We start from the raw sequence: 106,036 nt of genomic DNA on the forward strand, positions 1-106,036 counted from the left end.
ACCCGGTTTATTACCTGTGTGTCCAGTCACCTGCAGGAGAGTGTGGAGGGTCTGCAGGAGGAGATGAAGAGGCTGAAGGCTGAGCTGGACGAGAGCAGGATTGAAGCCGAGAGGTTCAGGGTACGTACCATACACAGTTACACACACTGGATAACACTGTCAGACCTCCACACATTTACAACCCTGATATACTGTAATATAACAACACTAATTGAAGAGCATTGTTCCTTTCTATTGCGTAATGTCACTTGTTTTTGTGTCAGGCCTCTCAAGCCAGTATGAGTGAGCAGCACCAGTGCAGTGCCCTGGCCAGACTTCCTGTCCAGCTGCTCCACACAGAGTGAGTACTGTACCACTGACACTGACCTGAGACACTGGATCAGTGGGCTTGGCTCTAGTCCATCCCCTGGCAACATCCCAGTTCTCCAGGAACAAGCTGCAGCAGGTCCATACGACGCAAATGACTACATGTCCTCTAACTCCTCACTAGTTTCTTTGCTGGGGCTCTAGAGACAGCATCAGTGACAAAGCAGTGACTTCCCGGACTGAGTGAATTCCTCTCTGTGTGTTTCTAGAGTAGAGCTGAGACATGGGTCAATAGCAACAATCACCAACACATTTCAGACAGTATTGGTTAAGAGAGGGAGCCCGTCTGTAACTCATAAGAGCTATTGGCAGCCATGTTGATTTCTGTTGTTCTGGGATTAGCATAGGCCTCTCTGTGTTTCTTGGGGCTAATGGTCCGTGTCGTCCGGCTGTGAAATCAGTGGCCTGAAAGCCTCTGAGAAGCCTGCAGATTGGTGTTTCAAATCCCCACCCCCCTTTAATGCAGCCCAGCCTGTCTCAGCCACTCTCTCCATCTCTCAGAGTAGAACAGTTTCGCTGTTCCGAGTTCCCTCTCCGCACCCTGGGTGACCCCCACTGCAGTCTCCTCACGCCTGGGCCCAGACGCCACCGGCCCTTCCTGCCCCACAGGACCACTGCAGCTTGTTAACAACGAAGATGCATTTGTGCAGTCAGGCGGGAAATCCTAGAGGTGGCTATGGACGGTGGTAATCAAAAGCCTGGTGCTCTGACTCTGAGGACTGGAGGAGGGCTTAGAGGTCGGACTGGAGGAGGGCTTAGAGATGACCTCTAGTCTGGCCTCCTATCAGGTCTGATCGTCCCACCTAACAGAGACAGCAGACAGCCAAACAGAGAGGCAAGCACAGGTAGACTGGTGGATAGGCAGACCGACAGATGGACTGACAGACAGGCAGGCAGGCAGAGCCATCCAAGGACACGATCACCTCTCCTCTGGGCCAGCCAGGTCTTAGTCATGTCTGTTTTCAGAAACGAGTCTAGACACTCAGACAGACATCACCCACACATTGCCATGGTACCGACTATATATTTTTTAAATTGAACTTGCATTTTATATGTCATGCTGAGAAAAGGCGATTTATTGGTGAAATTGTGCTCCATTTGGTTGTTTGACAGTTGAAGCCGTCTCATTTCGCCCTGCCTATACCTCCTCGCTTTAAAGTAAGCCAGTCCTGTGCTCAGTGGCATTTCCCTGTAATACGTTCTCGTCTGATTTCCTCCTAAATTGAAATGAGGTAAAGTTAGGGCTGATTGGTGGGATAACTTTTGTTGAGTGTGAGTTAGAGGGAGGGAGAGAGGAAGAGACTAGGTTGGTTGTGTGAACCCAATCAGAGCCCTGTGCTGACTGTGCTGATTAGAGGCTTGTAGTGAGTGGGATCTATTCTATCCCATCATTCCCTGTGTTTGCTCTGATAACGGAGCCTCAACACTCATCATGGCCCTAACCTCATCCTCATGCTGCCACTTACAGCACGCCACACTGAGCTCTCTCAAACGTCTTACACAAGGTGGGTAATGTATAAAAGACCCTTTAGAACTTAAAACCTGCTTTGAAAGAACAGTTAGTTTAACTGGTTGGCTGAGTGTTAAGAAAACATTTTAAAAAGTTGCAATGTGAAGTTGAGGAGCACTGAGGCATTGGGTGGACATTGCTCTGGAGAGCGTACTGTAGGCTAATACGTGTTTGTGTGTGTGTTGTGTGTGTTGCCTTGCCTGATACCGATGGAGGGCTGATGCCAACTCAGCCCATAAAGGCCCACTGGATGACTGCAACTTCACTCAGCTAATGTTCCAGGACATCCAGGAAGCCTGTAGGGAGCTGGGAGAACACAGAGGAGCTCTAAAAGCAGTAAATACAAATAAATAGATAAATAAGTGAATGGCATGAGAGGAGCGGAGGGAACTGTCCTCCATTCTCACGCACGCACTGCGTTTGTTTATTTATGGTGTCTGAGGGCCTGAGCAGGACTGATGGGAGGAGGAGGGTGCTGTGGGGGGGACACTGGGCCTCTCCTTCCTTATGCATGCCTGGCTCTTCTCCCCAGCTTTCATTAAGTGTCATTACCAGGGCTTTCAGAGCTAGAGCCAAGCTGAGACCTGACATCCACTCCATAGTTATGTGTGCATATGGAGGGACTGCTGATCCTCTTATCTGCCACTGAGGAGGGAGAGAGAGAGAGAGAGAGAGAGAGAGAGAGAGAGAGAGAGAGAGAGAGAGAGAGAGAGAGAGAGAGAGAGAGAGAGAGAGAGAGAGAGAGAGAGAGAGAGAGAGAGAGAGAGAGAGAGAGAGAGAGAGAGAGAGAGAGAGAGAGAGAGAGAGAGAGAGAGAGAGAGAGAGAGAGAGAGAGAGAGAGAGAGAGAGAGAGAGAGAGAGAGAGAGAGAGAGAGAGAGAGAGAGAGAGAGAGAGAGAGAGAGAGATGCAGCCATATCTGACTTTAATGTCTAGGATATAGCTATTACTTAAATGAAGGACAGTATTCATGCCTGATTTGTTGTCATAAATATGTCATACGGGTCAGGTTATCCACATTTAGAGTGTTTGTACACTTGTACACTCGTGATTGTAAGGGTCATGTACACTGCAGTGTGTTGTAGATAAGGATGACTAGGAGTTTTAGTGCATCTCGATACAGTTACATATCGGGATATCATTTTTTACAATCTATCGTATCGTTTTGACCATATCGCAATATAATTTGTGCGCTAGTTGGCTGTACCTAAACCAAAACACCAGTATTTTTTCTTAATTTTCTTTTTAATGCGGGAGCAAAAAAATTCTGCACTTATCTCCATGACTGATCAAAACTCGTTTTCTCATGACTCTCGTGACTGTCTGCTACAGTGACGAGAGTCATGAGAAAACGAGTTTTGATCAAAAATACCGAATCGCAATACATGTAGAATCGTGAGAATCGCAGTCCACATCGTATCAGCACCTAAGTATCACAATAATATCGTATGGCGAGGTGCCGGGCAATTCCCAGCCCTAATGGCCAGTAGCCATTAATAAAGGCATGCAGCTGATGTGAGATGTGCATTTCCTTCTACGCATGGTGTTCATTATCAATGTCCCTTTCCAGTTCACTTCCTGTTAGAAGGCCGGCTGATTGATGGCTTGTGCTGTTTATTTGGATATCAGCAAATTAAATATTCATGTCATCCGCTTTCCCAAGCAGAAGTTATCTAGATGCAGTGTAAATGGTACTTGGGATTAGATTTTCACAGCAGATTGCAGTTATTACAGGAGAAAAAGGTGAAAAGAGACTGTGTGAGCAGTCGTCTTCCTGGGAGGCAATCTATTTCTCTTCCACACAGAGCACCGAAGCGCTGGACCAGGCTCTTAATGTGCGGGAGAGAAAGTGCTTTGGTCTGCAACCTTTCACACCTTCACCTCCCCTTCATGTGATTGAATAGTTAATAACTTTGATTTTCCTTTGAAAGCCTGTGACGTGGCTCCTGCTGAACGTCCTGTTGTCTGGCTGACACACCTGCCTATTGCTCTGTCTGTCTGACTGCCTGCCTGCCTGCCTGCCTGCCTGCCTGCCTGACTACATGTCTACTTGGCCCAGATGTCTGATAGCCCTCTCACTTTCAAGCCTGTCCCTCACCTTATCTGTCTGCCTTAAAGGAGCCTATACATCATCAGAATTTTGATGGAAAGAGGTTTTGATTTCTTACTCTTCTTCTCTCCTTTCTTCCTCCCTCAGGACTCTTGCACACAAATAGACACACACACACACACACACACACACACACACACACACACACACACACACACACACACACACACACACACACACACACACACACACACACACACACACACACACACACACACACACACACACACACACACACAGGGAGCTCATTAGCGCACCCCGTGCTCACAGCTCCAGCAGAATGTGACCTTGCCTAATTGTGCGCCATGCTCATTTGTTCTCCCTGCATGATGTGGCGATTGCTTATTTATTCTCCTCAGGGCTCCTCTCTCACATTAAAATGATTGACTTATTTCATTCACTGCACATTTTCCAAGCTTTATTTGATAAGCTCATTTCCCTTGGTGCCCAGAATCCCCCCTGTTCCCATGTTTAAAGGTTCTAATGTTCCCAATGCAGATTATTATTCATACTTGTGATTGTTTCTTCGGCTAATTATCTGTGTTGGAATAATTTAGCATCTGTGAACCTGTTTATCCCGGCGGACTGAAACGACACAAAAGGGCACACATTAACGATGCGACTGGAATACCCGAGGAGCCAGTTGTGTACACAAAGCTGGCAGACGCGGTCAACAAGAAGCTTAACAGGGATTGGGACATCATGGAAGGTTTACCAAAATAAGCAGACAGAATTTGCATTTGGTTAGAGGGCTGTTGACAAACAGAGCCATCAACATTTGGTCCATCAGGTAATGAGACAGGCTGTTTTGACATGGATACATGCAGTGAGGTGAAGCTAAACTAGTTGTAGTCAATAGAGGTCATGGTTAAGGTGGGTAGTGCAGATCCTCTCCACTCTGACCCATTGACCACCACCAGCCCTCTCCTCCCCTACAGTGGGGAGACCCTCCCTGCCCCACACCAAGAGGGGAGTTCTAGAGAGACTCAGCAGTTTAGAGAACAGAGCCAGTTCCAGAGCAGAGACAAGCTAGCAGCAGGAGACCTGTTCAGTAGTGTACCGGTAGGTTAATACACAGACATGGATATCAACTCACCAACAGAGGACACAGTGGGATAGTATTAGGTAGGGGAATGATTGGCACTATTTCTGCAGTGGGAGGTGAATGATACCTCATAATGAGTCATGTATTAACAGTCATTCTATGGATAATATTCATGATGATAAATATGCAAAGTTAAGGTCCATGGTGATGCCAACATACCAATAGTAACACTGAGCTCTGAGGGCTGACTATTGACGGTATTTTATCTGTTTCTGTCTGCCGCTGCTCTGTCTCAGATCTGCTCTGACTGCGAGAGGAACCTTGAGAGGTCAGGGAGACAACCTGTGGAGGAGAAAGGCTCTGGCTGCCAATCTGCATCTGCGCTAGCCCCAGACGCAGCATGTGTCTGCATGGCATGGAGGGGGGCCACGTTTGCTGCGGAGGTGGCCAGAAGAGTGGCCCTTAGGGCCCTGGAGCGCAGACCCCTGACATGTGGCCACCACGGCTGGAGCAGACCCCGCTCTCTCAGCTGGGACGGGCCACGCCCTACACATCTCAGGGAGGGACACTGATAGGTGCTAGTATTAACCAGTGAGAAGGGAAGTACAAGTAGTTATTATGTTATTATGACTCAAGAGAATACAGCACAAAAATATATATATTTGATTTGTAGTTTGATAGATATGAATACATGATTATTATATTTAAGATTATTTAATGAGAATACTAAACTTGAATACTTTAATTTCTTTGGTATTTTCAGTATATCCTTTTTTCCAAAATCTTATCTTTGTGGCACAATATGTTCTCTTTCCTGTGTTCTCGATGACTTAATGTGATTTTGTGGCACTACTACCTTTGCCTTACAATTTATTGAGAAATCAGCTCAGTACTTAGATTGTAATTTACAACTTTATGTATGAATGTACAGAAAATCTGTTGTGAATAAGTAGACTATCATAATGTAGAATTGGGCTGAAGGAGTAATGGTAAGAGATTACAATCTCACCTGTACAGTATCTGGGTCCTTCCACCAATTCGATGCCTTTTTAGAAGTGTAACTTGTGATTTCACAAAATGTTGACATTCTGTCCTAAAGAGCACATGTTCAACACTTTGCCATCTCAAGAGGTTAAATAAAAAAATTACTATAGTTAGTGCCTATTAAGAACCAAATAAATTCTCTGGGTTAATCGTATCAGGGTTGATCGTATCAGGGTTGACGATCTCATCTTAAATCAGCCATAAATCCCCTCGTGACAGTGTGAATGGAAGCTTGTTGTGTGCAACAGGGAGTGGCAATTGAATGCAAGCTTCACACAAAAAAATCTAGTTGCTAAAACATTTCTAGCCTGTCTATCTATGGGTAACAGGGTTATTTGTGTTATGCTCGACCCATTAGTTTTCTACCACAAAACAGAAAATGGCCAAACAAGTAGAACCAGCTCACCTGCTTTTACACTATGATTTAACTATTAGATGTTCAAGGTTTATTTTGTAAAGGAATAATTTCAACATATTCAAACGAGACAGTTGACCTTAAAATGAGGGACAGATGTAAATTAATCACTAATCAAATGAAATAAATATCTTCAGAAATGACTTAAAATAGCTAGAGATTTACAATGATGGAGAAATGTTTGGATTAAATGGGTTGAAGTCTTCCTAGAAGTGACACAGGGTTGGCAAACCTTTATTCATATTCAAAAATATTTTTTATTGAATTCTCCAAGCGGTCTATATTAAAGGGCACTTCATTGAATATAACAGGCTTTTAAAATCAATATTGGTGGACAATTTCTACTTAAAATATCAAAAGGCACTCTTCGTGGAACGACCCATCTGACAAATACTTGTATCTATCCATTCAGGTTTTTGAGTTTAATTTACATTTTTATATAAACCTAGAAAGAAAGAATCAGAAAAAAAGTGTCCAGCCTTTTATTGTGGAATGAGAAAGTGTCCAGCCTTTTATTGTGGTATGAGAAAGTGTCCTGCTTATTTCTGTGGTTGTCAAATGATGACTTGATGTCTAGATAAAAGTCCTATAAATGTATTGGGGGATTTCATGTTTTTAGTCACCTAGAGCAATACATCCTTGAGTTCATTCATGTAAATCCTAATGAATTGTGTAGGCAGAGAAGTCTTTGTGGCCAAATATAAGTCTGGTAAAGGCATCTAAACCCATAACAAGTGTCCCTTTGTTCTAGCACTACTCTATTCATCATGAGTCGGCTGTGTGAATCCAGGCATTGCTGCAGCTTTGAGAGCAACTCTGAGAGTTCCATGCCCACCAGCTTTCAATCACTGGGGATGTCGGAGCTTGACAGTAGAAAGTATTTTTTCTGACTAGAAGAAAATAAGAGCCTTAAGCAATAGTAGATGAGCTGTTAGTAAGCACACAGTCCACTGGGAGTGAGACAACATGGCAGCATACTATACATAGTGCATTGGTGAAGAATAAAACATGTGAAACAGGCAATACTAGCCAGACTGGAGATTAGATCTTCCTTTATTGATAGAGGTCAGTGGTTTTATTTTAACATAACGTTAAATACATATATAGACAAAAATAAATTAAACAATTAGCTTTTAACTAGATTGATAAAATATAAATGTAATACTATTGTTTGCAGATATTAAAGATATCCAAACTATAGCCCCCTCTCCCCCAAATACAGTAATAAACCATGCCCATCATTGTAATGATCCACACCAGCATGCAGGGCGAACTTTAGAGGAGGTGTGTTCACAGGGAAGGTATGTGTCCTAAAGAGGCCCTAGTCAGTCGATGGGATCGAGCAGTGGCTGTTGTTCACTGGCAGCCTGCTAGGATTAATCCCAGCCTTACAGGAAGAAGACACCATCTCTTTCTGCCTTGGCCGGATCAATAGGCAACATTCTCTCCAGCACAGCAGTCAATACCCAACACTTAAGGTGTCTGAGGAAACTAAAGAATGCCAATAATTGTTATTAATGCCTAGGATTTCCCCAAGTACTGCATTTATAGGGTAATTCCGGTGTAACAGACATTCAACCAACATCACACACACAACACCAATGCCCTCCAGAGACGTAGTGTATACATTAAGAAACCTATACACAACACAAAGATGAGGGAAAAATCTACAAAATTGAAGTGTATCCTTTTTTCAAATAAGTATAGTGTTTGTAACCCAATTATAAATGGTATTGCTCTTTTGAGTCCGATACTATAATGGTACTGAGTAGTGAGCTACAGCTCCGTGCTCTGGGTAAAACCTTGGCCCGTTCAGGCCTTATGGAGAAATTGGTCACACTGAAATCCAATAGGTGCTAGTTTAATCAGTATGCCTGATATACCTTTGGTATATTAAGCAATAAGGCACGGGGGTGTGGTATATGGCCAATATACCACGGCTACGGGATGTGCTAAGACACAACGTAATGCGGAGTGCCTGGATACAGCCCTTAGCCGTGTTATATTGGCAATATACCACAACCCCCTGATGTGCCTTATTACTATTATAAACTGGTTACCAATGTAATTAGAGCAGAAAAAATAAATGGTTTGTAATACCCGTGGTATGCAGTCTGATATACCACGACTGTATACCACACCCTGTGGCCAGACCCTCTCGTGCCTTATTGCTTAATTATAAACTGGGTGGTTTGAGCCCTGAATCCTGATTGGCTGACAGCTGTGGTATATCAGACCGTATATCACGGGAATGACAAAACATTTATATTTACTGTTCTAATTACATTGGTAACCAGTGTATAATAGCAATAAGGCAGCTCGGGGGTTTGTGGTATATGGCCAATATACCACGGCTAAGGGCTGTATCCAGGCACTCCGCAATGCTTTGTGCGTTAGAACAGCCCTTAGCCATGTTATATTGGCCATACACCACACACACTCTGGTGCCTAATTGCATAATAATACCACAAACCACATCAACTGTCTTATTGATATTATAAACCGATTAACAACATAAATATAACAGTTAACAAGTAGTTTTGCGTTATAACTGATGGTAAATTGTCTGATATACACACAGCTGGAATGCTGTCTCAGCAAATCAGCATCCAGGACCCAAAGTAACCGGTTTATAATGGCATTTAATAAAATGTTGAACATTGTGTGTGTGTCTTTAATAGCAGGTGTTATTCCGGCCACGTGCTGAGGAATGGATTTGTGTTGATTGTGGAGTGTTATGAAACATGATGACAGACATTAAAGAAATAGCACATTTTAATGCATTTCTCCTTGCCTCCAAGATCAAGAGGATTTTTTTCTGAGAGCCAAAGAAAGGCATTGATAATTTTGTCTGATTGCTCAAGGATCATAATTATACCTCTGCCACTTTGAAGCTGCTCTGTCAGGAAGATAAAAAATTGAATTCTAGGCATTGCCTGCCATATGAATAAGATCACAGTAAAATTGATGTTTTAAAATATGACCTTTCTCCCATCAACCCTACCTCCTGAAGTATGCTTTTCATCTGCTGTATTTTAAGATTACAGGAAGTAACAAAGAATCCAACTTCAAAATTGACTTAACCATGAGAATCAACTCCAGCATGGACGTGGGCTGTCCTGTATGGAGTTTTGAATTCCATCCAATTGTGTGTTAATTCATTCTGAAAGCACTAGGTCAGAGTTCACAGGTTTTAAATGTAAGCCATCGTCCTTTCACAAGGCCTAAATACACACTGTACGTACGTGCTGCAAGGACAAGATCTCCCATCGGGTGGGCTGCAGCAGAAAGAGTAGGACTGCTTCAGGGAGAGGGGCCCTCGGAATTGCTTTTATTTCGCTCAAGCACCACCACTCCACACGACACAACAGCCGCTCTAGCAGTGGAAAGTGAAGGACAGTAAACTCAAAGCATACATTTCCTACCTTCTCTTTCCATTGAAAACAACAAGTGGGGGGGTTCTAAATTCAATAAAGTGAAGGCCGTCCCCAGCAGGCAGGGACACAGAGAGAGAGAGAGAGAGGGGACGGATGGGGGAGATGAGGGGAAACTCTACTTAAGTTTCCACTGGGCCTTCTGGGCTCCTAATGCAGCCTTGGATGTAATTGGGTCCCAGAAGGCTGTTCATTATCGGGGCTGAGTGAGGCAACAAAACAGAGGGGTGGAAAGGAAATAAATGCCTCGCTCCACTCTGCGCCCTCCGCTCTGTCCCAGTGCCATTATGGGATTGGAGTTAATTAAAAGAGCAGTTGATGCCACTGTTTTCCTCATCAATCTCACTTGTGCTCTTATTACGTTTGTAATGACAATGGGGCTGGTCCTGGTCTGCCACACAGCAGGGGAGAGGGGGTACAAGGTATGAGGGACAGTATATTTCAGCAAATCTTTCTGTGGTCAACAACTAATACACAACATGATTCTTCCTTTAATTCTCCCGTTGAGGATGTGAGTTGGGGGTGGGTGTAGATACTGCAGCGCTGTGAGAGGACGACAGCCCTCTTCTTTATTCAGGGATGTTGAGGCTGAAGACCAGTCAGGTGTGGCTTTACCCCCTAATCCTGGAACGCCCATCCCAGTCACCTTGGAGGCCATTTTAATTCCTTTCATCATTACACAGACTTTCGCTGGAAACCTGGCAATCTCAGGTAATTAATGCTGGAAAATTCTGTGGCATGGTGTTGCTTGACCTCCAGATAGCTTTTGATACAGTAGACCACCAGATTATACTCTACAAGCTAAGGCCATAGGTTTTAACAGCATGGCAGTAGAGGGGCTCAAGTCGTATCTTTCAGGAAGGTATCAGAGGGTTGATTTCAATGGCACTTTGTCTAATGCCAGGTTAATCAGCTGTGGAGTACCACAAGGGAGTGTTTTAAGGCCTCTTCCTGTTACATATCAACAATATGAAATTAGCTTGCTCCTGTCAACTTTTTTGTATGCAGACAATTCAGCTAATTTGGTCTCACACAAAGACTATGGTAGAGACTAGGTAGCCAGCTTTTGCAGAACTGGAGGTTATCGGTAACTGGCTGTTGGATAGATAACAAGTTGTCTATTAATTTGGGGGAAACTGAGTCAATTTTATTTGGCTCTAGATTAGGCTACGTAGATCACCACGCTTCAGAGTCATGGTTGGTGACAGCTGTTTACAGCCAAGAACTGTGTTAGGCTGTGAACTTGACAGTTTTTTGACCAAGGAGGGCATGGGACAGAAAGTCAAATTTCTTGCCAGAAAAGCCACCTTTCTGGATACCTTGAAAATACTTTCAACAGCCTTAGTGCAGCCTGTACTACTGGTACAGTAGTTCCCCAAAGGTTGTTAAGAACAAACTGCAAACGGAGCAGAATAAAGTGGTACGGGTGATACTGAATCTTAGGCCTCGTTCTCAGGTTGGCACTTCTCAACTCAGAGAACACCAGTGGCTAACAGTTGATTAAAGGGAATTGTTGACACAGTCCCCCTGTATCTAAAAAGCTATTTTACTTCAATAAGGGACTCATGTTCTTATGCCATGAAGCAGTGCCACAAACATTGTGCCATATTTTAGTTTATTTAGTAAATATTTTCTAAACCTCTATTTCTTGAACTTGCATTGTTGCTTAAGGGCTTGTAAGTATGCATTTCACGCTGCATGTGACAAATAACATTTGAAATGTTTTAAGAGGTGTACTGGGGGAAACGTTTCTATATACGGCATTGGTAGAGTGGAACAAACTACCAATTAAAACACTCTTGCAGGGCTTGGCTGCAATAAAAACAGTTTGACAGTCATAGTTTAAAACACTCTTGCAGGGCTTGGTTAATAATGTAAACCACCCTGCTCTATTGGAGGGATTTTCTATGTGTGTATATTTTCCTTTTTGTCTACACAGAGTGTAAAAAACATTAGGAACACCTGCTCTTTCCAGGACCAGGTGAATCCTGGTGAAAACTATGATCCCTTATGGATGTCACTTGTTAAATCCACTTCAATCAGTGTAGATAAAGTGGAGGTTACAGGTTAAAGATGGATTTTTAAGCCTTGAGACAATTGAGAAATGGATTGTAATTTAAGTGCCTTTGAAAAGGATATGGTAGTAGGTGCCAGGCATACCATTGTTGTGATTGAATAACATTTTGGGGTATACAGTATGTCTTGCTGGGTGTTTATGTATATTAAATTGGCAAATATATATATATTTTTTAAAGGTGACACAAATGCATAAGGACTATTTCAAAATGTCAGCCTATAGCCTGAGTGGCGGAGTGGTCTAACACACTGCATCTTAGTGCAAGAGGCGTAACTGCTGTACCTGGTTTGAATCCAGGCCCATAGGATCGTCTGGATTTGGCCGGGGTAGGCTGTCATTGTAAATAAGAATTTGTTCTTAACAGACTTGCCTAGTTTAAAAAAAAATGTCTCGTTAAAGTCCATTATAGCCACCTACTCTCAATCAAGCAGACTTGAGGATTTGAGAGTTTGAAGAAAATGTTCACAATCATCTTCATTTGCATAAGGGTTACTCGCATTAACATCTGCTAACCATGTGTATGTGACAAATAAGATTTGATTTGATTTTGATTTAAATTGACCAAGTAGAAATGAAAATTCAAAAGGGAGGATGCCTCCACACAGCATAGGCAGCAAGTTGTTGCACACCACTCAAGAAGGAATAATTCACAACAAAGCATCTCATTTTCATCTAGTCCTCCAAATGGTTGCCAACTAGAAAACAAAGATAACCATGTCACCAGAAACACATTGACGACACTGGCACATCATTAAGGCTGTTTGTTTCATACTGGGTGTGACCTCAGAAAATTTTCATATGGCTTCAGACTCAGAGAGATCTACATAGCTCCTCTCTTTATTTCTAACATTCACAGCTGAGAAAACAGCGTCAATTAATCAGTATTGCTTCAGTCTCTCTCCTCGCCCCTACTTGGGCTCGAACCAAGGATCCTCTGCACACATCGACAACAGCCACCCTCGAAGGATCATTACCCATCGCTCCTTTAAAGCCGCGACCCTTACAGAGCAAGGGGAACAACTACTTCAAGGTCTCAGAGCGAGTGACGTCACCGATTGAAACGCTATTAGCGAGCACCACGCTAACTAGCTAGCCACATCGGTTACATGTGGGTAAAATCACCAGGGAAGCCAAATCAGGAAAAAAAAAACATAACCTGTGTTGTGATAATTGTATTGTTGCTCTATAACCTGTAAGTTCATAGGCCTTGCCACTGTGATATAGAGGCCAAAGGCCGAGACAATAAGAAGACACAATGGCAGAATAAATTCAACCACACCTTTCTTTCATCACAAAACCAGAGAGCAACTGTCCAAGGAACATATTGCATGCAATAAACAGTTACATGACCTACAGCATGGTCAAGAAAGTTAATATTTCCGACATTTTCTGACTACTAACATAGAACCATAGAGAGTTACAGCAAGTCGCAGAGAAAACAAGCGCTGCCTCCACTATTATTCCAGCACCATTTCAACATCATCACCTATACTTAGTCTAATACAGTGATAACTAAAAGAAACCTAAATTGATTTAGTCCAAGCTAAATATGATGTGTGTGTGTGTGTGTGTGTGTGTGTGTGTGTGTGTGTGTGTGTGTGTGTGTGTGTGTGTGTGTGTGTGTGTGTGTGTGTGTGTGTGTGTGTGTGTGTGTGTGTGTGTGTGTGTGTGTAAGTAGATATATATATTTTTTTTACTCACCCTACTAGTAGAAAAATGACTATGCCATCCTCCTCTTTCAGGTTGCATAACGGTCTATGACTCTGTCATACAGACTTTTAGTTTTGTTGTCCTTGGCTACCTGGCTAAAATGCTTGCTCGCTAGCCTAGATTCCTTTTATGGGCAACGATGCGCCATGTCCAGCTAGTTAACATTAGCCTAACGTTACTACATCCAGCTGCATGTTTAACTTCCATCCTCAGGCCAGGAGCAAATGTATGACTGGATGTTTTTAGCTAGCTAGCTAGCCACTGGAGGACAACGACACAAGGAGATGGAACAATTCAAAACGTTTGGCTTCTAATGTGATGTGAAGCCGAATCAAAACTAGCTTCCGTCAATACTTTTTTTTGGTACGACAGGACCATCAACAGCTGAGCTCACTCAGTTTAGCTCAACACTGATTAGCTATTATTTTATTTTAAAAAATATCAAGAGAGGCCAAATGCCCGCTGGCTTCCCTTGCATTCAATGCTATGAGTGGCAACAATGTCATACTCTATTTGACCAGACAGCATAGATGGGCTACACATCAATCAAATAAAATAAAATGTTATTGGTCACATACAAATGGTCAGATGTTATTGATAGTGTAGCGAAATGCTTGTGCTTCTAGTTCCGACAGTGCAGCAATATCTAACATGTAATCTAACAATTCCACATCAACTACCTAATACACACAAATCTAAGTAAAGGAATGGAATAAGAATATATACATTTTAATATATGGATAAGCAATGACAGAGCAGCATAGGCAAGATGTTATTTAATAAAGTATATACATATGAGATGAGTAATGTAAGATATGTAAACATTATTAAAGTGGCATTATTAAAGTGACTAGTGATCCATTTATTAAAGTGGCCAATGATTTCAAGTCTGTATGTAGGCAGCAGCCTCTCTGTGTTAGTGGTGGCTGTGTAACAGTCTGATGGCCTTGAGATAGAAGCAGTTTTTCAGTCTCTCGGTCCCAGCTTTGATGCACCTGTACTGACCTCGCCTTCTGGATAATAGTGGGGTGAACAGGCAGTGGCTCGGGTGGTTGATGTCCTTAATGATCTTTTTGGCCTTCCTGTGACATCGGGTGCTGTAGGTGTCCTGGAGGGCAGGTATTTTGCCCCCAGTGATGCGTTGAGCAGACTGCACCACCCTCTGGAGAGCCTTGCGGTTGTGGGCGGTGCAGTTGCCGTACCAGGCAGTGATACAAGATGCTCTCAATTGTGCACCTGTAAAAGTTTGTGAAGGTTTTTCTTCAGCCTCCTGAGGTTGAAGAGGCGTTGTTGCGCCTTCTTCACCACACCGTCTGTGTGGGTGGACCACTTCAGTTAGTCTGTGATGTGTAGGAATTTTTTACTTTCCACCTTCTCCACTGCTGGCCAGTCGATGTGGATAAGGGGGTGCTTCCTCAAGTCCATGACCATCTCCTTTGTTGTGTTGACATAGAGATAGAGGGGCACTGTTTCTTTTCACTGTTTCTTTCGCCTGGATGCTTTCTCCAGTGAGATGCATTCATCCTTTTGTGAATTGAAACACAGAGACTACATTTGCACACACTGTACATAGATTTTTCTTTTGTGTTATTGACTGTATGTTTGTTTATCCCATGTGTAACTCTGTGTTGTTGTTTTTGTCCCACTGCTTTGCTTTATATTGGCCAGGTCGCAGTTGTAAATGAGAACTTGTTCTCAACTGGCCTACCTGATTAAATAAAGGTGAAATGTAAAAAATATATAAAAATAGACAAAATAGAAATGATTTGGTATATAATTTGTCCTTGGTAAGAGCATGTGATGATGATGCAAGCATTGTGCAATGACAGTCGGCCCGGCCCATATTAACCTTTGGGAACTCTCAAATGTTTTAATTATATGCCCTGACTTTCTCTGTATCCTACTATTTATTCATGTCAAATATTAGCTTCTATCAGTATTGACTGTCAGTAATAACCACACATATTTAACTGGCAATTTGTTAGGAATAATACTGTGAACTTGTAGAAATTATAATGCCCTTTTAGTGTTAGTTGAAAAGGCGCCTGAAATTTCTGTATTTGGCTTGCCTGGTGACATCACTTAGTTAATTAGACCAATAAGAAAGTTCCAAACCTCTCTGCCAATAACAGTTTTTCCCTCCCCACTCAGACAACTCACAGACAGTCCTAGCAAAGTTCTTGCTTGAGAAATTGGTCTTTGCTAAGAAGCTAGTTTCGTTTATTTTTTACCATTTTAATTTAAATCAATTACAGTAAGGTACTTAAATCGTTACCCAGAAATGATTTGATACGGAGATTTAAAAAATATATAAAAAATGCTGCATTGAAACGGATGCATGGTGCAATACTTGGCGTATCATCACACAGTTCCATGGTCAGTCAGGTCAGCAATAGGTCAGGGTATACTATTCTCCCTATAATAATTATACGCACATTAATATTACAACATTACCATGGGTTGAAGAACTGAATGTGGCCATTTTCAGAACGAATCCAACCACATTTTTTAAAATTAATTATATATATATATATAAATATATATATATATATAGTGCTCCATAGGCTGCATTCTGCTGTTGTGCTGATCAAATTAAAAGTTACACCGTATTTAAAGGGATTGCATTAGATAAATGAAGAGAAAAACAAATTGAAGAACATCTCCCTGATCAAATTGGTAGGCCGCCCAGTGAGTGTTTTCTGGGATTTAATACAATGTATTCAGTGCGTGTAAGGGAGGGAGCCACACCCGCAAACCTCGTTAAGCACATGCATAGGGTAAGTCTGAATACCAAATACTGAGAAGTGCTTAAATCAAAATGCGTAAAGAGGCATACATTTCCTATGTCTGAATTGGACCCTATGTGCTGGGGTTTAGTTGGGAATTCAGAGGTTGGGGAGTTATGCCAAGATTAGGGATAGGGCTCAATTCAATACATATTGTGGAAGTTCAGCACTATAGGGCAATTACAATTTAAAGGCAATGTTCCTGCGTTAGCGCAGACTGCATTCACGGTATACGCTGCATATGTAGGCTCAATTGGAAATGACCTTTTAAATTGCCCTATAGCACTGAACTTCCGCAATACGGATCAAATTTAAGCTAATGTTAGGGTTGTGGCTACACCGGTATGTGGGCATCAACTAGGGTTAGGATGAGGCTAGAATTAGGCTTGAACCGGGATATGGACATTAAGCTACGGGCAGGGTTGGAGCTAGGGTTAGGGTTGAACTAGCGGTCAAATATAAGGCTTGGGACAACACTAGCTCAATCCCTAACCTTAGCTTCAAGTCCACGTCACGGTTCAACCCTAGCTTCAAGTCCACATCACAGTTAAACTCTTACCCTCAACCAAATCAAATCAAATTTATTTATATAGCCCTTCATACATCAGCTGATATCTCAAAGTGCTGTACAGAAACCCAGCCTAAAACCCCAAACAGCAAGCAATGCAGGTGTAGAAGCACGGTGGCTAGGAAAAACTCACTAGAAAGGCCAAAACCTAGGAAGAAACCTAGAGAGGAACCAGGCTATGTGGGGTGGCCAGTCCTCTTCTGGCTGTGCTGGGTGGAGATTATAACAGAACATGGCCAATATGTTCAAATGTTTATAAATGACCAGCATGGTCGAATAATAATAAGCACGGCCAGGTGGACTGGGGACAGCAAGAAGTCATCATGTCAGGTAGTCCTGGGGCATGGTCCTAGGGCTCGGGTCAGTTGAAACTGGGGCAGGAGCACGGCCAGGTGGACTGGGGACAGCAAGGAGTCATCATGTCAGGTAGTCCTGGGGCATGGTCCTCCGAGAGAGAGAAAGAAAGAGAGAAGGAGAGAATTAGAGAACGCACACTTAGATTCACACAGGACACCGAATAGGACAGGAGAAGTACTCCAGATATAACAAACTGACCCTAGCCCCCCGACACATAAACTACTGCAGCATAAATACTGGAGGCTGAGACAGGAAGGGTCAGGAGACACTGTGGCCCCATCCGAGGACACCCCCGGACAGGGCCAAACAGGCAGGATATAACCCCACCCACTTTGCCAAAGCACAGCCCCCACACCACTAGAGGGACATCTTCAACCACCAACTTACCATCCTGAGACAAGGCTGAGTACAGCCCACAAAGATCTCCGCCATGGCACAACCCAACGGGGGGCGCCAACCCAGACAGGATGACCACATCAGTGAATCAACCCACTCAGGTGACGCACCCCTTCCAGGGACAGCATGAGAGAGCCCCAGTAAGCCAGTGACTCAGCCCCTGTAATAGAGTTAGAGGCAGAGAATCCCAGTGGAAAGAGGGGAACCGGCCAGGCAGAGACAGCAAGGGCGGTTCGTTGCTCCAGAGCCTTTCCGTTCACCTTCCCACTCCTGGGCCAGACTACACTCAATCATATAACCCACTGAAGAGATGAGTCTTCAGTAAAGATTTAAAGGTTGAGACCGAGTTCGCGTCTCTGACATGGGTAGGCATAAATATGGAGCTCTATAGGAGAAAGCCCTGCCTCCAGCTGTTTGCTTAGAAATTATAGGGACAATTAGGAGGCCTGCGTCTTGTGACCTTAGCGTACGTGTAGATATGTACGGCAGGACAAAATCAGAGAGATAGGTAGGTGCAAGCCCATGAAATGCTTTGTAGGTTAGCAGTAAAACCTTGAAATCAGCCCTTGCTTTGACAGGAAGCCAGTGTAGAGGCTAGCACTGGAGTAATATGATCAAACTTTTTGGTTCTAGTCAGGATTCTAGCAGCCGTATTTAGCACCAACTGAAGTGTATTTAGTGCTTTATCGGGGTAGCCGGAAAGTAGAGCATTGCAGTAGTCTAACCTAGTGAACAGGCAAGTGACAAAAGCATGGATGAATTTTTCTGCCTCATTTTTGGACGGAAAGTTTCTGATTTTTGCAATGTTACGTAGATGGAACCCTATCTATTGTAACGACCCTGGGTTTATAAGCGCCGAGGGTTCGAGACCTGCTCCCTACCTGTTTCATTACACTATCTTCAAGTCCACATCAAGGTTCAACCTTGGCATCAACCATAGCTTTAATCATGGTTAAATCCTAACCCTAGCTGGCTGCAACCCTAATTTTAGCATAACCATAACCTTGGTTTATCATACTTTTATCTTACTTTTCCTTTTGGACCCGTAAGGTGCTGAAGCTCAACTATGTCTGACACTCCCATTAACGTGGTGCAGGAGTCTGGCTCTGGGTAGCCTGGCTCAATTTAACCACTGCATATGTGAAGGGAAAAGGTATAGCTAGTCAATTGCACGACTGAATGCATTTAACCCAACCCCTCAGAATCAGAGAGGGCTGGCTTAATCGACGTCCAGAGTAGTTGTCTGGGGTTAACTGCCTTGCTCAAGGGCAGAACAAGCAGATGGTTCCACCTTGACGGCTCAGGGATTCTAACCAACGACCTTTCAGTTACTGTCCGAACACTGTCAACCGACAGGCTACCTACCAGTGTTTGTGTTGTGTTCACTCTCTTATGTCAATTAAACATCACCGCAATTTGATCTTCTGTCAGAGCTAGTGTTGAGCACCCGGGCCATATCTACTCTACTACACAGTGAAATCAGTCATGACCATTGCACTTCACCCCTATGGTCAAAAGTGAGAAAAAAACAAAATGCCATGTAGATCTATGCTAGCTGGCTGGGAGAAACATTTAGAAAAGAGTAAAAAGGACACTGCTTTGTTTGGCCAAGGAGGGTCATCCATCATAATTAGAATTAGAAAGTGTCACCTCACCTTTCTGCCAGATCAGCGGCTGATTAAATATTCTCTGGCTGCAGCCAATAATTGAATTGTGTGTGTATGTGCGAGCATGTGTGTGTAAAACCTAAGGGCTGCTGGGAAGAGCAAAATTAATTACGCACAGGTCTGGCGCCACTAATGAGCGAGCAGTGACTATCTTCTTATTTATTCACATTGGTTGTTGGGCAAGGCTCACCATTTTCTGGCAGAAAGGCTGTTGGAACTGTAGTCACTACTAGTCAGACATTAGCAGGTTATATACAGGAAAACCTATCCACCTGTCAATCATTAGCAGGTGATTAGTCCGGTCTTTTACCTGTATGTAAACTACATGGACTGGATAAAATCCGTATCACAGAAGATCTGTGTTCAAATGTAAAAGTAATTTCCGATTGAGCCGACATAGCATATGCAGTGTTTACCGTGAATGGAGTCTCTGCGAACAGTGCCTTAACTATTAGACGAGCTATAAACGCAAATATTCCATGATACGGATTGAATCCAGCCCTTTAAGCATTGATCATTAGTTCAGATATGAGGTTTATTGGATGGATACAATCGGTATCGCTGAAGTTCCGCGGTATAGCATGATTGAAATGTAGGGCTGGATTCAATCCGTACCGAAGATTAGCGTTGTAGCCCGGTACATATGTTACAGACATGCTGTCTCCGCGGATACATTGCCTTTAAATTTCAAATCACGCCATAATGCTGATCTTCGGCGCTACAGATTGATTCCAGCCCTTAAAGGCAATGCTCCCACGTTCATGGAGGCTGCATGTCGGCTCAATCAGAAATGACCTTTACATTTCAATTGCTTATACCACATAACTTCTGCAATACGGATTGAATCGAGCCCTTAGGCTCTGACTAAACTAGTGTTTACTTTGTTTTACCTGTGGTGAGTGAATCAAGGACACATAAACCAACAGAGTAAAAAATAAGACCATTTATTTTCAGTTCCCAAAAGTAGTCAAGTTAAAGATTATACTTGCAAACCATGTGCTGGTGTTACCAGAACCTAATTTCACATCACAAAACAGAATCACTGACCACCAACAAGACAATATAGTCTGTACAAAACTATACAAAGTCAATCTAGTACAGAGAATGAATGACTTCAGAATCAAGTCCACTGCTTGGAACTTGCTGAACCTGACTACTCAAGTGCAGGACATATCAGTCTGGGGTCCTGGGGCCCCCCCAGGTGCACGTTTGGGGTTTTGCCCTAGCACTACACAGCTGATTCAAATAACCAACTAATCATTAAGTTTTGAATCAGCTGTGTAGTGCTAGGGCAAAAACCCAAACGTGCACCTGGGGGGTCCCAGGTGTTGGCACGTTTGGGTTTTTGCCCTAGCACTATACAGCTGATTGAAAACTTAATGATTTCTGGAATCATTCACCCACTTGACTTGGAGAGGGGAATCTCAAGATAAAAATTAGTGGGCATTTTTAACACAAGGATCATGAGGCTGAGGCCGTCATGCGTTTCATCCAGGTTCTGACATTCATGTGTAAACGGTGAGAAGCTGAGGAATATTTTACTCTTTAAAAAAAAAGTGAACTAGGCAAGTCAGTTAAGAACATTCTTATTTACAATTACTGCCTACCAGGGAACAGTGGGTTAACTGCCTTGTTCAGGGGCAGAACAACAGATTTTTACCCTGTCAACTCCGGGATTCGATCTAGCAACCTTTCGGTTACTGGCCCAACGCTCTAACCACATGGCTACCTGCCGCCCGTCAGTGCTTTGAAGGGCTAATGGGGTTAGGAAAAGCTCAGTTGCTAAAGCTTGTCCTCCAAACAGTTTGCATGAAGGGTGTTGTTAAGATAGCTCCAGATATAAGGTCTGAGACACTCATGCCACAAGCACAGTTTGGATAATGCTTCAGTCAGTGAAGGGGCACTTCACCATGGCACAGGCCATTTGCTACACACAACATACAAAGGATACAGAGGTCAGCCAGTTGTACAATGTGAAAATTATCTCTTGAAGGAGATTTGAGAGGGACATGATGAAATTAACTAAAGAAAAATTGGGCAGAATTAATGAACACACGACACAGTACTACTTCTGCCTCCTCTCTCTACTCAGACTGAATGACATACAGCCCAATGAACACACTATGGGATCAAACTAGTTTGGACCAGCTGTCCACTTATGACTGACAGCACAATGCAGCACTACTTAAACACTAGTAATGGGGGGGGGGGTCTATACAGTTACATATCAGGATATTGTTTTGACTATCGCACTAGTTGGCTGTACCTGCACAAACGCCAGTATGTTTCCTTCATATCTTGTTCTCCGTCTTCTTTTGTATTCAGAACTTTTATTTCCATGAATGATCAAAACTCGTTTCTCATGGATCTCTCTCGTCCCTCTGCAGAAGATATATGGTGAGCAATATGTTTGGAACATCAACTCAATCACAGTATCGAATCGCAATGCACATCGTATCGGCACCAAAGTACCATGCTAATATCGTATCGTGAGGTCCCTGGCAATTCCCAGCCCTATTGAACACAGTTTATATTGATAGGGAGAGACAACCATCAAGAAAACAGCCCCTTGTAGGGTACAGCAGGAGATGGAACAACTAAAGGTTTCCCGCTTGGACACTGTAGCTAGTGAATGATAAAGGCTTTGACAGATTTTCAAGGTATATCAAATACTCCTTAAAGACGATACCTTTTCAATGATGTTTCATCATTGTGTTTATATTTTTTTTACAATCACAGAAATAGAAAATACTGCATTCTAACAGCCGTACATCACTGCACATAAAAATGGAACGACGCTATGTGGATTTGCTGACAGAAAAGGTCTTTTATGGGAGCCTCATGCCTTATACAAGTTCTACCTCTGCTGGCCTCTGTCTGAACTGCGGCTGGTTCCAGACAATAGGAGGGGACAGTGTTCCAAGGCCTCTCAGCAAGGCTCCTCCAGTGATGGTATGGTACACATACAGGTGATATTTAGTGGGGAGTTCAAGTGTTTCACTTTTAACAGAGAAGTACTAGAGCCCAAAACGAGCTGGGGTGCGTTTTGGGGTCATGGGTGCTTCCTCCTTCCTTCCTGGGGTGCAGATTTTCACAGCCCTATTGAGACAAAAGAATAAACAATTGGCAATAAAAATAACAAAAGATAGCAAGTTTTTAAAAATTCGCGGGGAGGGACAGGCTCGCGGGGAGGATAGTATGGAGGGACAGGCTGACAGAACATTCTATAATTAAACTTTAATTACAGCAGAGCAACACCCTGACACTACCCAGCATTCTCTCCTCAGCCCTCACACACACCAGCAATTACAGCCATCAGGTCATAACCCAGTCCTTCCCTTCATCCCTAAGTTCTGACGTAAAGCTTTGAGCCCATTTATCTGAGTATGGGTGGTGGGGGGTTGCTGAATGACAGACCGGAACCAGATCAAAATGTGTAGTAGAAGTGTTTCATGGGGCCCCGGCACAGTGAAGGGATGCTTGTGTTCACAGGCAGAGGAGGACAAAAGCAGCTGAGAGCCGGCCATGTTTATTATCATAATTCTGAGGCCTTCGCTCTCTAATCTATTCCTTAATCCTCCGTGTTTTAATGTGATTATTTTGGAGAATGGTTGACAGACACACAGACTGATATAGAAATACATCTGCTGATTCATTAACAATAGTGTTATTTATCTCCTCCCAAATCCATCTCTTTTGTGAGCCTTGTGGAACGAACAGGTGTGAAAAAATGTCCTTTCTAATTTGAAAATTTACACTGTCTCCTTTTTCCCCTCTGCTGTGGCACCATTTAAATTGCAGCAGTAATGGGGGTCAGCAAGGAGTCAATATTATTTCTTTTTGTCTTGTCTGGAGGGACTGGAGGTGAGAAAAGCTCATCATGGAAAGTGAGAAAGGTAGAAAAGACAGAGGATAAGAGAGAAGGAGAGGCAGAGAGAATTAGAGAGAGATGGGTAGAGAAGCAGCTAAATTAACCAGTTTCTACGACTCGGAAGGAGCAGATTCTGGAAAACTAACATTGTTTCCCAATGACCCCCATTGTAAAAGAGCAAACTTCTATTTTTTTTGTTATACAGAAATAACAAAATATGCAGAAAAGCTGCTGCTGTTGTTCAGTGTACATGTAGCCAGGTCAAAAATCACAACCTACGGTTCGCAATGCTCCCACGTAGGGAAATAGAGCCTGCGAGAGGAGCCCTGTGGACTCAGGCTACTCAGAGTGGGAAATGTAGGGACGCGGTGTCCAATTAGGCTACACGTAGCTATGTGTGTAAAAAAACATTTAACTTGTTAAGTACAGTCTGTTTGTAACTCCACTCACTACTTGTAGCTGTATAGTCTGTTGTTGACCTGGCTAGCTTAATGTCCTGGTTGGTAGGTAGCTAGCACTCACATGGCTAACGTTAGCGCCGTCATGAAATGGGGCATGAGTGAAGCTTTTCAATATTAAGTTTTTCTAAGTAACGGGAAAGCTTGGCAATGTTGAAAAGTAAACTTTAGATGTACTTTTCTTAAATGTAGCTTTGTAATTGACTAAAACAAGCAGACAGGAAAATTGCTTTGAAAAAAGGTCAAGATTTTGCTGTGAGCCAATTGGGTAACCAATTGCTGTTTTCCCCACAGGCGGGTGGGGCTTCGGCGGTCTTTTTAATAGCGACTGGGACTAATGTCAGAGTGAAACCTCTCTGAAGAATAGATGAAGGTAGATGAGTGTATACCTGACGCTGCCCACGTTACTCTTCCTGTCCTGATCCTCTCTCCTGCTCCTCAGTTGCTGCTCCGCCAGAGACATCTCCTCCTCCATGTTAGTGATCTCCTCCTTGGCCCGCCGCCGGTTCTCCTGCACAGAGAGAGAGAGGAACAGAGGGGTGAGAGGAGAGAAAAGGACAGAGGGAGGAGGAACTAACCATGAGACGTAGGGAGGGAGGAAGTAGGGCCGAAGAGCTTACCATCCTGCTCTTCCCTGCCTGTTTGACGCTGTAGAACATGGGCCCCAGCTCAGCCAGCCACTCCCCATCCACCGCAGTCACACACTGCATGTACTCCTACAGGAGGGACATCAAACAACACAGGTTACAACACAGTAGAACACAGTAGCAAAGCTAGAAGGCTGATTTTTATATATATATATATGACAGCTCTTTCTGGTGAGTCAAGGTGTATACATCATCTCTGAACAGTCCAGATCATAGCGTAGCTGTGTGGAGGCTGGGTCTGTTACCTTGGTGGTCATGACCAGCTCGTGGTAGGTGATGTAGTCTGGGGTGTAGCCCATGCCAAACAGAGAGCTGGTGGGGTGGAGGTGGCAGGGCATGCCTGTCCTCACATTCACATACTCCCCTATGCCTTTCAGCTTGGCTGCCTGGTGGAAGTAGGCAGCACAGATACACTTCCTGATGATGTCCCAGTCTGAGCCACAGGACACCAGGTTCATCCTCTGCTGCACCATGATGTCTTTGAGCTGGGAGCGCACCTCACGCACCTGAAACACCCACCACACACAGAGACACGTTAGCTACCGGAGAACCAACACAAGAGGACATTCAATACACATTGCTCAGTGTGTGACTATTGTGATGCAAAGTGGTAATCAAGTGCATTTCGATCCTAAGCCAGGGAGACTGGTCAGAGAGGGTAAAGGACAAGGGCGTTGTCTGACCTTTCGCATGGCCTTGGTGTGGATGAAGTGTTCGTTGCACCAGATGCTGGAGTAGTTGTTGTTCTTCCACTGCAGGTAGACGTTCAGGTAGGTCAGGTGGTCACTCTCTGGGACAGAGAACTTTTCCCTCACCTGGTCACTCTCCTCCTCACGACCCTGGAAAGGTCAGGACACAGAGGAAATACAGGGGTCACACAACTGTCCAGTGTGTAATGTGAACTTTTCTTAACAGAAACAAACATTAGCAACACATTAAGACATGAATCGGTTGGTGATCTCAATGACATCTACCTTAGGCCTGTAGAAGATGGCCGGTACAGACAGCATAGAGACGATGATGAGGATGTCAGCACTGCAGCCCATGTCACATGATACGATCAGCATCTTGGACAGAGCCGGGTCCAGAGGGAACTCCACCATCAGCCTCCCAGTGGGCGTCAGGGAACCTGAGGGGGACACAAATCATTTACGCACTTCCTGTCTACAGACAGAGGAGAGGGGGAACACAATACAGGTGACACCTTACTGTGTTGACAGTGGAGGAGGGTTTTAAAAAGTATTTACATCAAACTTTGCCAGCTCTGATTTAAATGATTACATGACAGACTATAAGGAGCTTAGAGGGAAAGTTCAGAGGCAGAACAGGCTGTATTGGCCAGGTAAACCTTAAATCAGAGATGATCTGCCGTTAACACACCACACAGGCAAAAGTCAAAAGTCCTCCACAGACACCAAATCCCCTAATCCCCAGGGATCTGGCTCAGATGACAGAGATGAGACTCAGCCAGTCAAATCTAACAGAGGATAAAGCACTATGCAATTACTCCACCACCTACACCACAGTGCTCTGTACTTATAGTGTGCAGTGCATGTACATACCATTACAGCAACCTATTGACTAGTTCCATCATCCAAGTCTCTCCTCGCACATGAAGTAGTTATTGTTCATCTGTAGTTATTGTTAATCTGTTGGCTGTATTGCTGGTGGGGAACACATACTTATCCCACCCTATTTTAACCTTGTTTTCTGAGATCAATTATTCTATTTAATCAGTTTGTACATTTAGTGGCCTAATCTTGAGTGATGTGGTCCAGGCCAGGCCAGAGACCCACCTGTGTTGTCCAGGGCCCCCAGGATCCACAGCTGGTACATGGAGTTCAGCATGTTGTCCTCAGGCGGGGGGTCCATGAAGTGGAAGAGCAGCAGGTCCTGGACCCCCAGGGATTTGAGCAGCAGCACCACGTTGGCCAGGTTGGTCCGCTGAATCTCTGGGATGGTGGTGGTCAACATCTCATTCTTGAAGGCGCTCTGGGTGTACAGCCTGGATGGACAGAGAAGGAGAGAGGGAGAGATGGCGTGACAGAGACAGTGGGGAGGTTATTGAATCATCTAGCAGACACACCATTTTTCTAAACGCACAAATGCTCCATAGAGTGACAGGTCTGGAGATGCTGTCTTCGCCACCTGGTTAAACCCGCTCTGCATGGCACCGATATGATTTCACACCATGCTCACACCTGTAACAGTGGCACCGTGATTCAGAAGCCTCCGTTTCCATGAAAGCTGAACTCTCCCCAACTGACATTTAGAGAAGGGCAAAGAAACAGGCCTACTGCACATTGAACATTTAACCAAGCTACTTATGAGGTATTTTACTATCCAAACTATTTAGAGCAGCTCCCATTGCTGCTTCGGACTGATAGGTCTGGCTTAACAAAGCATCTCTCAACCATTTCAGTTAGTGGCTAATCCCTCTGAAGTGTGTGCGTTATGAGGGAATGATTGGTGGTTGTTTACACCGGGTTGTGTGAATGTCCTCGGGGCTGCAGATGTGCGGGTGTGTTGGGTGCAGTCACAGCTAAGAGGTGCTTTGAGTAGCAGATTCTCCACACAAGTCGAGTCACCCAGCATGGCGCACACACACACGTCACCTCCCGCCCATCCAAGCGCCTAGGCCCCACTCACTCTAAAGCTCCACTCCCAAATTGATTCTTCACAGATCTGTGCGTGTGTGTGTGTGTGTGGGGGCTAATCTTGGTAGAGGGCGCTTTTATAAAATTCCCAGCTCATTTACAAGGCAAAACAATCACATGTCTGGTGTGTGTCACCATCTCCCTCAACTTGGGGAAGTATGACAGATAGGAGAAAGGTCATGTGAAATCTCAGAGAGAACAGGCTTTTGTGTCACATTTTCCCTGCTGTAAACAGAGTTAAACTGCATGAAATCCTGTGGAGATTAGGATTCTCCCTCCCTCCCAGCCTCTGATGGCTTTGAAAGCAGCCCGGCCGCCTTGCAGATCCGAGGCCTGGACAGCCCATCTGAGGGGAGCTCTGATGTGCATCAGTCAGAGGATGAAACACCGGCGGCGGCATTACACACAACAACAACACCACACACACAAGCTTCAGATAGACACCCGTTTCAGCACGGCTCACTATACAAAAGGATGCTAATGTTTGTATCTGGCTTTCTACCTTTTTTTGTGGATAGGAGCGGTTGGAATGAGATAGCAGGCAGAGTGAGGAGAATTGTGTAATTCAGCCTGTTTATTCCTGTATCTAGGCACCAGATAGACATGAAAGGGGGATGATATGGCTGATCTAAGTTTTAGTTCCAGACTGCTTCAGTCAGGTGTAGGAGTACTGAAGTATCTTTCTAGAAGACAGGACACTCTTGACATAGACCAGTGTCAGCCATGGGAATACCACTTCCTGCTGGAACACTCAAACATGACACCAAGGTGACACCTTCAAATAACTGCCTTGCATTACACCTTCATTATGGCTCCATACTTCTCTACCACAACTGGAGGACAAAGGAAGCCCTCTGGAAACTGAGGAAGGTGGGAGGACTGCACATTTGGCATGTCAGACTGGTTGCTTGTGAGTATGTGTGTGTGTGTAGACAGTGACTTACCTGTAACACTGGCCCGGCCCTGTACGTCCTGCTCTGCCCGCACGCTGATTGGCGTTAGCCTGGCTGATGGGGTACACCTGCAGGGCATCCATGCCAATGCGAGGGTTGAACACCTGTCAAAGAGAACACATCAGCATCAAAACACAGTGAAATACTATCCTAACATGGCTTGTCTATATCATTTGATAGTCTGGGGAAGATAGTGAGGGTGACAGGGTACCTTGAGTTTGCAGTATCCAGCATCCACAACAAACATGATACCATCCACAGTCAGGGAGGTCTCTGCAATGTTGGTGGCAACGATGCACTTCCTCACACCATCAGGAGCCTGGCGGTTAGAGAACACAACAAAGACATTACCCACACGTCACTTTACCAGTAAGGAGGACGAGTTCTTTGTGTTAAGTATATGCATTCCGACTACCTAATAGCAAGTATGTTTGTGTACAAAGGATACTGCAGTATGTTAAGAGTTCCACCTGTACATGTTAGTGTAACAGTAACTGGGTGTTATTGGTTACCTTCTGGAAGATCTTGGCCTGGAGGTCAGAGGGCAGCTGGGAGTAGATGGGCAGTACAGTCAGAGGAGGGGCACTCTCCAGATCCTCCAGACGCTCCACAATCTGGTCTGACGTCACCTCGATGTCCTCCTGGCCAGGCATGAAGATGAGGATGTCTCCCCCCATACCACTAAGGTGGATCTGTAGGGCCTGCTTCACTGCTGCCTCCACATAGTCTTCCTGGGGAGTCTGCACAAACACACAACACTGTTAGAATACACAGCAACCACACACTACCTCGGTACAAATAACAGTAGTCTTACTCCATGACTAAACCGGGCCCACGGCTGCCATTCTGCACATGATCATTTTGTCGATCCCCACCAGAAGCGATGTTAAAAGGTTAAAATACCAAAACCAACTGTGAATCAATTATATACATTTCAGGGAAGGTCAAAACACATGAAACATTCAGCTAGATAGCTGTTTGCTCGCAGTTTATCCAGGGATGTTATTTTACCTGACATGCAAATGGTCGTCTTTTTAGCTGGTTCTATGTACATTTACAAATTAGTGTGTTCCTCTACTCTGACGATTAATCTAAAGACAAAAGTGAAACCAAGTTAGTTTTTTTAGTCATCTTTGATTAATCTCTCCTTGTTCGTCTTTAAAGCACCCACGTGGGTTTGTATCTTTGTGAAAACCAATAAGGAGATGGAAGAGGCAGGACTTGCATTGCATCGAGCATCTGAAATAGAACCAAGTAGTGTGGATGAAATGATTGACAAACATGCATGTGTACATTTATTTTGCAGCGCCCGCCCACGAAATGTGGCCGGTCTAGTCAGGTTGTAAGTCATTATACAAATGAAATGCCTGTGTTGAAACAAATAATAATACATGGATGTTGAATGGAGAGTTGGACACAATACCTTGCTGAATAAGATGTCTACAGGGAATGTTCTTCCTGGAATGTGGAATATGGGAACGTTGCCGAAAAATGCAGCAAATTTGTCAGAGTCCATGGTGGCTGAGGTGACTATCAGCTTGAGGTCAGAACGCCTCGATACAACCTGGAAGAAAAGGACAGAGACAGAGAGTTCTACTACTGCTTACAAGACAACCAAAGCCTCTGAATAAAAAATATGCATGCAAAAGAATCACAATTGAATAACATCCAGTGAGCTGTAAAAGTGTCTCTCTGGTCTAGCAGTCTAAGCCACTGTCCCTGGAACACATTCACTGCCAGTATGAGTTTGACTCCAGCCCACTGCTCTTTCAGCACTCTCTCTCCAACCTTTCAGCTCTATTTCGCTCTATGCCAATAAACATACAAAATATTTTTTTTTTAAAGGTGTCTCTGACCTCTCGTAGCAGGCCGAACAGCACGTCTGTGTTGAGGGAGCGTTCGTGGGCCTCGTCCATGATGACAGCACTGTAGTGGTCCAGATCGGACTCCCTGAGAGACTCTCTCAGCAGGATGCCGTCTGTCATGTACTTTATCACAGTCTTCTCCGACGTACAGTCCTCAAAACGGATCGCATAACCCACCTGCAAAGCAAAAAAATAAATGGTTTAGTAGTGAACTACATATATTTACATTCCACGTATGAATTACGGCGTTCAAAGGACAGTGCTACGGATCAACCAAAGAAACGAGCTGGCGAGGAGAGTTCCATGACAAGTTGTAGAATGGAAGCGGTGTACAATCTCTGAATCACCACTAGGTGGCAGTGTTGCACAATATATGAATACAAGCGTCAACTCCATAAGGAGAAAACCAAGACAGCACCGTGACTCACCAACAATTGACCTCTATAAAAACAGTGAACATTAATATTTGGTGGGATAAAAAAAACACTTATTCTGTTCTGGGGTAGTTCCGTCCCTCTATTCCGTCCGTCCCTCTTCATTGCAGTTCATAAACTCTTGCCAGGTCTGTTACACTGGGTTAACTGATAAGACTAGTTATCTACTGCTTTGACTGATCCATAGATCACTGTTTCTAAGATCTAGTTAATGTAATAATATAAATAATAATAATAATATATGCCATTTAGCAGACGCTTTTATCCAAAGCGACTTACAGTCATGTGTGCATACATTCTACGTATGGGTGGTCCCGGGAATCGAACCCACTACCCTGGCGTTACAAGCGCCATGCTCTACCAATGTTTGTCTAGTGGCTCCTCCATAAGCCAGCTGAATGCTCACCTCCTCTCCCAGGTTGCTGCCCAGCTCCTCGCTGACTCTCTTGGCCACGCTCATGGCTGCCACTCTGCGGGGCTGGGTGCAGCCCACCATGCCGTAACTGGTGTAGCCGTCCTCGTGAAGGTACTGGGTCAGCTGGGTGGTCTTCCCACTGCCCGTCTCCCCCACCACGATCACAATGCTGTTGTCCCTGGACAGAATCACATCACAACCAATAACATTAGAATCCTGATGGGACGTTCAACCTTACGAAACTGTGGAAACATGAATAACGGCTTAAGAAAACAGATCCGGAAGTGTATTTGTCAATGATTTACAAACGCTGTTTAACATTACCTAAGTTAGCATTAATGTGATCATTCTCTAACCAAAGGTAAATCACATATGAACATTCTGACTTCACAGCCCCCAACTCCCCCCTTCAAAACTGCTCAGCCCAGTCAAAACTGTTCGCTGCTCTGGCCCCCCAATGGTGGAACAAACTCCCTCACGACGCCAGGACAGCGGAGTCAATCACCACCTTCCGGAGACACCTGAAACCCCACCTCTTTAAGGAATACCTAGGATAGGATAAGTAATCCTTCTCACCCCCCCCCCCCCCTTTAAGATTTAGATGCACTATTGTAAAGTGACTGTTCCACTGGATGCCATAAGGTGAATGCACCAATTTGTAAGTCGCTCTGGATAAGAGCGTCTGCTAAATGACTTAAATGTCATACATGTCTTATCCTACACCCTGAATGAAAGCCTGCATCTGGGGTAAGGATGGGGGTGATGTCCCAGGACAGCCAGGCCGGGTCCAGTAGAGTAGCTACCTGATGATGTTGAGCAGCTGCTGCCTCACAGCGAAGATGGGCAGATACTGCCTCTGCTCCAGCAGGGTCTTCTTCTTAGCAAACTCACTGCTGGCCTCACTCTTATCTTTCATGTGGTCTGCAAACTTCTGATCCGTTCTGGAGGGAAGAAGGAGAAGAGACAGAGGGAAATAATGAGGTCGTTCTTGTCACAACGGATGTTTAATAAACATTCAAAATGGACACAAAATAAGCCTTTAGTAAAGTGCTTGTTACCTGTAGTCCACCTTGCCATCCTCGCCCACTGGCTTGCCCCCAGAGCTATCCCCGTCCTCGGTCTTCTTGATGCCCATAATGTCACCCAGCTTGGTGCCTGCCAGCTCCCAGTGTTTCTGTTGAGCCTGAAGAAACAATCAAAATGACAGTCAGATATTCAGCCAGTAACCATACCATCAAGTACTGTATAGATGTTGTAAACATTGCCTACCTTCTTGCGTTCTTTCTGCTCGCGGTGCTTGCGGACCAGCTGGCTGCCCTTGCGGGAGATGATGGCCATGTCAGAGGTGGCGTCTTTCACAGGGATGACAGGCTCCGGCTACAGCACAGAGAGACATCAGCAACAGTATCCTATTCAGTACACAGCAATTCTGATAGTAAGTCTACTAGTTATTACTCAGCCAGTTCCAAAAACGTAATCAGCAGACTCTTACAATCCCTCAACAGCTCTTCCCCAATGGCTCAGACCTTAAAAGTATATACACTCCCCTACATATTTGGACAGTGAAGAAAGAAAAAAATATTTGTCTCTATACTCCAACATTTTGGATTTGGGAAACAAATTTTTTATATGAGGCGACAGAACAGAATGTCACCTTATTTACATAAGTATTTCAGACGGTTTCCTAAGAACCTCGAAATTTAGCTCAGGTGCATCCTGTTTCCATTGATCATCCTTGAGATGTTTCTACACCTTGGAGTCCACCTGTTGTAAAAATCAAATTGATTGGACATGATTTGGAAAGGCACACACACCTGTGGCGTGCACTGTCTCACAGTTGATAGTGCACGCCAGAGCAAAAAGATTTAGAGAAGGGTACCAAAAAATGTCTGCAGCATTGAAGGTCCCCAAGAACACCGTGGCCTCCATCATTCTTAAATGGAAGAGGTTTGGAACCACCACTCTTTCTAGAGCTGGCTACCAAACGGCCAAACTGAGCCACCAGGGGAGAAGGGCCTTGGTCAGGGAGGTGACCAAGAACCGATGGTCACACTGACAGAGCTCCAGAGTTCCTCTGTGGAGATGGGATAACCTTCCAGAAGGACAACAATCTCTGAATCACTCCACCAATCAGGCCTTTATTGTAGAATGGCCAGAAGGAAGCCACTCCTCAGTATAAGGCACATGACAGAAGCCACTCCTCAGTATAAGGCACATGACAGAAGCCACTCCTCAGTATAAGGCACATGACAGCCTGCTTAGAGTTTGCCAAAAGGCACGTAAAGGACTCTCAGACCCTGAGAAACAAGATTCTTTGGTCTGATGAAACCAAGATTGAACTCTTTGGCCTGACTGCCAGGTGTCACGTCTGGAGGAAACCTGGCACCATCCCTACGGTGAAGCATGGTGGTGGCAGCATCTTCATGCTGTGGAGATGTTTTTCAGCGGCAGGGACTGGGAAACTAGTCAGGATCGAGGGAAAGATGAACGGAGCAAAGTACAGAGAGATCCTTGATACAAACCTGCTCCAGAGTGCTCAGGACCTGAGACTAGGGTGAAGGTTCACCTTTCAACAGGACAAGGACCCTAAGCACACAGCCAAGACAACACAGGAGTGGCTTCGGGACAAGTTTCCGAATGTCCTTTAGTAGCCCAGCCAGAGCCCGGAGTTGAACCCAATCAAACATCTCTGGAGAGACCTGAAAAAGCTGTGCAGCGACGCTCCTCATCCAACCTTACAGAGCTTGAGAGGATCCGCAGAAATGAATGGGAGAAACTCCCCAAATACAGGTGTGCCAAGCTTGTAGCGTCATACCCAAGAAGACTTGGGGCTGTAAATCGCTGCTAAAGGTACACCACAAAGTACTGAGTAAATGGGCAGGAATACGCATGAATAAAAGTGAATAAACATTTCTTGCTTTGTCATTATGGGGTATTGTGTAGATTGATGAGGGGGGAAAAAATGATTGAATCAATTGTAGAATAAGGCTGTAACATAACAAAATTAGGTAAAGGCAAGGGATCTGAATACTTTCCGAATGCACTGTATATTTGGCCTTGTGTTATAGGTTATTGTCCTGTTGAAAGGCAAATTTGCTTCCCTGTGTGTCTTTGTAAGTCGCTCTGGATAAGAGCGTCTGCTAAATGACTTAAATGTAATGTAATGTAATGGTGGAAAGCAGACAACCAGGTTTTGCTCTAGGATGTTGTCTGCGCTTAGCTAAAAAAAAAACTCCCTATTCCTCACCAATGACCCATAACACGATGCAGCCACCAACCATGCTTGAAAACATGATGATTGGTACTCCATGATGTGTTGAATTTGCCCCAAACATTTCTTTGCCACATTTTCTGTTTTACTTTAGTGCCTTATTGCAAACAGGATGCATGTTTTGGAATACTTTATTGTGTACCGGATTCCTGCTTTTCACTCTGTAGTTACTCCACAATACTACCGCAACTGACCATGATAATGATCCATCCTCAATTTTCTCCTATCACAGCCATTAAACTCTGTAACTGTTTTAAAGTTGCCATTGGCCTCATGGTGAAATCCCTGGGTGGTTTCCTTCCTTTCCAGCAACTGAGTTAGAAAGGACACCTGTATCTTTGTAGTGACTGGGTGTATTGATATGCCATCCAAAGTGTAATTAATAACTTCAGTATGCTCAAAGGAATATTCAATGTCTGCTTTTTTTTTTTTTTACCAATCAACCAATAGGTGCCCTACTTTACGAGGCATTGGAAAACCTCCCTGGTCTTTGTGGTTGAATCTTTGTTTAAAATTCACTGCTCGACTGAGGGACCTTACCCAGTTAATTGTATGTGTGAGGTACAGAGGTATTCATAAAAAGATCCCGTAGAACACAGAGTGAGTCCATGTAACTTGTTAAGCACATGTTTACTCCTGAACTTATTTATGCTTGCCATAACAAAGGAGTTAAATACTTACCCCCCAAACAATGCTACCCTCCCGTTATTGGTAAAGGAAAAAAAAACACGAAGCAAATTTAACTTCTTTAGGAAAACTGCCCTAATGTTAGAAACAATCATCATTACGGTCACCCAAAGTCACATTTATCTATTTTCCAAGCTATAGAACATGATGTTTTACATACAGCAGTTTTTTTAAAGGACCTAAGAGAGTGGTCTGCTTTGTGTTTTCGTTTTTGCCATGGAAAAAAATATTGCAACACTGGTATCATCGGAGCCCTAGTGTCGCCACAAAACATTTGATCTCAAATCCAAAATACTGGAGTAGAGAGCCAAATTAAACGTTTTAGCTTCTCTGTCCAAATTAATAGGTAGTGGAGTGTTAGTCATTTCATTGGCCCATAACATGCTGTAATGATGCATTACCTGCTTGGTGAAGACTATCCTCCCATCCAGGAAGGGAGGGACCAGGTTGTGAACCAGCAGGTGGACCTTGGCAGCATTGTCCTCCTCAAAGTCATCATCCACCTCCAGCCTCTGGACCACTCCACTGGTCAGCATACGGTTAGTCTCCCAGCGCTCATTATCCTGGCAGGAGGAACACAACAGGCATCATTAAACACAGACAACACACAAAATTCTAATCCACGGATGGTAATAACGATCAAAACGATAACTAAACGGGCTACATATACCCAAGGCTGGAGGTGGTCATAGAGTAGCAACACAGTGCCATACCTCATTGATCTGTCGTCTCTGGGCAGAGATGCGTTTCTGTGTCTGCTTCTGCAGGATCTGCTCTCTCTTCTTCACATAATCCTCAGAGGTAGAGGTCAGTGGGTTGTGGAACTCATCATAGCCTTCGTCCATCATGTACCAGTCTCTATCCGCTTGCTGCAACACCACAGGGCAATAGTAAATACAAAGAAATGTGCATTTATGAATGTTGGGAAAGCTATTAATTTGTGTTATTGCTAAAACTCCACATGTCCACACACCTTCTGGTCCTCTTCCCACTGCTGCTTCTCATCATCATTATCAAAGGCGATGCCATCCTCTCCTTCATTCTTACCTGGGGCACAGAGACACAATCCACAAACATCAGCAAGCCTTATCAGAGCATTAATAAGAGCTCAAACGTGACTGGGGGAAGACAGAGGGGAAGGAGGGGCTTACCTTTCCCACGGGACAAACGAGGAGTGGAGCCCAAGTGCTTCCTGTCATTGGCCCATTCGTTGTACTTGTATGATGGGGTGGGAAGGGGCGTGTCATCAGGATACCGGCCTCTGACTGACCTGGGAACAGAAACAAGAAAAGTTCATTTAAAAGCTGAAAATAACAAATGTCTAATAGCCACAGAAAATGTGTATTTTAATAGTAGTACAAAACCCAGTTAAATTAACATACGAGTGTTGAGCTGCAGTTGCTTACTTGTCCTTCCTCTCGCTCTCCCGTCCAGAGCGGGGGCTGCGCTCCGACCGTTCAGACTTGTCAGAATCCTTGTGTGAAGGGGCAGGAGAGGGAGATTCCCAGTGGGAACGGCGTGAGCTGGCATAGCCGCTGTCATCCTCATCCCAGCTGGTGCGCGAGGGAGTGCCATCTGATTCAAAGGGTATGAGAAATGGAGGGAGAGAGAGTGCTTAGTATATTTTAAGCATGACCTAAGGACCTTAAAGAACTGCCTATCCGGGGGTGAGGCAGGGTTACTGACCTTTGGGGCGTGTCTGGGGCGTTGGAGGCTCCTCTCTCTTGCTACCCCGGCTGATGCGTTCGGAGGACCAGCCTTCTCTCTGTGAGCGCTCACTCCTCTCACTGCGGTCTCCACGCTCCGACCGGCCGCTACCGCGGCTGTTACTGCGCTCCCGCTCATCTGCCATAAAAACAGTTAGTCATTACTTCAGTTACAAATACACAACAGATAGAAAAGATTGCTATTGCCTGAATATTAACATTGTGCATGCAGATTTTTTACTCACCTCTTTCACCCCTTCGATCTCTGTCCGTATCTCTGATCCTCTCTCTGTCCTTCTCCCTCTCTCTGTTCTTGTCCTCTTTGGAGGAGGCGTACATTCCATGCTCACGACGGTCTTTCTCCCTCTGCTGGTGTTTGCGACGGAACTCTTCGCTGACCCCTCCAGGGTTAGAGGGTGTCTCTGAGCCAGTCACACGGTATTTCCTGCTGCTTTATGAAACATAGAATAAAGTGTCAGTAAGACAACACTGCATGCATGACATCAGTTTAGATGTGATCTCTTGATAGGTAGAGAGTATGTATTCTATGCCACTACGAAAAGAGGCTACACTAACTCAAACCAAATCACTTCAAAACAACATACCTCTCTTTTCTACCACCTTGGTCCTCCTCATCTTTGTCTTCTTCATCAGACCCAGAATCACTTTTCCCTTCCTCCCAGTCCTTGTAGGAGGAAACCTTGGATTTCTTGTTATTCCTGTCATCGCTATCAGCCTCAGCCTGCTCCTTGCCCTCTCGCTCCTTTCTCTTTTGAGCTGCCAGCAGATCCAGGCCCAGGAGAGAGGTGCGTGGAGTGGGTGCACGAAAGACATGAGGCTCTACTGCTGCACTCTTCTTCACGATCAACCCGCAGACCTGCGCAGTGGGGTCACTGCCCTCCAGTCGGTGCAGCGACGCATCATCCTCCATGGTCTCAAACAACTGTCTGGATTGGATACCAGATTTTTGGGGAGATTAGCAAACTATTAATTCTGTAACGTTACATATGGATATTACATTAAACTAATCGATCCAAAGTATACAATTGCGCCCGAATAATTCACGGGATGTATTTTAGATTGCTACAGTAGCTAGCTAGGTACGCAGCTATTTAGTCACTACTGTAGCTACACTAGCTACTTATAGTATATTTGTTACTACTACATCTAACGCCAATGAACAACCAGCAGAAACTATTATAACTTAATGACAGACGTGACTTCAAATATATATATATTGTTTAAGTAGCTATAGTACCCAGATAGCTAGCTGGATATCGCTCAGCCAATGAATTAATTAGCGAGCTAACTATTACGTTACAAAAAGGAAATTAACTAATAGCTACAACTATACACCTGATATTACAGTTGTCAAATCCCATTCATAAACACCGGCTTGCTTACCTTAACAATAGGTGGTGAGTCTATCAAGATCCTGACACGCTAGCTAGTATGTTTTAAGCGAGCTAACGTTAGCTAAACCTGCCACATGTATTTATTGTAACTCAAAAAACGAACTTCAATTACATTAACCCGAGTTACTGGGGAAATACCATTCATGTAAGTACGAAACTGTGCCACCCACTTGAGATGATTCAAACCATTATGAAATAGCTATTATCTTTTGTAAATAATGCGTTTTATGTTTACAAAGACAGAAGTCGCCATTGCTATCCCACAATTCCACGGGATATTCCTAAAAAAAAACTTTATTAAAATGATGAACAATGGACAATCTACTTTCTTCTTCCTGTGGTTTTGTGGCAGACTAGTTTTATATTGCTGCAATTCGCAGGTTGGAGTGCAATTTGCACCTTTTTGTCACAAAAAAAGGGAAAAGCATAATGGGGAAAAACTTCAATTGCACCACCATCTAACCCTGCACTTATGCACTATCCCCAAAAATCCACCACCCCATCCCACTACTTTGGTCCTAAATGATCCATCACCAGGCCATTGGACTGGGAGGATGGAACCCCTTCTCTCAAAACTTCCTGTAGCTCTTCGGCACTAAAATCTCTCACTTATCATTTCCGCTCCATCAGCGCAGTGCAGTTGATCACCATGGCTATAAACGCAAGAAATCCAACCATACTAAAAAGCTCTTCTCTGGCTCTCTCTCTTCGGGCTAACTCACTGGGTACCTCCCAATCAACTCACTCACCCTTCAGCTATCCTCTATTCTCTTCACTGCCTCAGCATATGAAATGTTCTGCCCCACTCATACTCGGGCAATCTCAACCTGTCCCACAGGGCACTTTGGCTCTCCAGCTGAATGGGCACCCCACAGCTGACACAGTGCTTTCTCTATCCCAGCTGTACACTCCCTCTTGACTATGCCCTCCTGCACATTTCTCACATCTTGGGACCTCTCTTCTACACACTGCTGCAACATGTCTGAATCCTTGGCACTTAAAGCACCGAAGCGGGTTCTGAACCCTCACAGAATGCAAATATAATCTAACTTGATCAGGTAGAAGCTCTGTGTCAAAGATCAACAAGACAGACAGGGTATTCTCAGACTAGCCATTGCCACTGGGTCTACGTCTCTACACTCAATGCTACCCCATTGATCACCCCTTTTAGTTGCACCGGAGAGCAAAGCACACCACAGGTTGAGCCCAAACTGCATGACTCAAAGCACCCGCTTCCTCTGGGAGGCAGATACACAAAAAAAATTGAAACAACTTTCACAGATGTAACCATTCCCAGTTTGTCCTTAACCCAGTTTGACACAACATATGGGTCAGCCAAAAAACAGGAATCCACCCTTTCCAAAAATCGCACTCCTACAGTTCCAAAATCATCTTTGGTAGGATTCTCAGAGCAAACGTTGGAAGACTACCACATGTAGGCCCACTATATGGTTAGTTCGACTACTTGGTTTGTAATCTGGAAATGTACACCTCAAAGGTATACTCAGTAGACGAATATCTGATCTTAAATCGTGCCATTCTTACTTTCACACCATCGCACTTCCAGCTGTCTAATGTCCTACCCAGATTCCCGACAATCTACTTCTGTGCAGGACAAGATCATATAGGCAGGAACTACATGAATGCTGTATACCAAAGTGATGATTCAACTGCAGAATGTTAACATTCTGACCGTAGCTATTAAATGTATTTTATAATACAACTTTCAAAATAATGTGAGATTACTTAAGATTTACAGGAAATGTTAAAGAGGTTACATAGTGGATATCTGAATGAACTGAGCCATCAGTAAACAAATATTTCCTTAGTATTGAGTACAGCTCAAATAGAAAATGAATAGCATATCATAAAAGCACAAAGCTTAGAATTGAAACGTCACTCACAATTGCATTATGATAGCACGATTCAGCCTTTTACTTTCCATGACAAGGGCAATGGCAGACTCCACAGGAATGATAATTTCAAATGGGACTGGTCTTTGAAGTAAAATAAATTTGAGTGTCCAAATGGAATATGTTGGTTATCATATGTACACATCAGTAGTATAGAGTCTCGGGCAGATTGTTTTCAGGTGCTTCTCAAGTAGTGGATTGCAACATTTATATGACAACTGAAATTTTAAATATGGTTGACATACCAATTGAAATTGGTAGTGCAATTGAATAGCCACAGATCCAAATGTACACTTAAAAATGGCACGGTGACCAACACTACAATAAATGAACAGCTGACACAATACGAATGCAAAAGTGTTTTATGCCTTCAAGAGTTCAACAATTTTCATCCAACCATTAGAATTCACTCACAGGGCAGCAGTTAAGTGCTAAAGGATGTGCATAGGAAGAGCAACATATCCTGCACAGTGTTGTGCAATTGAATTAATCCAGGTTATAATACACACCAATTCTCATACTATGCTTTAAACATGAAGTATCACCAAAAATGCTTAGTGTAAGACTAGAAAAGGGGAGTTGGGGATAAGTACATTTCACTTTAAATCAATACATCAAAAGAGAATACTGTACATTGCGTGCAGCCTGAGTAATACAAAATGTTGATATAGAGAACGAGGCCTACTCGAAATCAGGCAATGCATGCAACGAATAGCTGAACATAAATGAAGTACTTTTAATGAGGCATGTTGTGCAATCAAGTCATTGGTTCAAATCAATGATTTAAGTTTGAAATGACAAGTTGCATGACAATGTACTCTCAAGCAAACATACATTAGAATGCTTTGTTGCTAGCTTTTCCTATGTTATTCAGTCACCAGAAATTAAATACTGGGCAGCAGTCTGAGGAGAATTAAGACTAACAAGGAGTATGCAACTCAACGCTATTCAGATTTCTCCGTAAGAAAACAGCATTATTTCTTATAGATATGAACCCATAACCTGTGTTTTTCTATGCCCTACTACAGAAATATATTTCTACTTCCTAGACCTACAGTCAAACAGATGTGGGGTTCGCCACAAAACATGTCTGAACAAATTGAGTGTAATACAGAAAGCTCCAAAAGTATTGTGACAGTGAAGTGACACCAGGACTATGAACAAAAAGTGCTGTGATTTATAAACGGTTCACCTGATATGGATGCAAATACCCTGACAGTCTGCACTTTAACAGTATAGTCATTGGATCATTTAAAATCCCAAGTGCTGAGTACAGAGCCCCAAAAAATATAATAACTGTCCCAATACCTTTGGAGCTTACTGTAAGAGTCCCACTAAAGCAGATAGCAACAGTTTAGTTCATTTGCATATGAATAACTTAAGACACAACACAATAATTACTACAAAAGGCAGAGAGAGTAAACAATATGAATAGATAAGAAACCAATGTAAAGACAGAGGGTAGAAAGTTTCCAGATGCATCTTGCCCAAAGCCGGTTGGATGAGGTGTAGAGAAAATAAAGCCTAGGGGCAAGGGGATTGTTTTGTCCCTGTCCGCACCTCTGAAAAGTTGTTCAATGGGGGGGGTTGGTCAAACATGTCAAGGCCTCCAGACAGAAAGAATGAGAAGAGACAGCGTCAGGGCTCAGGGAGACTTGCGCTCGTGCTTGTAGTATCGATACATGATACCCACAACAACTGCAACTATGGCAGGTACCAACCATGTTGTCCACGAGCTGGAGAAAGACAGAGCACTTAAACATTCAGCCAGGGAACAAACACAGCTCAGTGAAGAATGATTAGGAGACAAAATACTTAGTCAATGCAAATGGAATAATCAAATTCTTATCGCTTATGACTGACCTGGAGCCATCTCCTGAAGTTGTAATGAATTCTTCCTGTGGGAGAATATATTGTTAAAACAACGTTCAAGAGTTAACATTAGCAAAATAGGTGTTAAATTATATCACATTTTCTTGAATACTTTACCTTTGCACCGTCCTTCCGGTCATCCTAAAAGACAAGGTGAAATAATCATTTACACACTTACAATCTGAATAAATCATGCCACAGATTTGTTCCATCATTAATTGAAAGCTGTTTCAAAGACACTTGAACAAACAAATTATTTTGCAGTGGAGAGCAACAGCTGAGCAAAAGCAATCTGTACCGTCTTGAGCTCCCCAATGTAGTACTCGATGAGCATCGCTCTGGCATCTTTAGAGTGACCAACATCCTCAAAGCTCACTGTGGCATCTGTACCGGCCTGTGCCATCAAAACATCCTCACCTCCTGGATGCTGGAAACAAGTAAACTTACATTAATCATGATCCGTCACTACCAACAGTTGGAATGTAATCACAGACTAGACAATTGTAGCATATGACATCCTACATGACATGCATGGCTTATATGGTCATAAATATCAATATGGTAAGTGTTAAAGCTCTGAAATCTTATTCTCTGATATCCTCAAATTACATATTGGGATAGATTGAATTATCATAATGGTTAAAGCTCCATTTAGTTTTGTTGGCAGGCTTACTCTTTGAAGGTAAACCAATCTTAATGTGGCTTTTCTCCACAAATACAGCTGTGATAATGTAACACATGAAAGATGTCATCCTGAAATCCAGAACCTGTTTTGCTGACATTACTCCTTATACTCTGCCATTGTCAAATTGTAAAGCAACGACATGGAGTGAAGTGATAACTAAACAGACTGGTACACCATGATGCTGTGCCATCTGCCCTGTATTTGGACTTCTTTTCCCATTATACCTTTAACATTAGATACGAGTCGCGCAACTGACCTCTTGTAACCGCCCTAGCCACTTTTGTAACATTTGCCGAGTGACTAAAGTCCCACTGGTAGTTATAGGTAGAGTAAAAGGAACAGGCAAGGATGAACTAACGAACAATTAGGAGTGGTCGTGACAAAATGTTGCAGTTATATTTAGCAAATTAAGATAACTTGTAGCTAGTTCAAACCAAGCAAACTATTTGTGCGTTAACTAGCTAACGTTGCATTATGGAACGCATCTCCTGGCGCAACATTACACCACATCTTAATATTATTGGACTATGCAGGTAGACAAAGATAGCAAACAGTTACCCAGATTACCTAGCTAGTTAAACAGGCAAAACACACCAGCCAAAATAGCAAATACTATCGCTGGCAAACTGCCTCCCTCAGCCTGTATTGACTGGGTGTTGTATAACTAACGTTAGGCTATGGTAGCTAGTTAGAAATACCCATACCTTCACACAGGCGCATTTTTACTTTGCAAGTAAGTTGGTTATCTAGCTAGACGTTTAGGTTGGCTTTGGATATGAAATTAATTTGAAACCAGACAACGGACAGAAGAGACCCGAGATTTTAACTACCTAGTAGTGTCGTAGCGAGTGTTACGCTAGGTTATAACAGTGGTATTTTGAGCTTACCTCTGCCAAGAAACTGGTGATGTTATAGACTTTATCGTGGATGATAAGCCATGCGTCCGTGCGCTTATTATGAGTTTTTACTTCTTCCAAGGTGTAGTATGTCACATCGCTGTCTGCTGTCTCTGCTGCTGTGTGAGTCACGTCCACGTTACCAGCACCGTTTGTGTTGGTCATGTTATCTTTCATTTCCTCGCTCATTCTGTCTAGTTTAACACGCTAAGTCCCTTAGCTATACACTTTGATTATCCAAAGTTAATGACGGTTCGTGTATCCAAATGCCTGTGTTTCGTAGGAAGATACACTGAAAGCCACGGTTTCCCCCTTTTCAACCGGCATATGGAAAGGCAAGGACCAATGATTTCACTCCCGTGTCACCTTCCAATGAACGTGTATTACATTTTAGACAAGTAACCAATGAAAGGCAAAATTGTAGAATTGTAACCAATCACAGGTGACCTTTGGATGATCACGAGACCTCGTCAATTAGCACATCAAATTAAATCAAATTGTATTTGTCGCGCCGAACATGCGCCGAATACAACAGGTGTAGTAGACCTTACAGTGAAACGTTTACTTACAAGCCCTTAACCAACAATGCAGTATTAAGGAAATGCCAAAAAAAGTATGAGATAAGAATAACAAATAATTAAATAGCAGCAGTAAAATAATAATAGTGGTGCTATATACAGGGGGCACCAGTGTCGAGGTAATTGAGGTAATATGTACATGTAGCTAGAGTTATTAAAGTGACTATACATAGATCATAACAGAGAGTAGCAGCAGTTAGAAGGGAATGCAAATATATATATATATATATATATATATATATATATATATATATATATATATATATATATATATATATATATATATATATATATATGCCATTTAGCAGACGCTTTTATCCAAAAAGTCAAAGTATGTGTGCATACATTCTACGTATGGGTGGTCCCAGGAATCGAACCCACTACCCTGGTGTTACAAGCACCATGCTCTACCAACTGAGCTACAGAAGGACCACTAATAGTCTGTGTAGCCCTTTGATTACATGTTCAGAAGTCTTTTGGCTTGGGGGGATAGAAGCTGTTTAGAAGCCTCTTGGACCTGGACTTGGCACTCCGGGTACCACTTGCCATGCGGTAGCAGAGAGAACAGTCTATGACTAGGGTGGCTGGAGTCTTTGACAATTTTTAGGGCCTTCCTCTGACACCGCCTGATATATAGGTCCTGGATGGCAGGAAGCTTGGCCCCAGTGATGTACTGGGCCATACGCTGGGCCATACGCCTTGCAGTCGGAGGCCGAGCAGTTGCCATAGCAGGCAGTGGTGCAACCCAACACGATAGTCACGATAGTCTCGATGGTGCATCTGTAAAACCTTTTGAGGGTTTGACCCATGCCAATAATTTTCAGTCTCCTGAGGGGGAATAGGTTTTGTCGTGCACTCTTCACAACTGTCTTGGTGTGCTTGGACCATGTTAGTTTGTTGGTGTTCTGGACACCAAGGAATTTGAAGCTCTCAACCTGCTCCACTACAGCCCTGTCGATGAGAATGGGGGAGTGCTCGGCCCTCCTCTTCCTGTCATCCACGATCATCTCTTTTGTCTTGATTACGTTGAGGGAGAGGTTGTTATCCTGGCACCACACTGCCAGGTCTCTGAACTCCTCCCTATAGGCTGTCTCATCATTGTCGCTGATCAAGCCTACCACTGTTGTGTCGTCTGCAAACATAATGATGGTGTTGGAGTCGTGTTTGGTCATGCAGTCATGAGTGAACAGGGAGTACAGGAGAGGACTGAGCACACACCCTGAGGGGCCCTCCTGTTGAGGATCAGCGTGGCATATGTGTTGTTACTTACCCTTACGACCTGGGTGCGGCCCGTCAGGAAGTCCAGGATCCAGTTGCAGAGGGAGGTGTTTAGTCCCATGGTCCTTAGATTAGTGATGAGCTTTGAGGGCACTATGGTGTTGAACGCTGAGCTGTAGTCAATGAATTTCATTCTCACGTAGGTGTTCCTTTTGTCCAGGTGGGAAGGGGCAGTGTGGAGTGCTATAGAGATTGCGTCATCTGTGGATCTGTTGGGGCGGTATGCAATTTGGAGTGGGTTTTGGGTTTCTGGGATAATGGTTTTGATGTGAGCCATGAACAGCCTTTCAAAGTACTTCATGTCTATAGATGTGAGTGCTATGGGTCTACAATCATTTAGACAGGTTACTCTGGTGTTCTGGGCAAAGGGACTATGGTCGTCTGCTTGAAACATGTTGGTATTACAGACTCAGTTGAGTCAGGTTGAAAATGTCAGTGAAGACACTTGCCAGTTGGTCAGCGCATGCTTAGAGTACACGTCCTGGTAATCCGTCTGACCCTGCGGCCTTGTAAATGTTGACCTGTTTAAAAGTCTTACTCACATCGGTTCAGAGAGCGTGATCACACAGTCGTCCGGAACAGCTGGTGCTCTCATGCATGCTTCAGTGTTACTTGCCTCAAAGCAAGCATAGAAGTAATTTAGCTCGTCTGGTAGGCTTGTGTCACTGGGCAGCTCATGGCTGTGCATCCATTTGTAGTCTGGAATAGTTTGCAAGCCATGGTACGGTGTAGTACGATTCAATCTTAGTCCTGTATTGACACTTTGCCTGTTTGATGGTTCGTCGGAGGGCATAGCAGGATTTCCTGTAAGCGTCCAGGTTAGAGTCTCGCTCCTTGAAAGCGGCAGCTCTACCCTTTAGTTCAGTGCGGATTTTGCCCGTAATCCATGGCTTCTGGTTGAGGTATGTATGTACGGTCACTCTGGGGAAGATGTAATTGATGCACTTATTGATGAAGCCAGTGACTGATGTGGTATACTCCTCAATGCCATCAGAAGAGTCCCGGAACATATTCCAGTCTGTGCTAGAATAACAATCCTGTAGCTTAGCATCTGCATCATCTGACCACTTCCGTATTGAGCAAGTCACTTGTACTTCCGGCTTTAGTTTTAACTTGTAAGCAGGAGTCAGGAGGATAGAGTTATGGTCAGATTTGCCAAATGGGGGTCGAGGGAGAGCTTTGTATGCGTGTGTGGAGTAAAGGTGGTTTAGAGTTTTTTTCCCCTCTGGTTGCACATATAACATGCTGGTAGAAATGAGGTAAAACAGATTTAAGTTTCTCTGCATTAAAGTCCCCAGCCACTACGAGCGCCATCTCTGGATGATACTTTTCTTGTTTGCTTATGGCCTTATACAGCTCGTTGAGTTCGGTCTTAGTGCCAGCATCGGTTTGTGGTGGTAAATAGACAGCTACAAAAAACTCTCTTGGTAAATAGTGTGGTCCACAGCTTATCATGGAGATGCTCTACCTAAGGCAAGCAAAATCTTGAGACTTCCTCACAATATTGGATTTTGTATTATAGTCACAGACTGCCACCAGTCATAGTCACAGACCGCCACCCGTTGTCTTACCAGAGGCAACTGTTCTGTCTTGCCGATGAATGGAAAACCCAGCCAGCTGTATGTTATCCATGTTGTCGTTCAGCCACGACTTGGTGAAATATAAGATATTACAGTTTTTAATGTCCCATTGGTAGGATAGGTTTGATCGGAGCACATCCAGTGATTACACATTGGTTAATAGTACTGATGGTAGAGGAGGATTACCCACTCGGATTACCCACTCTGTCTCTTCTTCATGCGAATGACTGGGATTTGGGCCTTGTCCTGTGTCTGAAGTAAATCCTTCGTGTCCTGATATCCAGAAGCTCTTTTGGGTCATAAGAGACGGTGGGAGAAACATTATGTACAAAATAAGTTACAAATAACGTGAAAACACACACACAATAGCACGCAGATGAACTTCCCTGAGACGGTTTCTGACAGTTTGTGCAGAAATTCTGTGCAAACCCACAGTTTCATCAGCTTTCCGCATGAATGGTCTCTGACGATCCCGCAGGTGAAGAAGCCAGATGTGGAGGTCCTGGGCTGGCGTGATTACACGTGGTCTGCGGTTGTGAGGCCGTTTGGACGTACTGCCAAATACTCTAAAACGAAGTTGGAGGCGGCTTATTGTAGAGAAATTAACATTAAATTATCTGTCAACAGCTCAGGTGGACATTCCTAATGTCAGCATGCCAATTGCACACTCCCTCAAAACTTGAGACATCTGTGACATTGTCTTGTATGACAAAACTGCACATTTTAGTGGCCTTTTGTTGTCCCCCAGCACAAGGTTCACCTGTGTAATGATTATGCTGTTTAATCAGCTTCTTGATATGCCACACCTGTCAGGTGGATGGATTATCTTGGCAAAGGAGAAATGGTCACTAACAAGAATGTAAACAAATGTGTGTCCAAAATTTGAGAGAAATCAGCTTTTGTGCTTATGTCAAATGTATACGGGATCTTTAATTTCAGCTCATGAAACATTTGTTATTTTTATTGAAACTTTATTTAAGTAGGAAAGTCAGTTAAGAACACATTCTTATTTACAATGACGGCCTATAACACCAACACTTTACATGCATTTATATTTTTGTTCAGTGTAGTGTGTTTCTCTCCATCCAGTGATAAGGAGGCAGTGGGAGGATACATGTACAACATTGATATGCTGGATAAGGGGGGCACTGACAGGAGTGTAGCAGAGAGTTTTTATCAGGCCTGCCTGATAACACACACACAGATGTCATGCATTACTGTCATCTCATCACCAATATAGACAACCCCAAGCAAACATTGCTCTAAGTTTGAACTAATAACAGATGATAATGTAGTAACATGAATAGGAATTCATAAAAAGTCATGTAATTTTCAAGAAAACACGAAATACTTCCACTTACATCATGCTTTTCATCCTATAAATATACTACACGAGCCACGTTACAATTCCCACCTAGTTGGTTACCTATTTGCGCAATGTGTAAAATGTTTGCCTTTCATGCCAGTGACCTGGGTTCGCTTCCCTGCCATTCACTGCATTGGTGTCAGAAGTGGGATGGCGGCCATCAGGACATCGGAACGCACGGGCAGAAGGGGCTTGAAAAAATGTCGAAGCACAGGGACGTGCCTTCTCGTTTTGAAAGGAAGCAGTGTAGCAATCCATGTTATAATGTATAAGCCACGTTACAATTCCCACCAAGTGTGTTAACCCTATTGGCGTGGTGTGTAGGGTGTTTGCCTTCCACGCCAGTGACCCAGGTTTGCTTCCCTGCCCCACCGTTTGCTACAATGCGACAAGACAAAACAAAACAAAAATGGTGATCTTCACATGCTCCACAAGATGGCAGTAAGTTAATACCCTTTGGCACCTGTGTCTAAACTAAAGACCAAACACCTTGAACTTTTGGATTTATTTTGCTTTGTTCACAGAGGTCCCTCTTGGGTCATCATTGCCCTATTCAATATACGTACAGATGTAGGATCTTCATTTTAGCTAGTTTGCTACAGCAGGAAAATAATCCTGCTGCAACAGGAAATGTGAATTATTATGTGGATTACAATTAATTGCATTTTTTTGTAAAAGTTGATACATTTTTTATTATAGCAAATCAAGTCTGACATTTTAAATTGGGAATTACAAACTTTGAATACACCACAAGTTTGCATTTCCTGCTGTGCAGGAAAATTCTCAGCATTAAAAGAGTGATCAAATTAAGATCCTACATCTGTAGGGAATGATATGAAGAAATGTGTAAGAATGGCAGTGCCAAACCATACATACAGAATATCCACCAATAACAAAACAGGTGTCACCTGTTATAAAACAGGTGTCATCAACCTCTTCTTTCAACCCTTCAAATGCACTTATTTCAAAATAACACGTTCACCTAATCTCCAGCAGATAAATTGTTTGCATCTTCAACCGGGGAATATCTTTGGGGAGGGGTCTGAGTTATCTCTCGAGCTGTAGCCACATCTCAGGGGGCCCCGTGTCAAACACTTCGATAACAGAAGGAACAGTCAGCCAGCAGCGGAACAGTGTGTCATTAATACTCCTGTCTTGTCCTTGCCCTCACAGACTAATTGCTCTCACTAGGGGGAAACAAGGCATCCCGGTGTCACCAAAGGCCACACTCCCTGTGACATAATCTGTGCAATTAGGCCTGCCCTCAAGGCAGATAGATACTGGTCTAGAAGCTGACTGGCTGCAAGCGGAATCATAATAAGATGTTTCATATTCTTGTAGAGTTCCTGCTCCCCCTGGGATTTGTGTATGGAAGACCGCACTTCATCTGACCTATCTTTCCATCAAGTATATTTTCATAGCTTAAAAATGACCCTGTGTTATGACATAAATTCAGTCCACCCCTAGTCAACCACCACCTTTTAACTAAATTCAACAAACTAGTTAAAGTACTGTGAGAATGATGATATGAACCTTTGACATCTGGCATTTACACTGTGATCTTCACGTTGGTGAGCAGAGTACAGCTGAGACCTGTGATATCTGTGTAATGTGACTTCTGTTGGCAGGCTTTTATTCTTAGTGACCCTATTGTATGAACAACAGCACCTCAGATCAATTGTATGAAGCTAGTGTTTTGCTGCCCATATTCAGAGGAGTCACAGGGTACAGACCAGGTTCTCCTTATTTTCAGCCTGTCACAGACAGGTCAGCAAACTCTATTCTACACACACACACAGTCTCAGTCATGGTGCACCTATGTCTAAATAACACATTCACCTAATCTCCAGCAGATATGCTGTTTAATATCATGTTGATCCAAGGATAGTTGTTCATGTAACTCCCATGAATTGCCATTGAGAATGAAAGTAATGGGTTAAGTAAGCCCGATTTAGAAAGGCATTTGTGTGACAACTCAAGTAGCTACTTCTCTGTTCTTACAAATGAATGAACTATTACTTTCACCTGTACATAACTTTTATGAGAGCTGTTGTCTCAATTTGCTGTCTCAATTCATTCATTTTCACATCCAATACCTAATGGCTTTGAGGGAGGACGGTCGCACATAAACACAAAAAATGTAATGTGGTCACTGGCCACCCACTCATATTCATTGTTCTCTTAAACAGTCATTCCGTGGCACAATACAAAGACACACTGAATAATGCCTTCCTTCCTCCAGGCACTTCCCTGATGAAGAGCGGGTGGTTGTTGAAATAAAAGCTTTGCCGCCTACAGTCCCAACAAGAGCCCTCATGGAGAGTGCGCCCATGCCCGGCAAACCACAGGTGGCACAGATCAACAGTCACTGATTCATCAATCATAATCAGGTGTAGCACAAACATAAAACATGATGGCCACTCCACAGAATGTGACAAGTAGACAAAGAGAAACAATGGCAAAAGAGCAGGTGAAAATGGACATAACTCCAGCTACATGGAGTTTACCTGTTAACTGGAATGCTGGATACCAGATTAGACATTTTTCCGTGCATTAATCTATACATTATTGTCTGAGTTTTACTTCAGTTCTTACAACTGACTGTCACCATAAAGGTGTCGAGAGAGAGCCATATGATCACGTCACACATTGTGGAACATACTGTACATATCAGTAGGCCAATATGCATGAACACTAGATGGCACTACAAGGTCAAACTTATGCTGCCAACTTACTCCTCAGTCGCATCAATTGTTCCATTTTCTGTGAAGAGGAAGAACTGAAAAGGAATAAAACACAAAATTCACATGGTTGATTTGATTCACACATCCAGATTCATTATTCCTATTTATAATATATTCATCAAAGGAACACCACTCAGCATGTCCAGGGGGCACGGGAAGTGAACACAGTGGGTGGTGTCACGCATGATGGGAGAGACATTAAACACCACACCAAACCAAAACAGCAATAACAAACAACAACCAACAAAGACTATCATGATGGATAATTGGGGGATACATTCGCATGAAAAGGTTTCGATGCCACTAGAAACCCTCTTGGCCATCTCATGACAAATTTGCTATGTGCCCCATTGACAGTAGCTTATTCCTTAAAGCAGGTCATTTGATGACAACATTCTATCTGTTACCTCCTTTATCTTGCCTTTCCATGGATTTACACTATGCACATAGCAGATTCTTTGGACCAGACAGATGGTGGTGTTTATACACAGAAAATTGGACAGCGATTTCCCTGCTCTGTGCCTCTCTGTGTCTATCTGCCATGTGGAGTGGGCATTTAGATCATTTATTCTGGTCAGACTGACTGGGACTTAAGAGCAACAACAGTTGCATCCACGGCCCTTGCATAATCTTCCCTTTGGTTACACAGCTGTCGACACTGTCAATCATTGCACTATATCTCAACCCAACCTGTTGTATGACAACACCCTATTTGCAGTATAGTACTGTAATCATTGTGTGTATTTATTGAGGAATAATATACAGTATCTAGACTGGAGCGCTGATGCCCCATATATTGCCCCTGAGACAGACATACTTTATATTTGAGACAGGTTTTCAAAGTCATCACTGCAAAGAAGAAGAAAACAGTTTTCCCATAGCTATGAGACATGTTGAATAGCCCCATGCTGCATAAAGGGAGTGATGTCAGCCTGATATTAATTGTATGGTAAGTCAATAGATTAGTCTGAATAAACATTTATGTGGTAAAAGCAGTAGGAAAGTAGCAGCAGCAGCTCTAATATTAAAATCTAAATAATTGATTTTTGTATACCAGCATTAAACTTTCTTACTGACTCAACTATGTAAGGTGCACTTGGCCACAGACCATTTTGTCGGCTACATTTATTCTCTGAGTTGTGGAAAAGGTAATGGGCAGGCAGTAATGTTATTGGAGATCGCAGTGTAGACTGTAGTACTATATATCTGCGGCCCGGTTGGGAGCAGATGAAGACATCAGTCCCCAAGGCTTAGTCCGCTGTCAGATCCATCACAGCCACTCGTCAAGGAGAGCCTTGGCTGCCAATGCACAACATCACAATGCCCACGGTGACTGACAGTCTCCGTACTATATCAAATCCTCACCGGCCTGGAATTACCTTTTTGGCTATAAATGGAATCAACGGAGTATTCAATATATGAATAATATGTCTAGCTGTACTGAATCAGTACTGAATCTAGATATATTCAATACCCAGATCCAGATTAAAATACATTTGGGGACTATGATCAACAGATTGGACCAAAGCCTGTCTATACATTTGTCCTTCAAACAAACATCTGATGCATATGTTGGTATTAGTAACACTGACAATTCAGTCCCTTTAGTATTTCCATATCAGTGCTATCGACTATGACAGGCAGTGGTTAGAGCCAATCAAATTACACACATTTATGAAGGCCTTCTGTTGCTTTCACTATTAATCAATTATATTCAGACTGCAAAAAACTGTAATTTATCAATTAAACATTATAGTATTATGTGATGCTATCCCTTCTATATCATAGAGATACATACTTAGAACTACTGCTTTTTACAATACTTCCATTCAGAGCAGAATGAATGAGTGATTCATCCCACTTCATTTGAGTGGCCAAAGGACCTTCAGAGGAAAATCAAGCTTTACACTCATGTCAGATGCACACAAGATATAAATAGCAGCCTCCACCCTCGTATGAAAGGTCCACCAACACATTTTTGTACTGTACATGGAGTGAACATTCCATCAAACTGAGTAAAATTATGAAAACACAGCATGCATACTGCCGAGCAATGGAGGCTGGTGGGAGGAGCTATAGGAGGATGGGCTCATTGTAATGGCTGGAACGGAATCGATGGAATGGAGTCAAGCATGTGATTTCCATGTGATTGATACTGTCCATTCCAGCCATTACAATGAGCCCATCCTATTATAGCCCCTTCCGCCAGCCGGCATTGCTCTCTAGCCGGCACTGCTCTCTAGCCCAATATTTTGCCCAAACCCAAGCCTGAGCCCATATCACATGTGGTCAATATAAAATAGGTAATTGTACAGTGTCAATTTGCCAGTGTTTGTCTCATATGATGGTTATACTTGGTGAATTGTAAGATAGTAAACTTCCTTTCCAAAGGACTATTATTCTATTCTATTCTCAAATCACTGAAAACTTTTGTAGTCCGGCTATGACTGCAGCTGAAAAGATGTACTGTATAACTTTTGTGGGATAATGAGGATCCCACTCTACTTTTCACTGGATAAATTAGATCAATTCCTGAACTTACTTCCTGAACTTACTTATTACTCATTATTAGTTAGCCCATAGATATTTCCACCAAATCAGACCTATGACTGAATAACTGCATATCATCCACTACAGTGTATGCTAGAACTACCAATTGTTACAAATGTAAATGCATTGTGACAATGAACTCTTAATTACATTTTACATTTAAGTCATTTAGCAGACGCTCTTATCCAGAGCGACTTACAAATTACAGATGTCAAAACAGTTTTTCATAGCTTGTTTTACATTTTTTTTAAACGTTATTTTCAAGTGTTTGGATTCAGTCATATTGAACTAAAATCCTCCAGAAGGGCACACAATATTGGGATGTCAATATTCCAGTGAGCAGATTCATGGAGAGGTTTCAGAAATGCAATATGCGGTGTTCTTATAATACAAAGTACAATCTTACCAGTCTACCTCAGTGGTGTGTTGCCATGTCCTCAGGGTCTGCTTGTAGGCCAAGTAAAGTGTTCCCTGTTCTAAAGATTGACAGATCTGCCTTGAGGTCAGCATATCAATGAAAATGCACTCTGCCATGAGAGCATAGACACAGAGAGAGGAGATAAAATAACAAAAACAAACCTCCAAACACTCATGAGATGAAACCAATTGTATCGAGAGCTGAAACGGAACTATCCTGAAGTGCTTCCTTCCTATCAAGAATTCCTTCATAAGATCTGATTCATTCAGCGTGTAAACAACAGCTAAGTAATTAGCACAGTCATAGTCTCTGGCAATGAGCTGAGTCATAGACAGACCTGTGACTGTTGACCTTTTCATTGGGATTGGAGGGATTAATGTTGTACCCAGTCATTGACCCATTAAATCACTGTTACAACGTGAGACCACGGCTAATGAGAGTTATCTCTGTCAGTTCAGCAAAACCCAGCTCAGCTTTAGCATCAAATCATCTGCTGAATCCACTAAGCTACTATACACAACTTGCCCAAAAATTGCTGGAGGGACTGATAATCAGATTTAGATAATACTAATTTGGCTAATATGACAATGGTTCCAATCCCCTGGTAGGGCTGCTATAGTCCCAGTTATTGGACATCACTTTGATGGTCCTTTGGACCTCAAAATAAGAAAAAGCTTACGCCAAGAGTGTCTGACAGCATCAAACACCAGGGAAGGCGGAGAGCCCTTTAATGTGTATTCCATTTTTGAGATGATAAAAAATGCCCAGTTCAGTCTACAAAGTGCCATATGCATAGAATTCCTCCAAAGTTGTCAGAGGATATGTTTTCACAAACCAAAAGATGGCAATCATCTTGGCCTTCCTTCCCTGTGGAATGAATTCCAAGGAATAGGAAGACCAACATTAATTGGTAAGCCCTATGCCACCAAAGAGGTTCATTAATTGTATAATTCCACATTGAGGCGCAGAAATTGGATCCATCTTGATGTACTTCCCCACCTCTTTTTTTATTACTCAATGTCCAGTGAGGGCAGGCCATCTGTATTATCTGATCATTTGACATTTACAACATTCAGAGGTCCTCTATAACTCCTGAAGAGGATTTCACTTTAGTTTTACTGAGCCTTCAAGAAAATCTATGTCTTCAATTTATATACAACCCGATATGACCACTTTGACGTATAGTCCTTTAAAAAGTAGCCGTCTGAAGGGCCTGTAAGGAGAATCACATGATGTTGTGGGTAACCCTGATTGGTGTGGGAGCCGTCCTGTGAAATAGATCTAAATTTATCACAGTAAGAGTATTATGTTCAGGACCTGCTGCTTTATCTGCTCTTCCTTTGCCCATTTCAGAAGCAGTGAAATGGCTATAGTTTTAATCTGCCAGCCTCTGCACTGCTTTGATGGTGCCCCCTTCACATCCCATAATAGGCTGAGGCTGCGCTGTGCTGAACAGCACCGCAGGTGCTCAGGGATCCTCATCAGGATGTGTGGGGTTGCTTAAGAATTACTCCTATAGTAAATCCATGTTACTGGCAGCTGCTACTTTCTTATCTGCTTAATCAAAATGTTCTACTTACTTACATTATACCCATGGCTTGATTTAATCTTTCAACACTGTGCAATGTTACTCAGTACTGCATGCAACCATATGCAACATTTTTCAATTAATTAACATTAGCCCAATTCTGGGACAAAACTGGCACGCCACTGTTCAATAAAACTGAATTGGTTGAATTCAAGAGTGGTGACACACTTCATATCCATGGATACAAGCTAGAGGAAAAATGTACAGTTGAAGTCGGAAGTTTACATACACTTAGGTTGGAGTCATTAAAACTTGTTTTTCAACCACTCCACAAATGTCTTGTTAACAAACTATAGTTTTGGCAAGTCAGTTAGGACATCTACTTTTTACTTGACACAAGTCATTTTCCAACAAATATTTACATACACTAAGTTGACTGTGCCTTTAAACAGCTTGGAAAATTCCAGAAAATGATGTCATGGCTTTAGAAGTTTCTGGTAGGCTAATTGACATAAATTGAGTCAATTGGAGGTGTACCTGTGGATGTATTTCAAGGCCTACCTTCAAACTCCGTGCCTCTTTGCTTGACATCATGAGAAAATCAAAATAAATCAGCCAAGACCTCAGAAAAACAATTGTAGACCTCCACAAGTCTGGTTCATCCTTGGGAGCAATTTCCAAATGCCTGAAGGTACCACGTTCATCTGTACAAACAATAGTACGCAAGTAGGAACACCATGGGACCACGCAGCCATCATACCGCTCAGGAAGGAAACGCGTTCTGTCTCCTAGAGATGAATATACTTTGGTGCGAAAAGTGCAAATCAATCCCAGAGCAACAGCAAAGGACCTTGTGAAGATGCTGGAGAAAACAGGTACAAATGTATCTATATCCACAGTAAAAACGACTCCTATATCGACATAACCTGAAAGGCCGCTCAGCAAGGAAGAAGCCACTGCTCCAGAACCACCATAAAAAAAGCCAGACTGCGGTTTGCAACTGCACATGGGGACAAAGATCGTACTTTTTGGAGAAATGTCCTCTGGTCTGATGAAACAAAAATAGAACTGTTTGGCCATAATGACCATCCTTATGTTTTTGTGAAAAAGGGGGAGGCTTGTAAGCCGAAGAACACCATCCCAAACGTGAATCACGGGGGTGGCAGCATCATGTTGTGGGGGTGCTTGCTGCAGGAGGGACTGGTGCACTTCACTAAATAGATGGCAGCATGAGGAAGGAAAGTTATGTGTATATATTGAAGAAACATCTCAAGACATCAGTCAGGAAGTTAAATCTTGGTCGCAAATAGGACTTCCAAATGGACAATGACTCCAAGCATACTTCCAAAGTTGTGGCAAAATGGCTTAAGTACAACAAAGTATGGCTGAGTGTCCGTGTGTCCTCCATAAAATCACAGAGACCCAACCACACTGTCTGACAAGCCGGCACCTCCTACCCTGCCGTCAGCCGCCTGAAGTCTTTATGACACAAGGCCCTAAAAGCATGCAGCTGTGCTCTCCTCCACAGCTCTGACAGACAACAGGCTCATGACACAGCCATCTGAAGCTTATCAAAGAGGAAATTAGAAGGGGAGGATGGTGTTTGCACAAGCTGCTAAGTAAACTGATGTTTTAATTGCAATGTTTCTGACTCCTCACTTTGTGAACATGTAGAACAAGCACAAAAGGGCAGGCAGAGGCAATATGTCTCTGGCTGCATTTCTAATATTTGTTTTCACGAATTGGTCTTTGAAAAAGCTCAGAAAAAGATCTGATGTGATTGGTCAAAAGACCAATTAGTGGAAGGAAAGAATATATACATTGGGCTGCCTGTCTAAATAAATTATTTGTAGACTGGGAGGGTAATGGAATAAGGAGTTTAGAATGCTAGGTGGTGGGCCGAATCCGAAAAACGAGAAGTTGATCGATCCCTGTCGAGCGAGGAGTTTATTTTTTTTGTATATCACAAACCACGTTTCCATCCGGTTTTTATGCGTGTAGTCATACCGTATATTTAAAAATTCACGACAGCTGTGATGGAAACAGGAAGTTTCTGTACAATTTTATGTCGACAGATAATTTGTTTGTTTGACAAGGTGGAATCTTCTTATGTCGGTAAAATGTATTATGCAAGAACGCCTATGCGCAAATATTGATATAATAACCATCATATCGAAGTAAACTTGGAGTCACGTAATGACATGGCGTGTGCTCTTCCCACTACGGCTCAGGAAACTATGCAGTTTATTAGGCTACAGATTAAATAAATTATGATGAACTTCACAGGGTGGTGAAAGTGTACAGTACGAGCTTGATGCTCCTTTGCAATTCATGTTGGTCTTATTCTGATGACTTTATGATCGATGCTTGACTGACTTTTGACAAATACAAATATTATCGCTCTTATCCATAATAATCTTATCATGTACTGTAGACTAACCAACCCACAGAGCCTACCCGCACTGTATCTACGAGCTGTTGGCTAGAGCGCATGTGCCAAAATCAGACTTGACATATTTGTTATTTAACAGTTTTGTGACAAAACTAACAGTACATTTGAAAATTGGATGGAAACACATTGAACATTAGATTTTGCATGAAAACTTGAGCGAAAAATTATATTTTGTGTGCACTACGTCATCACGCACTGATTTTTATCTGCAACAAGTACGTTTGGGTTGGCTGTATTTTAAGACGGTTAAATGCTCTACTAACAAAAAATCTGTTAGAATTGTAAGTATATGCATGTCCCTTAAGGTCCTTGTGTAATTGTAATGTGATATTGTACCCCCTAGCTCGATTGTCTATTGTTTGTAATCTATCTATACTTGTGTTCCCTCATGTGCTTTATGTATTGATTTGATTTTTTTTATTTTTTACATTTTTTTTAAAAACAAGTACGTTTGGTGGAAACACACCACTGGTGGGAAAATGCGCATATTTTCTTAATGTGGATTTTGGAATATTCGCATGAAAATCTGTCGCCAGTTGGATGGAAATCTAGCTAGTGCACAGCAAATGAGGGATGTTTCATGACATCACTGTAATAGGATATTGGTAGACGTGATAATGTCTGAAAAACAGGAGAGAAAAAAGGAAGAGAAATAACCTTTAATCCACATATTTGCTATTATTTTATTAATCGTCTTAAATTGTTCATTCAAGATAATTTGAGAGATATGAAAGGTGACACAAAGAGTATGGCCTTTACAGCAGAGCACAACTACAGAAGTTCAACGTTTAGATGCCTGATTCCGTAATAATGCCAATAAATGAGTACATCAGTGTGTAAATGCACAGTTATTCTGACTTGGTCTAGTCAACCTTTATTATTGACAAGAAAAGGCTTGCCAGATTTTTGGTTCAAACAAACCGACCCTTCCCATTTAAATTCACTCCATATTACAGTCCTGAGAAATAGGCTACAACTTTGTTGTCCTTGGAACGACACAGTTCAGTTTCTCTGAAAGGAAACAGATCTCCTGATTTCCAGGAAGCTATTCTTTCTTTAGCACTCTCTCTGTCAGTGAATTCAAATGTTTAATCATGTGCTGTCATGGTCATGTGTCTCATTTCAAGTAACTAGCTGCAGGCTTAAAGAAACATTAAATCATTTAATTTGCATATCAACCCAAATAAAAGCATATTGAAAAATGTTCATCCAGAGGTGGCGCTCCTAGTAGCCAGGGACTTTAATGCAGGGAAACTTAAATCAGTTTAACCTCATTTCTATCAGCATGTTACATGTGCAACCAGAGGGGAAAAGACCACCTTTACTCCACACACAGAGGTGTGTACAAAGCTCTCCCTCACCCTCCATTTGGCAAATCTGACAATAATTATATCCTCCTGATTCCTGCTTACAAACAAAAACTAAAGCAGGAAGCACCAGTGATTCGGTTAATAAGAAAGTGGTCAGATGAAGCAGATGCTAAGCTACAGGACTGTTTTTCTAGCACAGACTGGAATATGTTCCGGGATTCTTCTGATGCCATTGAGGAGTACACCACAACAGTCACTGGCTTCATCAATAAGTGCATCGATGATGTCATCCCAACAGTGACAGTAAGTACATACCCCAACCACAAGCCATGGATTACAGGCAACATCTGCACTGAGATAAAGGGTAGAGCTGCCACTTTCAAGGAGCGGGACTCTAACCCGGAAGCTTATAAGAAATCCCGCTATGCCCTCAGACGAACCATCAAACAGGCAAAGCGTTGCTTCGAGGCAAGTAACACTGAAACATGCATGAGAGCGCCAGCTGTTCCGGACGACTGTGATCACACTCTCCGTAGCCGATGTGAGTAAGACCTTTAAACAGGTCAACATTCACAAGGCTGCAGGGCCAGACGGATTAACAGGACTTGTACTCCGAGCATGCGCTGACCAACTGGCAAGTGTCTTCACTGACATTTTCAACCTGTCCCTGACTGAGTCTGTAACACCTACATGTTTCAAGCAGACCACCATAGTCCCTGTGCCCAAGAACACTAATGTAACTTGCCTAAATGACTTCCGACCCGTAGCACTCACGTCTATAGCCATGAAGTGCTTTGAAAGGCTGGTCATGGCTCACATCATCACCATTATCCCAGAAACCCTAGACCCACTCAAATTTGCGTACCACCCCAACAGATCCACAGATTATGCAATCTCTATTGCACTCAACACTGACCTTTCCCACCTGGACAAAAGGAACACCTATGTGAGAATGTTTTTCATTGACTACAGCTCAGTGTTCAACACCATAGTGCCCTCAAAGCTCATCACTAAGCTAAGGACCCTTGGACTAAACACCTCCCTCTGCAACTGGATCCTGGACTTCCTGATGGGCCAGGACAACAACCTCTCCCTCAACGTGATCAAGACAAAGGAGATGATTGTGGACTACAGGAAAAGGAGGACCGAGCACGCCCCCATTCTCATCGACAGGGCTGTAGTGGAACAGGTTGCGAGCTTCAAGTTCCTTGGTGTCCACATCACCAACTAACAATCATGGTCTAAACACACCAAGACAGTCGTGAAGAGGGCGCAACAAAGCCAATTCCCCTCAGGAGACTGAAATGATTTGGCATGTGTCCTCAGATCCTCAAAAGGTTCTAGAGCTGCACCATCGAGAGCATCCTGACTGGTTGCATCAATTCCTGGTATGGCAACTGCTCAGCCTCCGACCGCAAGGCACTACAGAGGGTAGTGCGTACGGCCCATACATCACTGGGGCCAAGCTTCCTGCCATCCAGGACCTCTATACCAGGCGATGTTACAGGAAGGCTTTAAAAATTGTCAAAGACTCCAGCGACCCTAGTCATAGACATGGTCCTTCTGTAGCTCAGTTGGTAGAGCATGGCGCTTGTAACGCCAGGGTAGTGGGTTCGATCCCCGGGACCACCCATACGTAGAATGTATGCACACATGACTGTAAGTCGCTTTGGATAAAAGCGTCTGCTAAATGGCATATATTATTATTATTATTATTATTCTCTCGGCTACCGCACGACAAGTGGTACTGGAGCGCCAAGTCGAGGTCCAAAAGGCTTCTTAACAGCTTCTACCCCCAAGCCATAAGACTCCCGGACAGCTAATCAAAGGGCTATCCAGACACCTCTTTTACGTGGCTGCTCCTCTCTGTTTATAATCTATGACTAGTCACTTTAACTCTACCTATATGTACATATTACCTGAATTACCTCAACTAACCGGTGCCCCCGCACATTGACTCTGTATATAGCCTCGCTTGTTATTTTACTGCTGCTGTTTGATTATTTGTTACTTTTATTTTCTATTTTTTTCTTTAACACTTTTTCTTCTTTTTCCCCCTTAAAGCTTGTTGGTTAAGGGCTTGTAAATAAGAATTTCACAGTAAATTCTGCACCTGTAGTATTCAGCGCATGTGACAAATACAGTGTGATTTGATGTTGAATGAAATATGTGTGTGTGTCATGTACAGTCCCTATAGAAAGTCTACACCCCCTTGAACTTTCTTCACATTTTGTTGCATTACAAAGTGGGATTGAAATAGATTTAATTGTATATTGTGTAATTTATCTACACAAAATATTCCATAATGTCAAAGTGAAAAGGTTTTTATTTTTTATTTTTACAAATTAACCAAATTTATAATAACTATAATATAATTGTTGCATTGTAATGAATTTCGTCTGCTGTTTGAAGAGAGTCAGACCGAAATGCAGCGTGTAGGTTACTCATGACTTTTAATGAAGATATATGCGGTACATGAAATAACTGAAAATACAAAAACAACAAACGAGTGAAACTAATACAGCCTATCTGGTGACTAACACTAAGACAGGTACAATCACCCACGAAATACAACGCGCACTCAGGCTGCCTAAATACGGTTCCCAATCCGAGACAACGAGAATCAGCTGACTCCAATTAGGAATCGCCTCAGGCAGCCAAGCCTAACTAGACACACCCCTAATAATACACACTCCCAATTATTACAAACCCCAATACGAAATACAACATATAAACCCATGTCACACCCTGGCCTACCCAAACATATAACAAAAACACAAGATACAATGACCAAGGCGTGACAGACCCCCCCCCCCCCCTAAGGTGCGGACTCCGGGACGCACCTCAAGAGCATAGGGAGGGTCCGGGTGGGCGTCTGTCCATGGTGGCGGTTCTGGCTCGGGACGTGGACCCCACTCCATAAATGTCCTAGTTCCTCCCCTTCGCGTCCTAGGATAATCCACCTTCTCCGCCGACCATGGCCTAATAGTCCTCACCCTGATCCCCACATAACTGAGGGGCAGCTCGGGACCGAGGGGCAGCTCGGGACCGAGGGGCAGCTCGGGACCGAGGGGCAGCTCGGGACCGAGGGGCAGCTCGGGACCGAGGGGCAGCTCGGGACAGAGGGGCAGCTCGGGACAGAGGGGCAGCTCGGGACAGAGGGGCAGCTCCGGACAGAGGGGCAGCTCGGGACAGAGGGGCAGCCCGGGACAGAGGGGCAGCCCGGGACAGAGGGGCAGCCCGGGACCGAAGCAGCCCAGTACTGAGGGGAAGCCCGGTACTGAGAGGGAGCCCAGTACAGAGAGGAAGCCTAGTACAGAGAGGAAGCCTAGTACTGAAAGGAAGCTCAGTACTGAGAGGAAGCTCAGGCAGGTAGTAGGCTCCGGTAAATCCTGGCTGGCTGGTGGACCTGGATGAATCAGGTTGTCTGGCCGATCTAGAAGATCTTGGCAGACTGGCACTTCTGGCGGATGGTGACGCTGGGCTGACTGGCGGCGCTGGGCAGACTGGGAGCACTGGTGGCGCTGAACAGACAGGAAACTCCGGCAGCGCAGGAGAGGAGAAAGGCTCTGGCTGAGCTGAACAGGCGGGAGACTCCAACAGTGCAGGAGAGGAGAAAAGCTCTGGCTGCGCTGAACAGGCGAGGCGCACTGGACGCGCTGGGCCGACTGGTAGCACTGGTGGCGCTGGACAGACAGGAGACTCCGGCAGCGCAGGAGAGGAGAAAGGCTCTGGCTGCGCTGAACAGGCGAGGCGCACTGCACACGCTGGGCCGACTGGTAGCACTGGTGGCGCTGGACAGACAGGAGACTCCGGCAGCGCAGGAGAGGAGAAAGGCTCTGGCTGCGCTAAACAGGCTGGAGACTCCGATAGCACAGGAGGGGAGAAAAGCACTGGCTGTGCTGAACAGGCGATGCGCACTGGAGGCCTGGTGCGTGGTGCTGGAACTGGTGGTACTGGCGCGAGGACACGCACAGGAAGCCTGGTGCGGGGAGCTGCTACCGGAGGACTGGTGTGTAGAGGTGGCTCTGGATAGACCGGACCGTGCAGGCGCACTGGAGCTCTTGAGCACCGAGCCTGCCCAAGCTTACCTGGCTCGATGCCCACTCTAGCCCGGCCAATAGGAAGGGCTGGTATGAGTCGCAGCTGGCTCTGCACCCGCACTGGAAACACCGTGCGCTCCATAGCATAACACGGTGCCTGCCCGGTCTCTCTAGCCCAACGGTGAGCACAGGGAGTATGCGCAGGTCCCCTACCTGGCATAACTATTCTCCCTTCTAGCTCCCCCCCAATAATTTTTTTGGGCTGTTTTTCCGGTTTCCTTGCCAACCGTGTTCCCTCGTATCGTCGGCTCCTATCTCCCGCTGCCTCTGCTCTCCTTAGTGCCTCCACCTGTTCCCATGGGAGGCGATCTCTTCCGGCCAATATCTCCTCCCAAGTGTAACAACCTTTACCATCCAACACGTCTTCCCATGTCCATTCTCCAAATAATTCATCCTCCCTTTGCTGCTCCAGCTGTCGCTGCCTGTTTAAACCAGCGCCTCTCCGTTTTTCCGGCGTGTCTTTTTCGTTGATTCGATTCGCCTGTAGCCCTCCTCGCATTGCTGTAGGGAATCCCAGGCGGGCTCCTGCACTCGCACTGGGTCGGCCGCCCACCTGTCGATTTCTTCCCACGTCGTATAATCCTTGCTTCTGTTGTCCATAACGTCCACCTTCAGATCCTGCCAGTTCACACGCTGCTCGGTCTGTGAATCGTGGTGGGTGATTCTGTAATGAATTTCGTCTGCTGTTTGAAGAGAGTCAGACCGAAATGCAGCGTGTAGGTTACTCATGACTTTTAATGAAGATATATGCGGTACATGAAATAACTGAAAATACAAAAACAACAAACGAGTGAAACTAATACAGCCTATCTGGTGACTAACACTAAGACAGGTACAATCACCCACGAAATACAACGCGCACTCAGGCTGCCTAAATACGGTTCCCAATCCGAGACAACGAGAATCAGCTGACTCCAATTAGGAATCGCCTCAGGCAGCCAAGCCTAACTAGACACACCCCTAATAATACACACTCCCAATTATTACAAACCCCAATACGAAATACAACATATAAACCCATGTCACACCCTGGCCTACCCAAACATATAACAAAAACACAAGATACAATGACCAAGGCGTGACATGCATAGGTATTCACACTCTTTGTTTAGGCAAGCCTAAATTTGTTCAGAAGTAAAATTTGTGAAGTAATATGGGTTGACATGATTTTTAAATGACTGCCCCTTCCTCTGTCTCTGTGATTGGTAGATGGGTAACAATAACAAATTACATTGAATATATCTTTAAGCATGGTCAAGTTAATAATTATGCTGTGGGTGATGTATTTCACCCCCCAGACACATCAAAGACGCAGTCGTCGTACTGAACTGACGGCATGACAAGAAGAAAACTGCTTAGGGCTGTCAACATGAGGCCATTAGTGATTTTAAAACAGCTACAGAGTTCAATTGCTGTGATGGGAGAAAACGGAGGATGGATCAACAACATTGTAGTGACTCCACAATAAATGACAGAGTGAAAAGAAGAATACAAATATACAGAATACAAATATTCCAAAACATGCATATGTATGCAACAAGGCACTAAAGTAATACTGCAAAAAAACACAGCAAAGGAATACACTTCTTAGCTTAAATGCAAATGTTTCGGGCAAATCCAGCACAACACATCACTGAGTAACTGCCTCCTTATTTTCCAGCATGGCGGTGGCTGCATGGTATGGGTATGCTTGACATCGGCAAAGACTGGGGAGTTTTTTATAATGATGAAACGGAATGGAGCCAAGCAAAGGCAAAACACTAGAGGAAAACCTGCTTCAGTCTGCTATACATGGACACTGGGAGAGGAATTCACCTTAATCCTTTGTAAAACAATAACATTTGAAGACACCCAAGGCCGATGAAGACTTTCTATAGGCACTGTATGCATAAATGGTGGTTTAAATAGTGCAGCTGCATATTCATGTTAGCCAACGCGGTGTATCCTACACATATACCTTGCAATAAAATCTCTAAAAACAGCTGAAAAAAATTAACAGTGGGGCAAAAAAGTATTTAGTCAGCCACCAATTGTGCAAGTTCTCCCACTTAAAAAGATGAGAGAGGCCTGTAATTTTCATCATAGGTATACTTAAACTATTACAGACAAAATGAGAAAAATAATCCAGAAAATCACATTGTAGGATTAACAAATTTATTTGCAAATTATGGTGGAAAATAAGTATTTGGTCAATAAAAAAGTTTATCTCAATACTTTGTTGGCAATGACAGAGGTCAAACGTTTTCTGTAAGTCTTCACAAGGTTTTCACACACTGTTGCTGGTATTTGGCCCATTCCTCCATGCAGATCTCCTCTAGAGCAGTGATGTTTTGGGTCTGTTGCTGGGAAACACAGACTTTCAACTCCCTCCAAAGATTTTCTATGGGGTTGAGATCTGGAGACTGGCTAGGCCACTCCAGGACCTTGAAATGCTTCTTACGAAGCCACTCCTTCGTTGCCCGGGCGGTGTGTTTGGGATAATTGTCATGCTGAAAGACCCAGCCATGTTTCATCTTCAATGACCTTGCTGATGGAAGGAGGTTTTCACTCAAAATCTCACGATATATGGCCCCATTCATTCTTTCCTTTACACAGATCAGTCATCCTGGCCCCTTTGCAGAAAAACAGCCCCAAAGAATGATGTTTCCACCCCCATGCTTCACAGTACGTATGGTGTTCTTTGGATGCAACTCAGCATTCTTTGTCCTTCAAACACGACGAGTTGAGTTTTTACCAAAAAGTTATATTTTGGTTTCATCTGACCATATGACATTCTCCCAATCTTCTTCTGGATCATCCAAATGCTCTCTAGTAAACTTCAGACGGGCCTGGACATGTACTGGCTTAAGCAGGGGGACACGTCTGGCACTGCAGGATTTGAGTTCCTGGCGGCGTAATGTGTTACTGATGGTAGGCTTTGTTACTTTGGTCCCAGCTCTCTGCAGGTCATTCACTAGGTCCCCCCGTGAGGTTCTGGGATTTTTGCTCACCGTTCTTGTGATCATTTTGACTCCACGGGGTGAGATCTGGTGTGGAGCCCCAGATCGAGGGAGATTATCAGTGGTCTTGTATGTCTTCCATTTCCTAATAATTGCTCCCACAGTTGATTTCTTCAAACCAAGCTGCTTACCTATTGCAGATTCAGTCTTCCCAGCCTGGTGCAGGTCTACAATTTTGTTTCTGGTGTCCTTTGACAGCTCTTTGGTCTTGGCCATAGTGGAGTTTGGAGTGTGACTGTTTGAGGTTGTGGACAGGTGTCTTTTATACTGATAACAAGTTCAAACAGGTGCCATTAATACAGGTAACGAGTGGAGGACAGAGGAGCTTCTTAAAGAAGTTACAGGTCTGTGAGAGCCAGAAATCTTGCTTGTCTGTAGGTGACGAAATACTTATTTTCCACCATAATTTGCAAATAAATTCATTAAAAATCTGGATTTTCTGGATTTTTTTTCTCATTTTGTCTGTCATAGTTGAAGTGTACATATGATGAAAATTACAGGCCTCTCACATCATTTTAAGTGTGAGAACTTGCACAATTGGTGGCTGACTAAATACTTTTTTTGCCCTACTGTATATAATGTGCTCTGTAATAAGATGACCAGTTTTACTCCTACACTATAGCTGCCCAATACCATGGAGGGCTTGCATAATGTTGGATGCATTGGAATATAAGATATGGAGAATGATAGTCTGTAGCACTAGTTTCAAATACTCAAAGTTCAGTGAATGTGAATAGATTTGTGGTTTAAATGATTAACCTAACTTTCCTACTAACCTTCTAAAAGTTGAGTGCCAAATTCTAGACAATCCATTATTCTACTACTATGACTGAGTGAGACGTACATTTCATACATATACATTCAAACAAAGAACATCACATTGTGTTTCACCATTTATTGAGTACAGAGACAAACAGCAAAGGTGTCTCAGGCAGTATTTGAAGTATCTAAATCAAATGTAGCCTTTCAATCTATAGATATATATATATATAGAAGGAAGTGTCTGGGGGGAGGGGTACACACTTACAATGTTGTAGTCCAGAAATGATAGGTTTTACCATCTATGCCAAAAGCATGATCCTCTGATGGAGACAGTATAACAACACGTTTCAGTATTTACCCTCTCTAGGAGCAATCGTGTGCCCAGGCCCCATAGGTGTATCGAAAGGATCACACCCTGGTCACCACTGTAGAGAAGTGCTTTAAGCACAACGCAATCTTAAGATCATGTGGTCCAGAGACGAGAACTCAACCATCTACGGCAAAAGCCTGGGCTCCTGACAGGGACAACAGAATTCTCCCCACTGTGTGTTACAATATTAAAATATGTATCTGTTATCACCTCAACAAAATGGATTTATTATTGAATTTAGTCTAACAAGCATGTGTATCTGTAGTTGGTGCTTCTCAGCTCTAAAATACAAAGTCTCGTGTAAGACAAAATCCACAGACAAATGCATATGAGGCCTCAATGTTTAATAGTGACAGCAGGGATAGTTCAAACTGCAGTAGGATGGTTCTCCACACAGGTGAGTGAATCAACTGAGCAACACTTAGTTGATCTCTGGGAGCAGGACACAGGAAAGAGCTGAATAGATTGTGGGAGACAAAACGTGAGAGACCAGATTGAATCAAAGAAATCACAGCAGCAAAAGGATTGTAGAAATGGACATCTTGACAGTCTTAAATTACAACTAGGCTACGGGGATAAAGGCAGGGTGCTCTGCATTCTACTCAAACTAGGTCTATTTACAGGGATAAATGTATAATTTCTTATTTGTCAGCATTAATTAAATTAGTGAGTTCTGCCTTGATGACTGTATTAGCTTTACAATACTTGTCCTATAGATTTTTGTAGTCTTAAATTGCTACTTGGAATAATAGCGAAAGCTCCCTGTCCCAGAATGACATGCTAGTGATAAAGTAATCTGCTCCTGCCAGCTAGCAAAAGGTCTACTTGTTGTAGCTAGCTACATTTTTAAGGTTACGTTTTAAGTAAAGATAAGAGTTTTTTACAGATTGCATTGATGGTATCACATCTCTATAACTAAATAGATACCAAAAAATAAATAACACTTTACCTGATAGCAGTTTGTCGGACTGAGATCTCTCTCTCGAGGTGTCACCAGCTGTGCTTATGTACAATAGGGCAATGCCATCAAACAGAAATGTGTGCAGAAAAAAATAGACACTATGTAAAAACAAACAAACAGCTCCTCCCTCACTCAGCAGACCAATCATCTTGAAAACTAAAGCAGATACAATGTGTCAGCCCACCACCTATGACTGGATCTCCTGAGCTAAGGCACAGAAACCTGTGTGAGTCTGACTTGACCTCAAATTGGAATAAATATGGTGTGGGAAATAACAGTGATATTCAGTGAAGCCTCTTGCAGAGCATAATTCCCATGTAGGCAGCTTCTCAAATCTGACTCTCCTTTTCCATGCCACACTAAATAAATGACTAATTAACACAATAAAGGCATTATGCTTTATTTCCCAATCACAAACATTTTGGGGGATTTTCACTTATTTATAAACAATATAAAATTGTTATGTACACAGCCAAGACACTCAACTATTCACAAAATACAATTTAAACATACAAACATTCGTAAAAGTCCAAGTACTTATTTTTACATTTGAAAGCACCAATAGAGTTTGGCAAGTTTCATATAAATATGGACTATATTTTCAGATTTCGGCCAAACACTATACATATCAGGTCATGAATCTCAAAGAGATGGGTTCACAATCAACAGGTTTCACTGTCAACATTTACCATAATAGCATGTCTAAAGGAAGTTGTAAATAGTATAAGAGAGCTGCCCAATATCATAACAATGTAGGGCGGACAGTAGCAGTGATGGTTATGCATAAGTAGTCTTAACAGTTTTAAAAAAAGGGACCATGAATTGAGAGGTGACCCTGGTGATATGAGAAGTCAAAGGGAGGGAAAGGGTAACGCCGACAGACACGAGTGTGGTGGTGACCTTTATACACTGGAGCCGTTTAATGACCTTTCTCGGGGTGAAATTCAATGACTTAAAGGTTTACCTTGCAAGGCTGCTACGTAGACGCCGGGCCTTTGATATACAAGATATAGGTGTACAGAGTAGATGGCCTGAAGACCATCAAAGAGCTTGTAAACATTTCCTAGTGAAGTTCACCAAATACATTTTATTGTTTGATGGCTAAATATTTAAATTCATTAAACATTATTGACATTTAAGTGCAACATATTGATGGGCTGTAGACAACCTGCAGATAAAATTGTAGCACCACATAAAATACTGATAATGCAAATACAAACAAGGTGGCGGGAGACATGGCTGGTTGAGGGCTACATTCAGATGGATTTACAAACTAAAAGAAGTTACTAAAAATGTGGTTTAAGAGGTTTTCACTGTTGGTGCATGAAATTCTGACAACACTTGGTGTGACAGTAAAATGTAAAACAAAAAATAAATCTATATAAAAAGAAACATTCCAGCATGGACCAAATACTGTCAAACGGGGATGAATAAAATTAAAGAATTATGTTTGGGTTACAAAAACAACAAAAAAATATTCAAACTAACTCAAACTGCATAGTGATGGTGAGGAAGATAAATGCTTCAAAGCCCCTGTCAAACACCACACCATGGCCTGACAGCACTCCCATGTCTCCTTGCCACATGTTGTTTTTAAATATAACCGGATACCACGAGCTCAATACAAGCAGCTCTCCTAAATGTCCTTCAGGTGTTTGGTGTTGAAACTTACCAGATGTATCATTGAATAATGTGAGTGAGTACCATGTCTATGAGAAGCCTAATCCCTCAGAAGGGGGTGTCACTGGCCAGGGTGATCAGGGTGCAGGTTGACGACACACTGGAGCAGCGCTCCTGGAGGGTGTTGTTATTGTCCCAGACTACCGGCTGTGAGCTGGCTGTGCAGCCCAGGGCCTTGGCCAAATCTGGGCACAATGTGAGACACAGCCGCTGGAATAGCAGGCAGAACTTTCTACGGAAACTGCGGTTGATCCAGAAGTAGAAGATGCAGTTGAGGAAACCGTTGGAGGTTGGGAGCCACACCACCAAAAACTCCATCCACTCTGGAACTCTGTTGCCCGAGATGGCTGGTGGAAAACATAACAGAGAAAAAAATGCATAAAAAGGGACAGCATAGGCTATGAAATAAGACGGACTTTAGTCAGTCGAAGAAAGATTGTCAACAGTACTACTTCTAGCAGGAGTGTGAACAGGAATCTTCAATGAAGTGTTCTTTGTCATTCAAATGAGAGACTAGTTTTCATGCAATTATTTTCACTTGAGAAATACTGCACCAAACATAGTTCTATGTAACATTGCACGACTAAGATCTTCTCTGCAAAAACATCACCTAGCCGAGTTAAAGCAAGCAAACTAGTATGCGGCGCCCTGCAAACACATGTACAAATAACCCATCTTCCCTTGTCTATCACGAACGTTGAATACAATTTGAACTTACTGCCGATTGTCCGTGGGATTGGTTCATCAGTGGGTCAAAATATCCACAGAAAAGTACTATTAAAGACTTCAAAATGTGGGGACAATCCAGATGCGTTTGCTCCTGATCCAAGGCACGTGCACAAGACTGAAGGACTTGCACTTTGGTGCATGCATACTGATCAAAGTTTTGCAGATGTTTACATGGTTTTCCACATGTGCCAGGTGATAGATATTTCAGCAGCAATACCCAGCGCTTCAAAAAGTCGGGTAAATAACACTTTCCTGGGGCCAATTTGATTAACCGACTTTACTGACAACCGGTAGTGTAAATTGTAATTTTATTCTAGAGTCTTGAATGTAAAGAAACGTTCCCATTGAGACGGCTTAGTTTAAGGCGGTATACCAGAAGCTGCCCATATCAGTCTGATTCATCAGCCTACCTCGGTCATCTTACACCCAGCACATTGGCATTTCCACTTTACAGCCTTGTAGCCTACATTTGTTACGGTAATTTTCCTGAGATCATTTAGAAGGGTGGTGAGTGACTTTGGGGAAAAACATGCACCTTGACTGAATTTTAGAAGTTCCAACTACAAAGTTCCTTCATCCACTAAATGTAAACCAACTGGTTCCTTCTATAGGCCTACTCACCATTATAGATAATTGCCGCCATGCACGGCGTCCAACATGCGTAGTACACGGTCATTACAGGGACAAGCACCCTGGAGGCTACGTCGGGTCTGTTGTGACGACCCAGGTGTTGTGCCCGCATCTTTACCCGCTGTCTCTTTGCAGCAAACCAAAGGCGCAGGTTTGCGCAAGTCATGATGATTGAACAAGGAAAGAAGATGAGGCACGTCAACGTTAGAGTGTACACAACGTTAGTAGAGTACGATGGATTGCAAACCAGTGACGCTGTAGAAAAGTGGACCTCAATTATCCCGTTAGGAAATGATATGGGCACAAGTAAAAATGGAGGAAAACACCATGCAAACGCGATCAAAAACAGCGTTCTTCTCCTTGTCATCAGTGATGAGTACTTAAGTGGGTAAAACACTGCTATGTATCGCTCTAGACTTATTGTAGCCAGTGTGTACATGCAAGTTGAATAAATCGTCGCGTTGAAGAAAGCCACAATGTGACAGAGGGAGTCTGGGCCTTCACTGTAGTCTTTCGCCAGACTGACGCACAGATTCAAGGGCGTGATGATCAGTCCAAACGCCGAATCAGCACCTGTGAGTGAGAGTAAAAAGTATCGAGAGTTCCTTGACCAGCCGGACACCGATGAAGAAATCACCATAATGACTGCAATATTCCCCAATGTGATCATCGCTCCTAAAACTGATATTATGCCAATTTTAATGGGCCTGTGCCGTTCTAGAAGCATTTGCGTATCTGCGCTGGTTAGATTGGTGTCCTCGGACTCAGACAAATTGAATGTTGCAAACATTGTCGGTCATATTGTTTGTCACTTCCTCTGTGGAACCTAAAAAAGAAAACACCCAAGGGCATGCTCTTCAAAATGATTTCAGGTGAATTTACATGATAGAATCAACTTACCAAGCCGTGGTATGCACAACAATAAATACCACTACCACACCTGTGGCACGTTAGGTGGTAGTCACGTGCCCCAATCAAATACGTGGATCTGATGCAAGTAAAAAGATCAGCCAAGAGGCAAATTATTCTTCCTTGGCCATTAGGATAATATACACATTCAAAGGACTTTTCAACACATTTCAGAGTTGGTGTCCATGTATGTCATTGTTTTGTTGTGTAATGTAGTCGACATTGTATTGAAACACTCATTTACACTAGGATCATTCTGTTGTGGCCCAGTTGTATGAGCAATGAATGGCTCTATCGCCGCTCAATTCCTCTACAGGCGGAATCAGGTGAAGACCACCTGTGAGCAGGCAGAGATGAGCTACATGGGGGAGTGGATTGGGGAGGAAGAGTGTGAGGACATTAACCTAAATAGCTGAAGGATGAGACCATCTCCTCCAAGCCTTGCACTGGACTCCGCACAGATGGATTTGTCATTAGGACAGTGATAAGCGCATATATCAAAGGCATATTCCAGACCGTCCTCCTTCCACAGAGTGGCATGTTCATGGCTAGCTGACACTACTAGCCTACCTGCTGGGGAAGCAGCCCCTCTGATGGGCCTCCATAGCAGCTGGACTTCACTGTTCAAACATTGATACTGTACAGATAGCTCACATTCTCTCACTGAAGTGGCTGAGGCAGAAATGTTATTTTATCTATCCAAGGGCCTTCTTGGGAAATATCAGTCGGAGTATAATATTTTCATTACGCCACACCCAAATACAAGGTTATTTCATTTGGTTCTACAAAATATATCTCACATTGTATAAAAAAAGATGCAACAAATTTTGTTGGAATCCATTTTTTGGTTATTACCAGACAAATAATATTCCATTATTTTCTAATGTCTGCAAAATGAATCAAGCTGTTGAAGTGAATAAGCACGAATCATCAAGAACAAATGAAGACACAAGCTGCCGTGAGATTTTAAAAGCAATGCAAATACATATTGGCCATTAAAAAACACCAACACCACCGATCACATGCTACATACATTTTTTATGCACATAAAAGGATGAAAAGGAGATGTATGTGTTGAGTTGTAGATAGCCACCGCTATGCTTCAGAGACAGGGTATTGTACCAGTCTGAAGCTAAAAGTACGGGGCCAATTTGTGCCTTTCTGTAATCACTCAGCACATCCATTTTCTATTTTGAGCCACAGGAGAGTGGGCTGATGCACATTTCGGTTTGCCATTGGTTACCTGAAGCATGGTGATAAGTGTCCTCATTATATTTTGGATTTTCTGTGCTGATTTATGACCATTTCTCTCTGTTAGAGAGGCTGCTCTGTGCTTGTGGATTTTATATTGCAACAACTAAACTTCTACCCCAGTGAAGATGAATTACTCATAAACCAGGGTTCAAGGTCAGGTCATTAGCCTACATTGAGTCAGTAATACATGGGGTAGGATAATGATGCTTTAGGTTTTTTTGACACATTCAATCAGAATTCAAGCACCCTTTCATAATATAATCAAAATGACACAGGAAACATAATTAGTCAGAATATTATCGCAAATGGGATTTCTTTAATAGTGTAGGGACAATATGATTGGATGCTTTGATGAATCTGACTTTGATGTACATTGTAAGTAGTGTGATCCAGGCAGAGGTAATGTGTTGCACTGCGGCAATCATCCCATATTGGACAACTGAACCTCTGAATTATCTCATGTGCCTCCTCAGAATAGCAGGACTAACAGGATTAGAATCTTCAGGAAGTTCACAGAAAAGAGGGGGCAGAAGGACAAATGGTTCTGGCATCGAAGCAAAACAACCAGGGTTATCTTCTTAAATCCCTCTGCAAGTTTTCCCTAATCTCTTATGTGCTATAGTTTGGTTAATTTTACATCTCTTTTCAATAATAATTTGAATTCCCATTAAGAAATAGGGATTTGACAAGTAGAATGAATTCCTATTTTCACATTATTTTATGGGAGTCTTTATCTGTGCAGCTCAAATATGGATAGGGTGAGTACTTTAAATGAGTAGCTGTTAGGGAAAGAGTGTGTGTGTCCGTGTACACGTGTAGGTTTCCTTGTGTGTGTGTGTGTGTGTGTGCGCACCCATTGTACACATGTAGGTGTGTGTGTGCACACAGGATGTTTTTTCTCTGTGTGTGTGTGTGTACATGATGTTTTGTGTATCTGCTCCTGCAAGATAGGGAAAAATGTGCAGTGTTGTTTTTTGTGTGAGTGGGTGGACTTCGATTGTTTTGCGTGGGCTCCATCACTCTGAGTGCTTCCACAAGTGGATGGTGACACATAACAGATGCTGAGGAGAGATAGTAGGCTGACTAACACAAGTTGGAATGGAGGCTGAAGGGTGGATGTGGGGGTAGTAGATGGTCCACTACTAACTTTCATTATCACTAGGATATATGTGAAGGGACATAAGCAGCACTATGCTCTCTGTCTGTCTGACAGTCTCCCTACCTCCACATGGTAACAGGGCTCTGTGATTGTGTATAAAAGCACTCTGACAGATGCACACTGGTATGAGATCTCCAGGGTGACGATGAAACTAGAGGTTGACTGATTATAATTTTTCAACGCCGATACCGATTATTGGAGGACCAAAAAAGCCGATACCGATTAATCGGCCAATTTTTTTACATGTATTTATAATAATGACAATTACAACAATACTGAATAAACACTTAATTTAACTTAGTATAATACATCAATAAAATCAATTTAGCCTCAAATAAATAATGAAACATGTTCAATTTGGTTTAAATAATACAAAAACAAAGTGTTGGACAAGAAAGAAATATGTGCCATGTAAAAATGTGTGCCATGTAAAAATGTGTGCCATGTAAAAAAGCTAATGTTTACATTCCTTACTCAGAACATGAGAACATATGAAGGTTGGTGGTTCCTTTTAACATGAGACTTCAATATTCCAAGGTAAGAGGTTTTAGGTTGTAGTTATAGTATTTATATGACTATTTCTCTCTATACCATTTGTATTTCATATACATTTGACTATTGGATGTTCTTATAGGCACTATAGTATTTCCAGTGTAACAGTATAGCTTCCGTGCCCCTCCTCGCCCCTACCTGGGCTCGAACCAGGAACACATCGACAACAGCCACACTCGAAGCAACGTTACCCATCGCTCCACAAAAGCCGCAGCGCAAGGGGAATAACTACTCCAAATCTAAAAGCGAGTGACGTTTGAAACGGTATTAGCGCACTCCCAGCTAACTAGCTAGGCATTTCACATTGGTTACACCAGCCATTAGGCTGATAGGCTTGACGTCATAAACAGCGCTGTGCTCGCGAAGAGCTGCTGGCAAAATGCACAAAAGTGCTGTTTGAATGAATGATTACCGGCCTGCTGCTGCTCAGTCAGACTGCTCTATCAAATCAGACTTAATTATAACATAATAGCACACAGAAATACGAGCCTTTGGTCATTAATATGGTCGGATCCGGAAACTATCATTTCGAAAACAAAACGTTTATTATTTCAGTGAAATACGGAACCGTTCGTATTTTATCTAACGGGTGGCATCCCTAAGTCTAAATATTCTTGTTACATTGCACAACCTTGTCACGCACTGACCGTTGATTGCATTGTATGTTTCTATTTTTAGTTTGGTCAGGGTGTGAAGTGGGTGGGTATTCTTTGTGTGTCTGCACCAGCCAGAACTGTTTCGGTCGTTCGCGTTGTTATTTTTGTCATTTCAGTGCTCATTAAATAAAAATGGACACATACTACGCTGCACCTTGGTCCTCTCCTTCCAACAGCCGTTACAAACCTTCAATGTTATGTCATAATTACGTAAAATTCTGGCAAATTAGTTCGCAATGAGCCAGGCAGCCCAAACTGTTGCATATACCCTGACTCTACGTGCAATGAACGCAAGAGAAATGGCACAATTTCACCTGGTTAATATTGACTGCTAAACTGGATTAGTAGTTATAACTAGTGATTATGATTGATTGTTTTTTATAAGATAAGTTTAATGCCAGCTAGCAATTTACCTTGGCTTCTACTGCATTCGCGTAACAGGCAGGCTACTCGTGGAGTGCAATGGTTAGCGCGTTGGACTAGTTAACTGTACGGTTGCAAGATTGGATCCCCTGAGCTGACAAGGTGAAAATCTGTCGTTCTGCCCCTGAACAAGGCAGTTAACCCACCGTTCCTAGGCCGTCATTGAAAATAAGAATGTGTTCTTAACTGGCTTGCCTTGTTAAATAAAGGTATAAAAAAAATCTGAAATCGGTGCCCAAAAATACAGATTTCCGATTGTTATGAAAACTTGAAATCGACCCTAATTAAATCTTCCGATTAATCAGTCGACCTCTAGATGAAACACCCTCACTGATACACTTTGGATGAAAACTATCATTCATAATGATTGTGGTGTCCCATGATCACACAAACCATTAAAGAGAACTTCAGAAATATATTTAAAACACGTTTACACTTGACTGTTTCATTAAATCAACCCCAAGTTGGTCAAATGCATTCAAAACAATGTAAAGCAACTGGCACTGCCAAGTCGTAAATGGTACAATGTGCAGTGATAGCAGTAATATAACCACAACAGAAATTAGTCATTCACAACTGCTCTCAGCTCACTTGTACTTGAGCAATATGGTTTCAATGGAAATTCCATTTTGAGAATATCCCCCCCAACCACACAGCTTAATGTATGATTTGTGCTAGGTAGGTGATGATGAAGGAATCATGCGTGAAGTTCTTTGCTTTATGATGAAGATTAGCTTGTTAAAATAGTAGATTAATAACAGGACCAAGTGCATAAATGAGTTTACAGGCACTCTAAAGCTATCATGTGATTTTAACATGGCGTAGTTTCTTTCAAATTGAGCCAGAAGATGTAAAAAAAAACAAGGCAGTTCGTAGGAGGGGATTCATTTTCTCATGTAAATTAGATGCCATATGTTGTTATACAGGAGAACAGTGCTGAAGAAAGCATTCCGAATGTTTATACAGATTATTTTACCATCACGTCTACTCTTGCTCCTCGCCTCAGGCGTTTGACATCGCTGCAATACTAACCAACTGTTTTGGGATACATCAATACGCACACCTGGCATTCTTCATTACACGCACCTGTTGATCATTATGATTCACACCTGGACTCCATTACCATCCTCATTACCTCAACTCTATCTGTCCCTCCCTTACATTTATTCCTCAGTTGGTATTGTTCCTATGTTCATGCTTTTTCTCCGCTGTGATGTTATCTCGGTTCATGGGTTACTAAATGTTTCACCTGCTTCTCGACTCACTGCGTCTTTGTTACAGAATACCAACTCAAAATAGGGAAGCAGCAGGAAATTCAATTATCTCTCAGATGGTTGATGAACAGGGTTATCTTCTACGTCAACACTATGACCAGCTGGATCAACTGGGATCGGCTATGGAGGTTCTTCGTAGTATGCAACGTCTCAAACACACCCGAGTAGCGTTGCCTTCATCCAGCGGAGGATACTCTTCAGCCAGTCACCGTACCACATCAGCCCATTCAGTGACCCCCACTCAGGTCAGCAACGCCCGTTTATCCCTCCCCAATAAACATGATGGTACACCATCCAAATGCCATGGCTTCCTAGTAAGCTACTCCCTATATTTTAGGCATCAGATGGGAGCTCCTACCACCCAGTGGTCTAAGGTTGCCACTGTGATTTCCTTGCTGACTGGGAAGGTGTTGGAATGGGCTACGGCCGTCTGGTGCGAGAGGAGCTTGATTTTAAATGTATTTTGGATCATCCCCTGGAGGGCAGAGGGAGGTGAGTGGCTACTGCAATTACAGCAGGGGAACCAGACGGCTGCAGAGTACGTGCTAATCTTTCAGACAGTAGCGGCATCAAGTGGATGGAATGAGCCGGCGCTCCATACACTATTTAGAAGAGGTCCTAGACGTAAGTGGCTTGTCGCGACGACAACCTTGCCTTGGCACTCATTGCGATGGCCATCCATCTGGATAACCTACTTCAGGAGCGCCGGTACACTCATCGCTTCCCTCCCTCAGTGAACACTCGGATCAGAGCCTGAATCCATGGAGGTAGGGGGTCACTCGTCTCCCCCGCAGACTGATACTGCTGGGGCTTTGTCTGTACTGTGGACAAGGAGGACACAAGCTCCAGAGCTGTCTGGCAGGTCAGAACCTGGGATTCACAAGAGCAGAGGGACAGTCGCATGATCTTCCACCCCTTGGGACAGGAGTGAGTTCCATCACTGTCTACTAGGCTCTTTTTGGTGTCCATCACACTGACTGTCACTTATGTACGGTGTCTACAGCGTTAGTGGATTCTGGTGCCGCGGGGGAACTTTATTGACCAGACCCTTGCCTCCTCCCTTAACATCATAACTCATACCCGCTCTCCCCTCCTTTTCCGGTTCAAGCCCTGGCCAGTCAGGCACTCACCCTCACCGTGGAGTCCAGTCATCAGGAGACCATCCCCCTTTTCATTACCAGTCCACAAGATCATCCTCGTTCTCCCTTGGCTTCAATGCCATAACCCTACCATCTCATGGTCGAGGATGAGAATTACAGACTGCTCGCCTGAATGCCGGCAGACCTGCTTCCCTGTCCTTTGTGGTTCCATGTCGGTTGAGAGTCCTATGGTTGCCCAACATCCCAGAGGTATATCAGAACCTGCAGGAGGTATTCTCTTCCTCCTCATTGCCCCTGGGACTGTGCCATCGACCTGCTTTCAGGTTCTGTGCAGATGCATCTACCCTCTGTCGGTGGCTGAGAACCAGGCCATGGAGGATTACATCCAAGTGGCGTTCCAACAAGGTTTCATTCGCACGTCCACTTGTCCTGCGTCAGCTTTATTTTTCTTCATAGCCAAGAAATATGGAGGGTTATGTCCCTGCATTGACTAGAGGACTCAACGAAATCAGCACCAAGTATCGGTACCCTCTCCCATTGGTGCCATCACGCAGCTTTTATTTAAAAAAAACTCAAGTGGACCTGCGGAGCGCTTACAATCTCATCCAGGAGGGGGATGAGTGGAAGACATCATTCAGCACCATGTCTGGTCACTACGAGTACTTGGTGATGCCCTTTGGCTTAGCAAATGCTCCGTTAGTGTTCAGGGACATGCTTGGATGCCAGATTGTGTATATCAATAACATCCTGAGCTACTCGACTACCCTGGAGGATCACATCACCCCAGTTCGAGCAGTCCTGGAATGCATCCTGGCTGACCATCTGTTTGTCAAGCCTGAAGTTCCAATTCCACCAGAGGTCGGTATCCTTAGGTTACCAAATCAGGGTGTGAGGATGGAAGACCAGTCGGCTCAAACCTGGAGTACATAGTTCTGGACAGACACTGACACTTTCTCTAAAACTGTCCTCTGCAGAGGAATTGAATCCTCCTGGCGGTAAAGTTGTCATTAGAGGATGTTCTTCATTCGTCATTCTCACTGACCATCGTTTGACAGCGAGGAGGTTGAATCACGCCAACTTATCGCCCAAGTTCAAAGGACACCAAGGCTGATGCCCTGTCCCGGCTCTACGATTCGGGGTAGAGGGTCCTATACAGAGTGCTCCCATCCTCCCTGCAGACATCCGCCAGGCATTGGAGAAGGAGCCCGCACCCACTAACTGTCCTCCTGAACGCATCTACGTTCCCACTGATAAGGGATTGACTGCTGACCTGGGCACACATCTGTCGTCGCTGGACATCCAGGTATTTCTTGCACCATCCATTTAATCTCTGGGAAATACTGGTGGCCCACTTGAGTGCGGGATGTCACTCGCTACTTCAACTCCTGTTCTATATGTGCTCAAACAACCCCCCAGAACACTCCAGCAGGGAGTGTCTCAACCAGCTTCAGACAAACGGGCAGATAGCAGCTGAACCAGGAGCTCAGGAGTTTCCTGAACAGTCACTGTCAGGACCGGCAGGGTGAGTGGGCACGTTTCCTTCCATGGGCAGAGTACTCCCAGAACGCGCTATGTCACTCTTCCACTGGATTGACCCCCTTCCAGTGTGTTTTGTGTTTTCAGCCAGCCCTGGCTCCGTGGACCCCGAGCCAGACCAATGCTCCTGCGGTTGAGTGGTTTTGGTGTGCAGAAGTGTGGCGTGACGCTCACGTAAGACTCCAGCACGCCGTCTACTGCAGTGAGACCCCTGTGTTCCATCCATCGCGTCTGGCTTTCTACCAGGAACCTCCCACTCCGCCTGCCCTACTAGAAACTGAGCCCCTGAGCCCCTGGTTTGGGGGGGCTGTTCAAGGTTCTCTGGAGGGTCAACGAGGTGATGTATATGTTATCGCATCTCACCTGTTTCCTCAAGCCGCCCCCCCCCCCCCCCCCCCGGACATCGAGGGGGAGTCTGACATATGCTGTCAGAGCCCTACTGGACTCCCGGTGTCGTGGGGGTCAGCTCCAGTACCATGGTGGACTGGGAGGGGTAAGTAGGGTTCCGGTGTAGGACTTTCAAGATCCCAACATCAGCCGTGATTCCATTTTCGCTGTCCAGACCGATCTGCTCCTCAGGGTCGTCTCCTTGTACGGAGTCGTCCTGCAGCAGGAGCCGCGCGTCATGGGGGGGATTACTGTCACGTCTACTGCTCCTCCGGCGTTGCCGGAATACTAACCACCGGGCCTGGGATTCTTCATTACATGCACGCACATGTTGATCATTATGATTCACACCTCTTATCTGTCCGTCCCTTATGTTTGTTCCTCAGTTGGTATTCATGTTTGTTTTATTAAACGTTTCACCTGCTTCTTGATTCACAGCGTTTTCGTTCAAATTTCAATGGCATGCTTATTTCATTTAATTGACAATGTTAACTATCAGTCAAAACTTGACAATGGAACTGATGTCTGTGCCCAGTGAGAATGTATCCAGAGGAATAATGTCAACCTCCCATTTGATGTGACCCCTCTCTTATGTGACTATTATAATTGAGGAAAGCTATTCACAGAATTACATTGGCTCTTTGTCCAACCCCCAACTCAAGGACACTTATATTCCCCCAGAGAAATTTACTTTCTCATATTTCTTCACTTGGGCACTGTCATTAGAGCAGTGAAATCTTATGCAGATGATTCTTGTTCTTTCTAGACCCACTACAAATTGGGAAAAGGCACTGACAGGAAGTGGTATATGCACCATAACTCTTATTTGAACTTTTTCCTTGTCATGATTCATTAGAACATTTAAAGGACGCATAGTGAGCCATGTGCACAATCCCCACAGCAATCTGACATCTCATTGAGATTTACATGATCAAGGCACAAGTGAGTCCATTAGTAAGCACAGAGTGTTTTACTTTACTAAGGCAATGAGGGCATAAAGTCAGTAATTTAATAGTCTGATAACCAGACATCTATCATTGAACTCCACAGCTCCGAACCATACATAGTAGCCTGATAGGGTTTGAGTGTTAGAGCCCTATAGATGGTGGAATATAAATAGACAAGTATGTTCTTTGCAACATTTTGGCCAAACAATGCTTTATCTCAAAGACTCAATCATGGACACTCTGACAGTTGTGGCTGCTTTGCGTGATGTGTTGTCTCTACCTCCTTGCCCTTTGCTGTTGTCAGTACCCTGTTTTGTTATGCTGGCATACTGTGTTGCTGCCATGCTGTGTTACTGCCGTGTTGTCTTAGGTCTCTATGTAGTTTTGTCCTATTTTAATTTACATTTTTAATCCCAGCCCCTCTCCCCGCACAAGGCCTTTTGGTAGGCCGTCATTGTAAATAAGAATGTGTTCTTAACTGACTTGCCTAGTTAAATCAAAAATACAGCTAAGTCCTTTTCAATTATCTGTGTGGTGGGTATGAATGATGACCATTAACTGGTTTTCCTCCTGGGTAAGACTGCTGCACTAGCTCATACATTGACAGAGTTATGCAATACCTATGCCACTGTGCTTCTGCCTCCTACCCTCACACAGGAATGCCAATCCTGAGGCTAGAGCATTTCAGCATTACATAATCACTCCTCCCCTCTCACTCGAAAAGAGCTCTGCTATGGTATGAGCTATTGACATTCATTAAATGTCTTGCCTCTTCTGTTGTTTTTCTATGCCACAACATTGATTGTAACCCCCTAACCCCTCCTCTCTGCTCTTGGGAGTGTAGAAGCTGGTTGCTAGATGCAGGGAGGCTGTGCACTGCATAATGTTAAGGCTCCTTTGTTTGCTACTCTCCCCACAGACTGAGCTCTCGGTGTGGGGAGGCAACAGAGGGGAGAGGGCCCGGTAAGGTTTCCAGAACACTGCCTTCCATAGTTTGTCTACAAAGCAGGAACATGCAGTGGTGGGTACCGTCCGCATCTCCAGTCTATTGGCACCTCGCCTTCGAGAGCATGATCTCTCTTTGCTATGAATAAATAAATAAAGCATGAAGAATTAATGAATAAATGAAAGTGTGGCAATGGTAATCATCCTCTTGGAGAGCCTGCAGGTTCCCTTCATTAAAGTTTCATAACCAATCATTAAAATGCAGGCAAGGAGGAAGAGAACCAGCCTACATCTTTACCAGATCAACTCCCTTTTCACGAGGGAACAAAGTTTTGAATAAATGTATACATTCATCATGAAATGTGATGATGTGGCTCGGAAACGTTTGGCTGTTGGAACTGCTAAATGAACTTCACCTCTAACTTACTGTACTGTAGGGCTAAGCCTGGTCTTTGAATCATCTTACTTCCTGGACAAGGTATTTACTAGGCAATCAAAACAGCACATCCCTCTGGTGGCCTAGCTTACTGAGCAGCTCCCAAGATTTGTTTGTTGATTGGCCTTTCAGACACCTATTATTTCTATCAGAGAGCAGACCTTTCCACCAGCGGTGATGACAGAGCGACAGGGACAGAGCCTCTTGCTTTTCTTTAAGAGATGGAGGTACCTGCTCATCCGTATCCCCTTTGACATGGTGTGGAGGAAATCTATCATGGAGAGTTTTCAAGGGTAGGTCATCCAACTCGAGACCTCATACTGTAACTTTTTTTCCTGTCTAATTTGCAATGCATGTCTTCTCCCAGAGGGCTACTAATTCATTAGCAGTCTGCATGACTGACGGAGCATGGAGGTGCGTTACAGTCTACTTAACCCTGTTTCCCACTGGAGACAGGAGCCATAAAGACATCCAGCACACCGCACAGACAGTATAATAACTTTAAGTTGTTTCAACCCTAGGCAAAAAAAGCCTCTCCTTAGTGAAACACTGCTGTAAACTTTAGGATCAAAGAGATAACTATGGCTGGGGATATAATATATACCATTAGCGTGATACAACCCCAAGCTTAATAGTTTATGCTATAGTTTCGATTGGACTCAAATACATGCAAAACCACTCCAAAGGGGCGTTCAAATCTTGAATGTTTTACAGTGTAATGCAATTTTAATGCCTGTCATAGTTATGACTCCACACAAATATCACATCATGCAGAAAATGAAATGATAATTATGTCATGTTCCTTAGTAAAGCATAGCTAGTAATCTCTCGAAAAGTTGTATTTCTCCTTTGAAAGGACACTAATGGATGATCAAAACTGAGAGCTGGAAAATTGAATTTAAGGGCCACTGGGCTGTTTCCTGTTTCCTTCTCTGTGTTATTTGTCTTGTCCTCTCAAATGGGACTGCTGTATTCCAAAGAGGACATCCATTCAGGGAGAGCTGCTTGCAACTGCATACATTGTTGAATCTGTCATTTGTATTTCCAGACAGTATGGCAAAAAACAGATACTGTTTTCGTGATACATAACACACAAGAAATGCAGCTACATTAGGTGAAAAAACGGACAACATCATCAATATTCAATATAAGAGACATATGGGTCTGTTAAAAGTAACAGAAAATATCATGAGCAACCAGCCTTGGCCTAGTTTGCACTTAACATTAGAACACTCATTCAGAATGCAATTTGTGATAACGTAAAAGTATGAATTACACTACAATAATTTATCTTTCTTTCTCTCGCTCCCACCCCCCCCTCTCTCCGTTAGTGTGTGTGTGTGTGTGTGTGTGTGTGTGTGTGTGTGTGTGTGTGTGTGTGTGTGTGTGTGTGTGTGTGTGTGTGTGTGTGTGTGTGTGTGTGTGTGTGTGTGTGTGTGTGTGTGTCATTCAGTGGAATCATCTTTTCAGGCTGACAAAATCACTAACTACATTTGAAGTCGGAAGGTTACATACACCTTAGCCAAATACATTTAAACTCAGTTTTTCACAGTTTCGGACATTTAATCCAAGTAAAGATTCCCTGTCTTAGGTCAGTTAGGATCACCACTTTATTTTAGGAATGTGAAATGTCAGAATAATAGTAGAGAGAATGATTTATTTCAACTTTTATTTCTTTCATCACATTCCCAGTGGATCAGACGTTTACATACCCTCAATTAGTATTTGGTAGCATTTCCTTTAAATTGTTTAACTTCGATCAAACGTTTCGGGTAGCCTTCCACAAGCTTCCCACAATAAGGTGGGTGAATTTCGGCCCATTCCTCCTGACAGAGGTGGTGTAACTGAGTCAGGTTTGTAGGCCTCCTTGCTCTCACACACTTTTTCAGTTCTGCCCACAAATGTTATATAGGATGGAGGTCAGGGCTTTGTGTTGGTCACTCCAATACCTTGACTTTGTTGTCCTTAAGCCATTTTGCCATAACTTTGGAAGTATGCTTGGGGTCATTGTCCATTTGGAAGAACATTTGCGACCAAGTTTTAACTACCTGACTTATGTCTTCAGATGTTGCTTCAACCTATACACATAATTTTCCTCCTTTATGATGCCATCTATTTTGTGAAGTGCACCAGTCCCTCCTGCAGCAAAGCACCCCCACATCATGAAGCTGCCACCCCATGCTTCAAGGTTGGGATGGTGTTCTTCGGCTTGCAAGCCTCCCCTTTTTCCTCCAAACATAACGATGGTCATTATGGCCAAACAGTTCTATTTTTGTTTCATCAGACCAGAGGACATTTCTCCAAAAAGTACGATCTTTGTCTCCATGTGCAGTTGCAAACCGTAGTCTGGCTTTTTTATGGCGGTTTTGGAGCACTGGCTTCTTCCTTGCTGAGCGGCCTTTCAGGTTATGTTGATATAGGACTCGTTTTACTGTGAATATTGATACTTTTGTACCTGTTTCCTCCAGCATCTTCACAAGGTCCTTTGCTGTTGCTCTGGGATTGATTTGCACTTTTCACACAAAAGTATGTTCATCTCTAGGAGACAGAACGCGTCTCCTTCCTGAGCAGTATGATGGCTGCGTGTTCCCATGGTGTTTATACTTGCGTACTATTGTTTGTACAGATGAACGTGGTACCTTCAGGCATTTGGAAATTGCTCCCTAGGATGACCCAGACTTTTTCAATAGACCCAGATTTTTATTCTGAGGTCTTGGCTGATTTCTTTTGATTTCTCCATGATGTCAAGCAAAAAGGCACTGAGTTTGAAGGTAGGCCTTGAAATACATCCACAGGTACACTTCCAATTGACTCAAATTGTGTCAATTAGCCTATCGGAAGCATCTAAAGCCATGACATAATTTTTTTTATTTTCCAGGCTGTTTAAAAGCACAGTCAACTTAGTGTATGTAAAATTCTGACCCACTGGAATTGTGATACAGTGAATTATAAGTGAAATAATCTATCTGTAAACAATTGTTGGAAATATTACTTGTGTCATGCATGAAGTAGATGTCCTAACCGACTTGCCAAAACTGTGGTTTAGTAACAAGAAACTTGTGGAGTAAAACTCGTTTCAATGACTCCAATTTAAGTGCATGTAAACTTCCGACTTCACCTGTAGGTCTATAACAGTTTGGGTCTAGAGTGTCTAGAGTGTCTCCCCCTTTGAAGAGGGGGGTGACCGTGGCAGCTTTCCAATCTTTGGGAATCTCAGGTGATACGAAAGAGAGGTTGAACAGGCGAGGCGAGAGGTTAATAGGCGAGTAATAGGGGTTGGAACAATTTCGGCAGATAATTTTAGAAAGAGCATCCTACAATCTAAGCTAGATGCCCTCAATCTCACACAAATTATCAATGAACATACCAGGTACAACCCTAAATCCGTAACCATTGCCCTCTAAATACACCTCTGCTGTCTTCAACCAGGATCTCAGCGATCACTGCCTCATTGATTTTTAAAAGTAGAAGCTCGATTTGTTTGGGCACAGACCTGGATAGTAAGTAACTCTGCAGGCTATCTCTGCAGTAGATTGCAACTCCGCCCCCTTTGGCAGTTCTATCTTGTCGGATGATGTTATAGATAGGGATGGACATTTCAGGATTTTTGGTAGACTTCCTAAGCCAGGATTCACACACGGCTAGGGTTGGCGGAGTGCGCTAAAGCAGTGAATAAAACAAACTTAGGGAGGAGGTTCTAATGTTAACGTGCATGAAACCAAAGCTTTTACGATTACAGAAGTCAACAAATTAGAACCCCTAGGGAATGGGAGTGGTGCTGGGGGCTGCAGGGCCTGAGTTAACCTCTACATCACCAGAGAAACAGAGGAGGACTAGGATAAGGGTACGGCTAAAGGCTATAAGAAATGGTTGTCTAGTGCGTTCGGAACAGAGAGTAAAAGGAGCAGATTTCTGGGAGCGGAAGAATGGATTCAAGGCATAATGTACAGACAAGGGTATGGTAGGATGTGAGTACAGTGGGGGTAAACTTAAGCATTGAGTGACGCTGAGAGAGGTTTTGTCTCTAGAGGCACCAGTTAAGCCAGGTGAGGTCACTGTATGTGTGGGGGGTGGGACAAAAGGGCTACCTAAGGAGTATTGGGCAGGGCTGGGGGCTCTACAGTGAAATAAGACAATCACTAACCAAAACAGCAATGGACAAGGCATATTGACATTATGGAGAGGCATGTGTAGCCAAGTGATCATAGGGTCCAAAGAGTAGCGATAGATGAGTCAGGGAGCCAATTCAGTTGTCGATTCTACGCTTGGCGAGCTGGAGACACGGCGATTCAGACAGCTAGCGAGCTGCGGCTAGCAGATGGGCCTCCAGCGACGTAGCAACGGAAGAGCCTGTTGAAACCACCTCGGACGGTTACATTGGCAGACCAGTCATGATGGATCGGCAGGGCTCCATGTCGGCAGTAAAGGTTCCAGGCCAATTGGCAAAAGAGGTATTGTAGCCAAGAATTGGCTGGTGAACTTCTTTGGCTAGCCGGGAGATGGGCCTAGCTCCAGGCTAGGAGTAGACACTCGGATAGCAGCTAGCTAGCTGCGATGATCCGGTGTAAAGGTTCAGAGCTTGCGATAGGAATCTGAAGATGTGGTAGAGAAAAAGCAGTCCAATATGCTTTGGGTTGATATCGCGCTGTGGAGACTGGCAGGAATTGACTGGGCTGAGGCTGGCTGATGTCCGAGTTAACGGAAAGGATCGCTAGCAGAGGCTAACAGACGTGTTAGCTGGCTAGCTTCTGATGGGGGTTCCGGTTCTAAAGTATAAAAATAGCAGATCCATACCACATTGGGTAAGGGGGATTGCAGTCCGTAGATGGAAAGTGAGATTGAAATATATACTAAATATATACGAAGAAAATGATATATACATGGGACAGGACGGGACAAGACAAAACACACGTCCGACTGCAACGCCATCATGGATTACCATGAATTGGCTGTGTGGTTAGAATTTTATACACAAGCCAACAGCCATCAACCAAGAGGCTCTTGTTAGTCATTGCATGTAGCAGTAGTACAAAGTGCAGCCAATCAGGACATAATCAAAGCATGATCATCATTTCATCTTTTGTTTTATCCTTGTGAGACAATAGCAATGTTTCTTTAATGACTGAGTGAGAGCACACTGTTATTCTGGAGACCATTCAGCATTCCCAATATCTGCTGCCATCCAAATGCCCAAAGCCCCACCCAGCTCTCTCTTTCTTTCTCTCTCTCTATTTCTCTCACCTCCAGTTCTTGCCTGAAGCCGGCGCTAGGTCTCCATCTCCCCTTGTTCTGGCTTTGCTGCTGTTGATCTAAGTGGGAGCCAGGGCTTACCGAATAATACACCTGGATTTTGTTTTTCTATTGAGCTTGTAACACCTCTGCCGGTTCCAGTGCTGTACTCACATTTAGTTTGACACCAGTGAGAGAGAACTGTTGACTGAGAGGTGGAGTCCCATTGCCCAAAATGACATAATGCAACATGTAGAATCACTGAGAAGGATAACACAGAGACTCAAAATAGATCCTGTGGACCAGCTCCTTATGTCGGCTGACATGAATGAATCTGCCTCATAGCTTTCTTAAAGTGGGAATAGCTATCTGTGAACATCTCCTGAAACGTGATACTGTGTAGTAATATAACCTAATATAGTAATATAAATTAATTGCAAATTCCTTGTAATTGTTTTTCATTATTTTCTTGACTCCTAATGAAACCTGTTAGTTGTCCATCTGTGCCTGAAAAGTCATATGGTATCGTACAGAAACAATGGAGGGGTTATTTTATTCCCTGCCCTTTCTCTCCCAGGTTTCTAGGATTCTTTCTGTTTAGGTCTACTTCCCAGGTTCACTTATTTCCTGGAGGCGATCGCTGTCCACTTTCATGTGGCGCTGAACTTCAGACACCGGATACAATTGCTGTCTACTTTCCTGTGATGCTGAAGTTGTTGCGCATGAGCCAGGAGCTGTCCACTGTTCAGTGGCGCTGAAACTCTGACATTCTGATTCCGTCGCTGTCTGTATCAGTGGTGCTGAATAATTGCTGTTAGCTTCTTTGTTTACTTTAGCACCTGACCTTGCTCTCTTGTGGATCTCTTTGATTCGAAGAGGAACTCCCTGCCTGTCAGTGTGATAGGAGGAGAGGTGATAGAAGACTGTGCAGAGTGATAGAGAGTAGAGACCAAGTTGTTATCCTGTCAGACTGACCACACTCAGGGGATCCTGGGTAACAATGAAGCTGACAAGACTAGCACAGCGGAAGACTGAGGTGGTGGTGGAGTTCGGTGTGGAGACCTGGAGTGTCTCTTGCCGGTGTGTCTAATACACATCTGGCTGTCAGCATCGGTGTCTTTTATCCTCCATCCCTCTATCCCACTGCTGTAGGTATGAGCACCTGTGTGCAGATCTACCTCGCTCCTTCCATCCGCGTCTGATCAGCTAGTGGGTGAGAGCACATGAGAGAGCCGAGTCTGTTTGTTCTAAATGAAAGGAGAACACTTGAAAAATCTCTCTTATTCTGTGTACAGTGAAGCACAGTAAAACTTCAATAGATTCTAGTCCCAGAGGTTCCACAGAGGTATTTTCTCTTTGAATCAATACACACATCTCTGTGCCAAAACTAGCTAATTACCCCCATGAGTTGTATGAGTTCCAAGTTTCAGGTTTCAAGTTTTATTTCTCACATGCTCAAGTACAGTGAAATGCTTAACTTGCAAGCCCTTCTCAGCAGTTTATTATTCAATACCAAAATAGTATAACTAAAAAACATGAGGAATAAAACATATATATGTATATATATATATATAAAACACAACTTTGACTGGTACTGTATATATATATATATATATATACAGTACCAGTCAAAGTTTGGACACACCTACTCATTCAAGGGTTTTTCTTTATTTTTAGTATTTTATACATTGTAGAATAATAGTGAAGATTTAAAAAATATGAAATAACACTTATAGAATCATGTAATAACCAAAATGTTATATTTTAGATTCTTCAAAGTAGCCACCCTTTGCTTTGATGACAGCTCTGCACACTCAACCAGCTTCATGAGGAATGCTTTTCCAACAGTCTTGAAGGAGTTCCCACATATGCTGAGAACTTGTTGTCTGCTTTTTAAAAATATATTTAATTACATTTTAATTAACCTTTACTTAACTAGGCAAGTTAGTTAAGAACAAATTCTTATTTACAATGATGGCCTACCCCGGCCAAACCCTAACCCGGACGACACTGGGCAAATTGTGCGCCGCCCTATGGAATTTCGCTGTATTTAGCGCAATCCATCATTCCTTCAATTCTGATCATTTTCCCAGTCCCTGTCGATGAAAAACATCCCCACAGCATGGTGGTGACAGGGGATGATGTCCTTGGGGTGATGAGCGGTGTTGGGTTTGCGCCAGACAGCGTTTTCCTTGATGGCCAAAAAGCAACATTTTAGTCTAATCTGACCAGAGTACCTCCTTCCATATGTTTGGGGAGTCTCCAACATGCCTTTTGGCGAACACCAAACGTGTTTGCTTATTTTTTTCTTTAAGCAATGGCTTTTTCTGGCCATTCTTCCGTAAAGTCCAGCTCTGTGGAGTGTGTGGCTTAAAGTGGTCCTCTGGACAGATACTCCAATCTCCGTTGTGGAGCTTTGCAGTGTCACGCCTTGGTCATTGTATTTTGTGTTTTTGTTATATGTTTGGGTAGGCCAGGATGTGACATGGGTTTATATGTTGTTTTTCGTATTGGGGTTTGTAGTATTTGGGATCGTGGCTATTAGGGGTGTTGTATAGGCTTGGCTGCATGAGGCGATTCTCAATTGGAGTCAGGTGCGTATCGTTGTCTCTGATTGGGAACCGTATTTAGGCAGCCTGACTTTCGCTTTGTATTTTGTGGGTGTTTGTACCTGTCTCTGTGTTGTTGTCACCAGATAGGCTGTAATTAGTTTCACGTTCCGTTCTGTTGTTTTTGTATTTAGATTCAGTTATTTCATGTACCGCGTTTTCATTCATTAAAGGCATGAGTAACCTACACGCTGCATTTCGGTCCTACTCTCTTCATTCAACAGATGAACGCAGTTACAGAAACACCCACCACTCACAGACCGAGCAGTGTGTAAACTGGCAGGAGCTAAAGGAGGACGTTATGGACAGCAGAAGCATGGAGTATACGACGTGGGAAGAAATCGACAGGTGGGCGGCCGACCCAGAGCGAGTGCAGGAGCCCGCCTGGGATTCCCTGCAGCAATGCGAAGAGGGCTATAGACGAATGGAGTCTAAAACAAAAAACAACATATAAACCCATGTCACACCCTGGCCTACCCAAACATATAACAAAAACACAAAATACAATGACCAAGGCGTGACATGCAGCTCCTTCAGGGTTATCTTTGGTCTCTTTGTTGCCTCTCTGATTAATGCCCTCCTTGCCTGGTCCATGAGTTTTGGTGGGTGGCCCTCTCTTGGTAGGTTTGTTGTGCCATGTTCTTTCCATTTTTTAATAATGGATTTGATGGTGCTCCGTGGGATGTTCAAAGTTTCTGATATTTTTTTTTATAACCCAACCTTGATCTGTACTTCTCCACAACTTTTGTCCCTGACCTGTTTGGAGAGCTCCTTGGTCTTCATGGTGCCGCTTGCTTGGTGGTTCCCCTTGCTTAGTGGTGTTGCAGACTCTGGGGTCTTTCGGAATAGGTGTATATATACTGAGATAATGTGACACTTAGATTGCACCCAGGTGGACTTTATTTAACTAATTATGTGACTTCTGCTTGGTTCCACCAGATCTTATTTAGGGGCTTCATAGCAAAGGGGGTGAATTCATATGCTTGCACCACTTTTCAGTTTATTTTGTATTTTTTGAAACAAGTAATTTTTTAAATTTCACTTCACCAATTTGGACTATTTTGTGTATGTCCATTACATGAAATCCAAATAAAAATTTGAATTAGGTTGTAATGCAACAAAATAGAAAAAACACCTACGGGGACGAATACATTTGCAAGGCACTGTAGGTGATCAGGCCCACCTCTGTTGCGTCGTCAGCAAAGTTGATCATGGAGTTGGAGTCATGCATAGCCACATAGTCGTGGGTAAACAGGGAGTACAATAAGGGGCTAAGCACACACCCCTGGGAGGCCTCCATGTTGAGGGTCAGCGTGGCGGAGGTGTTGTTGCCTATCCTCACCACCTGGGTTCGGCCTGTCAGGAAGCCCATGATCCAGTTGCAGAGGGAGGTGTTCAGTCCCAGGGTCCTGAGCTTGGTGACAAGCTTGGAGGGTACTATGGTGTTAAACGCTGAACTGTAGTCAATGAACAGCATTCTCCCATAGGCATTCCTCTTGTCCAGGTGGGAGAGTGCAGTGTGAAGTGTTAATTGAGTTCGCATCATCTGTAGATCTGTTGGGGCAGTATGCAAATTGGAGTGGGACTAGGGTGTCTGGAATAATAGTTGATGTGTGCCATGACCAGCCTTTCAAAGCACTTAATGATCACAGATGTGAGTGCTACAGGGCAGTAGTCATTGTGGCAGGTAGCCTTAGAATTATTGGGAACACTAATGATGGTGGTCAGCATGAGGCATGTGGAGATGATTCCTCTCCATCCCACTAGCTACCTCAAGGTGCATACACACCATTGGTGAGCTAACCCTGCAAGTACAGTAAGGTCTTCAGCTGTCATTGAACAGAAGGTACTGTAAGTCATCGTCATTACCTCCTTTGCTAAGAGCAATGCCAGGAGTAGTAAGGAAGCACAGTAAAAGTAATCCCAGTAATCACTAATGAGCCAGCACATGTAATGACACAATAATTAAGTTCCAATCACAGCAGATAAAACATGACCCTCGCTCTGAGGCATATATAAGGAGAGAGAGAGAGAGAGAGAGAGAGAGAGAGAGAGAGAGAGAGAGAGAGAGAGAGAGAGAGAGAGAGAGAGAGAGAGAGAGAGAGAGAGAGAGAGAGAGAGAGAGAGAGAGAGAGAGAGAGAGAGAGAGAGAAATGACTGTACCCAGTCAAGTGGAAATAGATTATCTACCCTTGTCTATGCTCGGATCTGTTCAGCAGTCTAAATGGCACACTATCTAGATAAGGTCAGGCCTCCTTTTCTCTCCTCTCCCCTCAGGTGTGAAATCCAAACTGTTGCTCCATGAGGTGACTTCCTATGATGGATGGACGGGTCCACAGAGGACCAGAGACCTTCACCACCACCCCATCACCTCGCCTTCCTGGCCTGTCTCTGACTCCACTCCCCTTTTCTGCTGTTCTTCTCACCCTGCCAAGCCTGCTCTCATCCAGAGAGGATGAGGTGAAGTGAGAGGTATAATTGGGCCCAGTTATGCCTCTGGGCCAAACTGGAGGTCAATGAGAGTGTCAAATGTTGTTATTTGTTAGCTGTTGGTGGCTTATTTGATCGAATATAAGTTTCATAATGATTAGGTTTTTACCAAGTGTACTTATATAAGTAGGACAGGTGACAAAAAAACACCATATCAGCGTTGTGCCTGGTCATCACTAGTTACCACAAAGTCATAAACCTAGCCTATTTCTACAATTTCTCTTCTTAAAATGTGCTTTTAGACCTAACCCTAAACACACTACTAACAATATGCCTAACCCTAACCTTAATTTAAGACCAAAAAGCATTTTTGGTTTTTCATGAATTTTTAGGATCTCGCCAATTTTGACTTTATGGCTGTGGTAACTAGTGGACACCGTTCAAACCTATTGTCCACACGCATATCTGCCCTCTCATTGGCTAGAATGATCCCAACTGATCTTGCCCCCTCCCAACTGGCCTTCCATTTTTCAAGACATTTATTGACATTGTTAGTCTGAACACTAGAGTATCTGGTCAATATAATGGATAATCTGTGTCTCATCACACTCCTATAATGACTGACACATTTTCCCATGAGTTAGTAATGGGTGAGAAACTCATGTCCGCAAACTCCCGTGGCTCTGAGAGAGGAGGTAAATTACCTGCTCCACCTCGTCAGCTTAAGTTTAGATGCATGTAATCATAGGTCCTAAACACTGATGGCCTCAACGATGTGTGATGGGTTACCTCTACATGTCCACAGAAGCTGCAGTGTGTGGGCATTTTAGCTCTGGCAGTAAGCGAAAGGTGAGTGCCTGGCTCTAGTCATATACTTGTCAGTGCCTTGACAGCTCTCTTTCATCTCCTCCTATAGGTTATTTTCATTTACATTTTCACCAGCCAGATGGTTTGTACATAAAAACTGTCGCAGCCAAAGAGAATATCAGACTAAAATAAAAAAGAACTGGTACATCATTTACTATAATACATAGTGCATGCTACTTTCACAGTCAGTGTGAAGTGATGGAATGGCTATGATTATTCAAATGAACAAGAATGTGACAGTCAAATACAGTATGCTGTCTTTAACAGGGGAACCCTCAAATTGTTAAATTACTGAATGTTATAATAACTGTATTATTACGACAGCAACCCAATGTTGGCACATAGGCACCACACTACCAGGATACACTTCCACACTCTATCCCCAGGTGGCAGCACCAACCGAGTCAGGGGCAGGTGCTATGCCAAGTCTTATTAAGCCCACAGGTGGAGGCAATCAAGTAATGATTAGTGCGCAAGCTTGCAGAGCCGGACGGCTGCAGGTTATTTTCTTGGTGGCCATGTGGTCTTCAAAAGCTGACCCCAGGGCACAGAGTGGTGCAGCGGTCTAAGGCACTGAGCGGGAGACCCATGAGGGGCACACAATTGGCCCAGCGTTGTTTCCTCTGACACATTGGTGCGTCTCGCTTCCGGATTAAGCAAGCATTGTGTCAAGAAGCAGTGCGGCTTGGCAGGTTCGTAATTTGTTTGTTTATTCCATTACTTACCTCGAGGCAGAGTGGCCCACACTCATTGAATATGACGCTTTTAAATGTTAGAGCAATCACAAGTAAAACCTTTCTCGTGAATGACCTCATTACTGAGCGCAAAGTTGATAGCATGTTTCTCACTGTCATCAGACTGTAGTGCCGCTGTTAATGAAGCCTCCCCCTGGACTACAGCTTTTCATACTCTATCAGAAAAGGGAAAAAAGTTTGTGGGACAGCCTCTATTTTAACTAATGCTCTCAGCTGTAAGGACATCTTTGTTTGGTGACTTTGGGTCTTTTGAGCATCATGCTATACTGTTTAAATGTCAGCCACCAGTGCTGGCCATGACCCTGTTATGGCCACGTAAGCACTGCCCCACTTTCTTTACTGATCTATCTGAACTATTTTCTATTGTCCTTGAACTGATGAAATTGTTGTGTTGGCTGATTTTTAATATTCATGTTGACTAAGAGTCTGAGTCCAAGGCCATTGAATGTATGAATCTTTTGAGCTCTATGGACTTTATCCAACATGTTACTGGGCCCACCCATAACTGCAGCCATACTCTGGAACTGGTTATTACCAAGGGGCTTTCTATTGACATATCCTCTATTGTTGATGTTGCTTTATCTGTTCACCACTGTGTTCTTTACTATCTTGTTGCCCAAAGCACAGAGTAATACTGAACACGTTATTACTAAATGCTGTCTTACCTTTGAAGTTGCTACAGATTCTGAGTGTATGCCTAATTGTCACGAAATCCCGCTTCCTGAGTCTGTGTTTGCCTGTGTTTCTGTCCTGGAGTGTGTTTCCGCTGTCCTGGAACGCACTCTGTCTGGTTGCCGGGCGAATTAGCTTGTTGGGAGATCGATGTTCACCCGCACCTGTATCCCATCAGTAATCTGCACACCTGTCCTGATCATCACCTCTCCCCTTCAAAAGCTCTGACCTGACATCCATTCCCTGCCGGATCGTTAGCCATGAACAGTATGTTGTGCCATAGTATCAGCCTCAAGTTGGATAGAATCTGTTTTGTTGTTTTTTACGTATTGCTTGCCTTAAACTTACCTCCGTTTGTTCTGTCTTCAGTTACTCACCCGGATCATTTACCCCATTCCCGCCTGGTCGTCGGAGGATTCCGCTACCCCATTGGATCCACCTATTTACTCCCATCAACTCACCACCGCTGCCCGCTACGCCACCTGGATATATCTACCCATTCACATTCACTTGTAAACAAATACTCACCTTCTTCCTACTCTCCTTGTTCTGGTCTGCTTCTGGGTCCAATTCTGGTAAACCCTGACAATAATACTCCTCCATCTATTCTGCCTTCTTCTTGTGATTATTTTGTTTATAACTTTAATAGCAAATGAAGGGCAACCATTGACGACATAGTTCCAGTAAACTTGAAAAAGGCCACATCAAAACAGAGCACTTTAGATGAGTGAGGAAACTAATCAATTAAAGAGCATTGGCAGAGCGGAAGTGTAGAAAGTCAAAGTTACAGGTCCATTATGATATTCTGAGCGAGCAACTTGGCATATATAACAAGGCAATTAGAAATGGCAGACGGGCTCATTTTTATAACTTGATTACTATTAATCATAATCATTTGAGAGTGCTCTTCTCGACCATTGATGGCCTAATTAATCATACCCCCACAAACCTATGTGAACTTTTGGGTTAGCGGCATATTTCAGACATAAGATAACCAACATTAGGCTGGGTATCAGTCAAGCAAGACCTGATGAGAAGTTTGATTATGTGCCCTAGCCCACCACACAAAGGCACTATGGATTTATGTTCCCTGGTTGACACAGACATGCTCAGGAAAGTGATATCACAACTTCTGCCTTCTGCCTGGCTTCTCGATCCTATCCCCACCACCTTCTTCAAAACAGTTTTTAATTGCATATCTGAAGAAGATATTGTTAATCATTCCCCGTTCACAGGCACTTTCCCCACTGCACTAAACTGCTATGGTGAAATCCCTTCTGAAGAAAAGTTATGTAGATTCTTCAGCTCTTAGTAATTTTCGGCCAATCTTACATTCTTACGCAAAATTCTGGAGAAATTGGTGTTCAAACAGCTAAATTATTTATTTTCTTTTTAATCCAATATGGTTTTCGTGCCCACCACAGCACCAAACAGCCTTTAGTTAAGGTGATAAATGATCTTAGAGCCAACACAGATGCCAAACAGCTCTCTGTCCTTGTATTCTTAGATTTAAGTGCTGCATTCGACACTGTTGACCATGATGTCCTTCTGGACAGATTGGAGAGGTGAGTTGGCCTCTCTGGTCCAGTTGTAAATTGGTTTTGGACCTATTTAACCGGTCGAGAGTTTGTCACCTTTGGTGAGCATAACTCAGAGAAAATACATATATCATGTTTGATTTTGGGTCCGGTACAGTTCAGTTAATATATGTTACCCCTTGGCAGCGTTATCAGAAAGCACAGCATTGATTTTCACTGCTACGCAGACAATACACAACTGTGCATTTCTATGTCACCAGAGGATCTTCGCCCCACGGATAGATTATTAGACTGGATTAGTGATTTAAATACTTGCTTGAATGGCTCACAACGTCCTCCAGCGTTAGACAAGACTGCACATTTTAATTCACCGGCAATAAATATAAAACATCAGGTAAAAAACCTAGGTGTTATTTTAGATTCTGAACAAAATTTTGAATCACACATTAGGAATGTGACAAAAATAGCTTTTTACCACCTGAGGAACATTGCCACGGTGCAGCCGTTTCTCTCTCAGGCTGATACAGACTCATCCATGATTTTATTACAAGCCAGCTTGACTACTGTAATGCTCTCCTGTCTGGTCTACCCAAGAAAGCCATTGGTCAACTGCAAAACAGAATGCTGCAGCACAGGTACTGACCAAGACCAGATAGAGAGCACACATTACACCGGTTTTAAGGTCTCTGCACTGGCTACCTGTGAGTTATAGAATACATTTTAAGATGATTCTATTGGTTTTTAAACCAATCCCGATACATGTCAGAAATGCTTTTATTGTATGCTAGATCCCTCAGGTCCTCTGGCACTGGCCTTTTCACTCTCCCAAAGCCAAGGACCAAGAGGCATGGAGAGGTAGCCTTCAGTTATTATTCTCCCAGCCTCTGGAATAACCTGTCAGAGAACCTGAGACGGGCTGAAACCGTATTAAAACACATATTTTTAGCTTTGCTTTCCTTAGTGTAAATTTTAGTTGTTAAGTTTGTGGCATTCTTCATATTTTTTATCTTATTTTTGTGGTGTGGTAAATATTTCAGCTTTTATTTTCATTGTTTATTTGTTTTTTCCTGTTAAGCACATTGCATTCCATGTCTGAAATGTGTTGTATAAATAAACACTTGATTTTATTTTATTTAGATGAACTACATCACCACCTTATCGGGTTGAATAAAATACAAAATAGTAGCTAGCAGGATGGAGATCACAAGTTATTTTTAATGAGGGCATTTTGCAAGTGGCTAGTTTACATCAACTACATTCACTAAAACTTTTTGTCGCACCCTGATCTTTCTCATTTGTCTTTGTGCTTGTCTCCACCCCCTCCAGGTGTTGCCCATCTTCCCCATTATTCCCTGTGTATTTATATCTGTGTTCTCTGTTTGTCTGTTGCTGGTTCGTTTTGTTTCGTGAAACCTACCAGCATTTGTTCCCCTGCTCCTGTCTGTTCTTGCTCCTGTTTTATAGTCCTTCTCAGTTTTAATCGTTCTGCCTTTCCTGACCCTGAGACAGCCTGCCATTCTGGGCCTTTTGCACCCTCTCTGGATTACTGACCTCTGCCTGACTTTGACCTGTCGTTTGCTGGCACCTGTACTAGAAATCAACTTTTGTTTATTTGACACTGTCTGCATCTGGGTCATACCTGATACTTTTACTGGCATCTCTGCCGCATGATTTGTTAGGAGGGCTGTCTGTCTGAAGATGACCCACCCGGAAATGTTTTATTTACGTTTTAGTCCTTTTGGACTTCCTTTCCGAAGTCCAAAAGATTCCATCAGTCATTGAAACCAGACCCTAGTCACTATTTCCTAGGGTTGGGTGTTCTAGACTAGAGGCCATGTGGGTTGAAATCCTTAGTTTTGGAAATGTCCTTTTTAAGTTTATTTTTGTAAATATATATATATATATTTCAGTCATCATTTTGAACAAACACTAATCCGCGTGAGCTAGCCAACCCAGTAGGAGTCAACTCAAGACTGAGCTGGCCCTAGATCTAAGGTAAGGTTGCTGCCTTCTGGGCACATGTATATACAACACGGTCCTCATCCCCTGATTTCTCACATAGATGCACACCTTAAATCAGGTTTCAGACCAGTTAACTAGGCCTAGGACCCCTAGACTTAGCGAGCGTATCAATATTAGTAGGCTAGTTATTGGTTTCATAACAATGCACCTGATAACTTTCCTTGTTAATAAAGTTCCTATAAGGAAATCTAAATAAGTGCTTGTGTCTTATATCAATGTTCAGATTGATCCATTTCCCACACTAGAGATTTCCATTTGCTTTGTATCCTTCCTCTCAGACACAATTATGAGCCAGGGCCGTCTGGAGAGATGTGTCTCTGCTGCTCTTTGTGGACCTCGTGACTGGCTACTGATCTAAAATAGAACATAATTAGTCCAAGAGGCTGTTATCTGAAGGTTGAGAGAGAGAAGTCTTCCATGGACCCCTACTGGCTAACGTTCTACCTTGGGTAGTGATGGCTCTGTTAGGGCTCAGAGAGCAAGGGGAGACTTCAGGTCCAGTCTGGAGCACAGAAGCTCCGGGTGGGATGATGGATAGGGAGCATCATGAAAGCATAATGGGAGCTTGTGACAGAGTAAGAACTAATAACAACCGAACAGGTCAAACCCTAACACCACTTCTAAAAGTCTGAACTTTGAGCTGGCCTCAAAGTGTAGGATGTTATCCAATGTTATCCTCCAGTGTAGGATGTTATCCAATGCCGCCATTCACAAGTCCCTCTGCAGTAATTCCAATGTCTTAAATAGGCAGTTAGAAATGAAGGATCCATTTAATGTAATGGGATTTAGTTACTTCCCTTTCATTAGATTGGAGTTTCAAATCGAAACACCTCAACACAGAAATTAAAGTTATTCTCGTCTTGCCTCCCAGGTAAACGATCCCAGATTGGACCTAAATTGATTTGTTTTATAGAGCTTTCGCTTGCAAGAAGAAAGTAGACATTACACACACAGACCTTTGATGATCTGCTTCACTTTAATTTCTCTCTCATTTGTTTCCTGATAGTGATCAGCTGGGAGTGTAAGCTAGGGAGGAGCTGGCAGAAACTAGGGTACATAATGAATGGATGGGAGAAATAGATTTGTCTGGCGGGCGCTGAGCAAGGACTGATGGGAATGATGATGAATTTACCCCCTCATTAGGCTAAGAGAACACACAGTCTTTTACTATGTTGGATTGCATTAAAGCTGAGGTGTCCAGCCTATCAGCACTGGGACAGTCAACACCATCAGTTCTGGCTTGGCTGCCCACGCCAAGAGGTGGGGCTCAGTGGATTTAGCTAATTTCCTTTCAGCAGCAGAGAAACACTCCCATTCAGCTATTCAGTAATGGTTAGTCAAGCACAGTATCGTCAGTCCCAGAGCCAATCATCTCTATTCAGTCTGGTAAGTCACCAAACCAGAGATTATTACTTATCAGACAGCAGCCTTCCGTCACCTTGCCAGAGCCCATTTCCTGCCACGCAGGGCTTCTGTTTTGTGCAATTCCACAAAGCGCTTTATTTACCCATGCCCGTCTGAACTGGATAATATTTGGTCATTTCTGGATTACTGGGAATATATTTGGGGAATTTGATGGAGATGTTTTAGTTCATCTAATGTGATGATACTCCAAATTATTACATAGAGGCACTCAACTATTTTCAAATGTAGAAACAAACATGTTATATTGGGTGCATCCATGCTGCAAGCCTGACAGGTTAAAATAATAGTTTTGAGTGTGCATTCGTGCATGTGGATGCATGTGGATTTTTGTCTGCACCTCTTATGCAAATCGGTGTGCAGGATTTCATTTACATGCCCCTCTGAATGTGTTCTTGCTGCAATATCTTTAAACTCCCTCCACTCAACTTCAAACTCCAGTGCACATTGTCAATCATCTGAAATGCCACATCACATCACACACATCACAATAAATTGAAAATATGATTACAAATATAATTTCTCTCTCTCTATAGGTAAACGTATGCTGGCCACATCTGGGCATATTTAAAGAAAGGTGTCGACAGTATCTTTGAGCAGAGGGGGTAAGGTAGTAGTGGATTCAGGAGTATATCTCTATGTCTGAGGCCAATCTCCATCCCACCATGCCAGGCAGAGCTCCTGTAGAGATGGTGGTGAATCAGTCGTAATTTAACATTTCTATTATAAGCTGAGGTTGGGGAACTTCATTATACTGCTGACCTGTGCAGTGAAAAGTGCAGTTCAATAGGCTTCCATTGGCAGCTTTTACTCGCAAATCATTAGCCTTTTGTGTTGCAGTCAGTTTGTCTGTACTGTTGGAAAATGGTACATTTAATGGGCACAGCAGGCTGGTTCTGAGACGGTTGTATAGGCACAGACGTCTTTAGGAATGTATGGGATGTACAGTGCATTCAGAAAGTATTCAGACTCCTTGACTTCTTCCACATTTTGTTATGTTACAGCCTTATTCTAAAATTGATTAAATAATGTATTTCCCTCATCAATCTACACACAATACCCCATAACAACAAAGCTAAAACCATTTTTTACATTTTATTTAATTTTAATTAAACATTTTAAATCTTTGCAAATTTATTACAAATACAAAACTGAAATACCTTATTTACATAAGTATTCAGACCCTTTGCTATGAGACTTGAAATTGAGCTCCGGTGCATCCTGTTTCCATTGATTATCCTTGAGATGTTTCTACAACTTGATTGGAGGCCACCTGTAGTAAAGTCAAATTATTGGACATGATTTGAAAAGGCACACACCTGTCTATATAATGTCCCAATGTTGACAGTGCATGTCATCGCAGGAATTGTCTGTAGAGCTCTGAGACAGGATTGTGTCAATGCACAGATCTGGGGAAGGGTACCAAACAATTTCTGCAGCATTGAAGGTCCCCAACAACACAGTGGCCTCCATTATTCTTCAATGGACAAAGTTTGGAACCATCAAGACTCTTTCTAGAGCTGGCCGTCCGGCCAAACTGACCAATCGGGGGAGAAGGGTGTTGGTGCGTTCGTAAATTCACTCTGGAGTGCCAGAGAGCGGTCAAAGAGTGCACTCTGGGCTTTCATAAATTCAGAGCGTTGTCAGATTGTCCATTTGTAAAATTCAGAGCATTTTGCTCTCGGAGCGTTTAGAGAGCACACTGGATGCTCTGGCCGAGGGGTAGGGTTGATCCGAGTGTTCTGACCTCACAACAGCAGTCAAGCACCCAAGCTAACTGGCTAAAATTGACTAGCTTGCTTGCTACTTCCAGACATAACTGAGAGAACACCTCATTCTGACCATTTTACTTGCCCTAGCAGAGCTGGTTAGGCTGTTTTCATGTTATCCAGAGCGTTTGTGACTGTAATTGTGCTGCTGGCAACAATTTAACTAAGCTTTTTTGCAGATTGTTACTGACACCGGCCATATTCAACGGTTGTTGAGCGTTCATTAACTCATCAGTTATCCTGCGCTCTGACACACTCAGACGAGACTGCTCTGAAATCGGAGTAGATATTTTCCGAATCCACTGTATGTGTCCCTCTGGGGCTCAAATTGCACCTGAGTTATATGAAATCATGAACAGTTTGTAATAGAATAGTATAATACCATACTGCCAATGACCATCAGGAATATCAAAAATAGGTCACACTTTATTTTGATAGTCTGATAGGGCTCTCCAACCCTGTTCCTGGACAGCTACAGTCCTGTAGGTTTTTACTCCAACCTTAATATATAGGACACCTGGTTCCAATAATTAGCTAGTTGATGGGCTGAGTCAGGTTAGTTACAACTGGGGTTGGAGCGAAAAGCTAGGACTGTAGCTCTCCAGGAACAGGGTTGGAGAGACCTGCTGTAGAGCATCTACAGATAAATGATCCCAGGGGTGTCAAACTCATTCCATGGTGGGCCTCGTGTCTGCAGGTCTTTGTTTTTTCCTTTAAATTAAGACTTAGACAACCAGTTAAGGGGAGTTCTTTACTAATTAGTGACCTTAATTCATCAATCAAGTACAAGGGAGGAATAAAAACCTGCAGACATTTGACCCTCTGTGGAATGACTTTGACACATGTGAACTATCCAAATAAAGTGTTACCCCAAAATATAACCAAGACTCGCCAGTGCACTTTGATTGGTGTTATCATTAAATGTGAAAGAACATCACAAAATCAAACTACGCCATAGCACTTTGGCCATCAGTATGAGATAAAGCAATCAGTTTGGGGCATGGCCGCTGTATTTAAGCAAAACATTCAATGCTTTGCTCTCCCTCTGTCAAGACGTCCTTGGATAGCCCTCTTCTGTCCATTATGTCTCTCCATAGCCTCTACCTTTCAATTAGTGCCATATGAAGGGACAGACACAGACCTGCTCTCAGGTGAATTATAGGTGTTCCGTCCATTCCGTCCATCCACACAGCAAACTGTTTTCCATGGAGATTTGATTTGTTTGTTCATCCAATCTATTGTCTGAAGCAGAGATCATGGGGCTCAATAACAGGACCCACTGGGCAAAGATGTCAGATCAACATCCCATTATATGTGATATTTTATTGAGTTGTCAACAGACAAACAGTTCAATTTCAAATAAACCAAACCTTTGACTAACCATTTCCGGTGCCATTAAAGCAACATTATTACATTGATAAAGTATGTTGTAATAATGAGGAAACTATGACTCAGCCAATGTTTTTCCAGTGGGAGGTGGAGGAGGTAGGAGGAGAGAGGACGTTGGTACCTGGGAGGGAGGGAGGGAGGAGTACCGTAAGTGCTTTAGGGTCTCCATATTACTCCGACACCCAGAAAGAGAGAGGGGAGCGAAAAAGAGAGAGAGAGAGAGGAAAGAGAGGGATATTCTTTTAAAGAATCTTGTAGTATATAAATATATTCCTCTTTCTCTAATCACCATTACTATTTTTTTCCTGTTATTGTTGTCATTATCTCACTTTTCTTTAGAAACAGTGGCCTTGTCATTCATGCTTATAAAGCTTATCTGAATCTGAATCTGCAAGAGAGCGAGAGAACGAGAGAGAGACAGAGAGAGGAAACAACGACCATTGATGAATCTCTGAATGACATTTGGCACTGTGAACACTCTCACTCTGCCTTACAAACTGCTCTGAACAACGTGTCTAATGGAAGCTGTTGTAATGTTCAGCAGACAAAATGTCCCTACTAGAACTGTGAGGGTAATTACTCAGCTCTTGCTCAGCAAGACAGGAAGCACTGTCATTGCATAGCTCCTTCACTATAGATGGGATTTTGTATACCAAACATATTCATCACTGCTTCTCCCTGCAATGCTTGATGGCAGTTTGCAACAAAATACATTTTGGGATAATGGCTGCTCATTTGGTGTCTGTCACAAGCCGGGGTTCCATGATATTTAAACTACATCATAGCGTCAGTCTCTGGCACCGTGATTGCCTCTGAAAAATACAATTTCCTGCTTACAGATTTCACATCCACATTTCACATAAAGCTATTGTGGCCACATATCATTCATGAAAGAGAAGGTTTGAACATGAGATTAAATGTGTTATCTAAACCCCAAACAAGACAACGGAAAAAGCGTAGTCAACAAAATTGATATAAATATATATATATATTGAAAAAAATAAACGCAACATGTAAATCATTGGTTCCATGTTTCATGAGCTGAAATAAAAGATCCCAGAAATGTTCCATACGCACAAAAACCGTATTTGTTTTGGCATATCAAGAAGCTGATTAAACAGCATGATCATTACACAGGTGCACCTTGTGCTGGGAAAAATGAAAGTCCATTCTAAAATGTGCACTTTTGTCACACAACACAATGTCACAGATGTCTCAAGTTACCACATCAGCCCAAGACCTCCACATCTGGCTTCTTTACTTGTAGGATCGTCTGAGACCAGCCACCCGGACAGCTGATGAAACAGTGGATATGCACAACCGAAGAAACCGTCTCAGGGAAGCTCATCTGCGTGCTCATCGTCCTCACCAGCGTCTTGACATGACAGCAGTTCAGCCTTGTAACTGACATCAGTGGCAAATGCTCACCTTCCATGGCCACTGGCATGCTGGAGAAGTGTGCTCTTCACGGATGGCAGACCGCATGTTTGGCGTCGTGTGGGTGAGCGGTTTGTTGTTGTCAACGTTGTGAACAGAGTGCCCCATGGTGGAGGTGGGGTTGTGGTATGGACAGGCATAAGCTATGGAAAGTGAAAACAATTGCATTTTATTGATGGCAATTTTGAATGCACAGAGAAACCATGATGAGATCCTGAGCCCATTGTCGTGCCATTCATCTGCCGCCATCACCTCATGTTTCAGCATGATAATGCACGGCCCCATGTCGCAAGGATCTGGGCACAATTCCTGGAAGCTGAAATTGTCCAAGTTCCGTGGCCTGCATACTCACCAGACATGTCACCCACTGAGTATGTTAGGGATGCTCTGGATCAACAGCGTGTTCCAGTTCCTGACCATATCCAGCAACATCGGACAGCCAATTACGAGGAGTGAGACAACATTCCACAGGCCACAATCAACAGCCTCATCAACTGATGTTTTGCACTGCATGAGGCAAATGGAGGTCACACCTGACACTGACTGGTTTTCTGATCCACACCCCTAGCCAGAGGTGGGACCAAGTCATTGTTTTAAAAGTCGTAAGTAAGTCTCAAGTCTTAGCACTCAAGTCCCAAGTCAAGACAGGCAAGTCCGAGTCAAAAACTCAAGTTAAGACCGTCGAGTATCAAGTCAAGTCTCAAGTCCTAAACTTTGACTTTCGAGTCCTAAACAAGTCATAATGTGCTCTTCACCAAATGTAATACCATTTCATATTTTTAACAAGAGTAATAGTATATTACATTTAAGCTAATCATGAATCCTTTTAAAAATATATATATATTTATTACTTTCCAAATAAATGTTATATTTCCATGGAAATACATGAGTAGCCATGAGAAAGACACACCCTCCCCAATAGTGATTGACTATCGAGGATCGCTATGGGGCGCAATCGGGCGATGTAGGCTTGTACACAATCGCCCAACCTTAACACACACACTCTCTCTGTGTGGTTACAGTAGGTCAACGGTTTTAGGAACAGCAGTAACA

General features: G+C 43.3%; 3 protein-coding genes across 5 annotated transcripts; all 3 read right to left on the bottom strand.

Moving 5' to 3' along the window:
- Positions 1-20,406: 20,406 nt before the first annotated feature.
- LOC124035745 (pre-mRNA-splicing factor ATP-dependent RNA helicase PRP16-like) lies at positions 20,407-38,147 on the bottom strand. Of its 2 annotated transcripts, none has more exons than XM_046349382.1 (25): positions 37,852-38,147; positions 37,053-37,394; positions 36,693-36,895; positions 36,428-36,586; positions 36,148-36,316; positions 35,893-36,011; positions 35,715-35,788; positions 35,455-35,610; positions 35,143-35,304; positions 32,053-32,160; positions 31,842-31,966; positions 31,587-31,724; positions 30,775-30,961; positions 29,926-30,111; positions 29,493-29,633; positions 28,582-28,809; positions 28,281-28,388; positions 28,061-28,173; positions 26,256-26,464; positions 25,434-25,588; positions 25,143-25,298; positions 24,705-24,965; positions 24,433-24,528; positions 24,202-24,323; positions 20,407-22,582 (listed from the first exon to the last, which is right to left on the bottom strand). In XM_046349382.1, the coding sequence occupies exons 2-25, from the start codon at positions 37,376-37,378 to the stop codon at positions 22,501-22,503; spliced, it is 3,783 nt and encodes a 1,260-aa protein (XP_046205338.1). In that variant the 5' UTR covers positions 37,379-37,394; positions 37,852-38,147; the 3' UTR covers positions 20,407-22,500. The 2 variants fall into 2 exon arrangements, with proteins under 2 accessions (XP_046205338.1, XP_046205337.1); XM_046349381.1 differs by having other exon boundaries at positions 36,693-36,898.
- A 1,974-nt stretch (positions 38,148-40,121) lies between these two features.
- On the bottom strand, positions 40,122-43,581 carry LOC124035053 (cytochrome b5-like). 2 transcript variants are annotated; one of them, XM_046348469.1, is made up of 6 exons: positions 43,220-43,575; positions 41,946-42,074; positions 41,765-41,788; positions 41,639-41,673; positions 41,497-41,511; positions 40,122-41,337 (listed from the first exon to the last, which is right to left on the bottom strand). In XM_046348469.1, coding segments are annotated over exons 1-6 (402 nt in total). In that variant the 5' UTR covers positions 43,418-43,575; the 3' UTR covers positions 40,122-41,336. The 2 variants fall into 2 exon arrangements, with proteins under 2 accessions (XP_046204425.1, XP_046204424.1); XM_046348468.1 differs by having other exon boundaries at positions 40,122-41,511; positions 43,220-43,581.
- A 25,032-nt stretch (positions 43,582-68,613) lies between these two features.
- On the bottom strand, positions 68,614-72,161 carry zgc:162592 (uncharacterized protein LOC561993 homolog). The gene is made up of 2 exons (XM_046348470.1): positions 71,258-72,161; positions 68,614-70,254 (listed from the first exon to the last, which is right to left on the bottom strand). The coding sequence occupies exons 1-2, from the start codon at positions 72,054-72,056 to the stop codon at positions 69,956-69,958; spliced, it is 1,098 nt and encodes a 365-aa protein (XP_046204426.1). The 5' UTR covers positions 72,057-72,161; the 3' UTR covers positions 68,614-69,955.
- Between the last annotated feature and the right edge of the window lie 33,875 nt (positions 72,162-106,036).

The sequence above is a fragment of the Oncorhynchus gorbuscha genome, linkage group LG05, assembly GCF_021184085.1.
Source record: "Oncorhynchus gorbuscha isolate QuinsamMale2020 ecotype Even-year linkage group LG05, OgorEven_v1.0, whole genome shotgun sequence".
In the NCBI taxonomy this organism is placed as follows: Eukaryota; Metazoa; Chordata; class Actinopteri; order Salmoniformes; family Salmonidae; genus Oncorhynchus; species Oncorhynchus gorbuscha.

Bases quoted from the DNA above. Each gene is read 5' to 3' on its own strand.
- LOC124035745 (XM_046349381.1), bottom strand. From the start codon at position 37,378: ATGGAGGATGATGCGTCGCTGCACCGACTGGAGGGCAGTGACCCCACT. The intron at 32,161-35,142 runs GTAATGCATCAT...TCTGTGCTGTAG, and splicing joins GGATAGTCTTCACCAAGCAG to CCGGAGCCTGTCATCCCTGT. The intron at 25,589-26,255 runs GTGGGTCTCTGG...TGTCCCCCTCAG, and splicing joins GGGGGCCCTGGACAACACAG to GTTCCCTGACGCCCACTGGG.
- LOC124035053 (XM_046348468.1), bottom strand. From the start codon at position 43,417: ATGAGCGAGGAAATGAAAGATAACATGACCAACACAAACGGTGCTGGT. The intron at 42,075-43,219 runs GTAAGCTCAAAA...ACTTGTTTCCAG, and splicing joins TCACCAGTTTCTTGGCAGAG to CATCCAGGAGGTGAGGATGT. The intron at 41,789-41,945 runs GTACAGATTGCT...CTTGTCTTTTAG, and splicing joins ACATTGGGGAGCTCAAGACG to GATGACCGGAAGGACGGTGC.
- zgc:162592 (XM_046348470.1), bottom strand. From the start codon at position 72,056: ATGTTTGCAACATTCAATTTGTCTGAGTCCGAGGACACCAATCTAACC. The intron at 70,255-71,257 runs GTGAGTAGGCCT...GTTTTCCACCAG, and splicing joins GGCGGCAATTATCTATAATG to CCATCTCGGGCAACAGAGTT.